The sequence below is a fragment of the Myotis lucifugus genome, unplaced genomic scaffold, assembly GCF_000147115.1.
Source record: "Myotis lucifugus unplaced genomic scaffold, Myoluc2.0 scaffold_10, whole genome shotgun sequence".
Taxonomy (NCBI): Eukaryota; Metazoa; Chordata; class Mammalia; order Chiroptera; family Vespertilionidae; genus Myotis; species Myotis lucifugus.
In genome coordinates, this window is record NW_005871058.1 from 13,644,499 (window position 1) to 13,788,677 (window position 144,179).

General features: G+C 39.5%; 1 protein-coding gene and 1 pseudogene across 3 annotated transcripts; both read right to left on the reverse strand.

Moving 5' to 3' along the window:
• Positions 1-19,151: 19,151 nt before the first annotated feature.
• RERG (RAS like estrogen regulated growth inhibitor) lies at positions 19,152-120,290 on the reverse strand. Of its 3 annotated transcripts, XM_006084288.3 has the most exons (6): positions 120,109-120,290; positions 119,786-119,880; positions 116,036-116,199; positions 31,483-31,539; positions 22,842-22,915; positions 19,152-21,020 (listed from the first exon to the last, which is right to left on the reverse strand). In XM_006084288.3, the coding sequence occupies exons 3-6, from the start codon at positions 116,094-116,096 to the stop codon at positions 20,613-20,615; spliced, it is 600 nt and encodes a 199-aa protein (XP_006084350.1). In that variant the 5' UTR covers positions 116,097-116,199; positions 119,786-119,880; positions 120,109-120,290; the 3' UTR covers positions 19,152-20,612. The 3 variants fall into 3 exon arrangements, with proteins under 3 accessions (XP_006084350.1, XP_023605844.1, XP_006084349.1); XM_023750076.1 differs by lacking the exon at positions 119,786-119,880 and having other exon boundaries at positions 116,036-116,191; XM_006084287.3 differs by lacking the exon at positions 119,786-119,880.
• A 599-nt stretch (positions 120,291-120,889) lies between these two features.
• Positions 120,890-121,302, reverse strand: LOC102439604 (annotated as a pseudogene).
• Positions 121,303-144,179: the final 22,877 nt, after the last annotated feature.

Below are 144,179 nucleotides of genomic sequence, written 5' to 3' on the forward strand. Positions count from 1 at the left end.
TATCTTTGACAACATGGGGGCAGCCATCTTGTGTGTTGGAGTGACAGTCAATTTGAATATTTCCTCTTTATTATATAGGATGCTATCTTTTGCTCTGAAGTGCTTTTGTTTGGATGGTATACATGGTCACTTTATTTATTAGCAAGTGCCCACCATATTTAAAAAAAAACTTTTTTGTATGTATATTAAAGAAGTTGTAAACATTTTCTGATTTCTTGTATGCTTACTATTTCTAAAATGTCTGGGACAGCAACAGGTATTTACTTCAGCAAATAATTAGCTTCTGATTCAAAGAGGGTCCCCATAGACATATTGAAGTTATAATGGCCATGAAATGCAAGATGTGGCATCTAGGTGACACCAGTCCAATCAGTGATAATTGGAAATTTATGATCCATTGTTTATATAGCTGGAAAAAAATGACTTGACATCATACTAACTACATTTTGAATTATTAATAGAGCTGTCTGTAGGGTTGAATTATTCAGGAAAAAATGAAGGAATTGTAATGGGTGACATTTACAGATAAAAGAATCATTTATGTAAGAATGATAAGAAAGTTTTGCAGTGAAAGGGGTCTTCCCTCTGCTGTTCATTACTTATTAATGTTTATTGTTATCTAATTATGTTCATTATCTATTTAAGTCATAGCTGTTACCTTATAGTATCAATAAACATCATAAGTTTTTCATAAAAATTATATTCTGGCCAGCATTTTCTGGTTTCAGGTAAATAAAATATTGAGCACCAACTTTATTCTTTTTTTAAAAAAAATATTTTATTGATTTTTTACAGAGAAGAAGGGAGAGGGATAGAGAGTTAGAAACATCGATGAGAGAGATCGATCAGCTGCCTCCTGCACGCCCCCCACTGGGGATGTGCCCGCAACCAGGGTACATGCCCTTGACCGGAATCAAACCCAGGACCCTTGAGTCCACAGGCCGATGCTCTATCCACCGAGCCAAACCGGTTCGGCCAACTTTATTCTTAGTGCTGTCAGAAGCCCTGGAGTATATAAAGAAATAATTTAAAGTCCAGTAAAGAAACACAAGACAATTATACAAATGCAAATTCACAATAATTGGATGTATGACTACGGTGCAGAGTGGATGACATAAAATTTTAAAGGCTTTAAGAGGTGGCAACTAGAATGTGCCCACTATCTGGGCCTTCAAAGGATGTACACTGTGCTCAGTGCTGATGTGCCAAATGTCAACCCTTTGGGAGCACTCATGCCAAGTGCCCAAACAAATTGCAGCCAAGTTGGCAGTGCCATTAAACAAATGGCACAATAAAAAGAACCTCCTTTTAATTTATGAGTCTGTAACTCAAATGCAGGGGTTGTTTCGCTCTGCATGGAATGAAGATGCTTTCTGGAAATTCTGGGCACAGGAACAGAGAGGGTAAAAGAGATTGAGGTCACTAATGCTCTGAGAACATTAGAAGAAATTGTGATTGATATGACTGACATTAAATAACATCATTTTGAAAAATCCAAATAGCTACCAATTTTATAATTGCCTTTCTGAAGGCTAAATATTTAATTAGAAAATGATTAAGTGCATTTGGGAATTTTTAAAGCCCCTTTTCCCATCAGGGAGATAGTAAAACATTGAGAAGCAAGGAACTATGGGAATCTTTGCCCTCCATGTGCCTGGCAGGATGAAAGTAGCTAAACTTGACCAGGCAGAGAACTTGGCATCATGAGAGTGGCAGCCTCTAGTTTTCTTACCCGCTCTTCCTAAAAGCAGTAATTTTCTTTTTCCATTTACCCAGGCCAGAGTAGTAAGTGCCACTTTTCATATGTGCAATTGTCGTAAAAAGCTACTAAAATAATGTTTTCTTGAAGATTTCAGGATATACTCACTGAGAAAGGGATTTATATTTATAGAATTTTAGGCAAGAAGGGGAAGTAGAAAATTTTCTCATTGAAGGAAGCAACTTACCTTGCTGTGAAATTCAACATAGGAAATTTTGAGGTTGTATTTAATGTGTTTAGAATAGCCATACAATAGTAGTCTCTTATGAAAGGCTTTAAAAAATTTTTTTGGTCTGAACTCTTAAGAAAAGGTGAGGATGTAACACTGAAAGAAATGGAGTGCCAGGAAAATTAGGCAGACTAAAGCTCACAGATGAGAGCAGGGTCAGGACTCAGACTGGGCCCTCAACTCAAGCTGGCATACTTTCCTCTACATAAGTACCTGCCATAGCTCAGTTATAGACCCATTTCCAGTAGAAATATTTGCATGGAAACTAGATAAAGCTGGTTTCCAACGGTCTGATATGCTAATGTTATCTTACATAACATTCAAATGAACATTTTGTGAATACACCTGAATTATTGGAGATGATTCTTCCCCATCTGTTAAAATCCTATCTATACTAATAAAAGCCTAGGTGGTCCTTGCGCCCTTGCATGATGCCCTCACGTCGTCACAAGATGGCCACCACAAGATGGCCACCACAAGATGGCTGCCACAAGATGGCCACCACAAAGATGGCCGGCAGGGGAGGACAGTTGGGGGCGATCAAGACAGCAGGGGAAGGCAGTTGGGGGAGATCAGGCTGGAAGGGGAGCAGTTAGGCATCAATCAGGCCAGCAGGGGAGCAGTTAGAGGCAATCAGGCAGGCAGGTGAGTGGTTAGGAGCCAGCAGTCCCCGATTGTGAGAGGGATGTCTGACTGCTGGTTTAAGCCCGAGGATCAGCCCTAAACCGGCAGTTGGACATCCTCTGAGAGGTCCCAGATTGGAGAGGGTGCAGGCCGGGCTGAAGAACATCCCGCGCCCCCCCCCCCCCCCCCCCGTGCACGAATTTTGTGCACCGGGCCTCTAGTCTACACTAATAAAAGAGAAACATGGTAATTAGCGTACGACCGCTACCCTTCCCATTGGCTAATCAGCATATCCTTATGCAAATTAACTGTCAGCCAAGATGGCGGCCGGCAGCCATGCACTGAAGCGAACAGGGAGGCTTGCTTGCTCCAGTGACTCTAACGTTCCCCGCCTTACTTGCCGGCCTCTTAGCTGCAACTCTAAGCAACTATGTACTATGTTGCAAATAAGAAGCTAAACAAAACCCCAGAAACTGGCTTTCAGTCAGCCAGGTTCAGCCAGCCGGACCACAACATTGTATCAAATACAGAAGGAAAAACAAAGGCCAGAAACCGGCTTTCAGCAGCCGAGGCCTCAGAGCTAAAGCTGGCCCAGAATAAAAAAAAAAAAAAGAAAAAAAGGAGCGGTTGGGAGCTTCAGTCAACCCGCCAGCCGGAAAACGGCCCTCAGCCCCTCAGCCAGACTGGCCAGGCACCCCAGAGGGGACCCCCACCCTGATCCAGGACACCCTTCAGGGCAAACCAGCCGGCCCCCACCCGTGCAACAGGCCTCTATTCTATATAGTAAAAGGGTAATATGCCTCCTGGCACCGGGATCAGCGGAGCCGCGAGGCCTCCCGGCACCGGGATCAGCGTTGAGAGGGGGCAGCGCCCAAACCCCCTGATCGCACTGCGGCTCTGTGAGTGACAGGAGGCGGGGCCACAACCTTCCTATCTGCCCTGCTCTGTTCGTGACAGGGAAAGGCGCCCCAACCCCCTGATCAGCCCTGCTCTGTGCCTGATAGGAGGGAGCTCCCCAAGCCCCTGATCGCCCTGAGGCTCTGTGTGTGACAGGGTGCGGCACCCCAACCGCCTCCCCCCACGGGCCCTGCTCTGTGTGTGACAGGGTAGAGCCATAACCTCCCCATCGGCCCTGCCCTGAGTGTGACAGTGGCGGCGCCCCAACCCCCTGATTGGCCCTGCTCTGTGGGTGATAGAGGGTGGCGCCTCAACCCCCCTCCACGGGCCTTGCTCTGTGTGTGACAGGGTAGAGCCATAACCTCCCCATTGGCCCTGCCCTGAGTGTGACAGGGTGCTGTGCCCCAACCCCCTGATCTGCCCTGCTCTGTGTGTGACAGGGGGCGGTGCCCCAACTCCCCTATCAGCCCTACTCTGTGAGTGACAGGGGGGAGCTCCTCAACCCCCTGATCGACCCTGCTCTGTGTGTGACAGGGTACGGAGCCCCAACCCCCTGATTGGCCCTGCTCTGTGAGTGACAGGGGGCAGCACCCCAACCCCCTGATCGACCCTGCTCTGTGCGTGACAGGGGGTGGCGCCGCAACCTCCCCATCGACCCTGCCTTGAGTGTGACAGGGGGTGGTGCCCCAACCCCCCAATCGGCCCTACCCTGAGCGTGACTGAGGGTGGCATCGCAACCTCCCGATCCGCCCTGCTCTGTGCATGATGGGGCGGCTCCCCAACTCCCCAATCGGCCCTGCTCTGAGCCCCACCAGGAGCTGCACCTAGGGATTGGGCCTGCCCTCTGCCACCTGGGAGCAGGCCTAAGCCAGCAGGTCGTTATCTCCCGAGGGGTCCCAGACTGTGAGAGGGCACAGGCCGGGCTGGGGGACCCCCCTCCCCTCCCGAGTGCACAAATTTTTGTGCACCGGGCCTCTAGTTAATCTATAAAGAACCAGTTCTGTATTCTCTGAAAACAGAATTCATCTACACTAAGATAAACAAACATGAACCTGGTACACAAAACCTGCCAAGACCAATTAAACCTATCTCTGGAAGATGAGGATAAGTTTGGTATAGGGCATGCATATTAGTTTTTTAGGGCTGGGGGCTTCAATAATATGTTTATTTTTGCACAGTTCTGGAGTCTAGAAGTCTGAGATCAAGGTGTTTTCAGACTTGATTTCTCCTGTGGTTTCTCTCCTTGGCTTGCAGATGGCAGCCTTCTTGTTGTATTCTCACATGGTTGCCCTTCTGTCTGTGTTGTCTGTCTTGTAATCCCCTCTTCTTATAAGGACACCAGTCATATTGGATTTGGGACCTCCCCTCCCACCCCCTCAACAGGCTCAGTTTACCTTAATTCCTCCTTTAAAGGTCTTACCTCCAAATAGAGTCACATTCTGAGGTATTGGGGTTAATATTTCAACATGTGAATTTTGGGGGAATACAATTTAGCTCCTAATAGCATGTATGGGTTAGAGGTCCTATTTCAGAGGATCTCTGGGCTGCTTAAAGGCGCTGCACACCTAGGAATGTTTGGAACAAACTTCATGTAGTTCATAATTGTGCTAATAACAGGCTGAGTCTTATTTTTATAGTGAGTGATTATTTTTTAATTTTGATTTTATTTTTTCCCAATTATAGTTGACATTCAATATTATATTAGCTTCAGGTGTGCAGCATAGTGATTAGACATTTCTATAATTTATGAAGTGATTCCCCCTAATAAGTCTAGTACTCACCTGACACCATGCATAGATATTACAATATTATTGACTGTGTTCCCTGTGCTGTACTTTACATCCCTGTGATGATTCTGTAACTGCCAATTTGTACTCCTCAAGCCCTTCATTTTTTCCACCCAGCAACCACCCTCTGATCTGGCAACTATCAGCCTGTTCTCTGTATCTATGAGTCTGTTTTGTGTGTGTGTTTATTTTTTTTGTTGTTGTTCATTTATTTTGTTCTTTAGATTTCACATATAAGTGAGGTCATATTGTATTTGTCTTTCTCTGTCTGACTTATTTCACTTAGCATATTACCCTCTAGGTCCATCCATGTTGTAACAGGCTGAGTCTTAAAGGCAGTCTCTATTAGAAGTCAAGAGTCCAGAGCCAGGAAGCAGTATGGGATGCTGGGAACATACAGAGTTTATCAATAGCAAAGGCAGCTCTTTTGACTGGTAGTTACATGAACTTAGGCAAATAATTTAACCATCTCAAATCTTAATTTTTTATCTGAAAATTAGGAATAATATCTACCTCATAGGTTATTTTTATAGACTAACTATAATAATATGTGAATCGACTAACATAGTGATAGACAGATTGCAAATATTAGTAAGAATATTAGTAACTATTAGTAAAAATAGGATTCTAGTCCTCCCTCTGCCACTCATTAACTGCATTCCTGTTTTCATTTTCTATGGCTGCTCAAATAAATTACCAGAAACGTAGTGATTTAAAGCAACACTAATTTTTTGGTTCTGGAGGTCAGAAGTCTGACATGGCTCTCATTTGGTTAAAATCGGGGTGTCAGTGGGTTGTGTTCCTTTCTGGAGGCTCTAAGGGAGAATATATGTCCTGTTCTTTCCAGCTGCTAGAGACTGTGTGCATTTCTTGGCTTATGGTTCCCTCCCTCCATCCTCAAAGCCAGCATCTCTCTACTCTGTTCTAGTTGTTGTCACATGTCTTTCTCTGACTCGCCAGGGAAGAGTCTCTGCTTTTAAGGACCCATGTGATTAGATTGGACCCACCTGGACAATCCAGGATAACTTCCCCACCTCAAGGTCCTCTCCTTAATTCTGTCTGCCCGGTTCCTTTTGCCAAGTAAGGGGATTTAAAAAGTATTATTATAAGTCATGTATTCACTTTAAAATGTTAAAAAATATAATTAAGACATGATTATTTTGAAATTAGGTTTTAGTTCTGAACCTATTCATTTGCTATACAGCAAATGGTAATAAGCCAGGGAGAGAGAGAGAGGAAAAGAAAGAGAGTGAACAAGACATTGAAAGAAAGAATAATTTGAATAGGGAAATGGAGATGTAAGACAAACTACTTATTTCAGATTTCTGACAGGTTGAACCCTACAATATGAGTTCATTGTATTCATCCTCAACTACTCAGAGTTAGAATTTAAGGTCATATTTCAGGCAAGACAAGACCACAGGTCAATTTGCTAACCTCAGATGTAAAAATTCTTAACAACTGGGTTATTTTGGGTCCCATGGAAAACAAATAACTGGCTTTACTAACTGGACATTTTGAAGCTGGTGGTTTTGGCTCCATAGTTACAACTAGAATCGAGGCTCAAAACCAAGCTTGATTGTAACCGAGTGGATGCAGATGTGTCAAATGAAAAATGACATTTTTATCTTGGACAAAGATCACAGATTATATGCTCCCAAATTTAAAATTTTGACTTTGTCGTTGGGCTATAATTCTAGTTCTGATAAATTCCACACCCCCCCGCCCCTTTTCTGGAAACAATGGCTATTTTCCTTCAGAGATTGAATTTGTCTAGGTAGCTGATGTCAGATTTCTCTTATTTATGGATTAGTTGCTGGTTTGATTTTTAAAAGTCCCTAGCTGCATCCTCAGAAACTCATTAGAAGGTAGAAGTTGTAGTAGCTAAAAATCAAGAGAACTGCAATTCTTATGCTTTCAATTTAATATAATTACTGCAAATGTTATCAAGGTTTTAGAAGGCCATGTCTTCTGGGCTATTGAAACCAAAACCAAAACAAGGCATGACACCAACAATCAAATGAATGATGATCTGGTTCATAAGACTGACAAAAACATAAATCACCACAATGCAAGTTAACAAGAGATCTGGGGAGATATTAAATGGGAATTTATATGCATACTAGGGGCCCAGTGCACAAATCCGTGCACCTTGAAAGGAACTGTGGGTCGCGAGGCTGTGGTAGGCAAAGGGGCGGGTCTCGGCCCATCCTTTGTACCCTCACCCAGCCCCTCCGACCATGGACTCCGGTTCCCTTTCTGCCAGCAGCCCCGCTCCCTCTGCTGCCGCTCCCACATGCTGATGGCACCAGCCCTGCTCACACTTGCTGAAGGCACGGAATGATTGGGGCCAGTGCCAGCAGCAGGTGCGAGCAGGGCTGGCACTATCAGCGGGTACGAGTGGCAGCTGCTGCCCCGATCACCCCTCAGGAGCAGGGGGAGGTGGAGAAGCCCTCAGGGGTGATCAGGGCTGGCAGCCGCCGCTAGCACCTACTGATGGTGCCAAGTGATTGGGACCAGTGCTGGGCACTGGCAGCAGGTGCAAGTGGCAGCTCCGGTGCTGGCTGCTGGTGTGAGCGGGGCCAGCACGGGCAGCAGGTGCAAGTGCTGGGCAGGACCATGGCACACAGGAGCAAAGAATTTTCAGTAACCACCAGAGGCTCGCCCCAGTGGCAGTGACTGGCACCCCACCTTGGTCTGGTGCCCTGGCCCACCTGCCCCACCATCCCACCATGGCTGACTCCCACCATGTTCTGCGCATGCCCCCTAGTGGTCAGCACACGTCATAGAGACCAGTTGTTTGGTTGTTCAGTTGTTCTGGTTGTTCTGCCATTCGGTCTATTTGCATATTAGCTTTTTATTATATAGGATATGCATAACCCATGGATAAAGACAATAGAGTGGTGAGTGGCAAAAGTCTGGGAGGGGTGGCTGAGAGTCAATGGGAAAAACAAATAGACAAAGAAAGGGGACATCTGTAATACTTTCAACAATAAAGATAAATTTTTAAAAAAAGATTTGAATAAAATAAAGTGATCATTATAAACTAAGTAATCTGTGAAAACAAAGAAGGAAAAAAAGAGGTCAGCAAAAATTTCATTGAAAAGGTGGTATTTAAGCTGAATCTTTAAGAGTAGGCAGTATTTATTTTTAATATTTGTTATAGTGTATTTTTCTTACCTTAAAAGTTATGCATGTGCAGGTTATTAGCCAGACCTAAACTAGTCCTCCATAATCCAGTAAAAGGCAACAATACTAGCATTTTGTCTTTTTTTCTTTTTATGCACAGTCCTTATATATTTTATATATCTCATGGTTGAGATTTATTTCTATAACTTATATTCCATTTATAATTTTTTAAAAGGTCATATGCTCTTTCCCCTTTTCAAAAATTTGTCAATAATATTGCAATGTGTTTGCCTATCCTGTAATTTTAAACAAATCCCTTATAATTGGATATGTAAGTGGCTTCCTTTTTTCATTTTTTATTTGTTTGCTTTTTATTTTTGTGTTGAGACTTACTAGTAACAGTACAATTAATATCTTTAATATTTCCTTTGTTTCTTTTTTTAAAAATTTTCTTAAAGTAGTTTTGTAGAAATGGACCTTTAAGTGTAAACACTTGAAGGTGTAAGGGGCACATAGAGAAATAGTGTTCTAAGCACAGGTAGCAATAGTCACAGGCAGGCTGGTTCCCCAGTTGTAAAAATAACTGTGGAAAATAAGCATCTAGAAAGAGAACTATGGATGTAGGGGTGATTTTCCACATAGATCCTATGTAATATCGACTTTAATTCCCTGGACCCATCCATGCCTGAAGCCCTGATCCCCGACCTTTCCACTCATGCTTAAGCCAGATTGCATAGTTTCTGTTAGCTATGCATGAAGATAGTATCCTGACTAGCACAGGTCATGTAGTTCTTATGTGATACAGGAAGGAATGAGTTTGTTAAAGAAGAGGCAATATTTATGTGTAAGACTCTATATAGTGAAGGGAGAAAGTAAAATGCACCCTACTCCCTCTTGAGCCAGAGTTCCTGAGAATTCCCAGGATGGAAGAACTTGCTCTGGACAAGTTCAGGGATCTTGAGTAACAAAAACAAGGCTAGATGGTCAACTAACTGATGAGTATTTATTAAGTTCACAAACATCAAGCAAATTAAACATTGAGTAAACAAAATGTTATTGATTTTTAAGGTAAGCTTTAGAGAGTGTGATGAAGGAGCCCAAAAGAAGTGGGAGCAGCAGGAGGACCTGCAGGATTTTAAAGAGAACAGGGAGGAAGCCAGACTCCAAGGCAACAGTGTGAAGAGCAGTCATTGTGAGAGAAAAGACGGCGTGGATGACAATTTTCTGGAGGGTGAAGAGGAAAATGGGCTGACCTTAAATGAGAAGAATTTCTTCCCAGAGTACAATTGTAACTGGTGGGAGTAAAAGTCCTTTGAGGAGGCTGTGAATTGGAGATATGAGAAGAGAAACCTGGTTTTCAGACTGGATCTAAAAAGTCGGTATGACCGGCTGGCTGAGCTGGATCAGCTCCTCCAGTTCAGGAAAAAGTCAGCCAAGTTTCCGACATCTATGACTCTGAGGAGCCATGCCATGCAGGAGAAAGGGAAAAGAACATGGCTGGCCAGAGAGTTCTGACAGAGGAAGAAGGAAAGGATCTTGAAAGCTTGGCTGCGATGAATTTGGAACCACAGAGAACCACTGAGGAGCTAGGTGGTAACTGAAGGGGCTGATAGTGGTTGGAGCGAAGGGCACTGTTAAAAAGCAGCCCTCACACCACATCACCGAGAGACACCGTTTATTTACCCAAAGGCAGAAAGAAAAACAAATTTACTGTTCATTGAATGTGTGACACAAGTGGGAATGTCTTATTTTTGGAAGAATGAAAATAAGAGTAACATGATTTGTGGCATATTCTTTCCAGAAAAATGGACATCATGCTTGTGACAATGATTGTGCTACTACCATCCTCAAAAAAAGGTGTTTGTCTCAGTTTAAAATAATAAAAGTTTCACCTGAGGGGAAAAAATAAAGTAAGCTTTAGCATAGCAAATATATTTTAATCAATTTATATATACTATTCTTTTCTTGCTGGAAATATTTAGGCTTATCTCTCCTCTACACTTCCAATAAAGTGGTTGTAAATTTGTTTTGCTTTATTGCATACTGAGGAGCATTAAGTCTAAGCCTCCTTCCAAATGATCAACACTTTCTAGATTTTAGGATTTTGAGCCATTGATGCCTACCTAGATCCATGATTCCTTCAATGAAGTAGAATAATCAGATGCTTGAGATGGAAAAAACTTCAGATAATTTCCCCACCACTTTCCCAGCACTTGGGTTAAACAATTTTCTCTCATTCCCTTGAGAACTTTAGGCTATAGCCCAAATCACCAATTTCCACACCTCCGCACAAACTTTTTTTTTCCTCTCCACAGCACAAATTATCCTGGGTCTTACATCACTGAAGAGGTTTAGCAGTTTATCCACAGGCTATTTGGGATGCTGCCTTAGGCATCAGACATTAACATATCTAACTCCTTTCCCCATGTCTTAGATGCATTTCTGCTCAAATTAAGCAAGGGTGGCCCATTAAAGGAGCCTGGTAAATTGATGCCAAGGCTTTTTCAAGACAGTGTCTTATCTATAATAATAAAAGCGTAATATGCTAATTAGACTGGATGTCCTTCCAGATGACCTTCCAGACAAAGCCGGGGCTGTGAGGGAAGCCCGGGTCCCAGGTGCCAGAGGGAAGCCGGTGCTGGCAGCCAGGGGAAGGAAGGCCTACTCTTGTACGAATTTCATGCATCGGGCCTCTAGTCTATATATAAAACAACAAGATGGTTAGAGAGACACTGGCATTCAGGTACACAATATTGGCCTGAGTTCTTTATACCATTTTAGTTAAACAAGTATTATTATAAAGTTGGAGGTGAAACACTTCATTAGAAATCCAGTTTCTTCCCTTCTCCAGAAGCTATACGAATGAGCCAGTCAAAGTTCTTATTAAACTCTTAGAACATCAGAGAACCAAGGCTCCTGCACAGTAATGTGCAGATCTGGCAGATCCATGTGTACGGTAGCAGAAAACTAACAATTTAGAGATACTTCCCAGCCTACAAAAGATTCATAGATTATTCAGAAAATGTATACTTGAGATATTTGATAGAGTTTTCTTGTTCTGTCTTTTTGGCCCAAAAAAAGAGGTTGTAATGCTTTGATATATTCAATCATCACTTAGGGAGCTTGTTAAAATGCAGATTTCTGGGCTCTATTCCCATATATTCTGGTTTCATAAGTCTGGAGCAGGTCCAGGATTTAAATTTTAAGCTATATTTTGAGAAACATTTCCATAGGGAATAGAGTACTCAGCTGTGTCAGGATAGCCTGGGGATTCCTATAGTCCCCAAAGCTGTGGATTTGACCAAGATGTCCCAAGAGAAAGGGCTATTTATTATGGGTTCAGATTCCGCTCCCCCCCTTCATGATTTGCCCTTGACTCTTTAGAAAGGACATGATTTGCAATATGGAAGTAACATCTGGGGGTTGGCAGTCCAGAGTGTAGCTAGCTTAAGGCTCAGCAGAATTCAGGTACAGCAGTAGAGTTTATGGGCTGGTGCCCAGTATTTACAGTTGGTGAGAAGAGTTTCAATCTGCTTTAATTGCTCATGATGTTTTACGGTCATGATCAGATCATTTATCAGCATCCTACACTTGTCCAGTATAATTTCTGTTCCCTTCTCTGAGTGGTGACTTTAATGGATTTTTTCTAGTCAAGATGGTCGCTGGAGACAGGATGTTGACTCACTGTTAATTTCAAGTGGGAAGGCAACGGCAGCTGCATGTCTCTTGCTTGTTTGTTTCTGTCATTGTCCCTGAGAAGCTTGGATGGATAGTGCTTTGCCTGCTTTGTGCTCACCTATCTTTTGATTGTATTGTATTCCTTTACTCCAGGAAAAGCATTCATTTGGTGTTCTAGTTGACTTGTGCATACTATTTACTATTAACTAAGAATTAGAGTAATTTTTTTTTACAATAAGTCAGTATGGCTGTGAAATGTATCAATTTTCCATAGAAAAATAGCTTGGAAAAGGTTGTGTAGATAATTAAATCTGTTTGCCTATTTCTACCCTCCCCCCCGCCCCCGAAGGTCCAATAGAATATGTTGGTAAGAAACCTGGCAAAGTGAATTTTAAAATTCAAGTTGTAATTTATTTGGCTTAGGGACAAAAACTGAGCAGATAAATGGAAGCTGGGTGCCCCCTCTCCTGAGAGAATGGAGGAGGACTAGCACATCACTCAATTGGCTATGGTAGCTGAGTCTATTATATGTTTACACTGCTGATTTAAGCACTTCATACAGAGAAAACGTAGCAACAGACAAGTGTTGCTCTTTAGCTTGGCACTAAAAGTGGGCAGGTGGCATCACTTTATGCAGTAGGTGCAGTCTGGAAAATGTGTTTGCAAAATGAATTTTTATTTAAAAAAATAACACACTAAATTTTCTGGAGGTGAAATTAAAAAAAATTTTTTCAATTATAGTTTACTTTCAATATCATTTTGTTTTGGTTTCAGGTGTACAACTCAGTAGTTAGACAATCATATACTTTGCGTAGTGTTCCCCTCGATATTTCGGCACCATACATAATTATCACAATATGATTGACTATATTCCTTATGCTGTACTTTACATCCCATGGTTATTTTGTAACTACCAATTTGTACTTCTCAATCCCTTCACCTTTTTAACCCAGTTCTGCAACTTCTCTCCCCTCTGGCAACCACCAGTTCACTCTCTGTCTGTGAGTGAGTCTGTTTCAATTTTGTTTGTTCATTTATTTTGTTCCTTAGATCCCACATAAAAGTGAAATCATATGGTATTTGTCTTTCTCTGACTGACTTATTTCATTTAGCATAGTACCCTAGGTCTATCCATATTGCTGCAAATGGCAAGATTTTATTCTTTTTTTATGGCTAAGTAATATTCCATTGTATATATGTACCACAGCTTTTTTATTCACTTGTCTACTTATGGGAACTTGGGTTGCTTTCATATCTTGGCAATTGTAAATAATGCCGTAATGAACGTAGGGGTTTATATGTTCTTTCGAATTAGTGTTTTGGGTTTCTTAGGATAAATAGGAGGTAGACAAATTTTAACGGGAATTCTATAATGATTGTTTTTAAAGGTAAAGCTAGCAATTCTTTTTATAAATTCAATCCTAATGTTTTAATTTTAAAGCAGTGTAATATATCGGGGCCCAGGAAAATGTAACAGCCTGTGTTCCAATCCCATTGCTATTTCATTACTTTGCTACAAATTGAGAGGATTGTATTAGGTGATTTCTACAAGCACATTCACATCTAAAATTCAGGATTCCAATTTCAATGTTTTAGTGACTAGATTTGTTCAAAATAAGGAAGGATTTAGACTCAGATGTTAAAAGATTCTAAATCTGCCTTTTAATAGAGAAGTCACTAGTCGTACATGGCTATTGAGTTCTTAAAATATGTTTGATCTGAATTGAGATGCACTGTAAATTGAAAGTACACATTAAATTTCAAAGACTTAGCAAAAAAATGAAATATCTCATGAATTAATAATTTTTATATTGACTACATATTGCAATGATAATATCTTAGATATATTGGGCTAAATAAAACATATTAAACCTTTTTAATTTCAATAATTTAAATTTGGGCAACCTTTTTAATTTCAATAATTTAAATTTGGGCAATTAATAGTCTCAAATTTAAATAAATTTAAAATAGAACATTTTAAGTTCCACATATGGCTCACATGATGTTTTTATTGGGCAGCTCTACTTTAAAAAGATAGCATGTCCTACAAAGGAATCCTTCTGAAGAGGAGACCTCTCCATCACTGGTGTTATTCAAGGCAAGCCCTGATGATGTAGAAGAAATTCTTCAAAGATAAGATGAGCACATTATTTTCTAAAATATAGTTCACTGGAGACTGGTCTTGCAAGGTGCATCACAGGGCCCAGCGAGTGTTTAGGCAACACTGTGCTACCAGACCCTTCTTACTGATGCACAACCTTAACTGGCATAACGAAGCTCAAGGAAGTCAGTAATGAAACCTGCTTTTCTTGTATTAATCATCTGTTTCCCAAATTCATTTGAAACAGAATCCTTTTTATTTCTTAAGCTAGAGGCCAGATGCACGAAACTCCTGCAAGAGTAGACCTTCACAGCCCCGGCGGCTGCCTTGATCCCTGGCAACCACGGCAGCTGCCTTGATCCCATGGCTGCAGCCCCTGGCTTCGTCCAGAAGGATGCCTGGATGGCTGTTCAGTCGATTTGCATATTATACTTTTATTATTATAGATGGTAACTAGTAACACTCTATGGACTCAAAAAAGTTACTCTGGGAAATGCTGGAGGATTAGATAATCACCAGCTCCCCTTTGTCTGTTGTGTATTTATGGGAAGTTTGTAGGAACTCATTTCCTGTAAATTGTACTTGTGTTGATGCACGTTTCTTTTTGTAAAAAAATCCTTTCTCCAGTCTACATAAAATATTTTATTTCACTTTTTTAAAAAAATATATTTTATTGATTTTTTACAGAGAGGAAGGGAGAGAGATAGAGAGTTAGAAACATCGATCAGCCCAACCAAGGTACACGCCCTTGCCCGGAATCGAACCTGGGACCTTTCAGTCCGCAGGCCGACGCTATATCCACTAAGCCAAACCGGTTTCGGCTTTATTTCACTTTTTAAGCTACTTGAAATATTACCAGTTACACGTGTGTGTCAGCAATCATCCTCTTTTAAAAATTCCTAATTTTCCCCACCCCCAAAGAAGGTATAGAGTCAAGAGTTTAAGGAACCATGGGAGGGGGCACCAGCATGTGTGGAGAGATATAGAAGGAGAGGTGAGAGGATGCTGAAAATAAATTTTTTTAAATTTTATGTTTAATGTATTCCTCACAAAGAAAAGTGCTATGTTGTGGGTTACACAGATTTCTATAAATCTGCTGGAGAAATGAAATATGATTTATAACTTTGTTTTCCAGTGAAATTTCATTCAGCACTCCCAAAAGGCAATTTACAAGCAAACGTTAGGAACATAAATTACAGTTGGACACTACCAATATATAGATAGACTCAGAAGCTCAGGAAATAGAAGTAATCAATATCTTGTATTTGTTTCTATGTACTACCTTGCTTTTCGCAATAAGCCCTTTGCTTCCCCAAGGAGTGAGAAGATGAAGAGGATGACAAAGTAAAATTTTTTACGACAATGTTTATAGAATCTTATGAATCATAAAGGAACATCAAGAAGGCATCATCAACTACTTCCCTCAGTTACTGAACAGTGAGGTTTTTATTCTTAAAAATATTCTTTCATAGAACAAACCACATTTTCTTCTCTCATAAAACATGTAAGGAGTACATTGACACACACACACACACACACACACACACACACACACACACACTCAAAAAGCCCAAACACTTGTTCATAGTTCCTAAGGAAAAATAAGATAGTTTGGACACAAGGGAACAGAATGGCAATTTCACTTGCAATGGGTCTGCATTGACTGGAGGTACTGCAGCCAGGGAGCCTGAAATGGTTATAGGAGCATGGAGAATTTAAGTGGCACTATTATTTGAAAATAAAATATTATTTTATTAAAAATAGAAATGATGCAAATTAAAAACCTATTCAGAGATGTAGAACATTTGTTTTAAATAGATTTCAGGATGGCTTTCTTGGACTTGCCCTTCTTGCTGAATTCCCAAATGACAGATTTTTTTTTCTAATCAGCGTTTTTTGAGGTATAATAAACCAATTTTAACTTTACAAATGGATGAGTTTTAGAAAATGCATGTTGTCATATCACTACTATAACCATCATAATATAGGATATTTTCATTATCCTAGGAGGTTCCCTTGAGCCACTCCATGGTCTATTGTCATTTGTTATCCTCAGACTCTGGTGACCACTGATCTACTTTCACTATTGTTTTCTTTTTCTAGAATTTTGTGTGGATGGAAGATTATCATATACAGCATCTTGAGTCTGGCTTACTTTAATTAGCATAATGCTTTGAGAATCATCCAATAGTTTGCCTTTTTCTTGTTTAGTAGTATTTCATGGTGAAAATACACCATAATTTGTTTGTTTATTCACTTATTGATAGAGACTTGAGTTGTTGCCATTTTTTTTTACAATTATGAATAAAGCTACTATAAATGTTAGTAGACAGGTCTTTATGTGAACATAGATGTTCATTTATTTGTCTTGGGACATACTTAGGAACAGGATTGCTGAGTGTATGTTAAATATATGTTTAACTTTATAATTATCTCCCAGACTGTTTTACAAAATGACTGTACCATTTTGCATTCCCACTGGCAATGTAGAAATCCTCACTGACCCCTATTGTTAGTCTTTTTGAGTTTAAGCCATTATATTGGTTGTGTACTGGTAATACATTGCGGTTTTAACTTGCATTTCTCTAATATCTAATGAGCATCTTTTCATGTAATTATTTGCAAATTATGTATCATTTCTGGTGAATTATCTACTCAAAACTTTAACCCAATATTTAACTATATTATTTATCTTGTTGTTGAGTTCTACGAGTTTTTTATGCATTTTGTATATACATTCTTGGTGAGATATGTATTTTTCACATAGTTTTCCTCTAGTCTGGCTTGCTGTTGTGTTTTCTTGGTCTTCTAAAGTGACAAATTTTTAACTTTGCTTTTATTTGTGTGTGTTGTTTTCTAAGAGATCCTTGCCTAACTCAAGGTCACAAAGATTTTCTCCTGTTGTCTAGTTTGGAAGTTTTATAGTTTTGGCTCTCATGTGTAGGTTGATGATCCATTTAGAATTAATATTTGTATATGATGTAAATTAGGGGTTGATATTTATTTTGCAGATGGATATAAAGTTGTTCCAGCATTACTTGTTGAAAATAAATATTCTTTTCCCATTGAATTTTCCTGGTGCTTTTGTCGAAAATCAACCAAGCATATAAATGTGGTTCTGCCTCTGGTCTTTCTATTCTCTTTCAGGGATCTAAATGTCTACTCTTACACTAATAACATGCTATCTTTTTAGTGTCGCTTTATAATAAGCACTTAAAAGCAGGTAGTTTAATATAAAAATAGAGCCCTATATATGGGAATACAGAATTTGCTAAATGCAGCATTTCAAACCTATGGGGAAAAAGATTTATGCCATTTTCCCCCTCAGAATCTCCCAATAAGTTATTAGCTCAGGACAACTGAATTCATCTTGACCCTGATTAAATTTGACCTAGTGAACTAGCTACTTTTTTATTACAGTACTCTCAAGGTGGGGATAGGCTGTTTTAATAAGAAAGCTTAGTTGGTATTATACTTAGAATCCAAACTGTTGTTTTTATTTACAAACTTGTAAGTATTACACTTTACTGAAAAGGAAAATGCTGAATTGAGGTCTTGTTCCCTCAGTGCTGTGAGGCACAATATTTAGGAATAAAGCCTTTTGAATCTTAAAAGAAAAGGAAAGCAACTCCAAACAGCAAACATTGGTAGTGGTAATGTGGTGATAACAACCCATCATTATTATTCAAGAACACACAGGTTTCCATCATTAAAATACTATTTTAAAAACCACAACGGTTTATAACCTTCATTTGTGGAAAAGCCCGCGGCATGAGAGGAATAAGTAATTTATATTTGTGCAATCTCATGTTCTTGTGTAATTACCAGTTGGGACTTAAGCCAGCGGTTCTATGCTTTTTTAACAGGTCTGGATTTGTATGCATGTGTTGAGGGGAGTTGCTGCTGTTGGTGACTATAAATTTCACCTCCTTAGTGTTTGGTCTAAGATGGCACCGGTATACTTCATTATGTCTCCTTAGGAGTTTGCTCTTAATAGGAACTGGCTGAGCTTCATCCCCAGTAGAGGGAGGAGAGAATGAAATAGACTGTAATTCTAGAAGATGGCAACATTAAAAAAAGCAATTTCACTCTGCTTTCATTTTTCCTACCCTGTCTAAATGGATATTACTGAAAACTAATCACAGCTAAGTCAGCTACTAGGTCCATTAATATATAGTGATGTAAACTTGCAGTTTTATGAATCTTTGCCTTTTTTTTTTTTTACTTTCAAATCCCTTTTTTCTTTCTTTTAATTCCTTCTCTCTGTTATCCCTCCCCCTTTATCCTGAAATATGATATATGTAGCTCTTTCAACTGCTTCCAATTACACTTACCATCACCTTTCCTATCTCCATATTTTAGTTTCAAGTTATTCCTTTTGCCTAGAATATTTTCACCCCCACCCTGAATAACTTGTATATATTCTTCAAGTTTCAGCTCAGACACAATCAAATGAACTAACTTGTGTCAAGCTACATGTCCAACTTATATATCAATATTTGTTTCATGAATGAAAGCATAACTGAAGCAAGTCTTTATCAATTTTTCTTCTTTCCATGTCTTCATCTTTATAGCTCAAGAACAAGAGTCATATATCAGTCTATTAATATTTTACAAATGTGAGCATGGGCTCCAGGGTCTGACTTTGCCTCTCTGGATTAAATCCTGCCTCTACCCTCTAAATATGCAAACGTGTGGTTCAATATCTTCTTCCTTGCAATTGTAATCATAGTACCATCTCTTGCATAAGATTATTGTGAGGATTTGATGAAATATGCACCTGAGCATTTAAAAAAATCATATCTATTATTGCGAACTGAAGCTTATTTTTTATATCACATTCACTGATTCATCAACTCTACGATTTGAATGTCCCCTCAAGTGTCTATTAAAATTTACAAACATTTCATGTTATCACAAGAAAGACTGTCCTAATGTGAGAGAATGTGAAAATTATGTTTTTTATTATATTCACACAAAATAGTTACACCAAGTTGTCCAAATGCATTTGGTGAATTGAAGCCTCCAATTCTTACACATTTTTATACATATATCTATGCATTTATAAATACACACATATGTAAAAGATACATATTTTCTTCTAAAATAAAGTGCCCAAGTCTTGATATATGGGGGCAAAATAAGGAAAAAAGAATCATAAGGTTCTATCAGTTATAGACTGTGCATGTTCACAATAAAAGAACCTGTTTTATACACATTTATTTGGGTATAGTGAACTTTAATCAGCCACTCTTTTCTGAATTCTCCTACATGAATTAATTTATCCAAAATACAGGGTGGGGCAAAAGTAAGTTTATAGTTGTGAGTACACAAAACACAGATTATTCTGGTATTATTATTTATTAATTATTTTCCTCATGAACAGCTGTAAACCTACTTTGTCCCAACCTGAATTAGAAGAAGTCATGTAACCAACGTAATGCATCAGAGGCCAATTTTTCTTACTGTGTCTGGCACAGAGCTTGGCTCCCCAACACAAGGGTATTTCAGCTTTATTCTTAATTTTTCTGCTTTTGGACTGTTGTCTTTCTGCTAAGGTGATAAGCAGAGAGAAAAATGAATCAGATATCTCTAATTCTAAACCCTCTGTTAGCATTCAATAAAGTTAGGGTTTGGTGAAAAGATTCCTAGTGTCTTTACTTCACCCCAGGCTTGGTGAGAAAGTGCGTAGCAGGATCTGAACAGAGGGGTCCTGCTGCCTCTGTTATAATGAACTCTTGTTTGAGTTACAGAAGAAGAATTAGGGTGCGATGATCAATAAATAGATCATTGAGAGAACCAATTGAAATGGAATTCTCTATTACACAATGGAAAACCTTGGGAGAACATGTTTGAATTTAAGAACAAAATAAAGGTTCAAGAAAAACAAGATAATATAACATAATTCAGAAAATCCTTGCTTCACATAGGAACCAAGACACCATTCCATGCTCCAATCTTTCAGCTACTCTTCCTGCGTTTTTACTGTATTTCCTATTGTCTTGAACTTCTAAGGTGATCATTTGTAGACTTTGATGAAAAAAGGAATTTAAAAATGCCTTTGAAAAGATTTCAGCCTACTGAAGCAAAGTGATGATGCCTAAAAATAGCTTAACATGAACCCAGCCATTTCAGAATCTCTGGTGATTACATGTCCAAATTGCAAGAAAGTGTACCTTATTCAAGCAGGGAAGGGAGTAATTGTCAGCACTGAAATTGCATAAAACACTCTATAACTTCTCAACATATAGGAGGCTGGGAACAAGGGGAAGCTCAGATAGTTCCCAGAGTTAGAGTGAGGGCTGGACTATTTTCTTTTATTTGGGGGGATAAAAAAGGGAAAAGGACAAGAAAGTGTTTCCAATGACCCGACCCACCTCCGCAGGGCCTTCGCGAGAACGGAGCTGCCTAGCTACTGATTTTGGTGAGCATCTTGTTAATGGCTTGCTTGACGTGTGTGGTGGAGCTGCGTCGCCTTGTCTTGCCCTGCACCATCCTCCGGCGACGCACTTCTCGACACAGCTCATAGAATATCTCCGTGATGTTCCCTTCTCCAGTGCAGGCAGAACACTCATAGAAAGCACATGCCAATTCCGTGGCCAGCTTCTCTCCTTCTTCAGTACTGACCTGCCTGGAGTGGTCCAAGTCAGCTTTGTTTCCAACCAAGATGAGAGTCACATTCTTGGGCTTCTTGATCTCATCCAGAATGTTCTTCAGGGGCAGCATTTCCTCAAAACTTCCTCGGTCAGTGATGTCATAGACCAGCACAAAGCCTTCCCCCCATCGCATGTGTCCTTCCCTTTGAATGGTGTCTTCCTGATGGCAAGAAAACACAGCAGTCAGGAGACCTGGAAGTAATCCCCGTGTAGAGATGCTGCTGATGTTAAGAGTGATCCCTTAATGACTATTCTTTCTAGTCAGTGTCATTAAAAGTTCTTGACAAGCTTACCCTCTCAAATTGGTTGAGAATAAAAGCATCCCTTACTCATAGCAAGGTATTTTAGGAAACTAGAACTTTTCTGTCTGCTTAGTCCTTAACTTTCTGCTTTTAACTTTTCTTGCTACATCATTAAATCTTTAATCACAAGAACTATAAAGAAAGTACCATCTTAGTTAAGCATACTGCCTCTGAGACTTCATCACAATTAAGGAATTAGCAAACAGGTAACAAAGTAGACCTTACCTCACCCCTTAGAGATCAGAATTAGAGGCACAGCTTAGTGACATAGTTTTGATTTTTTGTTGTTTATTTGTTTTATCTCTATATTCTTCAGATTACGGATAATTAGCCACCAAGGGCAGAAAAAATGAATAATCGTATAGAGAGTCAAACTCAGAGTCTGGGGCTTTTGGCTTTTTTTCTCTCCTATTTCAATTCTCCCAAAAATGATGTAGTACCAATAATGATAGAAACTCATTTGAAGTGATTTTCAAAGGGTGTTTGAAAATGAATGCTCTGAGAACTTCTGTAAAGAAAGATTCCTGTTTAACTTTATCAGAGCGTTTCAAAACACTTTTAAGCATGAAAATCTATTAATATCTTGCAATTTACCCCTCAAAATATGGGTGGGCAATGTGAATGTTATAGTATTTTCCAAACCCCTTGAATTACTGAGTAATTTACAAGATGCATACACAGGCTGTTGCAAATACATCGATAGATAAATACTTAGATAATTAAATTAAAATGTCTTTATGAATCACTGGTTAATTATAGGAAAGTATCTTTCAAAGGGTGTGATCACTCCTTCCTAGGAAGGCAGCATGTGTGATTTGAAAATGCATTGCCTTCATGGGCTCAGTGACTTCTGCAGGCATGTACTTCCCTGCTGCCTCTTTCTAGAATCAGTTCTGGGTAGAAGGTGAGAACATGTATAGGAAACAGATGATGATGAGAAATAAAAGTATATAGTTACTTGCAAGAACATTTCTTGGATCAAATACTTTAATGCCAGTCTTCTTGGGGTCATAGGTCACTGATAAGCACCATGAAATCCTTCAGCTTCCTAATTCTCATTCCTAGTGATCATTCCTATCTTTGGGAACTAAACCTATCTATGAACCCGTTGGTAATCTCAGAACTGACTGACCTCAGAGCAAATTTATATTAAATAAATTGTTATTGTTTAATGATATGGCTCATATTTTCAATAGGATGTGGTGAGGTCTAGAAAGAATATTAAAGGAGAGATTCCTAAGATAAAAGATTCTGAAAAAAGATTCTGAGGTCATATAAATTTAGAATATAATATATACTAAAGTTCTTAATGAGTTAATTTACACATAAGCATAATAAATGCTCTGAGAACTTCTGTAAAGAAAGATTCCTGTTTAACTTTATCAGAACATTTCAAAACACTTTTAAGCATGAAAATCTATTAATATCTTGCAATTCGCCCCTCAAAATATGGGTGGGCAATGTGAATGTTATGGTATTTTCCAAACCCCTTGAATTACTGAGTAATTTACATAAGGATGCATACAAAGGCTGTTGCAATACATTGATATAGAATTACTTAGATAATTAAATTAAAGTGTCTTTATGAATAACTGGTTAATTATAGGAAAGTATCTTTTGTTCATATTATGCACATCTCATTTGAACCAAAAAATATTTTAGCTGAACCGCTTATTCACCTGACCAGCAGTATCTAGTATCTCCATGGTGACAACTTCATCATCGATGGTTGCTTGGTGTCGGTAGGTTGATTCTGAGGGAATGAGCAAAAAAAAGAAGATAAAAAGGTAAATAAGATCATGGTTTGATTTGATCCTTAAAATTACAAATTTGTTGCAGGACTATGCCTGTTTTGTGGTATAAGGGAATGTGCACAGCAGGAAGGAAAGAATGACTGCAAGAATGTGCCATCTTCATATCCTTAGAGTTCCCGGAAGTAACAGGTAACAGACTTTCAGGATATGGCACATGAGAGTCTCTTCGCTTCTTGCTCATTTTAATCTCCTATGAGGCCAGCTTCCTGATGCTCTCTTCCTTCTTCAATGAGGCCTCCATATTCTAAAATGAGAAAATTATTCCTACAGAATGCATTCTACCTTGATACTAAAAAATCCAGTTTTTGGAAATCACTGTTTGTTACTGTTCCGGACAAGATGACATATAAGCAGGAGCTTCCAATTTCTTTCTAGACCTCAACCCTAGAAATGTAATAGGCATTAGAAGAAGGTGATGGTTATCCATGTAAAAATGATTATGTAAAACTATGAGAAACCCTTGTGGCAGTAGAAGGTGAATGGGCCCTGATGTTTGGGGAATTGGTGAGAAAAGTAGAGGAGGGCTAGGCAGTATGGAGGGGAGATGGAACAAAGCAGAGTTCTCTTGCTCTTGTTGCCTCTTCAGGGTAGAAAAACAATGGCAGCTCAGCACCGGGCAGGGGTGGGGAACATCCAGCCTGCGGGCTGTATAAGGCCCGACAAATCATTTGCTCTGGCCCTGCCAAGGCATTGGGGGTGAGTTAATTAAATGTTTGACCAAATATAGCAGGCTAATTTTTAAGTTGTATGGCCCACAAATGATGTTATAAATATCCAAATGGCCCTTGTCAGAAAAAGGTTCCCCACCCCTGATAGAATGGTCCCCAAGCTCTATTGGGGTGAGAAGTTAGCAGGTGTAAGAGTTTTTGTGGCTCTGAATGTGCCCCTTAGCACATGAAATGGAAACCAGAGGTTAAAATAAATACCAATTAGTGCTGCTCTATATGAAAATCCAAGGAGATATGAGAAAAGAAGTAAAAGAGAAAACAGTAGGAAAAAAACGTTAGATAAAGATAGCAAAAACCAAAGCATGGTGCTTGAAAACATTTTTTTAAAAAAAGAGGTAGGCAGAGAGGTAAAAATCTGGCAATGCTATCTAGTAAATTAAGAGAGAGGGTGCAATCATACAAAATTTAACACAAAAAGAGGAAATAGTTACATAGTTTGATGAAATAAAATAATATTAGGAACTGTATAACAACTGATTTCAAACCCTAATAAATTCTGGGAGAAGACAATGCATAGATTAGAACAATGAGAAATAGAATAGTTAACTAATTATAGCCAGTAACTACACTTAAATGCTAATTGTAGATTTCTCCTAATCATAAAAAACAATTGCATACAATTGGCTTTACAGGAGATTTCCATTAAACATTAAACACATTGTTCTAGAAAATATAAAAAGGTCAGCTATCCAATTCCTTTTATGGGGCATTATGTTGATTCTCATAAGAAGTATTACAAGAGAAATAAGAGAAAAAAGAAATTGTAGGCTCATAGATTAAAAAAACCCTAAATCAAATATTATTCAATTGGATCCAACAGTTGTAATAAGAAAAGTACGTCATGATCAGGTAGAGTTATTTCAGGACTGAAAAGACTGTTTAAAATCTATTGATGCAATTTAACACATTAAGGGACTAAAGGGGGAAAATCACATGATTACCTCTATAGGTAGATCTAGAGCAAGATAAAATCTACATAAATTTAAAATGTATGCATATACAAAAATACATTTTTTCAAAACTATATATATATATATATATATATATATTAGCTTGCACATACTGCTTACCATTTGAACAAGAATTGTTCTAAATGCTTTACTCATATTAACTCACTTAATTCTTGCAAGTATCTCATGAAGTATGTGTTAACACTAGCTCCATTTTACATGAGGAAACATTTAGGCACAGCAGCACTAAATAACTTGCTACAGGTCACACAGTGGCAAGAGGTAAGTGGATTGGAACCCAGGAAGACTGGCTTTGGAAATTTCAGCTTTTAACCACTATGCTAAGTTTCAACCATGTTGGATTATATACCTGTGGGAAAAAGGAGGGCAATGGTGTCAGAATAGGGGACGTGGGAAAAGTTAAATGAAATAAAGGCCTCATACCTATCTGACAGGGTACCAGGACCAGAACAGAATGACTCACTTAAGTATTAATTTAATTAGCTCAATTATTTGCATCTAACCTACTCAAATCACTAACCAATCAGCAAACCAAATAAACCTAGAAGTTTCTTTCCCATCAGGGTAGCCGGTAAGCCAGTGCTTTTAGTTTTTTCCCCTATTTACCTCATGTTCCTGACTTTCACTTCTTCATCTCATCAAATATTTTATAGTTCTTTTTTGGCCACGGTTTTACGTTACTTTGCGGTAAATCTACTCAAAATACAAACTACAAGAAGGAGACTTAACCCAGGAGCATAACTGCCACCAGCCCTGGACAATGATTACTGTCCTGGGTACGGCACATTGCTGATGTCTTTTCTGAGAATTAAAATTTAAAGATGAGATTATAATCAATATAGTTTAATAAATATTGTTCTCATTCTCCTAGAATATGCAATCCATAGGTGCTAAGTCCGATTCTCAATTCTAGGCCATTCCACCCCCTTACTCTTTTAAGTTAAATGGGAGATTATTGTTTTGCGTGATTTAATGCCCTAAAATACCATTTACAGCGACTCATCGCTAAGTGTCCTCTCATTCGTTTCCTTCTTCATCCCCAGAGTCCCGGCTTGGGGCGGAGAGGCCCCGAGAGCAGCGCGGGCGCTGGGGTCCAGCCCTGTGTCTCCTCCGAGGTTCTGGGTGACCTCGGTGCTGCCTCCCCTCTTTAAGGGGCTGGCATCCGCCCAGCCCGGGAGCCTGGAAAACGGAGTCTGGGCTCTCTTCCATCTCTTTGCACCAAAAGTCTGACAGACAGGGACATTTTTCTCTGCTGCTTCCATGATAAATAGGATATGAATTTCAACCACAGAAGACCGCAGTGGGGGAAATAGAACATAATGGAAACTGTATGAAGTTGCGTGATTCTTTGGCTGTTAGTGAACCGAAAAGAAAACGATGAAATGCAGGAAATGAGGGAATGTCTGCCACCGACGTAGCCATAGCCGCGGGTGGCAGCAGTCATTTCATCTAAGCCGAGTGCTGGTTTCATGCCATTTTGAGCATTTTTTCCGTTGAGTCTCTTCTCTCCTTCAGCACCCCTGACTACAAGTAAAACAATGGAAGTGCCGCCCAGAGAGGCAAAAGGCTGTACCATGTGCTAGTTTTTCTAAAGATAATTCTAAAAAAAAATGTATTAGGTACTTTTTGAAACTAATCTCTGCTATTTATTTTATTAAAACATTTTTATTGATTTTAGAGGGGAGAGTTAGAAACATCAATGAGAGAGAAACATTGATCAGCTGCCTCCTGCACGCCCCCTACTGGGAATTGAGCCCATAACCCCGGGCATGTGCCCTGACCAGGAATCCAACTGTGACCTCCTGGTGCATGGATCAACGCTCAGACACTGAGACACACCAGCTGGGCTCCACTATTCATTTTAGAATATTAAAGAAAATGTGTATGTGTTCGAAGGGTAGAAATACTTTTCATTTTTCTCATACTGACAGAAAATGACATTTTCAGTCTTTTTTATGAAGTGTAGGGGGATGATTATCTAAGAGGTATTTCTAAATGAACCAAAATGTTGTATACTTGTAAAACCAATATTAGTACAAATATGGAATTAGGCATATTAAAAATTATGTCTGGATTGCACTATATATGAGAGATACATGGCTTAAAGCATACATTCAGTAAATAGAAGTATATTTTTATAAATAGAAGTATATTTTGTATACTCTAAGAGAAACTGATGCTCAAAGAGGTCTTGTATGGTTGATCCTTTCACTAATTTAGTTTTTGTAGTAAATTTTAACATATTAATATGGACAATTGGCCAATACAGTAACAACAGCAGTTAGTAACATTGATTTGTGCTAGACTTGAAATTGTACTGACTTGAGTTCTATTGCTGGTCTAACCACAAACTAGTCACATAATTGTGGATAAATTTACTTGGTTGGACACTTATTCTTATTTGTCCAATGCTGATCTCAAAGTTCCTTTCTGTGCCAGTATTAAAGAGCTATTGAATAGTTCTTTGAGTTGGTTAAGTACTTCTGCTTTAAGCTTTGGTGGAGAGACTTGTTCTAGGTGTGTCCCTCTCTTTGTACAAGCCTTTCTAAGCAGAAATGCAGGCAGGAAGAACCAACCACAAAATAATATCATCACTGAGTTCAGTATGTCCCCCAATTCCTACCCTCATTCTTGTCTGAGTCTTTACTAACCAGATAGACACCATGATCTATTCAAACACAGAGCCGGGTGCCTCTATGGGGCCGAAGTAGTGGTCAGTGCTGAAAGGCAATCTCTCTTAATGCCCCCAACACACCACACACACACACACACACACACACACACACACACACACACAATTGCACACGATCTAAACTTCTGTCTGTGTTCTCTGTTCTCTGACACGTTCAGTATTTTCTGAGGGTAATCTGACTCTTGGAGATTCAATTCTCTCCTGGGATCTATTCAGAACATGGATCCTATTGTTTTGCAACCAGAACATTGCTGCTACCACCATCAAGAAGTTTTCCTGATTAGGTGGTCTAATTTCCAAATCTGATTTTCAAATGCTGTGCTTGACCAGCTCTGGCCTCTGACAAAGATTTCACTGACCCACAATGAAATTAGAAAAATTTAGGGGAATTTATAATTGTTCAATGTAAATAAATGATTGAATATTTTTCTTAGATTATTATATCCTTCAAAACTCCTGAATGCTAAAAATATTTCTTCTTTTATGGAATGCAAGTGTCTATTAAGAGAACAAATTTAGTTCTTCCTTACCCTCTGCCCCTTGCTTACACCCCTAATCATAATTCCTACAATATTCCCTCTCCATTAAAAACAAACAGGAGAGAGAGGAAGGAAGAGATTAACCAAAGAACTTATATGCATATATGTATAACTCATGGACATAGACAATAGGGTGGTGAAGGCCTGGGGCAGGGTGGGAATCAGGTGGTGGGGGGAAAGGGAAAAAAGAAGGGGGGACATCTGCAGTACGCTCAACAATGAAAATATTTAAAAAAACACACACACAAACAAACAAATGCCAAAACAAAAACATTGTATCCTGACATCTAAAAGTTGGGAATCACTTGCTATTATAGTAGCAAACATTTCCTTCATAGAATTATTTCAGAGTAGTAAATATTCCATTTTTTATTAGTATGTTGAATGGTGTTTATGCCCTTCAGCTGCTCATGAAACAATAATTCTGTTACAGATTGAAAAAAAAACTGCTCCATATTTTTAAGGAAGGCACCGAATTCAGAATTTAAGACTATTTTTTTTGCAAATACCCCACTTTGCTCTTTAAATTTTTATTATCCAATTACAGTTGCTATTCGATTTTATTTTATATTAGTTTCAGGTGTACAGCATAGTGGTTAGAGTTAGACAATTATTTAATTTACAAAGTGATCCCCCTGATCATTCAAGTACCCACCTTTGCTTTTTAATGTAGCCTTCTCTATTGGTGGTGAGTTTGAAAAACTCTATGACAGTATGAAGTTTAGTTCCGGAAATGCTGACAGCTCTTGGGTCAAATGGATTGGGAACTCCTCGAGGCTAGAACATTCGTGACTTCTCACACGTGCGCACACACAGACACACACCACTTTCCAGCACGAGTCCATGAAAGCCTCACCTGGGAGTGAGTCATACAGCAGATATTCCTGAAGTCTGATCAACCCTCTTGTTGCTTAGCAGCTGCAACCCTTTCAGAGCAGGACCGTACAAGGCCACTCGAAACAGTTTCATTATTCTAGTGAGGAAGCCTGCACCACAGATAACTGATGCAGGCAGAATTCTGTCTACAACAATTGTTTCTCAGAATTAATAAAACAAAAACAAAAGGAAAATTGGTTCACCTAAGGTATTAACAAGAGTAATGACTGGAACATATTCAGAGAGAGTTCAAAATTCTTATGAGATCATTTTTATAAGCTTCATCTTTTGTTGAGATGTACTGGTATAACTAAATGAAATTAGTATTTTTCTACTGAACTTCCATAAATCATTAAGAGTTTCAGGAACTTTGTAAAGCTTATATAAGTAATAAAAATTAAGAAGAGAGTAAGTACTTACTTAGGTGGAACAAACAACAGAAATGAATGTTTTTTTTAAAAACCCAAATGTATTTTTAAATCCAACTACATCATTTTAAAATTAGGTTATGGCTATATTAAAAACATATTAAAATTATTGATGTTGAAAAACAATTTACCTAAAAGGAAAAACAGAGAAGTAAAGATCTCTTAGGTTAAAAAATTGACTATCATAAAGATGTTAATCTTCTCAAAGTAATTTATAGTTTTGATGCCCTTCCAATAAAAATTATGTCATATTATGACAGAGTTTTAAAAATTGACCTGGAAAAATAAACTGGAAATAGCAGCCAAGATAATATTGTAAAATAGAAAAGAAGGAAGACTTTCTCTACTTGGGTATTGTGTTCTAAAGAGCACATAATCATCAAGAGTGTGGTACTTGTGTAGGATGTGAAAAGCAAATTTAGAACTAGTTCCTGGTGTAAATGACCCATTATACCTGTAAATGATCCAGTATACCTGGGTTCAACCAACTGTGCATCAGAAATACTTGAAAATAAAAGGTTATATGTTGCTAACATGTACTATGTAGTTGGGTCTGTACTGAACATATACCAATATTTTTCTTGTCATTATTCCCTAAACAATACAGTGTTAGCAGCTGTATTAGTATTATAAGTAATCTAAAGATAAAGTATATGGGAGGATGTGTAGCTTATATGCTAATCCTATGTAACTTTACATAAGAGATTCCAAAGACAACTGGTTGCATAAAAAGCAGCATTGAAAGTAGAGGGGAAAGGTGGAATATTTAATAAATAATAGGGTAATAATTGATAAGCTATTTGTAAAAATTGTTAGGCTTTCAGCTTATACTTCTCACTAAAGTAAGTTCCAGATAGATTAAAACGTTAAAATGAAATAAACAATAAAATCATTCTATCCCCTTACCTGTTCAATTTCCCTTCTGAGTACAGTGGGGCCTTAACTTACGAGTTTAATTGGTTCCTTGATGGAGCTCGTAACTCAAATTACTCGTATGTCAAATCAACAGTGAACGAGTGAGACACGTGATGCTGGGCTGATGTTGTGGCGTTCACTGTGACGTTCCCTGCGCCAACTAGCGGTGGGGTATCTGAAGCTGGCTTGTAACCCGAATTTTAGCTCGCAACTCAAAGCAAAAAATCGGCTGAGAGATGGCGGCTCATATCTCGAAAAACTCGTTAGTCGGGACACTGGTAAGTCAAGGCCCCACTGTACTTAACACAATTGACACATTTAGTTGGCTATTGACTCTTCTTTCTTTACTAGTCAATGAGCTCAAAAGAGCCAAAGCTCTCTCTTTCTGCCTATTGATTTATCCTCAGCACCTAGAATAATCTGACACATAGGAGCCTTTAACAAACATTTGTGAATGGATGAGTAAAGCAATGAAAGGAGGCACAAGGGGAGAAAAAGTTCCCTTTTAAACTGAACATAGGTGACAACTGCAACAATAGTGACAGCAACAAAAACACCCAGGAATCCTCTCTGCCCATTTCACCATCTGAGCCAGGCCAGTTCAGCCTGGGACACGGGCCTGGGAGTGAAATACTGTATGCCTTTCCCTCTTCCTCTGGGTTTCAGCGTTGGTGCCCTTTAGGAAACCAACTAGGGCATGACAAACAAAAGCTCAAAGGCTTCATTCAGAGTAAAATCTGAAGCTTAACTTAGAGCCCCTGGATTTGCAGCATTATTTATAAGATAACTAAATATATTTCTAATAAATACTCTGTTTTAAAAAATACATGTGATAAATACTTAAAGCATTGACATTATTGCTATTTTCAAGATACATATATCAATTTTTGCTTCTTCTTTTGTATTTTTAAAATAGGCTCAAAGCAGTTTCATTGGGGATGAGAGAGGAAGGAACACAATTTATTTATACATTTTCCCAAAATCAGTATTCATAAGCTTTATTTTACTGTTACACTGTCCTTAACATGCCATTCTATCCCACATCAAAGTAGCCATGCCCACTGAATCCTCTGTCTGCCATTGGAACGATGCTATGTTTCCTAATGAAAGAGCATCATTTGTACCTACTTCCTTCTTGTCTCTGATTTGACCTGATTTTTTCCTTTGAGCATTAAAATCTAAGCACAAACAGCATGCAACACGCATCTAGCTTCTTAGAGGAAGTCTCCGCATGATTCAATCAAGCACTTCTAAGACATCTGCAAGGTGCTTAAACATGTTGCAACATAAAATGCCATTCTCTCTTTAGGGTCATAAACTTTGATTGGAAAGTAGGAGGAAAGAAAACTTGACCTACCGAGGGTGGGATCGTATTCCCAGATGAACCGCTTGGTCAGGAATCGCACTACAAGAGCTGTGGGAAAAAAGAGCAACATATCAAACATATTTGTTAATTTTCTTATAGTTTTTATCCTTACAAGGAAAGAGAAATAGCCCATCAAATTATATGTGTTTTGTATTTCCTTGGAATATAAACCCAATACATTTATTTATGTTTACTCAAGTTCTTTTTCAATTTTATACTGTGGCTTAAAAACTGGTGTACTGTTTTACTGGGTTTATTATAGATTAATCAACACTTAGATTTGTTCCTTTAGCCACAGGATTAAAAACAAACAAATAAAAAAAATCACAATGTGAAAATGCTTACATGTAAAATTTTTAGCCAAACAATGAATTCAGACATGAGCATCACAATACAGGTGTCTAAGCTTTGACTATTGATAACGATTGATACAGGTGAGTTTTAAATGTGATATAATTGTTCCTGTAACGAGAAGACCACTTGCTGGTTATTTGTATTATAAAAATATTCCAGATTAATTATTTTTTAGTGACTCATTAAAGTTCATCAAAAGCAATGCTGCTGAAATACTAGAGTCAAGGCAAGGATCTGGCACTGTGCTAGGCACTTCACTTGCATAATCTCCTCAACCCTCACTTCATCCCTAGGAGACAGGTACTGGGATTGGTCCCATTTTTCAGATAAGAAAACGGAGATCCTGAGAGTTAACTAATTTAATTGAGCTCACCTAGCTAGTTAGTAGCTGAGTCCGGTTTTTCACCCAAGAAGTCTCTTTCCAAGCCTGTAATTTGTCCATTATGCTAAAGGGAATTTAAGGCCTAGCCTTAGGCCAGTGTTCGGCAAACCGCGGCTCGCGAGCCACATGCAGCTCTTTGGCCCCTTGAATGTGGCTCTTCCACAAAATACCACAGTGGTTTTTAAGAAATTTTTTAGAGGGGAGTGTCATAGACCCTACAAAAATGCAATAAAAACTTTGGACCCTTTCTCTGGAAAAATATACACAGTTTGGTACATAATGTCGGCAGCTCATGAGCTCTCTGAAGATGGTGGGTCTTCCTGAGATCCCATTGACCCCAACTAAAGAATCAATGTCTGTCATATTTTATACTTTAAAATATATTTATTATTTGAGTATTTTTATTTTTATGGAAATGCCCTGTATATAGTAGTCTAAAGATACTCCATAAAGAAATATGACTAGTTCTTTGAAAGTTACTGTCAGTCTTTTCTTTATCTACTAGAGGCCCAGTTGCATGAAATTCGTGCACTCAGGGGGGTTCCCTCAGCCAGGCCTGCACCCTCTCACAGTTTGGGAACCCTCAAGGGATGTCTGACTGCTGGCTTAGGCCCGCTCCCCACAGAGATGGGAGAGGCTCCCACCACTGCTGCTGCACTCGCCAGCCATGAGCCTGGCTTCTGCCTGAGCAGCACTCCCTCTGTGGGAATGCACTGACCACCAGGGGAAAGCTCCTGCATTGAGCGCCTGCCCCCTGGTGGTCAGTGTGCATAGTGACTAGTCGTTTTGCCTGGGGCCAAAACAGGCTCTGTGACATCCCCCAAGCGGTCCCAGATAGTAAGAGGGCATAGGCCAGGCTGAGGGGCACCACTGGTGCATGATTGGGGCTGGGGAGGGATGCGGGAGGTGGCCAGCTGGGGAGGGACCGCGGGAGGGCTCCAGGGTGTGTCCGGCCCATCTTGCTCAGTCCCGATCAGCCAGACCCCAGCAGCAAGCTAACCTACCAGTCAGAGTGTCTGCCCCCTGGTGGTCAGTGCACATCATAGCGACTGGTCGACTGGTCGACTGTCTGCTCCCTGGTGGTCAGTGCACGTCATAGTGAGCGGTTGAGCGGCCTTAGCTTATCATTAACATATTACACTTTGATTGGTTGAACGGCCGACCAGATGACTGGACACTTAGCATATTAGGCTTTTATTAATAGGATTGCTTATGTTAGGATCAACAGAGAGATCTAAACCCAGTATCATAGTATTTTATATGAGAGATCACAGTGCCCATTGCAACGAGAACCTCATAAAACAGGCCACAAGCATACGTGGCTTGGCTAGAGACGAAAAGTAGCAATTTGTTTCTAATTACTGAGTGTAAGGTGGATGTGAGCCAACATTTTTTGCAGTGCCTAAAGTAGCAGGCCACTGACCCTGCAGTACTTCCCACAGGGAGTGCACTGTGGTTTTATCTTCAGTTTTCAGTCTGTCGCTCCTCACTCTCTTGGGACTAACGCAGTCTTTTTATTGGCATGTAAGAAGTCGTAAGCACCAGACAGATATTTTTCTGTTTTTATTTTTTTTTCAACTGGTGAAGAAGAGTTTATTCACATGTTGTTGTTGTTTTTTTAAAGGATAGTGTTGAATATCAAAGAGATATGTGCTTTAGAGTCTGTTGGATACATTTAAAAGAGTAAAATAAACGTCCTTATTTTAAAATGTCAATATTTACAAGACATCAGAATCTTTACACTCTTTGTAGTTACTTAAATTCGCAGGAAAAAAAATTGGATATAAAGTAAAAAATTTGCAAGAGGTCACGTAGTTTTCCAAAATGGTTTTAGGGACATGCAAGCAAAAAAAATTAAAAAATTAAAGACTGATTAGTCCTATTGCTGATCTTTTTTAAAAAATTGAATTTATTGGGATGACATTGGTTCACAAAATCATACAGGTTTCAAGTGTACAATTCAACAAAACCTCATCTGCATTCTGCATTGTGTGCCCATTGCCCCAAGCACAGTCTCCATCCCCATTTTCCTCCCCTTTGCCCACCTCCACCCAGCCCCTGCCCCCCTTGCCCTCTGGATATCACCATACTGTCATCTGTGTCTATGTATTATCCTATCCTATATAATAAAAGGCTAATATGCAAATTGACCCCTTGGGAATTGGACTGACCGGGAGTTCGACCACCTGCTATGATGTGTGTTGACCTCCAGGGGGCAGCGCGGAATGAAGAAAGACACTGGCCGGCAGCTGGGGGAAGGAAGGCCCTGATGGGCCCTGATTGCCGGCCAGGCCTAGGGACTCTACCCGTGCACGGATTTCATGCACTGGACCTCTAGTGTATATATGTTTATGTAGCTCAGTGGTAGAGTGCTTGCTTTCCATGTATGAAGCCCTGGGTTCATTCCCCAGCATCTCTACGGGGTCCTTTTTAAATCAGCAGCAGCAATAAACAACTGCCTGCAGAAGCCAAAGAGTTTCATCTTTTGTTAGAATATGTAGTTTTAACTCTAAAGGTTACAACCTATAAAAATGCATTTATGTTGGCATCCTCAAGCAATGTGCTATTAAAATTAACAAGATTTTTTACATAACATTGGAAGTACCCCAGTTACAAGACCATTAAAACTAATCATATGTCCAAGAAATATTTCTAAAATGTATTAGACACTCCACCACCTCTCAGAACTGAGAATACTGAACATAATTGAATCATTTTTAAATGTCTGGAACCTTGATCAGTGCCCTGTGCAGCTATGAGGCAATACTTTTAGGAGCTGTAGAGTGGTTGAGGCAACGCAACTCCAGAGTACTAGGGCTTTGAGTATTTTTAGTTTTTGATTACATCCGAATATATATTTTTAATATACACATAAATATAAATTTTTTTTCTTCCTCAAGTACTATGGCTTTCTCTTTTTTGCCAGTCACTGAGACTATGTGTAATAACCTATCTATTCATCTGCTTTGCTACTTGTATTATTCCAGAGACTGATAAGTCATATTAACAAGCTTGTTAGAATCTTGTCTAATATTGGAGTAAATTAGCTCTGGGGTTTCATTCTAAGGAACTTGTTCTGTTGAACTGGATTCTGGTACACCTTTGGGAAACGACGTTTGCTGTTGATAAGTGGTTCCTGCTGACTTCGGATTATTGGCTCAGTTTAGACAGCCCCCTTCCAGCAGGGCAGTGTTGCTGGGCTCAACCAACAAAATCAATAGAAACATTTTTAATATTCTTTTTAAAGAGACACACATCATTATCTGATGGTTGCTTTAACAACAGAATCATACATTTGTTTAAAAATCCAATCTATTTCGAGTGCATTGAAAAACACAGAAAGCACTTTGAAAAAATTGACGTCATATGTTTCTTATTTGATGATGTGTGTTTGTCTCTCACACAGATTATTCATGGGAAAGACAAACACATTTTCTATTGTTAGCTTTTCAATAACATATTAATTTAAATTATTCGTCTAAAGAATGAAGATAATTTTACCTCTGTGGACGTGGTATTTGTTAAAGGCTCTGTTGTTATTAAAATTGTGATTGAGGCGCGTGGGTGACATTTCAAAATGTACTGATGTAATTAAAAAACAGTATTTTTTAGCTCCCGATTTTATTATAATTTTATTATGGCATATGATTTTTAAAAAAATCCTCACTCGAGGATATGTTTTTCATTGCTTTATTTTAAGAGAGAGTGGAAGGGAGGGAGGGGAGAGAGAGAGAAATATCATATCGATTGGTTGCCTCCCCCATAATCCCCAGTTGGGCTGGGATTGAACCTGCACCCAGGTATGTGTGCCCTTGACTGAGAGTCAAACCTGTGACCCTTCAGTGCATAGGCCAATGCTCTAACCTCTTAGCCACACTGGCCAGGGCTATGGCACACAATTTCATATGTGATATATTCTACCACTTCTCCCCCCCTGCACCACTACCACTCTCATCACATGGTTTTACATGTTAACAATAACACTGTTGCTTCCTCAGTGGTATCCCTACTTCATCTGCACCCCAGAACCCCCTTAAACTACTTTCTACACAGCAGTCAATGATTCAATTAAAACTTATACCAGCTCATGTCACATCTTTCCCCCCAATTCTCCCTGAGCTCATCTCATTGGATTAATATTTATTGAGTACCTACTCTGTTCTGTTCTAGGTGTTTGGACTAATCCAGCAAACAAGTCAGACTAAGATCCTTGACTTTACAGAGCTTATATTCTACGAGGAGGATACATAAAAAGTAAAAGTGATAAGTTACATAGTAGATTAGAGGTGATACATGCTATGGGATAAAAATGGCCCTGACCGGTTTGGCTCAGTGAATAGAGCGTCGGCCTGCAGACTGAAGGGTTCCAGGTTCGATTCCGGTCAAGGGCATGTACCTTGGTTGAGGGCACATCCCCAGTAGGGGGTGTGCAGGAGACAGCTGATCGATGTTTCTCTCTCATTGATGTTTCTAACTTCCCTCTCCTTCTCCCTCCCTCTCTGTAAAAAAATCAATAAAATATATTTTTAAAAAAATGTAGAGCAGCATAAGGGAGATGCAGCATTGAGAGATGAAGATGTGAGTTGTTATTTAAGATAGGGTGACCAGGCGATATATGAAAGAGATGAGGGAAGATATCTTGGAAAATAGTGTTCCAAAAAGAGGGACCAGTCCGTGCAAAGGCCTGAAGGCAGAACAGTAAGGAACATTAAGCAGCATGAGCAATGGCCAGTGTAGTAGGATAGGAGGTCATTTCCTGCCACTCTCCCAGTCAGGTCTTCCATAAACACCACTACCACCACCAACAATAATGATATTAATAATAGTAATAATAATAAAAACAACTGGAGTGATTATTTAATATTATTATTTTACTTGATTCCTTCTTTATAATGTATACTCCAGGAGGGTATTTTATTTATTTTATTCGTCACTGTTTTCGACTATATAGAAGAGTGTCTGTCTGGCACACAGTAGACTAAACAATACTTGCTAAATAGATGAAAAAGTATATCAATCTAAGTCACAGTTTACTTTCTTTAACATTAAATAATAACCAGACAGTGAGAGAATCTGCAGAAAAATTAACACAACAGAACTCACAGCAGAACCATGCCATCATTTTATAACTTTGTCTTAAAAGGTTACAAAAATATATCATCTGAAATGCCTTGGCTGTTTTATTATTCTTCTACAAATTATACTTCTATAGTTTATTAAAATAGTTACTATATTTTTTTTCTTTTGAATACCCTTTCCTCTCCATTGCCACTTTTCTGAGCAAGGCTTTCTTTTGAAATAAAAATGGTGGTATTGATAACCTCTACTCCCCTGGAAGTCTGATACAAGGTCTTGTCTTTCTAGAAGTTTGAAGGTTTGACATGTTTGATGAGTTACAGTTAAGTCTCTGCATTCTGAAATATCTGATTTTCTTTCCATTGCCTTGAAAACCCATACCTTTTCACTAAATAAGCCAAACATGTCTAATCTAGAGAAGACCATTTTCCTCATTTTACCTAATTTATAACCTACTTGGATAATTCTTCCTCATATGTGGTTTATTTTTGGTGTTACTGGCATTGAATTTCATTGCTATCAAAAAGAGCCAGTTTCTAAAAAATGGAAAATTCACTGAGTAGAATTTAATCCATGGACCCACCACACCTCTTCTCTTGGTTCCCAGAGGGGAACCACTACTCCTGACCTCTGCTATCAGCCCTAAATTTAACTCTAACCCTTCGGTGGACAAAAGGCTTCAGAGAAGTACAAATAAGCATACGTACAAATACAGGGTGGGGCAAAATTAGGTTTACAGTTGTTCATATGGAAAATAACACAATAATTAACAAATAACGATACAAGAATAAACTGTGTTTTGCATGCTCACAACTGTAAACCTACTTTAGTCCCACCTTGTATAAAGAGAATTCTACCCTAGATTTTTGGTGATAGTTTATTGGTTAAATTAATTTTGTATAATTAAGTATTCATTTCTTAATCATATTAGCTGTTGGATTAAAGTATATATATCCTTAGGAAATACTATTCGGTAGTTTTAGTTATGTTTTAAATACATATAAAAACACTAATGTACTTCTGGAATGCTAACTATCAAAAGGGGAGTTTGTATTGAATGCTGATTATTTATTTCTCATAAACACTCTCAAAAGTAAGAATTAATGTTTCTATTTTATCCATTAAAAACTGAACTTAAAAGTAAATAAATTAGTCTATTTTACAGAGCAGTTAAATGACAGACTGAGATTGAACCCAGGTTTGTTTACTTTACTTACCACTATATTTTAATATTTCTATGAATATGATTCAATACTCAATGGCCAGAATTATTTTCCATATGAACATTGATCTTACAGAGAGGCATGTTTTCAAAACATTTTTGTTCATGACTAGATTTCTTCATCCTTAATGGGGGGAATATCCATGACCAGAAACCATGGCAACACAGAAAGAGAATATGAATTTCAAGGAGCAGGAAGGAGACGTTTATATAAGTAAGATTTTTGCTTTTCTCTTGAAAAGGTCCTCAAAGATGCAGCAAAGGAGGAAAACAAGAATCTAATGATGCAGGCATTATATGATATAGATAAGTAGTATGTGATGAGCAACTGTTTCCTTATTCATCTCCTCAGTCGTTAACAAGTTCATTCTTTCAACAACAAAAAACAGGATGCCAGGAACCATTTTAGGCAACCAGGTAGACAGCAAAGAAAATAAGAGACAGTTCCTATGCTTGAGCAATTGAGAGTCTGCATCTTTGCATGTTCTGGGAAAAAGATACCTGGGTAATTTAGAATATTATCCTATTCAAGTCCTGTTATGATGCCTAGCTAAAAGAAGGCAGGCCAGACTGAGATGAGTCAAGTCCTGTTATGATGCCTAGCTAAAAGAAGGCAGGCCAGACTGAGATGAGTCTAACTAACTTTAGTGCCTCAGAGGGGGAAAAACATCTGTTTTCTGGAAGAGAAAATGTAACAGACAAAAATCAGAATAGTATGTAGTATAAAGTGTCAATCCTATGGCCACTTCTGTTGCATCTTAGAGACAACAAACCAGAAGGTTTACCTAAAATCTAAGAGGACGTTCAGTTTCATCTTCTTTCCTCCCTTACCTGGACCGCTGTCATTCTCCTCTCAAATCAAGCCTCCAGATCCAATTTCCTTCTTCCCTGAAATCTGGGTCCAACACTCTGTCCTTCATACCTTATTCCTGGGTCTTTCTTCAAACATCAACTACCAAGTTCATATTCCCTTTAGCAGTCCTCTTTTTCTATGACTAGCCTCCTTCAAGAAACATGGGCCATTGTGCCTCAAATCAAAGAGTGAAGTAAGGATACCTGAGCACTGAGACCTGATGTAGGCCATGTGGGGGCCCAGGGCAGCTCTTCGAAGTTTTGGCTTAACAGCCATCGATGATTGAGACCAAGAATGTGCCAGTTTGGAATTTCAGGGTCCCTAGGAGAAGCCGTTTTTGAATTGAGGGACTGGATTAAAAGGGGATGGACATAGGCTGGACTGGAAACGAGATGTCAAAAAAAACAGCAAATTGTGTGACTTGAAGTGTCAGGTCTTAAGGAGAGGGGCTCAGAGCAAAGATGTGTGTACAGAAATCAGATTTCAGGCAGATAAACTGATATCTAAATTTAATAATTTTCAAATGCTTATCCATTTGGCCTTCTCAGTAAACCTTTCTCTCCTCCCCACATTTGTGAGTTTCACACACATTCATTTAATCAATAACTATTTATTCAACACTGTGCTAGGCACAAGAAAAAAGCAAGACAAGAGAATTCCCTAAATAGAAATGACTTCATTTTATAGCTACATGGTGAGCTGAGTCTTGATGACTGACAGCTCACTAATTTAGGAAGAACATTCCAAGCAAAGAGCATCATGTTCCAAGGCCTAGACAAGGGAGAGCCTGGATCAGGGAGGAATCACATGTTGTTCAGGGCAGGTTGAGTGATGTGTAGGTGGAGCCACATGGGGGAGAGTTTGTGAGGTTCTTCAGAGCCCAGGCTGTGAAGGAGCTTATCTGTCACACTGAAGAGCTTGGGTTTTACCCTGAAGTCTATGGGCAGAGAGTTCTGTTTAGGGAGGTGGCTCAATTTGATCTGGTCACCTATAAAAATTATTCATTGATTGGATATATAGAGTAAGGAAGACAGATTAGCCCATATGGAATAAAGTTCGGGGTGTATCATTATTCTCTGAGGTCAAATATAATGAGTTAAAGTCAAGTAAGTTTGGATGTGAACCTGTTGAATGAGACATTAATGAAATCATCCAGGTAGAGGAATATCATCTGCCCATCCATCCATCTATCTACCCATGTATCCTCTATCCTTCCCTTCATACTTTCATTGCCAGAGTGACACTTTCTAGCGATTGGTAAATGCACTGGGCATGTATAAGATGTTCCATGTGGATAGTTTAAAGTAAGGAAAGTGGAGTTAGCACACAATTCTATTTTCAGGCTGTCTCATGGTGCCCTCCTTTGCTTCCTATGTCCTCCCCACCTCAACTCCTCAAAATTTCTAGCTGAAGTAAAAAAAAAAAATCAACAGATCAGCCAAAAATTTGTTCGTATACCTGTAGTTTCTGAAGTAGCTCCACCCCCCACTCCCTACTTCATCTCTCCCTTGCTCTATTCCTGTGCTGGTCAAAATAAATTGGCATTAAAAATCCTTAAGCCCCATAAAACACAGACAGTGAAAAACTTAATGGAAATTTAAAATTAATGTAATATAAAAGTGGATGCTTTATAATGCCAGAAGTTAAAATGAAAAGTAAATCAATTCCAGATGGAGGTTTAAGGATTGCCTTTAAATTACTGTTTGTTTAAGCCAGAAAATTTTGACTTACCCTGCATCTGACAAAAATACCACTCTGAGAAAGAGTTACAGAATAAATGTCACTGTTCCTTGCAAAGAATTTCCTAAAGGGAAATGGTGTGACCTCCAATAATTATTAGGAAGCACTCTTGTCTCTGAAAACTTAGCCTGATAGTCTAGCTTCAGGCATTTCAAGTTCTGAAAATTGACTTTTTTGCTGTGGAATGGTAAGATAAAGGCTAATTTATATATATATATATAGTATTTGTTTTGTTTTTCTTTCTTTTTTTATGTAAAGGTTTATTTGATAGTGACAACTGGTGAGGATGACTAATGAGAATGGGAAAACTGCCAGGACCATGACTTGCAATTTCCAACATATTTGATAGGAAGCAGAAGTATGGGAATGCTTATAAAGAATGTTAAAAACCCCAAAACAATAACTTTATTTTAAATTAAAAAATTAACTTGTGTGATTGAATGAAAATAAATTCTTCCTGGATTTAAATTTTAAACCAGAGAAGTTAAATTTGGAATATGGTAATCAACTGGTTTGGTTTTGTCTTTTCATTTATATCTTGGACGTTAATTAATAAAAAGCAATGGATTCCGTGCCCAATAATTCAATCCAGTTTTATATAAGTTGAAACTTATTATTCATTTTAATTACAAGTGGTGCTTAAGAAATATATCGCTAAATTTCCCAAATGAGAGTTTTAAATTTAATAATTTATAATTTTTTGTCATTTTAATTATAAATAATATTTCACAAGGCATAATATTTAAATAAAATTATTTGTATTACATTAACTATTTTCTAAAACTTTAAGAAATTTGGATATAAAATTTGGACTTTTAATTTTTACTTTCTTCTGGAAGAAGAAACAAGTATGTTAATATCTTAGTTTTTTTCAATGCTTATATTACCAGAGCACATAAGAAATTGGAGATTGGAAATATTTGGACTTTGTTGAGGCATAAAAGTGATGCAAAGGAATTAAGTATCCCAGAGAAGCAGAGAAATATCTTGTATAACCCCACTGGATGCCTCAGTTGATAAAGAATCAAGGATTTTACAAGTTACTCTGCTTATACATACTCTCTGCTCCACACTCATTTTGCTTCCTGCCTATATGGGCACATGTAGATTTACAGGCTGTGCCAAAGGGTGTGTGTGTGGGGGGTGAACACTCGCAATAGGGTATCTTCATTTGCAGGCGCATTACCACTCCTACCGCTATCTTAAAACAAACAAACAAACAAACACTCTTAAAAAAAATGGAGACTTAAAATGTCACAGTGTGTATGAAAAACTTGAGCCTGGTAAAATAAGGAAGTGAGAGGAATTGGGGGAGACTGGGCTGGAAAACTCCCACATTATGAAGAGCTTATAAGCCAAGCTATGAGATTTATAATTATGCTTAAAATGATGAGAAGGCATTATAGTATTATAAACACAAGGATGAGATGATCATCACTTTGTTTTATAAAGGTCATGCTGCTTCAGTGTCATGATGAACTGAGCAGATGCAGGTAAGCCCGGAGACAGGAAGGGCTATTAAAGAGATATTCCAAAACTACAAAAGAAAAAACAACAGAGTAAGACAGAACAGCTCTTCCTTCACTCCTATCCATTATTATATGTGGGTGTCAAGTCGTGATTGGAATTATGCAGCATGAAGTCGATTCAGTCTGACATCTTTCACTTAGCAATGTGCATTTAAGGTGCCTCTGTGTCACCGTCTGGCTTGAGAGCTTATTTCTATTTACTGTTGAATGTTCCTGTGTATGGATATACGGCAGTTTGTTTATCCAGTTACCCATTGAAGAACATCTCGATTGCTCCCCATTTTTGGCAATTATGTTTAGGCTGTAAACATTCGCATGGAGGTATTTATGTAGACATAAGTTACCAGACTGCTTGGGTAAATATTTAGAAGCACAATTGCTGGATTATGGTAAGATTATGTTTAGCTTTATAAGAAACTGCCAAACTGTTTCCCAAAGTGGCTGTACCATTTTGCACTCCCACCAGAAATGAATGAGTTTGTTGTTTCAAATCCTTCTAGCATTCCATATTGTCAGTTTTGTTTTTATTTTGGGGGGATTTTTGCCATTTTAATGGGTTGTATTGTTAGTTTATTGTTTCCTTGCAATTCTCTAATGACAAGTGATGTTGGGAATATTTCATATGGTTATTTGCCATCCATATATTCTTTGGTGAGGTGTCTGTTCAGATTTTTTGCCCATTATATAAAAACTAGAGGCCTGGTGCATGAAATTCGTGCACAGAGGGAGTGTCCTTCAGCCTGGCCTGCACCCTCTCCAATCTGAGACCCCTCAGGGGATGTCTGACTGCCGGTTTAGGCCCTATCCTTGCGCCTCTTCCTGCCTGCCTGATCACCCCTAACTGCCTCTGCCTGCTGGCCTGATAACCCCTAACCACCCTCCCCTGAGAGCCTGATTGCCCCGAACCGCCCTCCTGATTGCCCTTAACCACCTCTGCCTCAGCCCCTGCCACTATGGCTTTTCTGGAAGGAGGACCAGATGACTGGAAGATGTCTGGTCGACCCAGTCTAATTAGCATATTACCCTTTTATTAGTATAGACTAGAGGCCCAGTGCATGAATTCATGCATGCATAGGGTCCCTAGGCCTGGATTGCGATCAGGGATGGGGGCTGTCTTATCCAGTCCCGATTGGGGCCAATGGGGTCAGGATGGCTGGGAAGGAACCGCGCGAGGGCTCCAGGGCATGTCCAGCCCTTTTGCCCAATCCCCATCAGCAGGACCCCAGCAGCAAGCTAACCTACCAGTTGGAGTATCTGCCCCCTGGTGGTCAGTGCACATCATAGTGACTGGTCAAGCAGTTGACTGAATGGCCAGCTGATTGGTTGGACACTTAGCATATTACGCTTTTATTATATAGGATATGCTATTTTTTAGAGCAGTTTTAGGTTCACAGCAAAATGAAGCAAAAAATAGAGTTCTGCCCCTGGCTGCTTTGGCTCAGTGGATAGAGTGTCAGCCTGTGGACTGAAGGGTCCCAGGTTCAATTCCAGTCAAGGGCATATGCCTGGGTTGCAGGCTTGATCCCCAGTAGTGGGTGGGCAGGAGGCAGCTGATCAATGATACCCTGTCATCATTGATGTTTCTATCTCTCTCTCCCTCTCCCCTTCTCTCTGAAATAACAAAAAATTTATATTAAAAAATAGGGTTCCCTATATCCCCTATCCCTATACATGTACAGCCTCCCACACTATCGACATCCTACAACGAAGTGGTACATTTGTGACAATTGATGACGCTATAATGAGACATCAATATCACCCAGTTGATAGTTTACATTAGGGTTCACTCTTGGGGTTGTACATTCTATGGGTTTTGCAAATGTATAATGACATATAATCACCATTATAATATCATACAGAGTAGTTTCACTGCCTTTAAACCCTGTGCCTATTCATCCCTCCCTTCCTCATAACTACTGGCAATCAATGACATTTTTATTGTTTCCATGGTTTTGCCTTTTTCTAGAATGTCATATATTAGGAATCACATAGTATATAGTCTTCCCAGATGGCATTATTTAATTAGTAATACACATTTAAGGTTCCTTCCTGTCCTTTCATGGCTTGACTGATCATTTCTGTTTAGTACTTAATAATATCCCATGGTCTGGATATTCCACTGTTTATTTACCCATTCACCTACTGAAGAACATCTTGGTTGATTTCAAGTTTTGGCAAATATGAATAAAGCTGCTATAAACATCCAGGTGCAGATTTTTGTGTGGACATATGTATTCAACTCCTTTGGGTAAATACCAAGGAGCACAATTGCTAGATTGTATGGCCAGACGATGTTTAGTTTTGAAAGAAACTGTCAGTTTTCCAAAGTGGCTTATCATTTTACATTCCCACCAGCAATTAATGAGAGTTCCTATTGCTCCACATCCTTGCTAGCATTTGGTGTCAGTGTTTTGATTTTGGCGATTCTCATAGGTGTGTTGTGGTATCTCATTGTTTTCATTTTCAATTCTGTAATGACGTATGACATGGAGCATATTTTGACATAGTTAATTGGCATCTGTCTATATTCTTTGGTAAGGTGTCTGTTCAGATCTTTTACCCATTTTTAAAATCAGATTGTTTTCTTATTTTTGAGTATTAAGAGCTCTTTGTATATTCTTGATAATAGTACTTTATTAAAATGTCTTTTTTGCAAATATTTTCTCCTAGTCTGTGGCTTGTCTTCTTATTCTCTTGACAGTGTTTTTCACAAATAAATTTTTAATTTTAAAGATGTTCAGTTTATCTCTTTCACGGATCATGCCTTTGGTGTTGTACTAAAACATCATTGCCCTACCCAAGGTGGCACCTAGATCTTCTCCTATGTTGTGTTAGTTTTACATTTTACAGTTAGGTCTGTGATCTGTTTTGAGAGATTTTTTGTGAAGAATATAAGCTCTGCATCATGATTCTTTTTTTTTTTGCGTGTTGTTGTTTCAGCACCATTTGTTGAAAAGACTTTGCTCCTATGTCAAAGATAGTTGACGTGTGTGTGTGTGTGTGTGTGTGTGTGTGTGTGTGTGTGTGTGTATCTATTCCTGGGCTCTCTATTCTGTTTTATTGACCTATTTGTCTATTTTTTCACTGTCCTGATTACTGTAGCTTATAGTAAATCTTGAAGTCAGGTAGTGTTAGTCCTACAACTTTCTTCTTCTCTTTCAATATTGTGTTAGCTATTCTGGGTCTTTTGCTCCTCCATATAAGCTTTAGAATTAGTGTGTCAGTATCCACAAAATAACTTGCAGGGATTTTGATTGAGATTGCATTGAATCTTCATATTAACTTGGGAAGAACTGCCATCTAGACAATTTTGAGACTTCCTATTCATAAAAAAATGGAATTTATATAGTTCTCTTTGATTTATTTGGTCAGATTTTTGTAGATTTCCTCATATACAACTGATACATATTAAGTTAGAGCTGTACCTAAGTATTTCATTTTGAGGTACTAATAAAAATGACACAGTGTTTTAGTTTAATTATTCATTGCTGATATATAGAAAAGTGATTGACTCTTGTATACTAACGTTGTATCTGACAACCTTGTTATAGTCACTTATTAGATCCAGGAATTTTTTTTGTCTATTCTTTCAGATTTTCTATATTAATGATGTCACTGAACAAAGTCAATTTTACTTCTTTCTTTCCAACTTGTACACACTTTACTTTATTTGCCTTACTGCCCTAGCTAAAAATGTCCAGGACAATATTAAAGTGAAATGGTAAAAGGGTCATCCTTGCCTGATTCCTGATCCTTAGCAGGATAACTTCTAGTTCTCACCATTAAGGATAACGTTAACTTTAAAAGTTCACAAAATCATTGTCATTTCATTTATTTATTATATACATGATCCTTATATGGATGTATGATTGATAAGGCTCATCTGGTGTGATTTGAATGTCAATTTTAAGTTATTGATAGTGATTTATCAATTAGCCTCTTTTTCTGCTTTGCCTTTTCTAGCATTTTTTTCTGAATAATAACATTTTGGGTCAGAAGGGGAGAGAAGAAAGAAAGGGTGGGAGAGAAGAAGTAAATGCAATACCAGTCTCTTTCATTAAATCACCTAAAAACATCACTGGCATATCTTTATATACACTTTCTGAAGCCATATGTTATGCTTTTGAAGTAATTGGCACAGATTTTGATGCATCTGTTGGCAAAATCACACAACTTAACCAGCTCTCTTCTAGCTGTCCAAACTCATTCATTCTTCACAGTGTGGGACATAAAAGCAATCTGCACCATAGCAGGGAATACATTTGGATACAGAAAGAATAGTGTCCTCACAGAACCCTTATTTCAAATCCAAGGGATTTGGTTCAATGATCTTCTTTGGTACATGCTCTTCTGGGGAGGAGAGAGGGGGTGATAGGATATTAAAGTGGTAGGTCATGTTGGTAACTATTACCAAATGCATTTAATATATATCAGGCTTGTATTTAAGCCCACTAAGAATGAATTCAACAGTAATTAATATTCCTTCCATAGAACAACTAGAGAAAAGAAAAGTAAAATATATATTTTTTCTGTGAGTTTTAGAGTTTGGGACAAATGTTCACAGGTTTAACCCATTTCATCATTCATGAAGCAAGTCTTTACTAACCACTATAATTTGCATGGCATTGAATGGTTGCTGAGTAACAGTACTAGCCCTGAGGCTTTATTTTCTTGTTCATTCATTCAATCTTCATTGAGAAACTAGAATGCACCAGACTCCTTTAGGATGTAGAGAGGTAACCAAATAGATCAAATCTTTGTCCCTGAAGCTTTATGGTCTTTAGAAAGACAAAGATTAAATCCAAACACAAGTCAATAGTGTGATATAGGGTAATAAGTGCTATGGAGAAAAATAAAGCAGAGACATGGAAGAGGAGTGGAGGGGTTGGAATGGTGTACATTTTAAGAAGAGTGATCAAGGAAAGCTTCACTGGTAAGTTGTCATCTTGGCAGAGACTCAAAGTGGATAATGGAGTGGGCCATCTAAGTATGGGGAGAGAATGTTCCAGGCAGAACAAAGAACAAATGCAAAGGCCCTGAGGCAGATATGCACCTGGCAAGTTTAAGTAAAAGGAGGCAGCCATTGTGGCTGGAGTAGAGTGGACAAAGAAAAGAGTGGGAAAAGTGAAGTAGATGAGTGTAAGGACGTCAAGTGGAGGCAGAGAAACATCAGATCATCACGAGGAAAGTGACATAATCTTATCGCTGCGTGGATAATAGACTATCAGGGTTAGGGCATGGGAAGCAGTAAGGAGAGCAATGAGGAGCTTACTGTGATAACTGCGATCATGGCAGTTTGGACCAGGGAGCAGCAGTGGAGGTGATGGGAAATAGATTTGCTTCTGGATTGGCTGTGGCGTGTGAGAGAAAAAGAGGAAATTGCAAGGATGAAGTGCCATTTCCTGGGATGAGAAAAGGCTGAGGGTAAAGAAGATTTTAGAGGAAAAGTCAGGAGTCAGTTTTGAACAAGTAAAGTCTCTGACATCATTTCGACATGCCATGGAGATGTTAAGAGGCAGTGGGATGTAAGAGCCTGCAGTCGAGGGCAGAGATTCAGGCTAAAGATGTAAATTTGCAAATATCTCAGTATAAAGGTTGTATTTATTTATTTTTTTAAAATATATTTTGATTTTTTACAGAGAAGAAGGGAGAGGGATAGAGAGTTAGAAACATCGATGAGAGAGAAGCATCGATCAGTTGCCTCCTGCATGCCCCCCACTGGGGATGTGCCCGCAACCAGGGTACATGCCCTTGACCGGAATCGAACCCGGGACCCTTGAGTCCGCAGGCTGACGCTCTATCCACTGAGCCAAACCGGTTCGGCAAGGTTGTATTTAAAGACACAAGACTGGATGAGGTCATCTGGAGACAGTATGGATATAGCAGCAGCCTGAACACTGGGGCACCTCTAACTTTTAACAGTTGGGTTGATGCAGGGGAAATCAGAAAAAAGAGTAGGAAGAAAGCTAAGAGAGTTTAGAATCCCAGAAGCTATAAAAAGAAAGTTTTTCATGAACAAAGGGTTGACCAACTGTTTTGAATACTGCAAATAAGTAAGAGGACGACTTACCATCGGATTTAACTACGTGAAATCATTGGCTATGGGCTGGTGTGGATAACAACTTAATTGGAGTGAGCTCAAGAGAATATAGAGAAGAGGAAAAAAGAAGTAAATGTAGGCTTTTAAGCTATTATCCAACGGGTCTAAATGACATAACAGTTCTTGGCAATGTACCCATCTGAAACATTTATTAGCTATCATTTTGTTTGATGGCACCACACAAATTTAGTGAGATGTATATTCAGCGACTATTTAGTAGTGCAGCAAATTTAGTTTTAATGTGCAATGCTATAGAACCAAGACCAGAACAGAATGAAAGTGGGGGATAATGTGGTGAAGCATTCACTTAAAAGTGTTTTTTTTTTTAAAGTAGGAAATCTCTTGGATCTTTCCCCATTTTCTTTTCCTATTTAAACTAAACCTTGACCTCCGCTCCCCCAAGGGAAGGGAAGCCAAAACACAAACACAAAGAGAAACCAGGTATTTATCCCTGGACTTTAGCATTCCAGAGGCCAGTATCTTGGCTTTTAAGATTAGATTATAGTCAGAACCCCCTTCTTACCCTTGACCAGGGGTCCTCAAACTACGGCCCACGGGCCACATGCAAATACAAATATTGTATTTGTTTCCGTTTTGTTTTTTTACTTCAAAATAATATATGTGCAGTGTGCATGGGAATTTGTTCATAGTTTTTTTTTTAAACTATAGTCCGGCCCTCCAACGGTCTGAGGGACAGTGAACTGGCCCCCTGTTTAAAAGTTTGAGGACCCCTGCCCTTGACCCTTAACACCCCCAGATGCCTGAGATAAACACTTTTTCTGGCCTAGGAAGAGAGAGGACAGTCAGAGAGAAAAGCAAGTGATGGAAATTTTGTTGTGGACCTATGTCCCTTCCCTAGGTTGAGTCAGTGATGTGGGGTTAGAGAAGAAGAAAGGGGAAAAGATATCCCTAGTTAGGTTTAGGGCATTTAGAACATGGGAGGACATCTCCTCCATAGCCTATATTGGCCCAAGAGCCCTCATCAAATGCCTCATGACTAAGGAGGGACAGGAAGGGCAGCTCATGAGATGACCAGGCAGATAAATCTCAAACAGGACAGAGAGCTACTGTCCAGATGCTTGGCACATCCAAATGCTGGCCACAGCTGTGCCACCAAGAGCCAATGGGCCCAGGAATGTCCTATACTCTGACAGGGGATTTCAACAGCAGATGTGCTCAGGTTCATCAGTGGACGGTACACAGGAGAAAGACCACTTGCATACCCACACCAGAAGACACGTGGAGGGACACATGGAGAACTTCCAGCGCTTGATGTAAGCCCTCCTATGTTTTATCTCACAACAGGGAGTAAAGAGGTGGCAGTAAAACCCTTCAGTGGCTGACCTGACCATTATTCCACTAAAAAATTACAGGCTACTCTCACATAAAAATGGACTATTTTAAAGTTTCATGTCAGAACACAAAATAAGACTTAGCATTAATATTATGTTGTTTTAGAGAAGTTTACCAACCACATAAGACCCACAATTGCATAGAAAACGTGCCTACAATCTCTTTGGGAAAAGCTGTGATGCAGGCAAATATAACACTGTACTTGGAATGGTAAGAACTGAATTGGAATCCTAGCCCTGTTACTTTCCCTAGAATCTCAAGCAAGGTAATGATGCTCCCTGAGCTCTAGTGCCCTTACTTATAAAAGGAGGACAAGTAAATGTACCTCACAAGACTACTGTGATGATCAAATTTCATATCTATGTGTTTTGTAAACTCTAATTGCTCCAAACTAAAGGGTAAAGAAACTGGTACCAGGTGCTGCAATGTACCAGGCTCCTTGTACTATGGTAAAATTCTATGTGTTTTATATTATACTTTTACTAGAGGATTCATGCACGGTGGGGGGTGTGGCCTACGGGGATTGGCCTCCTGTGGGAGCAGTCACTCATCCCGGTCAGCCGAGTGGTGCTCCCACTGTGGGAGCATCTGCCCCCTGGTGGTAAATGCACATCATAGCGACTGGTTGACCAGTTGTTCTGGTTGTTCTACCCTTCAGTCGCTGGGCTTTTATTATATAGGATATTTAATATACAGGGTGGGGCAAAAGTAGGCTTACAGTTATTAATATGGAAAATAATATAATAATTAATAATAATATAAGAATAAATTCTGCATTTTGTGTACTCACAACTGTAAACCTGCCTTTGCCCACCACTGTATAATATATTACATTTCATTACATTACATTATATTACATTACTAGAGGCCCAATGCACGAAGATTCATGCAAGAATGGGCCTTCCTTCTACGGCTGCCAGCACCGCCTTCGCTCTGGCTGGAGCCACGTTTCTGCCTTCGCTCCAGCCCAGAGCCACCTTTCCACTTTCCCATGCTGCCCAGGGGCCCGGAGCGGCTAGGGCGGTACAGAACACCTGCGCGCATGCACGCTGCTCACAGGCCCGCCATCTTTCTTGGGTTAATTTGCATACTCACTCCTGATTGGCTGTGGGGCATCGTGATGATATGGTCAATTTACATATTTGTTTGTTATTAGTGTAGATATTACATTCTGGGCTTTTCTGGGATAGCCTTATTGTACTGCTATTGTCTTGGCATACTTTTTAATAATGCCTCTTTCACTCTCAAAAGTATTTTCATTTGGATGATAAATTACATGGTCACCCTATATTTATTTTCCATACAATCTCCTTGCAGGGTAAAGGGGGGTATTTTTATCTTTTCCATGGATGAGGCATCTGAAGCTTAAGTGGCTTTAGTAATTTACCTATGCTCTCACAGCTGTTCTCACTGCGTTACTGAAAATCAAACCTAAGTCCATCAGCTTGAGCGGTCTGTTCTGGCTGCTGTCCCTTCGTACCAGGTATCATATTACCCTGCTGAGGATGCGTGTGTAGACTGGAGCACTTCCTCTGGAGCACAGAGCATGGGCCCGTTTGGACTGACAGCAGCAAGTCAAGAGCAGAGTGCAGGCTGAGCCTTGAATTCCTGAGCCAGCAGCCTCCCAAATCCTGTTTACCTTCAGCGATCTGGCCTTCGCCTTGGCTTGGCAAGCAGTACAAAAGCATGCAGATTAGCTGTAAGCAAAGCAGCTCGGAAATATTACATGAACAACCCATCTCTTCAGTTTTCCTTTTCTTTGGGTTTTATTCAAAAATTCTTAAAAGAAAAATCGACATCTCCCTCAAATCTGTCTTTTCCTTGGCATTCCAAAGCTTTTAATTGTATCCAGCTTATAAATCTAATTTAGTGAACCCTCAAAAAAAAAAAGAAAAAAGGCTATGTTTGCTTCCGTTAAGCCTGGAGTAAAGGTTTATGCCAGATCTCATTTTAACAGAATGAATTCACTATTCCCTGGTAAACATAGGATGAGAGTTGTAATTATACTGGTGACCAAAAAGACTCTCTGGTTTTGGTTTATAAAATTATGTGATCTTAAGTTAATATTATAAATCAAAAAGATTAAAATCTTGGCCTGAAAATGAATATTATTGCCATTGTAAAATTTGCTTTAGGCAAAAAAAGCATTTTGCAACATTGTTTAACTAAAACTGGGTCTTTACAAGTCAAATGAGATGGATATGTGAGGGAACGGTCTTTAGTTAATTCAGGCTGATAGAATCTGAACAAAGATGGAAGAAAGAAAGAATCATTTTATAACTGTAATTATGCAGATAATATTCATTACCAGGAGAGTGAGGGCATAAGTTATCCTCTTGTACTGATAAAAGATGAGGAAATGGCAACTTTGTTTTGAAATAAATGTGCATGTAGACCCTGTATGGAAATTGTGCCCACTGACCCAGACACTGCTATCAAAATGGCATGAACATTCAACATCAAACAAAATATTACCCCAGAATGGTTAACTGGAGACAATATTTTAATTCATTAGAAAGTTGCATGCATATATTAAGATGCTGAATGAGAAAAGAGAGACATTGAATTGTTTTCTATTTGGGAAAATCTATGTTTATAAAATTGGAACGAATCCTTCTAAATTTCTACAGAATGAAAAACGCGTTTCAGGGATTGAAGAGCACATCTAGAATCTGGATGGATAATAGAAACGACACACATCCAACATGATATGCAAGACTCCCTCAGAGGAGCATGGAGCAGGGTCTGGATCTGGGATGCGCTTCACAGAGAGAGTGATCAGGAAGATCCCGGGAATTGCTGCAAAAGTTGCAAGCAGACTTGCAGCCCAAGGCGTGATTGCAACACATTCTTAGATCATATGAACTGAGAGGGGAAAAAAAATCCAGAGGGAGATGTTTCCAGAAGAGAAGGTTACAGGTACGTTCAAAGCAAATTACAAGTGAACTGTGGGTAGTAAAGTGAAAGGACACTCAGAAGTCCAGGCAGAATGGCCATCATGGGGACTCTGGGGATCCCAGAAGGACCCCTGGAAATGCTAACTGCAGTAAAACAAGAAGGGGCAAAGAAAGAACAAAGAGCTGAAAAAACAATGACAAGGAACAGCAGAGGAAGGAGATGCCAGGAATGGGCTGCTCTGTTGAGCCTCCTGCTTCTGAAAGAACGTGGAGCTGAGTGCCGCAAGAATCAAATTTAAAGACACTGAAACAGATTTCCATCCATGTCAGCACAAGAAACTTGGTCGGGAATAATCTAACTGTATTCATTCTCAGGGAAGAGCATTACGTGTGATAAGTGGTACATGAGCCCCTGATGCCCAGGGCAGAGCCACTGAGGGGATGGGAAGTGCATTAGAGATGGTCACTTGCATTCAATGACTTATTCCATAGGCATTCAGAGATTTTTAAAAATATTCACATGTTCCAACTGCAATATGCATGTGTCTATTTAGCACTGAAATTTTGGTCTTTACATGAGCATCCACCTTTTGGACAATGATCCCGTTAAATTCACTAACCGTTAATGTTGTGTCTAACAGTGACTCAGAAAAAGAGGGCTGTGTTTATTTGTTTTTTCTTAAAACCAAGAACATTTTCACCTGTTTTTCTATAACTTCATCTCAGGCTTCCCTTCTATAAGCTGAATTCTGACACTTAATTCTAAGCACTTAAGAAAATATTAAAATGTATCATTAGACGTAAAGCAAAAAACATGTATTCATATCCACCATGCAAAAGGGAAACGCCATGCTAGGCACTGTTGGCCGGGGAGGGGGATGAACTATAAAAGCACAAGACAGAACTCTGTCTTTGCAGTGTAAATGGGGAGAGAGATATTCACAAATAACAACAGTGCACAAAAGAGCGTGACCTGTGTTATGCATCAAAGTGGCAGAGGACACTGTATAGGAGAATATAGAGTATTTAATTCTAATGGAGGGAATTCCATTTTTAGTAATTTACAAAAAAATATCTACTGGACAAATGCAGAAAAAATATGGACCCAATGATTCCTATGTCAGTATTTAGCCTATACTGGATTGTGCCAACATGTCAATTACTCTGATACTAGATTTGGAGTAATAGAAACATATTTAAAATAAAGTGTGTGTATATATAAAAATGATCTTTAGGACCAGCCTAGAGACTCTCACTACCCTCCTTTTGTGCCTGTAGCTGACATTACTATTTGATGATGGCATACTTTCCTCTGTGCTCACAGCAGGGCCTTAGAATCCTTCTTGCCTTCTTTTTTTTAAATATGTTTTTATTGATTTCAGAGAGGAAGGGAGAGGGAGAGAGAGAAACATCAATGATGAAAGAGAACCATTGATTGGTTGCCTTATGCATGCCCCCTACTGGGGATTGAGCCCACAACCCGGGTATGTGCCTGGACCAGGAATCGAACCAGTGACCTTCTGATTCATAGGTCGAGGCTCAACCACTGAGCCACACCGGCTGGGCAGAATTCTCCTTTCTTGACATATGGCTGCTAAGAGATGCTACCAGCTGACTGAGTTGACTGAGATGCCTGCATTGTACTTTCCAGGATAGAGGCACTCCTCCTCATACCATGCTCCTTGGATCTGTGTGTGTCCTTGGTCTACTATAAACGTATGATTTGTGTATTTTTATATATGTCTGATGCTTCAATAAAATTCAAATAAAGAAACCACAAACGAATAGTCAACCCAATACATTGAGCAGTAGGTGGAGAACTGAAGTTTCTTACTTCTGCTTCTGGTTAACATTTTGCATTTTAGAATAAAACTTCTTTGGGGCAATGGAGTTGCTACTGAGAATGGGAAAACTATTAAGACTTTCTAAAGTGGGCCCTTTCTGCCTTTCTGTAATCTGCTGAATTGATAAGGACAACCTATCAATTATAATTATGAAATAATAACTATATAATACACTTCCAAGCACACAACAAGCAAACTAGTCTGTTCATGAACTACTTTGCCATAAATACCACACCCTGGCTCACTCCTGATTTCAATCCTTTTAAATTTAAATTTCATGATATTTCATTCATATTATAGTATTTAACTATGTTAGAAATGAAGAATTATTTTGATTGTGTAAGTAAATTTAAACTCAAGTGGTTATCAGTATACTTCTCTTATGTAGGTGAAAAGTTAACCCGCTACAGAGTGTAATAATATAACCATTTTGGAAAATTATATGGCAATATCTACTACAGCGAAAAATATGCTTACCCTGTGACCCAGCAATTTCACTCTTAGATTTATTCAGAAATGCATACATATGTTTACCAAGAGTCATGTACAAACATATTCATAGCAGCAATATTTATAAGAACCCCAAACTGGAAATTTCACAAATGCCCAAGAGCAGAATGGCTACACTGTGATAGGCCAATCAATAAAATACTTTACAGTAACACAAGTAGACAACTTAGATCAATCTTCCAAATGTAAAACTTAGTGAAAGTACTCAGACACAAAAAGAGATTATACTGCATACTTCCAGGTATGTATAGCTCAAAAACAGGCAAATCAGTCTATGTGTTGGAAGTCAATCTCCAGGGCTGATTTCTCAGGGGCTTTTCATTTGTGAAAACTTGCACAGCTTTAAACTTACGATTTGTGTATTTTTCTGTATGTCTGATGCTTCAATAAAATTTAAATAAAGAAACCACAAATGAATAGTCAACCCAATACATTGAGCAGTAGGTGGTGAACTTCAAGCTCTATAGACAGTCAGATCTGGGCTAGGATTTAGGCTCTACGGGCTAACTTGCCATGTGACTTGCACAAGTTATTGAGCATCACTGTTTCATTGTCCTTATTTGAAACAGGAATAAGAATATCTAGCTCACAGGATTGTTATGACAGTTAAATGGCATAATAAATATCAAGAACTTAGTTTAATGTCTAACATGTCATCATAATATATTAATAATAACAGCTAACATTTATAGAGTCTGTCCGATGTACCCAGTTCTGTTCTAGGGACTTAATTTTTCTCCTTAAAACCCTGTAGGTGAGGCCTTTATTTGACAAAAGAGGAAACTGTAGCATAGACTTTAAATTATGCATCCAAGATAATGCTGCTATGAGGGGAGGAAAGCCAGAATTAAAATCCTAGCAGGCTACATATTTAACAGCTGCATTTCCGTGTGTAATAAGGACCTAATAAATGGTAGGTATTAGCATTACAAGCACAAACGCTGGCAGAGATGTAGGAGGTTATAGGGAAGAATCGAGTGTGGGATAAATTGCTGTTCTGCAGGAGGCAAATGGTAACTCTAGGGGTAGGCTTTGAAATTCTGTGCTGAATGGCTGCTACTATTAGTATGCAATCACCATACCTAATTTGGGACAGGAAATGGAAATACATAAATGCAATATTATCATTGCACTTTATAAGTGGAGACAACAGCTGCATGGAAGGTAAGTGACAAGCTCAGCCTTGGTCCTATTAGTGCCTGCGCCCGTAGAATATACTCCAGGAAAACAGTCAACCTTGTTAGGCTGTATCCAAAACCAGTCTTGGCTTTGGTGGAACTATGGGTGATTATTTTCCCTCAGTATTTCCAACATTTTCTATAATGAACATGCTTTATTTCACAGTGGAAAACTGACTTGAAAAAGAAAATCAAGTGAAAACAAAAATCAATCTCTGTACAGCAATAAGAACCACATGTCTTTTAAATGGAAAACATGCTTATTTCTCCTTTGTTTCTTAGAAGTAGCTTGCCAGACACCGTCCACAGCTTTGAATCATTTACATAAACACACCCAAGCCAAGTGTTTGCACGCAACAGTTAAATTGCACCCACATTGGCAACCGAATGACTTCAAAGGGCAATGGTAAAAACTGATATTCACGTCAGTTGACCTTACTTTAGATATTTCTGACAAACCATACACCAGTGATTTCTGTAGATTTTAGCATCCTAAGTAACTTTGAAGGAAAACCTTATTAATCCTGAGATGGGGAAAAAAGTACTAAGTGGTAGCAAAAGGTACAAATCCTTCAGGTGAAATGGAAATGTCCAGGAATTGAGTGGTGCAAGAGAATTGTGACCATCCACTAGAGGGCGCTACCAGTACTATGTACAAAACTTCCTCAGGAAAAGTTCAATATTCCTTTTACCTTTTACCTCCCCCTGCCCCTAAGTAGAGAAGGCTAATGTGATGAGGTCATTATAATTCCACTTTCATAGTGTTTGTTTTTCCTGCATAAATCAGGTCAATTTGTCCTCCTTATGAAGGGATCAATGTGTTATATATACTGTTAAGACTGCCTCAAATTCCTGTAACCATTTGATTGTAAAAGTGTTATTTTACAATGTTGCATGTTTCCCATGTGCTAAGAACTGACCTTGTCACCATGATGGTATACGTGAATGACAAGACCACCTTCTTGCCTGTAGGCTGGAGATAAATAAGTGGCTCTGAAATAACAACGAGGCACGTGAAATAATCCAGAAACTATAAAACATAGCAGGTCGGTGCTATTTTGTTTTTCACTTCTAAATACTATTGTTCAGAGGTGACAATATCGGCCACAGCCATCATGGAAAGCCATCTGAGGAAGGCACAGAAGGACAGCAGAAGCCAGCATGAGCAAAGTCACAGAAGTAGAAATATCATTACTGTGGAGAAGGAATGCTTTTAATTTAACACCAGAGGTCCGGTGCACGAATTTGTGCACATTGAAAGGAAATTAATTAGAAGAAATATTTTAATATCGCTATTCGGCCTTTCTCTATAATAGAAGTGTCAACCAAATTCACAATCGACAATGACAGATGGAAACACACGCGTGCGATTGGCACCAGCAAGAGCTTTATATATAGAGATAAACTTGCTTAATTAGACCTCCTTTCTGATTTAGCTAAACTTTTTCCAGCCCAGTGAAGCACCCCAACTTCTCTTTCAGGTAATTGTCAGCAACAGAGCAGTAAATATCAACATGAAGCAGATTATTATTATAGATCACACAGGGAGAACAAAGGGTAAAATATTTAACTGCAGCAATGTTTGACTATATTCTGTGCAGTGAGAAAACCTGAAGTCATTTTCAAGGTCCACCATTTCTTACTTCTTTTCAGTTGGGTCAAGTTTCCAAACTTTCTAAATCTCTGTTTTCCGGCTAATGAAAAGAAAATAGGATTCTACCGAATCTCCTATCTACCTACTCCAGGACTGCTGTGAGGATCAAATGAGATGAGGCACGGTAAAACACTTCACAGACATTTGGTTTAAGTGTAAAATGTTTGCACCTGGCTATAAAGCAAGTCGTGTTCTTGGGCTGAAAAAACTCCAAGGAGGCTAGTTGCTAGGGAGAGGAAGCCAAGCATTGCTACGTGACATTATTACCTGGCGCCCACAGCCACTGTTTCTGGGCTGGGCTGGGCTCTGGGCTGCATTTTGTGCCATGTGGTCTTGGCAGCATTGGCTGTGATTTGGTGGGCTGTTGCTCTGGGGTGGTGGTGGGGTCTGTGTCCCACTTGGGGGAAGCCGAGTGTTGCTTTGTTGGTGCCAGGTCCGTGGTGCCGTTTCCTTGTAAAATGCATGTCCCGGCAGCTCCTGCGTTTAGTGTCTGCCCCCTGGTGGTCATTGCATAGCGACCAGTCAGATGGTTGGAGGGACACTTAGCATATTAGCCTTTTATATATATAGATTTCTAGTTGTCCCACACTGGTTTGGAAAACTTCTAACTGCACCAATTCACTTGCTTTCAAGATCAAGTAATATTTTGTCCCACATATTGGAATAGGTGGGTTTTCATATTTTCTGAATCTGTTACCCACAGTTTTTCCTCCTTTAATAGAGTAGACTGAAGCAAGCCACCTCTTGGAGACCGAGGCCCTCACCTTGTCCCGCCTGATCCTGGACATCATAAGGGTTTGTTCTAAGAACAGAGAATGCATGGCACCACCCATCTGTGCCCTGAGACTTCAAGTCTCATAGCAGTGCCCAGGAGTGATGTGGAACAGCGGTAACTTGAAGGGAGGAACCCAGTCCAGCTGGAAGGCCTCCTTGTGGTTTTCCATGTACTAGGAATAGAAATTTGCTAAGAACAAATATATATTTTAAAGTTAATTTTCACATAGTATTTGAAATTTAATAGAACTTTTTTTTATTAAAACCAGACCTAGTACACATGTTCTTAGGTATTAAAGCCTAATACAATTACATTATTATTTGACGAAAAAGAGATTCTTTTGTCATAATAACTTTTCTTTAAAAATGGCACTGCTTTTTACTTATATTGAATTCTCTACTTTTTAATGTTATGCTTCTCAGGAAAATGGTATGTTCTTGTTAAATTAATGTGTGCAGACAAGCATTTACTCTCCACACATCACCATGACCTCCTCGTAAGTCATCACTCCTAATATTTATGGCCTAAGAATGAGCTAGTTTGGGTGAGTCACATATTTACACTTAGTCCAAAGATTAAGAAAAAAAAAATTAACACCACAATTTCCCTTAAGTAATGGAAAAAATGTGACTTGTTATACTTTTTTTCCCCCTGGGTCAGTGTTTTTCCAGCCATTCCACAGAGCCCTCTTGTCACCCAAGGTTTTTTGAGGTTTTCTTGAAAGAAAGGATGAGGGGAGTTGTGAGGGGTGTTTAATTTTATATTTGATAACAATCGTCTGCTACTCTAAGAGAACACAACTAACCACTGTGGAGGTTACTGTTCTGGACAGCGAAAAAATGAACCAGTGGTATAGACTTTGAATATCTGGAACGAATGAAATTGAATTGAATTTACGAAATAACAGGCCCCAGACAAACATGCTGTTTATAAAAGAGATCCTTGACCCCCAACCTAGAGATATTTGCTTATCCAACATAAAAGACGAAAAGTCTGGTGTTTATAAATGAAGGAGAAACAATGAAAATTGGGAAAATGCCAAGGAGGTCTATGAGGAAAGAATAAAGAGCCATGGTCCCTGGAAAAAATAGGACTACTTGAAAAGCCTTCATAATTCACAGAAAAGGAATATTCACAGTACATTACTTATGCCATCCTATCATCTAAATAAGACATCTATAAGAAATACATTCACTGAAGGCATGTTATGTGATTTGTATACATTTCACTAATACATATGATCCTCTCTGGTGATTTTTCAAGATAGATATTATTATTATTTTGGATTAAATTGGTATTAATAGTGAAATCCGAACCCTCTGTAACTATGAATGTCGCCTTATTTGGAAATGGGGTCTTTCAGATGAGGTCACTAGCTGGCCCTAATCCAATATGCCTGTGTCCTTATAAAAAGGGGAAATTTGGACACAGAGCAAAAACGGACATGTACAGAGGGAAATGATGCGAAGACACTGGGAGAACACATCACCCAGCCAAGAAGTGCCTGAGGCCACCAGACGCTGGGAGAAAGGCCTGGAACAGACTCTGCCTCTCAGCTCCCAGAAGGAACAGACTGTGCTGCAGATGCTCTGACTTCAGACTTCTAGTCCCCAGAACTGTCAGGGAATAAATTTCTGTTGTTTATGGCATTTTGTTATGGCAGCCGCAGGAAACAAAGACAGATCTATATTCCTAATCCCAGTCTTCTGGCCTCCCATTTAGCCACGGGAGCTCCCTGGCAATCAATGCACCACAGAAGTTGTGTCCAGGCTGCTCTTCAAGTCCACCACCTGACCTGGTTCTGGACCATCTCACACAGCCATCCACACAGAGCAAGTTCCTTTTAAAATTTGCCAGACCAAAGCAATTAGGAGGGCAAATCTGTTCTAAACACTCACACATTGCATGATGAAGCCAAACAAGTTCTATTTTGGTTATTGCTCCTCATGAAAGAAGCCGTGACCCTGATCATCAGAAAAGAATCAAGGGTTGATTTTATTTCATTTCCTTCCAGGAAAATTTGGCCTAATAGCTGGAGTCATCTGATTAATGAGGATTGTGCAGAATGTGAAAAACACTGGAATTACAAGAAGTGACCATGGACTTCCACTGAGAGCCAAAGCACATAGCTAGTCTTTTGTGCTTCCATCATCTGGCAGCTCATTGGTCCTCTGCCCAGCAGGGCAATCAATGTCAAAGCTTGCCTGTCACACTCAGCAACCATGTTCATAAACACCACCTCTGTGTTTTACCTGGGTAAAAGGAAGACTTAAACACTCTCATGCAAACAGAATTGTCACAATTTAAATATTTCCAATATATTAAACTTCAGAATGGACCTGTCCTGATATTTGATGAAGGAGCTTTAGAGAAGCTAGTTTACATGAGATTATAGTATCATAGGTTATCATCTTTTTCGCAATGTCGGTTACACATGCTGAGGCCTTTAGACACTGATGCCACACCGTGGTGATCCTCGCTCCACAGAGGGACTTGGAAAAGAAACCGAAAAGTATATGTATAAAATGATCAGTTAGGATAACAAACTCAGGTAAGAGATATTCAGACTGAAAAAAAAGACCAAACAAGAAAACCTAGATGAAGCAATGAAATGCAAGCAATGAGAAATAGAGGAGAAAAAAAGCAGGCATAGTATCTATAATAATAAAAGGGTAATGTGCTAATTAGACCAGACATCTTCTGGACATCATTACGGATGTCCTTCCTGACTAAGCCAGAGCCCAAGGCAAGCCAGTCTGGGTCCTGGGTGCCTGCAGGCGGCCTGAGGGAAGCCAGCTCAGGCCCTGGGTGCTTGCCAGCAGCAGGAGGAGGGAAGCAGCCTGGGTCCCGGGTGCCCGAAGGAAGCTGGTGCCAGCAGCTGGGGGAAGGAAGGCCTATTCTTGCACTAATTTTCGTGCATCGGGCCTCTAGTTAGAATATATAAAGTAATCTAACACCACTAAGTTTTTTTTCATCTTTCATTTTTCAGAAAGGATCTATGATGCATTGTAACTATCACAAAAATATGTGCACACCTGGTGCCACCTGTATAGGTGTGACTAGAATCCGCCTGCTGGAAAAGAAAGGATTAAAAAAAAAGTAGAGAAAATGACACATAAAAGGACAACTTAAGTTTCCGGCAAAGCAAACATATAGCTAAGTTGATCAACCCTGCAGCATAGTCGTCCTGGGCTGTGTTTTCACAAGAAAATGAGGGTGGAGAGAATCACAAAAGTCTTGGCGCCAATCCACCCCTGTGGCCTGCTAACACAGGCCCAACTCCCCAGAGCACTGGGGTCGCCCTGGAATTGCTGCCAGAAGAGATGCTTTCATTAAAATTGAGGAGGGAGGAAAATAGGCAGGAGGGTTGGGCAGTTATTCTGGGACCTGGAGGAGGTTGGGGCTGGGCGGAGGGAGGGTAGATCCCTCTTCTGATTGAGAAGCACAGGGTTAGATGTGCTTGAAGTATCTAACAATTATCTTGTTATAGCACTTAGAGCCTTCTCCATTCCTGGGGTCACTGCAATACTCCATGGGACACCAAAAGTAGCCAGTTGTTAAGCCAGGGTATTTCCCAGGATGTTTATGCCGGGTTTATGCTACAGAGCAGAATTCTAATAAAATATATATTTTATTGATTTCAGAGAGGAAAAGAGAGGGAGAGAGAGAGATAGAAACATCAATGATGAGAGAGAATCATTGGCTGCCTCCTGTACACTCCACACTAGGGATCCAGTCCTAAACCCAGGCATATGCCCTGACCTGGAATTGAACTGTGACCTCCTGGTTCATAGGTCAATACTCAATCACAGAGCCACACCAGTCCGGCTAGAGCAGAATTCTTAACCATTTTTGTGCCCTGGCCATTTTGGCATAACTTGTAAACTAATTCTCAGAATAATCTATATATATAAAAGCCTAAGTGACCATTACAACCGAATGACCAGAACAACCGAAATGACCAGTCTCTATGATGTGCACTGACCACCAGGGGGCAGATGCTCAATGCAGGAGCTGCCCCCCTGGTGGTCAGTGTGCTCCCACAGCCAACCTCACCTGGCCAGCCAACTTCCCGAGGTTCCTCCCACCAGCTGGCAGGCCACAATTGCCCGATTGGGGCCAGGTCTTGGGCTGGGATGGGGAACTGGGAGATGGGTGGTGGCGGACGGGGCCCCTTTCCCAGGAGGGCCGAGGGCTGGCTCCCTCCTTGGGGCTGGTGACCAACCTCCCATGCCCTGCCCTTCCCCCTGGCCGGCAGGCCCCAATCGGCCCAGCTCTGATAGGCCCTGATTGCTAGCCAGTCTTAGGGACCCCACCTGTGCAAGAATTTCGTGCACTGGGCCTCACAGTGGTTCTCAACCTGTGGGTCACGACCCCTGAACATACATCCTGCATATCAAATATTTATATTACAATTCATAACAGTAGCAAAATTACAGTTATAAAGTAGCAATGAAAATAATTTTATGGTTGGGGGTCACCACAACATGAGGAACTGTATTAAAGGGTCGCGGCATTAGGAAGGTTGAGAACCACTGCTAGTATCTTAACACATATATAACATAAAAGTCATATAATTGCCAAAAACCCAGCTAAGTTGAAATAGCACTATTAAAATATTTTAAAATATTAGTATACTGTTAGAAAATTGTTAAAAACCAAATTTGTGGTAAAGCAATTGCATTATTCTCTGTTAACATATTAAATAAGATCTAGTCACAACTTTAATAATGACCTAATAACTATCATAATCTTTAATTATGAGTATTAATGACATTTTGAAATATGAGAAACAACTGGTATGATTGAAAAATCTGTGACTTCTATCAGTGAGGCAATTCAAGGTGTGACTTTCAATACTGTGATCTGTATCTACATTCATCATGGAAAGCAGAGCTCAATTTCACTTAAACAATATTTAAAGGTTAGTAAAAATGAAAGTAATATGTTTTCCCACCCAATTTCTAGCCCCCTGAAATTGATTTATAGACTCCTTGGTGGGCCTGGAGCTGAGGTTAAAAACTCTGCTACAGAAGTTTACCCATCAAATATCACATCAGTTTTTAGCAATTGTACTATGATTACCAACTTTTAAAAAGTTAATTTAATCTCTAGCTCCTTGATAATTCAGAAGTGACCTTCAGATCTTACAGTAAGCCAAGAGGTAACATTGTGAGTATCAAATAATTATCCTGTAGATTAGAGAAATGCTTGTTAATGAAACCGCTGGGTTCAGAAAATCTGCAAAAGCTGTTGATATTTTCTTTCTAAATCAGGATTTGCAACAAATTATACAAGAGTCTGGAATGGCATTACCATTGCACCTTGAGTCCTCAGGAGAAGGAAGTAGAGTGGGGCCGATCAATATCTATAATAATAAAAGCGTAATATGCTAATTAGACCGGATGTCCTTCCAGACAACCTTCCAGATGAAGCCGGGGCTACAAGGGCCGAGGCAAGCCGCCTCGGCTGCAAGGGAAGCCCGGGTCCTGGGTGCCTGCCAGCAGCCAGAGGGAAGCCCAGGTTCCAGGTGCTGGTGGCTGGAGGGAAGCCGGTGATGGCAGCCAGGGGAAGGAAGGCCTACTCTTGCATGAATTTCATGCATCAGGCTTCTAGTAGTTAATAAAACGAGAGTCAAAGCTTCATGGAACTCTCATGTTGGGCAGAATTTTGTTCAAATCTCAACCCTGCCACTCACATTTGGCAAGCCATCTTACTTCTCTAAACTTTAGTTAGCCGAGCTGTCAGATGGGGATAAAAGTAGTGCTCATCTCAGAAATATTAAGGGACTAGAAGAGATAATGTGTATGATAAAACGCTAAACCAGTGCCTGTTATAAAATGAGAACATGAGGACAGATCTGTCAGTCATCTCTCAGCCTGTCTGCTCTTCAGCTCCTCTTCGTCAACCTGCTATATACTCTCCCTGTTAGTGGATAGGCTGGTTTGCACCCTGAACTCTAGATCTGTCTTTCTAGAAGGCAGGAGAATGGAGGAGAGCCCATAGGTTGCATATAAAGCAGATGCCCAGCCATACCAGAACAGCGTAAAACTATTCGTAGTCAGCAGATAACAGTGTAGGTCTGGTATCAGCTCTAAAATATTTTGTAATTTTGGGAAATATTTTACAACCCAGCCACCCCCGGGTTTTTTTTTGCCAAAATGTCATGAGGGACTGTGCAGGAAGCTTGAGAACTATAAAGTAATTTGTCATATGAATTCCCACCAGTTGGTGCTGACTTGGAGGATGTGATTTATAGGCCATTCTTGGGAAACAACCATGTTCCTATTTCATGAAAATATGGTGCTAAAACTGATCAACTGCTTCCTGTCCTTGAATGTTATGGCTAAATTTATCATTTTTACTCTTTTTAATTCCTAACTTATACTTAAGAATGCATAAACAAACAAACAACAACAACAAACACAAGAAAAGCAACATCCCCCTCCCCCAATGAAAACAACTCCCAAACACACAAAGACAACTGATGACAGGGAAATGAGAGCTCTTACTGCTTGTTTCAGGAAGCTGGCTTTGATTTCTTACCCCAGTGGATTGCAGATGACTGGGGAAATTTTGCTTCCCAATACTTGTTGGTTATTTTTTGGGAAAGTATTGTTAAACACAAAAAAAGCTATGAAAATAGAATAACTTTCATATTCTCTTAATTCAGATCCACCCATTATTTACATTTTGTCCTCTTTGTCTTATCATTTTTTCTCTCTATATATGGATATATTATTAACACTTTTATGTACCATTAGAGAATAAGTTGGAGATATACATCTCTAAATATTTCAATATGTATTCTTAGTAATAAAGACATTTTGTAATATAATAACAGTATAATTATCAATATCAGAAAACTTAACATTGATACAATATTATCTAATCCACAGTTCATATTTAAACATCTTCAATTGTCCCATGCCTTTTTTCATCCTTACTGAGGATATGTTTGTTGATTTTACAGAGAAAGAGAGAGACACTGATATGAAAGAGAAAAAATTATTAGCTCCCTTACTTGCCCTGATTGGGGATCGAACCCACAACCTAGGTATGTGCCCTGACTGGGAATTGAACCCACAACCTTTTGGTGTATGGGACAATGCACCAACCAACTGAGCCACCAGCCAGGGCAGTCCCATATCTTTTATAGTTTTTTTTCCTGGTCTGAGATCTAATCTAGGAGCCAATATTATACCAGTATTTAGTTGTCATATCTCTTTTAAATTGAAAGATTTCCTCAGTTTTTAAAAGAAAATATTTCAAGCCTATGGCATTTTTGAAGACTACAAGGCATCTTGAAGAGTATACAGTTTTTGAAGAGGGACAGACTAAAATGTTGCTCAGTGAGATTTGTCTAATATTTTCTCATGATTAGGTTCAGTTTCTGCATTTGGGGACAGAAATGCCACAGAAATGATATTGTGTCCTTCTCAGTACATCATATGAGAAGGCACAGGTTGTTGGTTTGTTCCATCATTGGTGAAGTTCACTTTATTCACTTGATTAAGGTGGCATTTGTTTCAGGTTTCTCCACTGCAAAGTTGCTATTTTTCCATTTGTAGTTAATAATTTTTTAGGACATACTCTGAAGCTATGTAAATATCCTGATCCTCATTCAGCATCCGCTCATGAACCAATTAGTACTATGATGGTTCCCCCAAGTGGTAATTCCCTACATCTGTCATTCTTTCCACATTTAATAGTGGGTATTGTTCTGCAACTTATTGTTGTTCCAGACATGAACTCATATATTATTATTTTATCAAATGAGTTGTAATTCATTACTATCAACATTAATTGTGTCCCAGAATTGTCCAGTGAGAGCCCTTCCAGGCTGGCTTCTGTGTCCTTTGGACAGGCCCCCATAATTTCTCGAACATAACGATGACAATATTTCATTCCTTTTTACTTTTACAGGAAGGAGAATAATGGTTGATTTAAACTATGTATGCATTTTAAACTTGTATTTAGTTTTTCAGGACTTTTAGTTTTCTTTATGTTAGTTATTAATTGCAGACATTTCTTCATATGTACTGATAAAAGAATAAATCAGACCCAAAACAAAACAACAAAGTCCAACCACATTTGTCTTCCTGAGAATGAAAAGGAGAGACTTCGTGAATGCTTGCCTAAGACCATGGAGGAAAATTCTGCCATTCCATTGTTCATATAAGGAGGAAGAGAGCAGTGGGGATCGCCTTACATTTTGGAAAATGGACAGGGAGAAAAATGGCCATAGCTACTTAGCATCTATGACAATTTTTTTTTTTGTAAAACTGCAAATATGTTTCATTATCATGGCTGATATACTTTCTAGGTAGTTAAGCAGTTTTAATTTGTGTAATTCTATATATAGCATAGCATATTTATGTTGTTTTTGCTTTAAATCTTTTTCTTGTTGGTCAGCATAGTAACCCTGGGTGGCCCTGGTCACTTCATGAGCTAGAATGAACCACACAGGGCCTGAAGCAGATGCAAGAGATGTGTAAGTGCCACTGAAATGTGTGGTTTTTTTTAAGCCCACATATTTGGAATTTTTTTAAGGGTTCCATCTATAAATGAAGCATAAATGAAACACACAGTAGAAGATATGCAGAATGTGGAGTGTGACCTTAGGTATGCTATTAAACGTTTTCACTGCAATTTCACCACCTCTAAAAAGGTTTGACAATACTTACCTTACCTACCCTACAGGGTAATATAATAATTAAATGAGATAATGCACAGTAAATAAAATACTCTGCATGTGACCAAGAATCACACTTTGCCCAAAGACATGGCATAAATGTTGGGAATTAAGAATCCATTTTATCCCATCACATGGATAGTAGTATAATAGAGATAGAAATTTAAGAACCGAGTTGGAAAAGTATTATCTTAGAATACTCCACATGCACTAAAGCTTTTGGGGGTAATGTTTCTTACAAGCCGAGGCATAGTCGAATGTTCAGGTCTACCTGGTATAAATAAACTATCACACAACAAAACTGCCAGGTGAGGAAAACTTCAGAGTTGGTGAAAGTGTGCTCATTGGAGCCGTTCATCTTCCTTTCTCGGGATAAGCTGGTTACTAAAGCCTTTTGCACAGTACACAGACCTGCTCTCCATACGCTCTGAACCTCCCTTCTACCTTCTTCCCATTTATATTTTCCCTGTACAGGAGCTACTCATATTTGTTTTATTCAGTGTCAGTGGCCTAATCACCTCTACTAGAAGTACATGCATTTTAGGAAGAGATTTTAGAGATTCCTTCATTCCTTCGTTCATTCACTCAAAAGATATTTATGAAGCACCTATTCTGCATCAAGCTCTGTGTTAGGAGTTTGGACTCTGGCCATGCATTAAGTCTTGGGAAGCTTAAGTAACTTGTACATAGTTGCTACATGGCAGAGGCAGAATTTAAACCCAGTTTGGCTCTGGTATCAGTACTCTCTGGTAATGAAAATAAAGGGAGGGCACGATAGAAACATATTCTAACCCGTTCAGGTTAGAAATGACCAGCTTTCCTTAGTCTAAGCTGAGATGTGAAAAATTAGAAACTGCATTGCACCTGAAATCTATATAATCTTATTAACCAACTAGAGGCTCAATGCACAAAATTCATGCAAGGGACTCGGCCCTCGCAGCTGCAGCTTCATCCCAAAGGATGCCAGGAAGGACGTCTGGAAGGTCGTTTGGCTTCCGGTCTAATTAGCGTATTATGCTTTTACTATTATAGATTATTATAGATGTCACCCAAATAAATTTAATAATAAGAAAAATATTGATTCTCTTATGAAGTTTACAGGGTTCTTACACAGGACAATGGAAGGGGTATGAGAAGAGAAATGTGTGAAGACTGAAGAACCCAAATCTAATTGTTTAAATGGCTGTCTGCTTTGGTTATGCACACAATGGACCAAGGCCCATACAGAGCCCTCCCAGGGCACTACCACCAGAAGAAAGCATGGGGTGAATAAGTCAGAATAAAGAAAAATATCAGAAGATCAAGTTTTTCAAATCACCAAATTCATCCTCCAGCTAAGAGAGGTAGAGAGCTCGGGTATATGAATATGAAGTACACAAATGAAAATCCAGAACCAAATATCCCATGAGTCTTTTCTCTCATTCTTAGGACCAACTTCCAGCATACCACTTTTAGAACAAAGGAATAATTAGGCATCCAATTAGTACTGGAGTGGAAAAGAGAGCAGAGAAAGGTTTTTCTTTCTATGCTCATAAGGATCTCTTTTGTTATCAAGTAGAGAAAATATAGCATGAAGAATGAGAATAATCACAACCAAATTTACTGTACAGTTATAAATTTCTATTTCTCTCTATAAGTATAACTACATACTTCTGGGCTCTTAGAGATTATCTAGCCCAACTCCCTTGTGCAAATGTGAAAATAGACACAGAAAAAAAAGTCTTGTTTGTGGTCACACAAGTCATTACAGCGAGGAGTGGAACCCAGGCCTCCTCACAATGTAGTGCCAGACTTTGGAATCCTATAATATACATTTGTGTTTTGAACAGTTTAAATTGCTACCAGTAGCAATAACTGTATAGAGAGTTATTCACATTAAGCCAAAATTTTTGCTAAGAATTTTGACAAACTTTGCTGAAGCAGTACAAGCTCTTGAGCCCCTAGCTGTGTTAATGAGGATCCCGAGCTTCATGGTGACATGGCATTTCTGCCTCTTGTTGAAACATGACAGATGTGGGTGGAGATCATTAGTACTTTCCTTTGCTGTGAGCCAACAGTGCTAGTAGCACCACGCAGACCTGAGCAGACCCTCCCCCTGCTAGGTGGCCTGACATTCAAAATTGAGAAAGGCATAACATGCTAGGAAAAATGGATGACTCAGTCTGGAAGGAAGAAAAAGGATGATAATTAACATTTATAATTTCATTTTGTGACTCACAGAGCCATTTTTCCTAGATTGTATTTCAAATAGCACCAGTGACTTTTAAGATGAATACACAGATTTAAGAAAGAAGGGATGATGACCCCAAAGAACTGAAGTTCAACATGGATGTGAAGAACTGGGCTAGAAGGGGGAAATGTTTCAGGCAGATGAGAGGACATAAATCTGGGACAGGGGAAAGGAAGTCATTTGATGGTCAGATGGTCTCATATGCAATTCCAGATCTGCTCCGTGGACATGTATCCTAGGGTCTAGTCAGGAAACAGAAACCATTTTAGGTCTTTGAAACAGAGGGCATTTAATAGAGGAAAACTGTTACCCAAAATGATGGAAGAAGTGAGAAGCCAATTAGAAGATGGGGAAGCCACGACAGAAAGCTATAAGCACTAGAGCTGAAGGGACAACAGGAGGTGGCCGGTGATCAGAGCGTCGCATATGGAAATTCCAGAAGGAGTGGAAGGCAGTGGAGACTTTCTTGTGGGAGAGGGAATCACAGAGGGAAAGTCTTTTTTGAGGTAATTAGAACTCTAGAGGGGGCAGTTACTACAGGAGAAACCACAGGAAACAGAGAGAGAAATGCTGTGGTTTTCCCCTCCTTCCTGTCCTTTCATCTTCTGTCTCACATTGGCCAAACATACTGGGAAGAAAAGGACCAGGGAGTCTAGGAAACATAGTTCCATTTGAAACAGAGAAGAGTAAGACAAGGGCTACAATAAATCAGAAATTACTCAGGTTAACCATCACATATCACAGTTAATGCTGTCAGGCACCAGCAGATCCTGCTCCATTGATCTCTGAGCCAATCCTGACTGAGCAAGTTTTACATTAGCTCCTCCAGTACCAGGGGGTCTGGATTTGTCCATTCCCCTCTCTAGTGATTCTAAAGTGAGCTCCAAACTCATTGTCTATTTGCTAGACTTTGGCTTCTCCCTAGACAACCAAAGTATCCAGGCCAACATAAAGTTAACCTCCAGCTCACCACAAAAGCCTACTCTGGACCTGAATTTTCTCAGACCCAAAAGCCCGAGTAGCTCTTTTTAATTCTTTCTTCCAAGGGACATGAGCAAAACCTGAGTGCTCAACTTTGCATCAGTTTTTGACCTCAAATGGTTAATCACCAGGCACCTTGGTATAGCCATCTATGAAATGTCCATCCCCACCATTGAGTATCCCTACTCATCAGATTGGAATGCCTTGATATGGTCAACAGGAAATTCCCATGAGGCACCATGTCTTCATCCTTAGACTATCAGCCTTGGGGGCAACAGAACCGCTGGTTTGAGCCCTGCATGTAGATCACTCCAAGTCCACTAAACAATCACATTGAGTTTTCCTTCTCTATCTTTCCCTCAGTAATTTTCCAACCGTGAGAGATGCTAATTAGCACAAAATAGTGAAAGGTGCATGAGAATAAGTTAGAAATAAAATCAGATTTCCTTTGCAAACTTAACCTTTTGTCCTCAGAGAGAATCCAAAAAAGGGTGTTACTGAAGTTTTCCAGTGAAGGGCTCTCTTCATTAAGCCAGAGTGCCACTCTGAAAATTTAACTGGAAGAGCAAATTGAAAATAAACCTCTTGGCATTGAGGACTGAGCTCTCTCTTCAGGGCTTCAAACTTCTCCCCTACAAGCCAAATGAAGAGGGGGCATGAAGTGTAACCAAAACCCAAATGGATTGTGGGGACACAGCTCGGCTGCTTTCCTTCTGCCTATCCCCCTGCTGAGTCCTGGTGGCATTAGTCATCGCATGGTGGCAGCCACTCCAGGATTGCAAATTACGGACTTCTGTCTCTGCATGTAAACTGTCACAGTGCAACTAAGGGGACTAGATTGGAAGCCCCACATACCAGCTCCTTCTTCTAGCCAACAATCTTTTAACTTCTGCCAAGGATTTTTTTCACTAAAATAAAGTTGCTTGGACTCCAAAAATAACATCTGTTGCTCAGAGTGACATTCTCAAACAACATAATAAACTATACTTACTGAAAATATACAGCCTGTGCTTCCCTACAGGACATCACAGAATGGACGACGTAGGATTCTGGGCTTCCTCCTCTCATGCACTGCCAGCCCCTGGGCCAATAATTTCATTGTCATAGGTGGTGGTAAGAATGACCATCCACTTGTAGCATGTAGTGCCTGGGGTGGCTTTATATAACAGCCCAACCCAGATGAAATGGGGAGGCTTTCAGGAGCAGAATGCTTTTTAAAAAAAAAACTAGGGTCATGGTGCCCTGGGGTTGCTACCAGAGAGATCCAAGAAGGTTAAAAAATAATAACAATAACTGTAAGACTCCCAGCATAGTACATTTTTAGTATTCCCTGAAAGTGAACTCTGCTCAGGGATTACCTATCCCCTTAATCAACCTCCCAGCCCCCACCTAGGATGACTCTGTAATTTGCTCATCTTAGAACCTTATCCTCTCCACTCTCCACCTCAATCTTTTAGAGACAGAAGAAAGACAAAGGCAAGGAGGTGCTTGGATAACAGTCTGCTCCATGACTATAATTAGCTCCCCTGATCACCTTCTGAGTGTAGGTCACTAGTTACAAGAGAAGTGGAAGAGGATGTGTAGGTGGTGTGTAATCATTATCACTATTAGTGACAATTCCAAACACTCATTTCGGCATGCAGAGTAAAGAAGGACTCGGCTCCATGAGCAGCCATCATTTCTAACTTGGACAAGAATTCCAAAGATATTCCCATGGTTCTCAACCTCTAAAAGTATGAGATGTTGCCTCGCTATCTGCTTGGGCAAGGGTGTGTGGTGGAGGCAATGAAACAGTGGCTGCCAAGGGCAGGGGAGCAAGGAAACAGCTAGTGATCACAGGGATTCTTATAGTCCGGAAAATATTGAAAAGGAATATCCATTACCATGGGCTTGCAAGGAGAATTTTTAGAAATAGAACATCATATTCATCCATTTCATCCAATTTAATCCCTTGATTCTATGGAGGTTTGATGCAAAGAGGATGGGAGAATGTGAATTTCAGTCTCAACTCTCCCATTTAACTTTGGAATTCTGGAAAAGTTACTGAGCCTCCCCGAGCCTCAGTTTCCTTAGCATGGTGACAATGATGATGATACCCACATTCCCTAATATACAGGTTACTTGAACATCACATTAAGTTATGAAATTATAAAAGATATAGTACTTCGCAAGTATTATTAATATTAATGTTGTTATTATTCAGAATGTTGTAATTAACCACTAAACTGCCTGAAAAAGGGTTGCACTAGATGGCTTTTAAGAACCCTTGTGACCCTAAGGTTCTATTATCCTACATGCTCATGCATTTCTCATCATCTAAGGTCAAAAAACCAGTGAAAATCCTCTATAATAAAGAGGTAATATGCAAATTGACCATCATGCTCTTGCACAAGATGGCCGCCCCCACGTGGTCAAAGATGGCCACCACAAGATGGTTGGCAGAGGAGGGCAGTTGGGGGCAATTGGGCTGGCAGGAGAGCAGTTAGGTGTTGATCAGGCTGGCAGGGGAGTGGTTAGGGCGTGATCAGGATGGCAGGCAGAAACAGTTAGGGGCAATCAGGCAGGCAGGCAAGTGAGCAGTTGGGAGCCAGCAGTCCCGGATTGTGAGAGGGTGCAGGCTGGGCTGAGGGACACCCCCCCAGTGCACGAATTTCGTGCACCGGGCCTCTAGTATAATATAATTTATTACAAGTAAGTCAAGTCATATTAAGGAGACAATGCACAAGCAAGCCTTGGACGTCCCCTCTGCCAAATGCAGAGGAGAATTTTCTTACCAAGTGTAGGGCATGTGTAAAGATCCCAAGCGGTAACCTGACTTGGCTTTTCCAACTGGGCTCACCTGGAGGCCCAAGCCACAGCAACATTTCTCAGAGACTAGACCCAGTCTGGAGGGTATGTGACTGTCTGTCGGGTTGCCATAGGACAAGTCCACCTCTAGATTGGCCCTTCCTGTTTGTTCCATTGTGAAATCAGAGGAGATTTAGGATCTGCATTCCAAGGACCTCATTCACTCCAACAATGCCTTACTCTTCTAGGGAAGTGGTCTAAAAAGTTCAGAATCGCTCTGAAGGCTTGTAACAGAGAGATTGCTGAACCCCAACTTCAGAATTCCTGATTAGGTAGGGTTGGGGTGGGGCCTGAGAATTTGCATTGCCACCATGATGCTGATGCTGACGCTGGTGGTCTGAGGATCACATGTTGAGAATCACTGTTGTGGAGGAGACCTTACATACCCTGGTATCTAAAATAAGCAGGTAAATATGCCTCCAAAACAAGCAGTGTCATGAGCTGGTTCTGATGGAAGCTGGATTAGAAAAAGGGGCTTTCACAAGTTGGATGATGTGCATAAGCTTTAAAAATAATGTAGTTATGTAAATTATTTAAAGAAATATTCTTTTTTTATGTGACATTTCTCTTTTACACATGTTTATAAAGACACAAAATTATTTGGTATCTGTTTTGTTTATTAAATCTCCCCCCGCCCCCGGGCTATAAAAGTAAATAAAATTATAATTGGTTCTTTGCCCAAATCAAGGCAAAAAGCTTTCAGGTTGGCAACAGGAATTTACAATTTGTCCTTTGAAAGTTGAAAAATAATTAGAAATTATGCCCTGGGAGAAGGTAAGGTCAATTTTAGAGCTCGGTTTTCCCCTTCATTACCGTATACCTGCAAGTCTGGTTTATGATTGCTTCTCGTCTAATTAACCAATTAAGCTCTGAGTCTTTTTGTTGTCACACTCAGAGCTCCAAGGCTCCACTTCAATAATAAAACATGTGCCATTCCCTACTTTCCTAGGAAGATTACATTACATGAGATTTATGTGTTGTTTACATGTTTAATATTAATGATGCAGCTGCATCCTCTGTAGCTTCCATCATCCACTATAAACCAGAAGTGTCAGCATGGTCCATCTAGCCTTGGCCCTCACTCACTCTGCTTGGTTTGTCAGCAACCGAGCAACCCAGCAGTGAGAGTGCCCTGCCCTAAGTCTGAAGATTAGGCCTCTATCTAGCTTTAAGTTCATTGATTCTAGAACCTCCAGGAATCCTTGGACTCCCCAGACTTTTTCATTTGTAAAACGGGGACAATAATCTGTGCCTGGACTCCTTCCGAGGGTTGTTTGGATGATCAAAATAAGAATGTGGTATGCGTGAGAGCATGTTGGAAACTGTTAAGCTTTAAGAACAGCAAGGTCTCCTTCTTCCTGGTGTCACATTGTGGGTACAGTGTATTCTCGGAGATGGATTGCTAATTGGCCCTGGTCGGTGCTCACAGGCTGCACTCTTGCTCCCAGTGAGCAAGCAGTAGCTCAAATGCGTGCTGCTGGTTCCCACTTGGAGACGGAGGAGAGATGATGATGGATCCACACCAATTTGCCACCACAATAATGCTAGCATTTCTCTGCTGTGGTATAGGTAATAAAGGCAGTTCCAAATGTGCAATCTCACTTAACCTTTAAAATCCTATACACTTAATATTATCTCTTCCTCCCCCAATTTATAAATGAGAAAACAAAGATACAGCTTTTACTATCTTTCCAAGTACATAATAAGGGGAAGAACCCAGCCCTCGCCATGAACTTTCCATCCTTAAGATGCTTCTCTTCTAGGAAACCAAACTTAAGTGCACAGACAGGCAGGTGGGTGGGTGGGCAGGTAGATGAATGGATGAATGGACAGACAGCCGAATAAAAAGGTGTGTTCACCTGATACACTAAAGCTGTCTTTTTCACAAGAGAATATTATTTTAACAACTTTTGGGAATAAAAGGTTTGAATTGATTTAAAAATCAAAGAAATTCTAAGGCAGGAAAGTAAAACAAGAGAATAGAAGTTCCCTCTGGTTTGTCAGTGAAATGAGCCATAAACCTAAATAAACCTACAAGGTTTGAAGTGGTGAAGTTTAAATGGTTTCAGCTCATGACAGGTTCTATAAGAGGCAACCTATAAAGACAGATCTGTAGTATTCCTTCTAGCTATAAAGAGCTCCCTCTCAAATGTGTCTAGTATTTTTATGCATTCCTAACCAGACATTCATGTGACACCAATTTCTGGCTCCTACTAAACTTCCCCTTTTAATGATTAACCCACATTTCTATAGAGAGCAGGAGATGAGACCATTAATAGAAGCCAGACACCACATAAGCAATGAAACAGGCAGGACATACATCAACACATCATCAACTTAAAACTGTGTGTGTGTGTGTGTGTGTGTGTGTGTAACATACAATGCAGGAATTCTGGGGAGACCATATGTTAAGACCCAGCTTGTAAAGTATTTTGTATTTTTAATTGTTGTTAACCCTAGCAAATTTAAAGGAAGTTAGAAACACATATATAGAAATGGTACTGATAAATGAATTCAATTACTTATAAGACTTAGGATCACTTTAACATACAGATACAATTTTATTTAAATAAAATTAATACTTTAAATTATTTAAAAATAAATATTAAAAGAATGAACCTTAATATAAACTATAGACTCGAGTGACAATGAATTGTCACTGTAGGTTCATTGATTGTAACAAATGTACCACTCTGGTGTGGGATATTGATAGTAGGGGAGGCCGGGTTGGGGGGTCAGGAGATCATATGGGAACTCTCTGTACTTTTCATTCACTTTAGCTGTGAACCTAAAAAATTATATTTATAATTTTTTTAAAGGCACACATTCTGGAGTTGTAGTCTTCAGGATCATTGCTATCAAGTGCATTTTACAAACATGCAGAGACCAAAGGCTTCCAATCCCTGAAACAATGTTAGTTTGGACTCTAGTTTAACTGATGGTCACAGATCTTTGCTTTGAATATACATGTTTTTAGAACATAGAATGGGCAGCCATGTTATAAGGAAGTCTGAAGAGCTCTGCAGTGTTAAGGTACTTGATAAAAATTACATTTCCAGCTCTCACTGAGGATACTGCAGCTTTCCCATATACTCTGCCTCCTAGCTACTTTAGCTCCCTAAAGAGAAAATGAGCTTAAGCAACCATTTAAAAAATACAAATCACTTTCCTAACAATCAAAGGAAGTAGAATTTACCTTTCTCTTTTACTACCTGACTGTGAGCACAAAACTCTGCAGACAATTTTAAGAAGCTTCAGAAAACCTCAGCTATCTGTATAGGTTATTGTTCTTTCTGATTTGTTTTGGGGGAAGTGTCTTTTTTAAAAAAAATATATTTCTTTATTGATTTCAGAGAGGAAGGGAGAAGGAGAGAGAGATAGAAACATCAATGATGAGAGAGAATCATTGATCGGCTGCCTCCTGCACACCCCCTACTGGGGATTGAGCCCGCAACCCAGGCATGTGCCCTTGGCCGGAATCGAACCTGGGACCCTTCAGTCCACAGGCTGACGCTCCATCCACTGAGCCAAGCCAGCCAGGGTGGGGGGAAGTGTCTTAATTTCTCCTCAGAAATTATTTTGAAGAATAGCTTTGCTGGATTTTGAGTTCTCAGTTGACAGTCTTCTTCTTTCAGTACTTTGGGTATATCCTTCCATTGTTTTCTGTTCTTCATGTTTCTAAGGATAAGTCAGCTGCTACTCTTAAGAGGATTTGTTATAAATGATGGACAGTTTTTCTCTTGCTGCTTTAAAGATTTTGTCTTTTGAAAGTTTGACCATGATATGTATGGATGTGGATCTTCTTGAGTTTATCTTAATGGAACCTTTTTTATCCTTCTGAAGTTGTAGACTAATGGGTTTTTAAAAATCAAATTTGGGGAATTTTGGGCTATTATTTCTTTAAGTAATCTTTCTGATTATTTCTCTTTCTATTCTGGGATTCCCATTTTACATATGTCTGTATCCTTAATGGTGTCCCAAAGTTCTCTAAGGTTCTATTTTTCTCCATTTTTTAAATTTCTGTTCTTCATACTAGATAATCTTAGTTGGTTTATATTCATGTTTACTGATTGTTTCTTCTGCCAACTAAAATCTGCTGTTGGGCTCTGCTAATAAATTTTTCATTTTAGTTTTCATAACTTCAAAACCAGAATTTCTATTTGAGTCTTTACTTATAATTCCTATCTATTGATATTCTCTATTTGGTAACTTTCATTGTCATACTATTCTTTAATTGTTTTCACATATTTTCCTTTAGTTATTTGAAGAAATTTTATAAGCTGATTTCAAGTCTTGGTCTAGTAAGTTCAAGATATGAGATCCCTCTGTGACAGTTTCTATTGACTGCTTGTTATTCTTTGTATAAATACTACCTTATCATTCTTTTGTGTGTCTGATAATTTTTTGTTGAAATTAGACATTTCAAATAAAAAATATGAAAACTTGGAAATTAGATCATCCCCTCCCGAGTTTATGTTGTTATTGTTATTATTTTCTTGTTGTTTTTGCTGCTGTCTGTCAGTTTTGTAACTTTCCTGGACCAATCCTGTAGAGTCTCTATTCTCTATAGTGTGTAATTGCTTAAGTCTCTGTTCAGTTAACTTATTAATCAGCTAATGATTGGTCAGAGATATTTTTAAATGTCTTGAAAAACTTAGTCTTCCAACCTTTACTGTTAGGCTCTGTGTATGTGTTGGGGGCCTAATTTCAATGCTCAGTCAGTCAGTTTACTCTCCTCCCTTAGACTTTATTTTCTGCTTGCACAGATTCAGGGTCATCCAGAGGTGAGAGATTGGCAATCTCTCATGTCTTTCCTGGGCATGCATTCAGCTTTGTACATGAGTACAGCCTTCTAGGTCTCCAGGAATGTTTGAGCTTTTCAAAACATCCTGTGGGCATCATATTTCCCGTATCTTCCTTTTAAGTTTCTGACCAGGTTCTTGTTTATTGAAAAATTACTACTAATATTAAACAATTACTACTAATATATATTAAACAATTACTACTAAATATATATATGGACTTTTTCTCCATCAGTTGCTTTGAGTCAGATCAAATAGCAACTGCACCATCAATGGGCTTTTCCAGAGGCTGTGAGATTAAGTCAAATAATGACAATGTTCTGAAGACAGAACTTTTTGTGGAGCTCCAAATCCGATCTGCCTGTCCCTCCAGCTACCATCTTTCACAGCTACCCTGGTTATGAGGCTGCTGGTTTTCCAGGCTACTGCAGAGCTCTGAAGAGAGTGATAATAGTAGATCAAGTTAAAGTGCCCCAAATCCTATAGTTCTTAATGAGGTTCATCAGTTTTCCCTGAATAAATGCTTTTCAGGTTGTTACAAGACTTTGATTAATTTCCAGAGGTCTAAAACATTGATTTTGATGATTTTCCCAGTGTTTTCATTGCTGCCATTCCAGAAGTCCCCTACCATTATTTATTCTTTTTTTTTCTTTTTTTTTCCATTATTTATTCTTAAAGGGAAATGGAATTTGGTTAAAACTTCTCACAAGTGATCCTTCACTTTTATTTTCATCTATTTCATTTAGGTGATTGCATATTTCAGTTTGAAATTCATGAATTATGACATGGCAAAAACCTAAGTTTTCCTACTTCATATCACATAACTCCTCATATTAGATTAAATATTCCATTTCCAGTGACCCTCCTTTCTATTTCCCCTATTTTGGTTGTGCCTTTCTTACCATTCATGTTCAGAACAGAACACATACCTTCACAGAACATAGGAAGAACTTTTCATTTCCCTTGTTTTAGGTATTATGTTTATACTAGAGGCCCTGTGCATGGATTCATGCACCAGTTGGGTCCCTCAGCCTGGCCCGCGTCCTCTCGCGCAATCCAGGACCCCTCAGGGAATTTCGGATAGCTAGTTTTGGCCCAATCCCCACAGGCCCAATCCAGACAGGAGGGAGCCTGATCCTGTGTGTTGAGCGTCTGTCCCCTGGTGGTTTGTGCGCGTCATAGTGACCGGTCGACAGGTCATTCGGTCATTCAGTATATATATATATATATATATATATATATATATATATATATATCTGTGGTTTATCAGCATATACACTTGCTTGAGTACGAGCTTGAAGTAGGACACTGGATAATTAAAATCGTAAAAAAGATGTAGCCTAGGTTAGTTTTTTGCTATTGGAGATAAGGTACTTTGCAACACTGGAATTTGAAAATGGCTAGGTTAGTCCCCTGAAACACATCTTTACAACTGCCTTCTATGCCTGTAAATACTTTTAAAAAACAATAAAAAGAAAAAAATCCATCCATCTTTTATGATTGTAAGGATCTAATTTAAAATACCTGAGTATACAAAATTTTAGTTAGTGTTTTATTTTGCTTTTCCTTAAAAATATTTTAACATTTTTTAAGGTAAGATATCTTAACATTTTTAAATGTAAGATTTCTTCTCCCATTGGATAATGCATTACATTACAGTACCTTTCTAATATTTGATATTTCAATTAAAGAACTCTCATTAACTAACCACACACATATACACACCTTAAAAAACAAAATATAAAAAGGGTAAACAAACTTATTTGACTACTAAACCTTTCTAATATTTTATTGAAATGTTATCATCATATATGAAAGCCATTGATTTTATTGAAAATTTCCTCACCCAGTTTTTCTATATCTAAATCACATACAGGTATTCATCATCTTGTGTTTACTTCCCAATAAATCTAAGAACAAATTTTGACATGATGAATTCTAATTTCTTAAAAACTTTACAACTAATAAAAAATTCTCCCTGTATAATTTAGCTGACTAATTTATGAGTTTCATTGAAATTCATACCATTGCTTAATGGAACACTTTAAAGTATTATTTCTTTCTAATAAATTCAATGGTTCCATGTTTGAACATGAAAAGCAGTAAAAATAATTACAGTATATTTTAACATTGAAGACACATAAGCTGTCTTCAAATTTATCAACCTTCTATTTTATAAAGACAAAGGACAAAATATATTTGAAACACAGAGCCTGTGAGGGATGTGAGGAATGAAGAAGCGAGAGACAAAACGAGAGATGCAAATTGTGATCTCTCTGATTCCATCTTTTTCTTTTCAACTTGCATCACCCATTAAATTATTTTTGCTACTTATAATCATGATATTATGCTTTACTATTTGTGGCATTAACCATAAGCACAGAGCACATGGAACAAAGGCAGTTGGAAGCCTACATTTAGACATTTAAATGCTATAATCTCCAGATCTCTCCTTTTTGGCTTTTTTCCCAAATAGGTTGAAACTCTTCCGTGTAAGGCTGAAGGAATACATTTCACATTTTTATTGCTAAAGTGGGGTAGGAAAGGAGAAAGATAATTGCTATAACAGAGGAATACTTTCTAATCCTCTCATTTTGTCTATGTATTAAGAATATGATTCTATAATGAAATAACTTCAAGAGTAGCTCTAAGCACTCTAAAAATGGCTAATTACATTGTTTTTATTCCTTTCAACTATTCTTCTGACTGAAACATGCTACCTTCCTATGCCACTTAAAATGACATCACTGTATTTTCTGCTATGTATTTCTTTGGGTCTCTAGTAAAAATATAAATACTGGGACCTTGGCATTACTGAATGGACTTCATCCATACTCTGCAAAATTCAAGTATCAGAAATGATTAATACCTAAAAACATATCTGCATTGTTTTTCTCATTAATTTTATAGACCACTGTTTTAAATGGGGAGAGAATATGCTTTGAATTCATGGTGTCTTAGATATGCATTCCAGGTTCATTTATTATTATGTGGCCTTATGCAAGTTACTACCATATTTGAGCCTCAATATATTTATCTATAAAAGATGGATAATGAAATCTGTTGTGAGGACCAAAACATAAACATGAATTAAATGATTGCATTAAAAGGAAAGTTTGACTCCTATAAAACTCCAAGACATTCATCTAGGACTCATACACAGCATCGTTCTTTAAGCATCTCAACTTACATGGAGATTCATAAAGGGACCATCACATTAGAGATGTGAAAAAATCCTATTCTCTGGAGAGGTTTCCCCTAGCAGCATATCACTCTTTTCTGGAGTTATACCTATGTTAAAAATCAGCTATAACTCTTTCATCTCAGTTACAAGAAGTGAGTGCCTACCGTAAACATTTTTTAATTTATTGCCAAGAGTTTGCATCAAGTAACTTACTACTTTCCATAGCTGACATGTTGCCTAAAACACATTTTGCCAGGCCTCAGTTAAACAAATATTTTGGACATCAGAAATCTATATATATAAAAGCCTAAGCGACCATTACGACTGGATGAATGGCCAGTAGCTATGATGTACACTGACCACCAGGGGGCAGATGCTCAATGCAAAAGTTGCCCCGTGGTGGTCAGTGCGCTCCCACAGCCAACCTCCCACAGTCCCTCTCCTCAGCTGGCCGACCGGCTCCAATCGGCCCTGATCCCTGATCACGAGGGACCCCACCCGTGCACAAATTTGTGCACCGTGCCTCTAGTGTAGAAATAAAAGAAAAAAAGGGAAGGGAAGTGGGAGAGCAAGAGAGAATATGTGTTTATGTAGGGTGGGGAGGAGTGGGTGGTAGGAATGAGTGTGTATGTGTGTCAGGTCAGGAGTGAAAGTATCTATACTTCTTAGCTACCCGGGGGCCAAGTTAAACCTCTCTGATGTCCTGTAATTAATACAATTGCTTCTAAAGATAGCAGTGATTTTTCTCCATAAATGACAGGGCCATAACTTTTTGAAAATTCTCAAAGGTAGTTTAGAACAAAAGCATCTCAAAAACCAATGTACATCCAAAGAATTCTTATGCATATATGCATAATCCATGGGCACAGACAATAGTGGGGTGAAGGCCTGGGGAGGGGATGAGAGTAGGGGGAAGGGGGGATCAATGGGGAAGATTAAAGGGGACATCTCTCATACATTCAACAATGAGGGTAAATTAAAAAAAAACTATTGTGGAAATAAAAGCCAATGCAGTTTGACGACAGCCTAAAACCCAGGGCTCTGCACCACCTTCATCCATCTGAATTGCAGAGCTGCAGGAGGATCTCAGCCGTCAGTCACTGTTCCAAATCTAGGATGAGAGTTCCCTACTCACTCCAGAGCAGCCCCCGCCCCACAGAGCTGCAATTAAATGTACAGATTTTACGAATTTCCACCACAATCTTTGAAGTACCTGGCTTATTCCCCTGACTATATTATCTTCCATAGTTAGGCTGCGTCTTTCTCCAAAAAATTGTTGGGAAACATTTGCTTGCTGCTATGTAACATCCAAAAATACCGAGGCATTAAGAGACGTGTGAGAAAATGCCTGTGGGTTTTCTTATTCCAGTTGCCATCCCTGAAAGCCACAACAGAGTGAGTCACTGCTTTACACGGAGAAAATTACCAATTGAAGGAGGAAGCAAAATGAGGCACTGAGGGATCTGGCGTGGGCAGCTGCAGCGATGGTCAGGCCTTATCAAGGCTTGTTCCCTGGCTGCGGGGGCTTCAGAAGATCCCATCTGACCTTGCAGGAGTGCGTGGAACAGCACTTCACAAGCCTGGACACACATCATCAGCGTCAGTGGCCGGGCCAGAGTTGTAATGAAAAGCAGGTGGGTTGAGTTTAGTTGTTTTGAGAAGAAAGAGGAGGAAGAGATATGAAATTCACACATAGGAACTTATTTTGGGAGGTTTCCAGTGGAGGAAACCGAAAGAAAAAAAAAAAGATAGGATAGCATTATTCCTTAGTTAGGAATTTACCTTTTTTTTTTTTCTAAACTGGAAAGTCAAGAAATATAATGTAAGACTGTCCTTTCAAACAGACTCATATTATTCCATAAGCAATTGAGATGTTGGAATTTTACTGCCAAGGGTTGACATAAGAAGTGAACAAGGGTTGAGGTATAAAATAAAAAACCAAAGATGTGGTCCTATTTCCAGGGTGAAATGGACCCACGAGGCACATCCACTGTGGGTGCTGGGAGTCCCTACCCTGGGCCATTCAGTCTGCCAGAAGCCTTCTTCAAACCGGTCCTTGGGGTAAGAGGTGAGAGACCTGGGGCCCTTATGTCTGAGCTACTGGCCAGGCTCTGGCTAAGGAGGTCTGCCTCTCTGCACAGGCCCAACAGCCAAGCTTCCTGCAAGCAGTAGCTCTGAAGACTGTGGCCAAGAATGTTCAAATGCAAAACCCCAGGCCCTTATGGCAAATCCCATTAATCACCCGCAGCACCCTACGCCTGGAGGCACAGCCTTGGAGACTGCAATCACACTGGTGAAGTCAGCAGGGGTGATGTGCAGTCCTCCTATCTGCTAGGAGCTAGGCGGCTCTGAACCCCCACCTATCCTATGCACTACTGATAAAGAAATCTCCGAGGTGGGTCTATCTGTCTGCCTCACTCATCAGATGGAAAGCTCACTGCTACTCCATGGGGATCTATCTTCCCCTTTTGATGTGGTGAGAGATGAGAGGAGGGGCTCCCAGCCCTGTGAGAGGAAAGCAGAATTTTCCAGTATTCTTTGTCCAAACTGGGGAATAAGACCACACAGCCAGGTTGCTTCTGGTTGTCAGGCAGACTGTGAGATATAAAGATATTTCATATGTTCTCAGCCTCGATTCTTCCAACATGTACTAATGATTAATAGTGACAATTTTATTGCATCCAGGCATTCATTTTTTCCACTGATTTCTTTTCCTTGGGAAACATCCTTTAGCCAGGAAGAAAGCGAACGCAAACATCAATGGCTTTAAAAAATCTGGTTTGGGTTCACCTTTGCATCCGAGACTCTGGTTTCATTTAGAAGACTTTATAGCGGTCTTTATTTGGACTTGATAGCAGTTCAAATAAAGCCCTCAATCCTCCCAGGACTGTAGAGGCCTTAAATGAGTCCCAAAATGACTGAGTCATGTGGCTTTAACCCAGGAACTCAAAAGCCAGCAAGCTAGTCTTCTTTATGCTGAAAAATCTTAACCCAAACAATATGTGAAATATGAAATTCCACATTCAATTCAAAGGCTGGCATGGGGTTTGTTTCCTTGTTTGTGTTCACAGATACCCCATTCATCACGATAGCTAATAGCTGGGCCTTGTAGACTTAGAGAGTGAGCAGTGAGTTATTGTCAGGAGGCAGTGCAGGGTGTGGGCAGCCAGGATTGCTAAGTTTCAAATCCTGGCCGTGTCATTTATTTAACCTCTTCTCCTCAATTTTCTCATCCGCAAGGAGGGGTGATGTTAACTATTTCATAGGGTTGTTAAGAAATTAATTAGCATATGTAAAATGTTTAGAACAAGTCCTGGAACATCAGAAGAGCTCAATAAATGTTAGCTTTTATTATTATGTCTGGGAGAACCTACTCTCCATCCCACATAGGAAGAGGGAAAATGACTAAAGCCTGCTGAGGTTGCCCCTCTAAGTTTATGTCAATGAGGAGGGAGTGGAAAAATGGAGAAACCGTGATAAATGATGTCTCCCATACAGGCAGGTGGAAAATGCTCTGTGAGGTCATTACAAAGGTGTGGCCGAATGGCTCTGCTATTCGAGGAGCCAAATCTCTGGAAGAATGTCATTATTCCTGACCACTGGCAGGAGCCATCTGGAAATTCAGTCATTTTCTCTTTCATACTTTGCGGATTTAAATTACAGTTCATGAGACAATTTTATCTCAGAGGAAGAAAACAACTGACAGGTTAAGCTTGAAAAGGGTCTGCTGGCTTCTTGCTAAAAGAATTATTCATCCACACCAGGTAATTCCACCCCCAAGTCTTGAACATAACCAAGACCAAAGGACAGCCTGGCTAATAAGTTTCAGAGGTCAAAAAGAAACAACTATTGACTCATAGACACAAGATCCCATCAGTGGTACATGTCTTCTTTCTTCTCTCCTCATCGAAAGCCATTACATATTCTAGGAAAGATGAGCCAGTTTCTAAATTGCAAAGCATGTGAATTCTACATATACATGTTGATTACAGAATGATATCAACAAGTGATATAAGCTGTTCATCTTTATATATTGATTTACCAATAATGTTCTTTTACTTCCTGATGACCTTGAAATATTTCACAGACATTATCTCATGAAGAAGGTATTAATGGGAGATTCCTGTCCAAACATTATTAAAAAGGGGGCTGGAAGATACGTGGGATGGAAGACCTAAATTGCAATGAGTGTAAAAATAATAACTTTATATGCAATAATATATTATGTAATAATAATGTATTAACTCATTATCTATCATCTTTAATAGTTTAGAAAATATCCTTTTAGTCATGACATGATATCTATTTTAACATAAACCTATGAGACAGGAAGGAGAATATATAATTGTAATCAAGAGAGTACTAGAGTATTAAAATTGAGTAATCAACCTAGTTTAGAACTGTAAAAAGTAAATGGCAAATAAAAATAATTTTGTTTATAAATTTAAATGTGTAATGGTATGCTCATTCGATACCATCTCTGCAACTTAAAATTTTGTGTGTTCTTCCTGAAATATATATTGATAAAGAAGAGCCTTTCATTTTTTTGGCAGCCAAAAAATATAGGCATCTATCTCAATTTGTAGTGAAAGAAAACCAGTGAAGGCATGAAATATGGTATTTTATCTAAACTTCTAGTTCAGGTATATAATTCCTAGCTCAGGAAGAATATTTCCCTGATGTTAACTAAAGTTTTATGCCTACAGCATGTTTATTTTAACAATCTGTCATTCTGGATGTCAAAGAATTAGAAAGCTATTAGAATATTTTCTTTTCTTTAAATAACTGCCCTCATATATTATTTTAGAAATATTGTTTTATTGCAGTTTATCTTAAATCCATAAAAAGCACAGCTCTTAACAGGCCTGTGAATAGTGTGGAAGGCGATGGCTCATCCTGACTAACCCTAAACTCACACATTTCAGGTTTGCCTGCCATGAATCCAGCTTGGAATAATGACCACCTTTATCAGAACTATGTATCTCTTCATTTTCTATGAAGAGAATAATGAGGAGCCTGTAACCAAACACTTAGTATCTCTGATTTCCTATCAAATTTCTGTGGGAGGCCACGTAACTTTTCTAAAAGTAAGAGGTGCGATGTGAATTCATGGAAACACACTCTACACCACTGTTACTCCCCAGCGTCTGCAACCAACGGACACACATGTCAAACCCAGTGACACTCATGATTTGGAGGCAAAACTGGGGACGGGAAGGAAGAACTGGGGAATCACTCAATGCCTTTTACTCTGTTTCCTCACCCATATCAGTCATCTCCAATAGGGTGCTGGAAGCAAATGTACACGTTGGTCTCTCTTGATTTTAATCTCATTTTTAAAATGATTATATTTTATATTTTTAAATAAATAATACAGTAGTGACAGGTAGCTAAGCCAAAAGGGCCTCATCCAAACAAAAGAGAAAGAGTTGTTCCTTTGAATATAGGACTTGTCTTTTGGGGAAGAAGGTCTTATTTATCCTCAAGTGGAGGTCATTTGCTTTCCTAAACTTCTGGCTTGCTTCTTAAAAAAGAAAGAAATGTGACCTACAAAAAAGTTTTCTAGATAAGATACAAGGAACCGGAATGTCTGAAATTTTTGAATCCAGTAAACTTTCTTCCCCACATATGCTACGTGATCACACTGGCTTAATTTGTCAGGAATGCGAGATCCAAATCGGTATCCCGAGCTGCAAACCTGGGAACAGAGTGTGTTTGAATGGATGCATTTAATAGCAAGCAGCAGCAGCAGCAGACCATAATGACAGAGGGCGTGTCAAAAAGCAGTCAGAGGTGAACTGGGAAAAATGCATATTATCAAGTCAACTTTGGGGCGACTATGTGATTTTCCTGTACTCTTACTTCTGAAGAGGACCAGCCCTCAGGAGTTCTTTCAGAATATGAACTGAGCTACTTCCAAAGTCTCTCTTAGATGGCATGATTTCACATATCACAAGAAAGAGTGGGGACAGGCATAAGGAAAGACATTCTGTTTTAGATGTAACTTTACTTCCCCTGAACCTAATATACTACCCTGATGGAAAGTGACCGAGAAGCAGCTCCAGGAATTTGTCTGAGACTACGCACTGCACAAGTAGCCTCCATGTGATTTCCCAAACATTGACTCTACTCCTAAGCAGGCAAGGTCTGAGGGGAAGGAGTACAGGGGTGGAAAAACTAGGACAACAATAATAATGATAAATAATACCATACTTAATAAATAATAATATAAGAATAAACTGTGTTTCGCGTACTCACTCTGTAAGCCTACATTTGCTCATCCTTGTATGCCCACCCTTTTTCTGATGGTTATCTATAATAATAAAAGCATAATATGCTAATTAGACCAGACAGCCAAACGACCTTCTGGACTTCCAGATGACCTTCCAGATGAAGCCGGGGCTGAGAGGGCTGAGCCCCTTGCATGAATTCTGTGCATCGGGCCTCTAGTTTTTATATAATAATCATTCCTCCCAAACCGGTAGATTTTATGTTGATTGCCCTAATTGCCAAAATACACTTAAATTGAACCCAAATTCTGTAATGTTTCAACAACTAGAATACAGAGCACAAAGTGCTTAGTTTCTTTGCTCCTGAGATATGGTCTACCTTCCTAGACAGTATGGTTGTCATGGCATGAAATCTTTCACCTACAGCTTGATATTCTAAGACCTTCATTTTCTCTCCATATTAAAAAAAATGCCTCTTTCACCTTTTTCGTTGGAAGGAGAAAAGTCTGTGGTAATTAAGGCACCTCTATTTGTCTGATTATTTTTCCCTGTGTATAATCTGGTCCTGGAGGGCTCACCAGAAGCTGATCTAGCATAACAGGAATTCATACTTATTAGAGAAACTAAGTTATAAAGTACTGTTTCTGAATAAGTTGCTAAAATTCCAGAAATAAAGTTAAATAAAGAAGGATTTAACCTTGGTGGCTTGATCTTGGGTTTAAAGGACAGAGACATACTATAATAATCCCTGTTGATTTTTTTTAATGGACACTAAGGTTTATTGCACAATATACAGGAATTTTCAAATACATGTGCAATTTTATACTTACAACTTTACCTGATAGAAGGTTGTTGTCCCCATTTTACTGGAAATAAAACTGAGTCTCAAAGTTAAGTAACAAGCAAGTCTAAGGCCATGGAATGACACAGTTACAGAGCACACTAATCCTAAATGAGCTTGGAAGCAGACTGTTCCCTAAATGAGAACATCCCCCAGCCAGCACCATGACTGAGACCCTTAGTGAAGAACTTACCTAAGATGATCCTGGGCTCCTGGCCCATGAAAATGGTGAGATAATAAATGGCTGTTGTATTACATTGCTAAATGTGTGATAATTTGTTATGCAGCAATAAAAAACTAATACAAATACCATCTATCTTTATAACGTATGGGTCTTAAGCACACAAGGTACAAGGTACTACATTAAATATCTGTGAAGAGTAAATAGTTAAAACGGCTTCTTCTATGGTACTGCACTTCTGAACAATGAGAAATCAATGGTATTCATTGTGCCAATCTATAAGGAACATCCTGTCTACACCCCCTCAAGGAACGCTGATGAAAGACAAGCCTTAAAAAGTTTCTCTATGTAGCATGCAAATGTTCCAGAAGCAATCAGCAGCCTATTGGCACGGCACGTTTCAACATGAATCCATAGGCTCTGGAGTCTGGTTGGAAATCAGCATTTTTTGACTTCCAAAAATGGTAAGGCAAGTCAGAGTTTAAAATTATATACTCCTCATCTCCTTTCTTCCTTCACCTCCTGACCTCAAATGTGCAATAAACATCCTCTCGATTCTAGGAATGAAGGTTATATTGGTCCTCATGGATTCTTCCCCTTACCATTTGTGCTGTGCAATTCTACACTGACATCAACAATTAAATTCAGAATGACAGTTTTGGGGAATGCCTACTAGCTTTTACATGCTGAACAGGCCAATGTCTACCTAGGAGAATCATCTGTTTGCATGGATGACAAGCTACCTGAATGGCCAATTGACAGAAACAGAAGCCGCACCACTCTCTTTCCCTCCTTGAAACAGCACTTTCTGCCACAATAGTTTTAGACTTGTCTTACCACTCTAAGAACATAATATATTAGTTTGACAGCAAACAAAAAATGAACATACAAAAATACCCAGTAATAACAAAGACTCATTCCCTAAAGCTACAAATTAGTTGCTCCTGTCTGTTTCGAAGACTTATAAGGCTGATTAATTCAGTATTTGGAAAACACGACTATTTGCTCTTATTCTCAGCTATGATGAGGGAGTCAGATACTCAGTGAAAGGTAGAGTTATGCAATTAGAGAGCAGATTTTTGAGCCTCTATTGTGGGCAAGGAACTAAGCTAGGATCTATACTGGGCAATGGCTCTTAACCTTGGTTCTCCCTGAAATCACTAGAGGAACTTTTAAAAATGCTGAGGCCTGGTCTAAGAATTTACTTAGATTTTTAAAACGCCTCCAGGTAATTCTAGTGTGCACCCCCAGGTTGCATAAGGGAAAAAACCTGGGAAAGATAGCTCCTCAGGAGGCTTGCAATTCAATTCAGTGAAATGAATTAAATTTGAACCCTCAATAATAACATTTGTCCATCCTCTCTTCATCTTCCAAGCCTCTTTTTTCTGACTACCAGGTCATCTCCACCACTAGTTCTCAGTGTCTTCCTTCCCTTTCTGACTCCCGACAGTGTTCTGGGCAACTCCAACTTTTCTGTGAAAGAGATATTGGAAGAACTCATTTGTTCATTCATTCAAAAATATTTACTCAATACCTACTCTGTTTCTAGACATTGTGCTAAGCACTGGGATACACAACAAAGGGATTTAGCCCCTGCCCTTAATAGCTAGAATCTAATGAGAAAATAGGTAGGACTTCAAACTATTGGCATGTTCTGTGCCTTTTCACAGTAGGTACAGCGTGCAGAGAACATTACCAAAGGAATACCGAGTCTGATCAGGTGAGTTGAAGAATTCTGTAGGTAGAAACTGAGCTAAGCCTTGAAACTGTCAAAGGGGATGGTGTCTGTGGTTAAAATGAAAAACATGTACAAAACCATGGATGCATGACAGAGAATTGTGAGTAATGGGCCATGGACTGTAGATTTGCGGGAACAGAGGAAGTTCAGAACAGAAATGAGGTGTGGAGCCGTCAACATGCCAAACACCCAAATGATTTGTTGGATTCTTGGAAGTGCCCACATTGTCTGTGCGCTTTATAAGTGTTTTCTTGTCTAAACTTCATGGCAAACACATGGGCTAGGTGTACACATTCCCATTCACAAATGAGAGAACGGGGGCTCAGAGAGGGCAAAAGTGTTGCTCCAGGTTTGTAGGCAGTGGTACCTGTTCTTACCTAGATCTGACCCCAGAGCTCAAGGATTTCCTGCTCTACTATACTGACCCCTTTAAAGAAAAAGAGATATCCAGGCAGGTGCCAAACTTGTAACTGTGCAATAACCGGGCCTCCAGTGGGGACCTTTAGCCACTTCTCATTAATTTTTCTTCAGAGTTACTAAATTAATGCTCTCTCCCCATGTCAACCCCTCTCATATTTGTCTTGGGTATAGCTTAAAGATTTTTAAAGCTTCCCCATCTAATTCTAATGTGCTCCCAAAGGCTGAGAATCAATTGACAGGGGATGCAAAAATGAGTAGGGAGGCTCCTTATGTAGCTTGTGATTCAATTCACTGATCATCTGCTCCTAGAACTCCTCACTCCCCTAGATCTGGGATGATACTACTGTCCAGTAGGAGAAGATGCCTCATTTAGTGTCAACAGGCTTTTTTTTTCCTCTTAGCAATAACAGGATATCTTAAGGGAAAATGCTGAAGTCTGACTCTCTGGGGAACAATAATGATTTTTAAATATCTGACTGCCTTATTAGTGAGCAGTAATTATAAAATTACTAGCATGGTAACAACATCAATAACTGAATTTTTAAATTTTTTTCCTGTTCAGCTTCTATAGCAATTCATATTGCCTAGATGCTCGTTGGACTAAGCCAACGATTAACCTTTATGGGGGAAAACTTTAAAAGCAGTGCACATTTTATTCTAAAGTTTTAAATCTTCTTCTGAGTAGGAAGAGGTTAGAATGGATATAAAAATAGTTGTGATCCCTCTGATGTATGACTTAGAAAATCTGGCTTTGAGGCAAAGAGATGAGAAAGTAGGAGAGAGGGATGGGGAGGAGGAAACGACTTGACTCAGAAGGAGAAGAAGAAGAAATAAAAAAGAGGAAGGATTTGAAGGCTACTTCTTCACAGCCATATGGGATAAGTGACAAAGAACAGGCCCTGCTATTAGTGAAAATCAGCTGCCAAAGTACAGGCCATGCAGAGAATAACAGCGCATTTAATTATACAGTGACAGTTGCAGCGCTGGGGATTTCCCAGAGATTAATGGAGCATCTGGGAAGAGTCTATGGCCCTGGGGACAGCCAAAATGATCCAGTCAATGAATAATACCCAGGAAAAGCCTCTAGTTCACTTCACTATGAAGCAGAAAATGGAGGAGGACTTGGGTGCTTTGTTTGGTTTCTTATTTTTTTTTTCTTATTTTAACAAAACTGACACACAGATAGATTGGTTTCAATTAAGACTCCTATAGAGATAGACTGTCTAGCTCATCTCGTATAAAACTCTTCCACTATCCCAGGCTAAACTGGGAGTTGTGACCAAGATAATTTTTATGGAGGTGGGGATGGGGGGAGAATAGACTTTATAAAATTTCAGCTTTCAAGAGAGAGAACCAGCATTCAAGTCAACATGTAGATTAAGTGCAATGATGAAATCCAAGTAAATGACACTCCTCTTTTTGGAGAGCAAAGCTTACAATGTACCTGAGAATAACTGCTGTATTTAGCACAACCAAATGCTAAATATTAATATATTAATACAAAATTTAAATATGATCTGACTGGCAGCCATAAAGTTCTGTAGATCTGGGGTCTTAGCACTATTATTAATTTGTTCATACTTCAGTGACGGGCCATAACACTGTTAGCTCTTAGGTTTAAGTACAAATGTGAGTTAAGGCCATACATATGTACTGCTTCTCAGTCATTTGGTAATTTTTAAAATATATATATATTTTTAATTTATTTTAGAGAAGAAGGGAGAGGGAGAGAGAGATAGAAACATTAATAATGAGAAAGAATCATTGCCGCCTGCATGCCCTGCACTGGGGATCAAGCCTGCAACCCAGGCATAAGCCCTGACAGGGAATCGAACCATGACCTCCTGGCTCATAGATAGACATTCAACCACTGAGTCATACCATCTGGGTATCATTTGGTTATTTTTAATAGCAAAATTAAATATGTACTCTGGGACTTTTTTTTGAATTGTACTCAAAGAATTATATTGAAGTAAGATTTGATTATAATTTCATACAAATACATATAGTTTTCCTCTGCATTATCAGAAAATAAATACAGAGTAAATAAGATGAAGGAACACTACCAAGCTGGGTTGTAGAGTTCTAGAGCTAGAATGGGTTCTTAAAGAGTCAGCAGTCTTATTTTAAGAATGAGGAATCCAGAGAGATGGATGACCTACTTGCTCAAGTTCACAAGGCTAATTAGAGGCAAAGTTAAGACCATAACTTCTGGCCCCCACCCCCACCCAATGCAATGTTCATGTATACCCCCCAGTGTTTTCTTTTTCTCACATGGCCAGCTTTAATGCCTCCTCGGTGAAGAGATGTTTATCATTCATGCTTTAATAGAATAGGCTTTGACAAAGGATAAGAAAGCACACTCTGCTCAGAGATCAAGCCTGGGTAAGCACTGTTACCTAGAGAAGGTCACAGTGTCTCTGCAGATATATTAAGAAAATTACACAAACACATGTACAAAGATTCCTAGCCCATTGGCATTCTTCTTTGATCATTGTGCATCAAGAAATGCCCAGAAAGGAGGCAGTATGAAGTGCATCAACAAAAAAGGCATGGTCTTTGGATCTGTTCTTGCCCCAACACTACCACCTACCCTGAGCATGCCATTTGCCTTCTCTGAGCTTTGGCTTTACCCATGAATGGAGATATACCTTACATATTTAATGTAAAGATAAAAATGAAATAATATTTAAATTCTATTTAGCACATAGTGGATGCACTATGTGTGCTTCTATTAATATCATATTAAAATTATATTTAGCATACAATGGGTGTTCAATAATAAAATTGTAAAACTTTATTTGCTACTAGAGGCCCGGTGCATGAAATTCGGCCCAGCCTGCACCCTCTCCAATCTGGGACCCCTCAGGGAATGTCTAAATGCTGGTTTAGGTCCGATCCTGGGGATAGGGCCTAAACCAGCAGTCAGACATCCCTCTCACAATCCTGGACCACTGGCTCCTAATTGCTCACCTGCCTGCCTACCTGGCCACCCCTAACTGCCCCCCTGCTGGCCTGATTGCCCCTCACTGCCTCTGTGTGCTGGCCTGATTGCCCCCAACTGCCCCCCTGCTGGCCTGGTCGCCCCATGCAGCCTGCTGTTCAGTCATTTGGTTGTCCCTCACTAACCCCCCTGCCAGCCTGGTCACCCCACACAGCCTGCTGTTCAGTCGTTTGGTCATCCCTCACTAACCCCCCTGTCAGCCTGGTCACCCCATGCAGCCTGCTTGTTCAGTCGTTTGGTTGTCCCTCACTAACCCCCAGCTCGCCTGGTCGTAGGCAGCTATCTTGTGAGGGTGTGAGGGTCAATTTGCATATTACCTCTTTATTATATAGGATTCCTTAAAAGGGCTTTTCCAGCCAAAATTATCTTGCCATTGTGCCAGATGCGTCACACTTCATTTATTTTCCATTGTTGAGAAGTATCGAGAGATAACTATCACCTATGCAGTAATTTTTTATTCTAAGCTAATTTTAGACTGAAAAAGATTATAAAAGTAGTACAGATAGCTGAAGATACCCTTCACTTACATTCATGCAATGTTAACATCTTACATAACCATAGTGCAATGATCAAAACTAATACGTAAATGAATATCGGTACAATACACAATACTATTAACAAAACTACTGCTTCTATTTGGATCTTACCAGTCTTCCCAACAATGCCCTTTTATTTTATCTTCCAGGACACAATCCAGGGCCCCATGTTGCATTTGCTTGTCATGCCTCCTAGTCTCCTCAGTCTTTCCTTGTCTTTCTCAACCTTGACACATCTAAAGAGCATTGGCCAGCTATTCTGTAGAATGTCCTGTAACATGGGTTTGTCCAATGTTAATGCATGATTACATTGAAGTTAAGCATTATTAGAAAGAATGCCACAGAGGTTACGTGCCCTTCATATCATCATGTCAATATGCTGATTCCTAGCAATATTAACCCTTGGACTTGGTTAAGGTGACATCTGACAGGTGTCTTCACTGTAAAGTTATTATTTTCCCCTTTGTCATTAATAAGTGTTTAAGGGGAGCTATTTTGACATGCAAAGATCCTGTTTCTGCTAAACTTTTACCCACTCACCCTATCAATGGTTGCTTCCAGCAATTATTACTGTGGTGTCCTAATGCTATATTTCCCTCATTCATTCTATATTTGCTAATTGGAATTGTTTTATAAGGAATACTTGTCATTTCTTCCTCTCTCTTAATTATTTATTCAGTATGACTTAAGGATATCCATTTTATCCTTTATGTTATAATCAATACAATTATTAGATTTATGTTGTTTGGTTTTTTTTGTTCACAATGTTCCAACTCGGGCCATTGGCAGCCCTTTCAGGTGATAGACATATCTCCACCCTGTCTTATTTGTCAGAACTTCTTTACTTTCTGCCACCTTAAGTTGTTTCATGCTCACCCCAGCCCTGGAACCAACCATTTTTCTAAGGAATTCTGGTTCATTTTATTGGAGAATTATACCCGCCTCTCTGAACACTGTGAGAGTCTTAATGCTGCACCCATTCCCATGCCTGCCACACTGGTATCCTCTCTTCTGTTTCCTTCAAAGAAAAATAAACTTAAAATGACAGTTTTAGAAACCTACGTGTGTCCATGACATAATAACGGACACATGGCAACACCATATAGCAGAAAGAATACTGATTTTAGAGCTGGGAGACAATTGATCAGCTTGAGTCTAGTTTGGATAGAAAAGGTGTTGTGAGTAAGAGAAATTATAAATAGCATTGCAAGTGAGAGAATATGCCTCAGAACGCTTGGCTATTATTTCCCCTGCATGCATTTTCATGTTCCCAAGTATCAGTGGCAGGCATTATGATTCAGGTTATTATGCTATAAAAAGGAGACTTGCTTCCTTTTTATTCTCTACTTTCCCACCCCTCCCCCACAAGGATTTGAATCTGAGATTTCACTTTGCCAGGAGGAAAAAAAAAGTAAGCACCTTTACAAGAACAATCAAAACAATGACTCACAAATTCTGCGAGGATTTAAGATGATTTCCCTGTCTTGAGAACCTTCAGGGGATTATTCGAAATCATATGTGAGGGCTGAGAAAGAGTGTGTGCAGCTGAGGATGGCAACAGTTGCTGGACACCCATTCACAGGGTCCGGGCTGGACTTAAGATAACAGACAGTGACTTCCAGCAGCAGCTCATTCCAGGCGTGAGTTAGGGAGCAAAGACAAAAACATTTCAGCACGATCATAAATGATCCTTCGGAAGTCACCAGAAACTGATCTCCGCCACACTCTTCTTCTATTCTCTAATGCACTGTCTGCTGCTCCTGTTTCCCAAATATACCTGTTCTCCCCTCAGCACCTATGCTTTTGAAAATAGGTTTTATTAGACTGTTTTTAATTTTTGGAAAAGAGAAGAAGAGGCCTGCACTCCTGCAAAAGGTTGGTGCTCAGTGAAATCTATAGTAGGAATGGTTTGCTCTTTTACTAGCATTCCATTATCTCAAATTTACTCACTATATACACAGTTTTGGTGTTGTTTTAAAGCCTGGAGCCCATCTCCTCCAGGAATGCTTAACATGATGCCCCGGGTACAGTTGCCAAGAAAGACGTTCTATCTTGCTTTATTGGTTAAAAGCAATTCTGTTAACAACAGCCGATCTCTTGCTGTGTCCATTTTCACCCGTTGGTCGCTGTAGGATTATTGACCACTGAGAACTTGATGAAATCCACAGAGAAAATCTTACTGGTAGTGCTAGGTTCGCCAGGTGTGATTTCCCACAGCCATCTCAATAGCCACTATCTCTGCAAGACCAACTTCCGGGTTGCCTGATGGCATGTGGTAACTTATGTCAAGGATTCGCCCCTTCACATCCATTAGAAGCTGAGAGCTGTTTTGTTTTGAAAATTTCTACATGCACTGTCTTCCAGCATACACTTTGTGGGAAAGTTAATGTACTACCCAGAAAGCTAAAGAGCTTATCAAATGAATGCTTGCACAGTAACTTGAGCAAAGCTCTTCTGAACATCATTATAGTCATGGCTAATGAACAAGTAGTTGTTGAAATGGAAAGATTCTAATTAGCCACCTAGAGAAGGTGGCAGAATTGAGGGGATTCCCGTACCGCCTTTGGGGGTGTTGCTTTGGGTAAGGTCCAGTACCACGGAGGGTGAGCTTAGGGTGGCAGAAATGGAATGAGGCGCAGACTCTGTAGGACCCCCTCACCTTCCCTTCCTGCTGCACATACAAGTGGCACTGCTGTAATGCCAAGGGTGCTTAATTAGGAAATGAAGAGTTGGATCAACAGACAGAGGTCATTGTTAACCTCTCAGTCTTTTCTGCCCACTCATTTGCTTCCTGCGAAGTAGGTGGCCTTCACCTTGTTCCACCAATGATTGATTGTGCATCCTGGTTCTATAACCACCCATGGAAAGTCTTCTTTCCTTGTTAATGCACAGCAAGCTTGGCTGTTTTGTTCAGCCACCCTCCTCTCCCCCCGCCCCCTGTTGGTTTAGTTAATTACCTAAATCCATTAGCATGCATTTGTCTCAAATTGAACTGAGGTCAAAAGAAAATCAGTTCAGGAACGTGGGATGAAAACAGTGTGGCTGCCATATGGCACCAAACTGAGGCAAGCAGATACCTAGAAGTTGCATCACTAATGACAAATACACTGTTAATAGCTCATCCCCCTCCCCAGACGGCTCACAGCTTCAGTTCCCATCCTAGGTTCCTGTCCCTGAATCGTGGTTTAAATTGGATGTATGAAAAACGTAGGGTGAAGAGCCACTCAGTCAGATGGTATTGTTTTGTGTATCTTGAGATACTTTACAAGCTAATGGAGAAGCATGCGGAAGGGACATAGGCATCCACCCTAATGCTCAATGGGCTGAAGGGAGGCTCCATCCAAAGCAACATCCCCAAAGTTAAGTGTGTGATTTTGGACTACCTGAGCAACACGATCTAATTACTTACTTCCTCCTTTCAGGACATTTAAAACATGAGAAAGGGCCCGGCCAGTGTGGTTCAGTGGTTGAGTATTGACCTATGAACCAGGAGGTCACGCTGGCTCGATCCTCAGTGGGAGGTGGGGGGGGGGGGCAGGAGGCAGCTGATCAATGATTCTCTCTCATCATTGATGTTTCTATCTCTCTCTCTCTCTGAAACCAACAAAAATATATTTTAAAATATGAGAACGGGATAGTTATTCCTTCACAAGTTTACATGAGTGAGTCCTCTCTAGTCAACAATTTATTGAGCAGGATTCATCATGAGTCAAATAAGAAGGCAGCCTAGCAGCAGAGATATGTGGAAATGAGCATGTCTCCCATCACAGCGAAATGGTGTGGAAATAGAGATTTTTATTTATTTACAAGAAAAAAGAACCTTTTGTTCTCCCCAGGCACAGCTTTTCTGATGGAAGAGATGAACCTGGGTTCTTGGACAGAGATAATGAATGTCATCAGCTCATTACGAGGCTGGTATAAACACGCTGGAAAACAGCACCTTGTCATAATCATTCTTTTTCCCTGAGGAAATATTTTTCAAACAGATGCAACCTCAAGTATGGCTTCCTATTATCAAATGTGTGTAAGTTTAAAGTCTCGGTGTAAAGGTCAAGCAGGACTCCTCTGCTTCCAGGGCCATGGACCTTGCACCAAAAATATGCTACAAGTCAACTCAAGTAAACACATGGATGAAGGGAAAGCTTTTGAGGGTTTGTGAGCTCTTAGTTTACACTGAAAACAAAACCCAGTTGTTAAAGACCTTCAGAGATGGTGATTCCCCAATGACTGTCAGTAATTCTTTCAGAGAAAGGTATTTTATGCATAATTACACTGGAGAGGAAAGGCTATTCTTAAGCATTCATAGTACAGTTTATATTTTACAAGTACCGTTTAATCCTTCTTAATTGTTGCCACTGAAACCAAACATCCTAGGCTATAATGAGAAGGAGAACAAGAAAGGCCAAGAATGAGGGAGAAAGGTTCTGTCCTAAAATAACCAAACCTCATCCTTGGCATCTCAAGGGACCACAGGCCTCTTCTATCACAGATCAAGGGCTTCAATCTCACGTATAGTCACCATTGCTGACATTGACTGAGCATTTACTAGTTACCAGGCACTGTTCTAAGTATGTTCATGGATTATCCCACTTAACAAATGACAACTGAAGCATGCTCTTATTCTCCAAATATTTACTGAGCACCTACAATGTGTCAAACACTAGTCTGGGTAATGAGACTATTGCACTGATCAAAACACAGAGAAAGGCCTGCATTGTCTAATTTACATTCTAGTGCAGCCAGAAGCAGCGCAGCCAGAATTTGAATCCAAGAAGTCTGGCTACTGGGATGTAAAGGTATCATAGCTATGAGCAGGTGTCATGAAATGCTGCCTCTTTTAGAGACCAGTGAGAATCTCATAGGTCGCAAATACTTAAGTGTGAAACAACTGGGAGATGTTTGCATTCTGTGGTTTATATTACGGGGGTGCTGAGATTGAGCTCTTCTCGACTGGAATAGTGCCAGCAGGGCCTTGCACTGAAAAGAGCTACTAGCATTGCAGTTAGCTCAGCTGGGGTCAAGTTCAGGCTCTGCCATTTATTACACATATGCTTGGGCAAGTTGTTGAGCCTCTCTGAGCCTCAACTTCCTCATCTGTAAGAGAAAAATTATAATAAGACCTAATTTATTGTGTTTTGTTGAACTATTTAAGTGAGATATTATAAATAAAATTCTTTGAAAAGTGCCTGGTGGTATATAAAGTAAACTATTTTTATTATTTGCTACTCATGGGCCCTTAAACCTAGACAATAGGATATCAAAAGCTAATTTACATTTTCTTAGGAATGTGAGTCCTGAACTGCAAACATTTTTAACTATACAGGTTGAAGCAGAATAGAGGCCTACAGCCACCTGTCTACAGTATGTGGTGTGTGGGGTTAGGCAGTGCAGAGGGGAAGAAGGGCAGACTGCCCTGCATTCCCTAGGGCCACCGTTTAGCCTGCCTCAGACACCCTGCTGCCTTTACCAAGGAACCTGAGTCTTTCATCCTGTGTCATCACCTTTACTTCCTTTAGGTCTCTGCTCCACGAATGTCCAGGTTACTGAGGGCCCATAAAAAGCAAAGATGCAAAGATCACAAACTGCTTTATCCATGAGGACTTCACTTGGCCTGGCCGCTCCTTACCTGATGCCTCGGTTCTTTTTCCTTCACAAAGTCTAGCTCTGTTTTCTTTGCTGTCAATTTTCCTATCCTCTCTTTTAGTGAGGATGTGCCTTTCCTAAATCCATATGGTTTAACCTACTGTTGGTAACCTCCTCTCCTATGTGTACGGTTCTCAAAGGCACTTCCTTCTTTACCGAGAGGGATGCAGATTCAAGTCCACTCAGGCCACACCTCACTCCAGTGATGGCTCAATGGCCTAGCTATGACCCTTCTGGATGTTGGTCATCCCTGTGCATTTGGTCTTCCCCAAGTCTGATTTAGAGTTTTCACAGGCTATTCTTGCAAGTCATAAAAGGGGGCAAATATATGCACAGACTCAGAGACCTTATTCTGTGAAGAGCATATTGATTTTCAGCATTATCTTATTTTATGAAATCAAAGCTTCTGGGAGCTACACTCAATTTGTATGCATAAGAATCCAAATTATCACAAACTTAGCACCCCCAAACCACACAAATTTATCACCGTGCACTTCGGTAGGTTAGAAGTCTGATGCAGGTCAGTGGGGCCTCTCTGCAGGCTCTGGGAGAGAATCCATTTCCCTGCCTCCTTCACCTTCCTGGGTCCACTCACAATCCCTGGCTAATGGTCCCCTCCTCCAACCTCAAAGCCAGCACATCATATCTTGGCATCCATTCCATTTTAGTCAAATCTCCTCCTGACCTCAGTCTCTGACCTCACCTGGGAAGGTTTCTTCAATGTTAGGAAGTCATGTGATTAGGTTGGACTCACTTGGACAATCTAGGATAATCTCCCCATCTCAAGGTTCATAACTTCAATCACATCTGCAAAGTTTTGGGGTTTTTTGTTTTGTTTTGTTTTGCTATGTAAGGTAACATATTCACAGGTTCTGGAAACTAGGACATAAACATTTTTGGAATAATTTATTCTGCTCACCACATTCCTCTCTCTGGCCTCCGAAGGGAATTGCGCATGCAAATACACGCATGCCATCCGAAGGTCCTCAATATTCTCAACCCATTACAGGATCTAGTCCAAGTCCCAAATCTTATCTAAACTTCATTAGCTCAAAGGTCCCAAATCTCATTAACTACCTCATATAAATCAGGCATGGGTGAGGCTCTGGGTGGCAACATAAGGTAGCCTTTCTCCAATGCAGGTGTTTTGAAATAATTCAATGTTGTTATTTGCATAGTTTACATGTTTTACCAAATGTTTCCTTATGCTGAGGGCATTGTGAGGAATGTTTTATTGAAAAGACCATGTGTGCTTTGTTTTTTCTTTTCTGCATGCCCCTGTATGTGCAATTTCAATCTTCTCATTCTGACTGCAACTCTTTACTCCTAGGGTAGAGCTTAGTCACATGTTTTCCTTATATTCCTATATTCTAGACCACTATTTGGAATAACGAGCTAAACATGAGACTCAAAGAGACTAACTATTAAGCCCTTTAGTATCTCAAAATTTTCCATATGTTTAGAATGTAGAAGATACTACCATTCATAGTTGGTTTAGTTTTTTTCTGGAGTAACACTCTTAGACAATACACACATAGACACACAAACACACACTTTCATTAAATAACAGTGGAGATGTAAAAATTATCTAAATTAATATAATGGCTAGTCCAACATCTTTAAAATGTAGAGCTTGAGGAATTCAGTTTATTTCTACGTTTATCTTTATAGAAAAAGTGTTCTAAGATTAAAATGAACTTGATATTTCTTGGAAATTTATTTTTATTTGCTTTTGTTCCTCAATAAAATGAGACCCTTTCACTGTAATAAAATTACTCTACAATAAGTTTTGGGTCATTCAAACCAGAACATGTTAAAAACAAAACTTATTAATAGTGTGAATGATGTTGGAGCGCGGGACAAGTATGCAGGACTTACAATAAACTTGACTGAGCAGACAGACAGAGGTATTTGATAGACAATAATGAATATTCTGTATAAGATCAAGTAAGATAAAAGTGTTTACTTACTAACTATGGCAATGCTACATTTCATAAATAAAAGATAACTTAAAACCCCTTGTTTTATGATACCTTATATAAAACACACTTACAAAATTATTTAACAAAAAGCTCATGATGATTGCTTTGAGGAATTTTTTAATTGGTACTGAACAAAACCTTCTTTTTACTGGATCTTAAAAAATAATCTGAGAAAATTATATTGAGAGTTTCCATTTTGCCATCAAGTCTATGCCAACTATTCATCCAAAATAGCACTACTGTAATATAATTTTGAATAATGAATTATGGAATCAAAATCAATCTTCAACTATGATGATGGTGGTCCCTTGCATTTATAAGAAGCATCATCATCTTTAACAATATTTATTGACCTAGAAGTCTCCAACAATAATTAATCATGAATTATTCATGGCAGACAAAAGATCTTTAGTTATCTGATGGGATTCAATCCTACCCAATCTGCCCTCATAAAATGTTTCAAACCTTTTGGCATTTTGCCTTGTGTAGAAGTCTGATTCTCTGGTTCACAGAACATCTTGTATTTCAATGAAGGAAACAAACAACAGTCTCCTGTTGTGATAAATAATGAAGACAATCTCTGAATCTAATATTTTAAATACATATCATCATTTAAATTTTTTGACTTGACTGTGCATTTTCCTTAATGTTGACATACTAGGACTTCCACATTTTTAAAAGCTTCTGAGTTTTGCTTTTGCAACACTTCCAGGTCAAATTATTAGTGTATCCTCTCTTTCCACTGAGGATGTTTAACAAATTTCACATTTTTCATATATCACATGTTAAGTTCTTCAATCTTTCTTTAGAATTTCCATCCTCCTCCCTTACCGTTTCCTTCACATACTGTTGGGCCTCAAAAGCCAACTAAAAGGTTTTAGCATGAAATCATAGGCAGAATTTGGAATAGAAATATTATTATAAACTGAGTAGAATAAAAATGTAACATAAGGCTATAAGACCTCTTAGTTTAATCACCATTTCCTCTGTTCTGGTTCCTCATTTTCTCTAGTAATGGTTCAAGCAAAGTAAAGTACTTTTCATAGATACTCATTAATCTAAATGAATGTTCATAAGTAACATAGAGGAGGAGAGGGGAAGAAAACATCTGTTGAGAATCTATAATTGTGCATGGCATTTAGTTAGAAATTTTGGGAGTATTGTAGATAAAAACACAGGCACCAGAGGCAAACTGTCTAGGTTTGAATCCTAGCTCTGCCAGAATCCTGTCACTACCTGTATGGCCCTGGGCAAGTTACTTACTTACTCCTCTGGACTTCAATCTCCTCATCTGTAAAGGAGGGATAATAATAGGGCAAAATTTATAGAATAGTTGTGATGATTATAGATGATTATATGAGTTCATATGTGTCAAGTCCTATAACAGTGGTTGGCTTACAGTCAATGATATAAGCATTAGCTAATTATTTTGATTGCTGGTTTTATTATATAACATTTGGTTTTAGTGCACAACAACCCTACTCTTAGATGGTTATTATCAACCCTAGCCCCGCAGTTAGACCGTCCTCCCCATACACCAAGGTTGTGGGTTCGATCTCCCATTTGGGCACATACGAGAATCAACCAATGAATGCATCAATAAGTGGAACGACAAATCAATGGTTTTTTTTCCTCTCTCTCCCTTCCTCTATTTCTCTAAAGATCAATTTAAAAGAACATGGTTATTATCATCTGCATTTTACTGAAGAGGAAACTGGAGTGCACCAAAGTTAAGTAAACTCACCATGCATATTAAACTCACAGTTAATAAATGGTGAGTCAGACTGGACTCCAAATCCACTGAAGGGAAATGAGGACTGATGTGTTAGCTCTGGGAAGCTTTAAAAGGGCCTTTCCTCCCTTGTTAACCATCACTTAGTTCCTGCCCCTTTCCTTTGTCACTTTGTTGTCCCCTTCTAATTTCAACATTAACGACATTTTGCAAAATAAAAATAAAAAATAAGAGGGAAAGTTGTTCCACTTCTCACCATAACAATCTCACTGAACTTACAGTATTTTATTCTTATTGCCTCCTTCAAGGTCTCCTCCAGTATTTCCTACTGATTTTTCTTCCTCTCACAGATTCCTATAGCATTTATGACCTGAACTAAAGTGCTAGAAGATTGTCTTATGTGTGATCTAAAGCACTAAATTGCACACGCCTCAACATATAAATTTCTGATAGTAAGTAGGTTATCAGAGTTCAGCTTTTAAAAACTCATGATGAGCTCCATCCTTTCTTGAAGGTTCTCCTTCCGTATCCCTCCCCAATTGTTTTTTCAAATTGACTCTGAGACTGAATTGAGTCAAAGCTCAATCCATTCTAAGATTTGTAACTTAGTTGTATTCATGCCATATAATTGTCATTGCATCCATATCAATTTCCTGGTGCTGATAACATATTGTGATTATGTAACAAAGATGTTATCATTGAGGGAAGCTAGGTGAAGGTTACAAAAGAACTCTCTGTACTGTTCTTGCAACTCTGACAATTTTCTAAAAATATTTCAAGATAAAAAATTGGAAAAACCAAGCATTCTGCTGGAACAAACACTATCACTGGGTAATTTCTAATTGTGAGTCATACATGCCCAACAAAACACTATACGGTCCCTGAAAATAAAGGACAGACATATAGTTCTCTGAGCTTTTCCCACAAATACTAACACTGTATTGGGCATTTGGTGGGAGAATTGAGAGGGTGGAAGAGTTGGGAATATAGGAGAAAGTTTGTAAATATTTGCAAATTAATAAGTGGAAGACACGAAATAATGGGTTAAATTTGGGGACTCAAGGATTTAAATGTAGTTACTGTGCTCCTGATTTCACCTCTTTTGGAACACTGCTAGAAAAACAGATTCAAGATATAAAATATTTGAATGGAAATATAGTCCCAGGCATTGGAACAGAAAACCATTACTCATACTACCATGTGTGGTTGAGTCTTCCTTTAAAACTTCTAACAACGTGTGTTGCCAAATGACTACGAAGCTGGCTCAGTTGTTAGGTTCTGTTGTAATTTATGAGGTTCTTAGTACAAAAAGAAGTCAAATAGTTTTCAGACAGATAAATATTCACAATATTTTACTCTTACTCTTTTGTTCTTGGCCTCACCTCTTAAACTGCTGCCCAATGGTAGAAAACAAAAGAGAACTTTTGAAAATACTTGTTAAAAGAACAGGAAATGCATCATCAAGAAAAGATGTTATCTTTTCTACCCCAAACAGTGGAAACTTATGAACTTTTCTTAATGCTGCAGTTCTTTCTACAAAACCATTGCATAAGTTTTATAAATGCCACTGTCAGTGACCAATTTAAAATCACTTTTTCCAAATGTTGCAGAAAGAACAATTATCTTACTTTCATTTGGATCTGCATTAGCCTTAACTTGACTGGATGGAGCTTGGTGTTAATAAACTCAAGGTTATGGGTTCAATTACGATGTGGTCTACTTTAGCTTCTCTGAGCAGAAGATTTGGTACCATGGTCTTACCTTATATGTTAAACCCCAGACACTTAATACTACAGTTTAGTCCAATTCATGCCCACTACTGCTGAACAGCTCAAAGTATGATCTTAAAACCCAAGCTCAGCATGTCACAGTCCTTGAGGCTTACACTTTTTTTTTAAACAAAACTTACCATACTTAAGATGAGAAAGAAAAATTCTAGTCTTAAGGAACCACAGAAAAGCTTCACATTTGCTCTGCCTCCCAGAGTATATTTTGGTCCAATTAGTCTGTCTATTCCCATTAGAATATCAGCCTCATAGAGCCAGAGATCTAGCCTGTTTTGTTGACTGCTATAGCATCAGTACCCATGACAGTGCCTGGTACTCCATGCTTATTACATGCAGCTCACAGAATGCTATATGCTTTTTCAATGCTGACAACACCTATTTCAAGTAGAAATGGAATACTTAGCACACTTAACAATGGTTCCCAAAATGTGGTCCCCAGACTAGCAGCATAAGCATCATCTGGGAACTTGTTTGAAATACAAGCTCTCTGACCCTTTTATAGGCCTACTGAATCAGAACCTCTGGGAATGGGGTCCAAAAGCACATATTTTTAATAAGCCTCTGTGTGAGTCTGAGGCAAGCCAAAGTTTGATATCTACCAATTTAACTCAGTAAAGAAAACCCTTTCCCACACTCAGCTCCGATTCGCAGCAGCAGTCCCAAATGACATAAATCCAGCCATTCTAGTACAAAAGTATACATGCATATCTTGGAATGAGTGAAAGATGACTTTATGTATAGATATTTGAACCAATAAAAGCTAATCACTCTTATGCACTTTGTGTAGCAATATACCTTGAGTCCTAAGACAAGAATGTGAGATAGAAATAGTAAATCTATATATATAAAAGCCTAATATGCTAAGTGTCTGACTGAGCGGTCAATCGACCGGTCGCTATGACGTGCACTGACCACCAGGGGGTAGATGCTCTGACCGGTAGATTAGCTTGCTGCTGGGGTCTGCCGATCAGGACTGGGTGAGACGGGGCCAGACACACCCTGGAGGCCTCCCTCGGTCCCTAGCGTGGTCCCTTTCCGGTCACCAGCTCCGATTGGCCCCTATTGGGACTGGGCGAGATGGCCCTGATCAGCCCCAATCGCAGGCCAGGAGGAGGGACCCCACCTGTGCACGAATTTCGTGTACTGGGCCTCTAGTGTTAAATAAAATATTAAACAAGGGAACATAAATGTAAGGCTTCCTCCCAGATCACCCTTTTAATGGCACATCTAAACAGAACTTATTTAATGAATAGGGAAGTAATATGATATGATGTTAATGCCCCCACACCAAGAGCCAAAGACCTTTGTTTTTCTTTACTAGCTTTATTATCCAAAAGCCTCACTGGGATTCATCATCATTCCAATGAGCTAAATAATACCAAAGTGGAAAATTCTATGATTCAATAAGAGGATCAAGGGCCTATAATGTTCCAAAACTAACATATTTCTAGATGACAGAAAGTGGGAAAGAATGATACTTATGTTGGACCCAAAAGGCTCCTGACAGGCAAGAGGATAGATTAAATCTAACAAAACAGTAGTTAAAAAGGATGAAAGTAAACTTCTACACCTGGGTTAAAATACACATACTCAGATATAGGTTTGAGAAAATGTGATTCAGCAACAGCATATAAATATTTTTTAAGACTCATTTGCAATAAACTCCCCACAAGTTAATATTGCCTCCACTGTTACCCTGAAAGCAACAGTGGCTTTAGGATGTCTTCGCAGAAGCAAAGTGTCTACTAGCAAAACCACAGCTGTGCTCTGATCTGGTCTGGGGCATCCCACATCTGAAATATCTGCATTCATTTCCAGGCTCCACACTTGATGGGTGGGGGTGGAGGGGGGCAGCAAGGATGGTGCTGTAAGTAGAAACCATGATTTCTGTAGGGCAAATTCGGTGACTACTATCAACCAGACTCTGGAAGAGAAACCTCAAGCATGGGCTGAGGCATGCTGGCTATCTTCAAATGTGTTAGGGGCTGTCATAGGGAAGAGGGGTTAAAAGTGCTCTATGTAACTCTAAGGGCTTAAACGTAAAGTCAATGAGTAGAAACTAATGAACAGCCTTTGGTTCCAAGGAAGGTAAAGAAACAAACAGAAAGAGTGGTGACAGTTTTCCATGCCAATTTGGCTGGACTATAGTACCCAGTTATGTCATCAAACATTAATGTAGGAGTTAGCGTGAAGGTGTTTTGTAGATGTAGTTAACATCTACAATCAGTTGACATTAAGTAAAGGAGATTAACCTTAATAATGTGGGTGGGACTCATGCAATTACTGGAAGCCTTTAGTGCAAACCCTGAAGTTTCCCGGAGTGAAAGAAATTCTGCCTTAAAATTTCAACATAATTCCTACCTGAGTTTCCAGCCCTAATAGACAGACGGATGGACAGATGATAGATAGATAGATAGATAGATAGATAGATAGATAGATAGATAGACAGACAGATAGATAGATAGATAGATAGATAGATAGATAGATAGAGTGTCCTATTGGTTCTGTTACTCTTGAGGACTGACTGACACAGTTGTCTAAGGATGGAATGTTGAGTTCTTGTCACTGAAGATATTCAAGTGAAGGTGAGGAAACCACTTTGATTGTAATAGGAAGTCCATTTAAAATATATGCCTCCTAATAGAGTTATAAAGCATGTGTAGACTGCATAGTCTAATTCAATTTATTTGTTTCACTGAGGATCCAGTCTGCATTGATTACTGTCTGAGGCTATGGGGCTATAATGGTGAGCAGAAATAGGTACTGCTCTGCCTTTCGGGAACATACATGAATCCTGTACTATGGGCGAGCTATTCTAGAACACAAAGTTGGTGTTCAACCGATACTCGAATGAATAATTGAATAAATACATAAAAACATTTAAGTTTATAGGGAAATATACAGGTACGTATATTTATATATTATGTGGAAAATATTTCTATAGAAAATATTTAAGTGTTTTAAAGCTTTGATTTTTAAATAAGGATAAGATTTGATTATCAAACAATTCTATAACAAGCCATGCTTCCTTCTCCAATAAGGCAGACGTCTAAACCATTTTCCTAAACAGTTTAGACTCTTACCTACTGATCCTAAAAAAAGACCCTGACACAATATCTACTTATTTACATATCTGAAAGATCAAATTACAAAGCATAGAAACTACACCCCCTGGTTTAGTCTGTAATGCTATGTATGCAGTGGAGGAACCTACAGCCTACTGCTGGACTGAGCATGCTCCTTTGGCCTCCAAGGATGGACAGCCAGAAAACTCCCCATACTACTTTTCCAAACAGAAATGTTAAGGAACACAGTGGGAGAATACATGAATTTCAATAATGAGGGCATCATAGTGTGAAGACCACATTTGTATTACAAAAATTTGTAATTTTTCAAAGTACCTTCAAAGCCCATCCTGCCTGCATCAGTGTAAATCAATCAATCAATCAGCAAATGAATGTATCATTTGATAGGTGAATGAAAAGAGACATGATTGAGATGAAGCTACAGTTTTGACCCTACTTTTTTCAGTCAGGACAGTGGGTACTTTTTAAACTTCCAATTGTTACATCATATTGACAGGACATATGTAACATATTTTTTTTTATAACAAGAAACTTATTCTCAAATAGAACATGATTCATCAGTTTCCTCACACTTGACCTAAAGCCCTCAGACATGGAATACAGCATTGCAGGGGAATTTTTCTATATAGACAGGATGCTGAGAATCTCAGCTGTATTGACGGGCAACACACCCATGGCGCCCAAGAAGCTCTGCCATGCCTTGGTTTATTTATTGATCACTGAGGATTATTTTATAAAAACAAAACTCATCAGTTTTATAAACCTTGTACTATAAAATTCTAATGACCATCTCATTTCCTAATGTAAGGTGTTTGAAAGGATATGGAAGAGAATGGAGTGATACAAAATGAAAACATTTAGTCGCAAAGTTGCAAACACCTTCATAGAGTCATAAACAGGGATTCCAGACTTGGCTGTGGCACCAGGAAGCTGGGTGATCTAGGTAAGCATCTCTCTCCTCGTGTGTGTGTGTGTGTGTGTGTGTGTGTGTGTGTGTGTGTGTGTGTGTTAGAGTACCTTTCTTTGTAATATAACTACTTTCATTTTTAATGGGATGGAAGAAATCATGGCTGTTTTTCTGAAACCACATCAATTTTCAAAGGCAGCTGTAGCAACAGAGGTGCGTTTGCACTGGAATTTTGGCTTCAAGGCCAGTACCACCTTGAACATTTGGCTCATTTCCCCAAACCCATAAGTTGGAAAAATATCAGGAATAAAAAGGGGAATTACAAGGATGATTTACAGTTCTCTTCACTCCCTTCCCTCAAAGGTAGTCCTTGTCAGTTGCCAAAAAAACAAGGCAAGATCAAAATGGAACCGAATGATAACTGATAATTAACTACAGGAAAATATTTCAATGAATAAATTAGTCATCAGTTAAAAATAAAGGACCAATGAATTTTAAAAATATACTCCAATAGAAAAAAGCAGAGATAAGGATACTTCCTTGTGGTTTTGAAAAACGCGTCTTGATTTTGTTTTGTTTTGTTTTCCAGTACTGTTTCCTCCATAAGTATATTTTTTCTTAAGAGAAAAGCCTAATCAATGATCATTGCCAACCTACAAAATGTTTAACTATCCACGATTAAACAACTGATTTTGATGATTTAATTTTCCTCCTTTTTTCTTCCTTTAGTTTGCTTTTTTTTCTAAGCCCACATAAGCACCATCCCTCCCCTTTGCTTTTCCTGGGCATGAGAGAAAGGTCAGTGCAACTTATGCCTTGCATAGAGGTCTGACTTTTACAAAGATCCAAAGGATACACCTTAAATTTGGGGTGGAAGAAACAAATGAAATCAACTCACCTAGACTGTTTGCCTCTTTTTGCTTTTCTATCTATGCAGGTAAAGAAAGGCCTCAGATAACCATATCACCATATTTTATGACTATAGAATGGCTATTTTTCTAGCCTCATCCAAATGTGTCTCAATGTCACCTTTCTCCCTTTGGTCCAATCCTTTAAAAAACAGTTATTCTTCTAACCACCAATTATACAAGGAACCACCTAGGAAAGGCTTACACACACACACACACACACACACACACACACACACACACATTTCCAGGAGCTGTGGAAATTCTGCACCCACTTGAAACATGATCTACCCTCTTCTCACCTAGACAAGAGTTTAAATAAAATTTAGCATTAGGATTAATTATATAATCTTAGAAGAAAGAAATGACCAAGAACTTGAAGAGCTGGTTGGGACCATGAGTAGGAAAATACAGGACTATTGTCAATGCTGCCATTGATGATGTGCCAACCTGAGGCTGTTACCTGTACTGTGGTCTGTAAACTGGACCTGAAGCCTGAAGCGACAGACCAACCTGCTACGTCTTCCCAAAGAGTCCATTTTAGTCACTGGTTTTGGGGGGAAATCCACTTTTATATTCTAATGAACATAGATATGTTATGGATTAATATTACAATTTGCATATACTTTATTAATAAGGCATGCAAACTAGTTACATGATTGTAATGAGATGCTTATATACCCCAAATACCCTAGATGTTCCTCTACTTTTCTTAGAAGTACTTCAAAAACAATATGAAAGATGCATCATACTACACTATTAAGTCCGGAGTGAAGGGAACAAACTGGTTTATAGCGACTGAGAGTAGAGATACATTTCTAAAACGCAAAGGTTAGTTCCATAAAGTACATATATATGTTAAATAAATGTTTGGAAAAGTCACATTTAAAATTAAAATTGTCCCTGTTCCATCTGAAAATGAGAGGAAAATACTTTTCAGAACGTTTTATAATGGGGGGGGGGTGAGAAGAGAGAGAGAGAAAGAGATAGAGAGAGAGAGCAAGAACTAGAAAAAGGAGGAAAAAGTAAATCACTTCTCTTTTTCTCAAGGGAAAAAATTTCACAAGCTTGTTTGTTTGGCACCCAATTTCTCGCTTAGCAATCTGAATCAATGACCTAAAGCCTTCACGGATGACTGCATCAATTGGCTTTTGAATTAGCGGATAACATTACTCAATCAACTCTGAGACTAGCCTTTTTAAGAAATTTTTTTAGCTGTGGCACACAGTATTTCAATTCTACAATGAGAATGTCAACTGTAAACTACATGTAAAATTTCAGTTCTTTTTCTCTTAGCCCCTCCCACACTTACTACAAATTTGAATAATATGAATCCAGGAGGCATTTAAATAAATATGGTGTGCATTCTAGGGTATATGGCAGGTCTTATTGCTTCAATTACTTGGAGCCTGTCAAAGGCTGGGTTGACACACAGGTAAGGAAATCTATGTCCTACATGTCATGTTTTTAGGGCTTTACCCTTAGCCAGGGAAGAGAAAATGAAATGGGCTCAGAAATGGTGGCTCTATGCTTTGCAGTATCCCCACGGTTCTCATCATGCTAAGCCAGGAAGCTCCGTAAGCCAACAAGTAAACTCACTAGAAGACAGAGCTTCAAAGTAAAATAAGAAGAAAGACGACTCCCCCAACACAAAAAGACCATATGTGTACAATATTGCCATATGGGCACACACACAACCCTCATGTGTTTTATCAGTGTTCCTTAGTAATTGAGACATTATTAAATTTTGCCTACAAGGACACTTCTTTGGTCAACTCACCAACCAAAGAGTTTTGGTTAATGTAAAACTCAGTTTTAAACACAGTGGTCCTATATATTACCTAGAATTAGAAAGCTGTCACTTTCAAATTTAAGGGTGTTAATTTATTGATGACATTAACATCTTCTGGCTGTCTCCCCAAGATTTCCAAGATATAAGCCATGAGAAATATAGTGCTGATTGTCAGTTGTCAAGCTGTAAGTGACATTAATCAGAGTTTCGATTTAAGAGAAAGTGTGTGTGTGTATATTTGGAGTGTGGTGACTAGCAATAGGGAATTTTTGTCTTATAATTTTTCTAAATTTTGCTGAAAACCACTTGAATGTAAATATATCTTAGATTGTACGTTTCCCTAAATAACAAGTTAAAATGAGCATAATTTAAAAAATTTTAATCTAATTATTGAGCATTTACTATTTGCCAGGTGCTGTTCTAATAAACTTGCATGTAAAAGCTTATTCAATCCTAACAACACCTCTTTGAAACAGGCACTATCATACCCTTTTTAGAGTTGAGGAAACTGAAAAGTTAAATAACTTGCCAAAGTTTCCAAGCTCACACGGCTATGCAAGTGCAGATTTGGGAATAAAATCTAACAGCTCATGCTTTCGACTCTGGGCTATTCTACTCTCTGTTAGCAAATGGACAATATGGTCTTATTTATCCCAAATTCAATTTGGTGTTGAGTGTAGGGAAAGTGGATCGGACTGGTAAGACTTGAGACCTCTGAAACAATTCACACAGACACAAGTCAAATCAGAGATGCTCAGCTTCTTTAGTCCAAGATCTCAAGCTGGCTCCCCTAGGAATAGTTCCCATGCTGGGTGTTTGGAGAGAAACAGCTCACTTGAGCCCATGCAAAGATCATGTCCATTTTTGGGAGGCATAAGAGTAAATGAGGAGCTGCAGTCATGTTTTTGTAGACTTAAAAAACAAAAGTTACTAATATGGCTGGTACAGTCTATACAATAGGAAGATGAACACGTGGTACAATGACTAAGCAAAGATATTATATACCCACATTTACAAAGATTTATAGAACAAATGTAATAGATATGAAGTACTCTATGGATGTTTTTACTAAAGTACGGGTAAAGGTTTCAAGATTTCCCCCCATGCTTAAGTTAAACCAATAGTACTTTTCAATGTGAGGTGTGGTTACAAGGCCTCAGGGAAAATAAGTCCAATGTTGAAATAGGAAAACACTGTGCATAACTGACAGACAAAGGACAATTGTTTAAAGGCATGTAGTCTGTCATTGTCATTTTTACCTAAATGAAAATAAACACAAGTGATAGAATGTGTATAGTCTTCTTCTATATGGTCTAAAGAAGGCTCATTAATAAAGAACTAAAGGATTTTAGAGTTAGCAGGGCCTTTGTGAACAAGTTTAACTTGAGCATTTTACATAACTAAACCAAGGTCATCAGAATTTGTAGTCTGTGTGCAGGTGTTAACCTCAGCCGTAGGAAGATGTACGGAGTGAGAAGACAAGAGGATGGTATGTGGAGCCCTGGGAGCTTTGGTATTTGAGAAGTGGGCCCTGTGAAGAGCAGCCATGAAGGCAGCTGGTTAGGGGCAACGGAGAGGGAGCAGATAAGCCGAATGTGATGTCCTGGGAGCCTGGGAAGACAGGAGCAATGGAAAAAATAAGTGATTGTACTGAACGATAACAAGAGGTCACAGAAGACCAGAACTGGGAAATGTTCATTATGTTTGTTGGCTACTGATGGGTGGTGACCTTAGCAAAAGCAGTTTCTGCAGCATGATTGCAATGGAAGATTGCCATGCTTTAAGCAATGAATGGGAGTTAAGTGCATTACAACAGTCAGGGCAGAGCCTACATTCAATAAACTTGGAGAAAAGAAAAAGACAGAGAAATGTACAAAGAAGTGATCAAGGAAAACTATCAGTAGAGAATGAGAAAATAATCCAAACTATAAACAATTTGGGGGGAAGACAAAGTGAACTGGGGTCTAAGCTCAGGCTGATGGGCTCACCTTGATAGGAGGTACACAGCTTGCTGTGTGAGATGAATATACATGCAGCTAAGAGGTTCTCCCAACTGGCTTTTTATTTTTAACTTTCAAACCATGTGGAATTTATTTTGATAAGTGATATAAGGGTAATAGATCCCTTCCCCTTATTGCCTATGACAAATTTTGAATGAATGAATAATAAACAGTCAGAACCAGGCCTTGACCCTTCAGTCACCAAGGACTCAGAGGAGCACAGGCCTTCCCACACACTCCCTGCCTCCATCCCCCACTCCCTGGCACAGTTTCCTCATTCTCCAGACCCGTCCACCGACTTCAGAAATTAGGCTCTCACCACCGACTTCAGAAATTAGGCTCTCACGCCATCTGGAAACACCGAGGAGATTAATGGGGAGGAGTTACTCTATCTTCAATCTCGTGAAGCCTGGTAGTTTCTCAGCCTTGCCAACTATCTATTTTCTTTGCTTGGTTTCTGCCAGAGGCAAGAGCAAGTAACAAGTAAAAGGAAAGAGTGACAGCAGAAAAGATTAAAAGAAAAAAGAAAGACATAGAATAGGGAAGATTTACTGCTGAAATTAAACCAGAGAGCAGGTTAGGAAAGAGAGGTTGGTCGCAGAATTAAAAGCTGCACATGTGTGTTTGTTTAAGATTATGTGGATTACCTTTTGTATTGGGAGATCCAAACGGGTTTCCCTCTACACACACACACTCCTACCAGGTAGCGGTTAGAGTCCTCTCCTAAGAACCAAAAGCTCCATATGCAGTAATTTATGGGTCTTTTCTCCAGTAAGAGATCAAAGCAACATTATCTGAAAAGCCTACTTAGCATCCTTTAATTATAAAATCTAGGTATATTTTTCAAATTGGATTAGATACATCTTCACTTCCACCATTTTCACCCTTAATTTTGAAGGTATGCAAGCCTTTTCTCAGTGGGGAATCAAAAAGCCTTTAGCACTTTGTGAGAATTACTCATCTGAGCCAGAATTTGATCATTAAATTCAACCCAGAGGCCCTGGCAATTGTTGTCTTGCTCGGTCACTCTAAGTTCTCACCAGTCCTCCCCGATTTTGGACAATAATGCAATTCTGTTTCTTTTAAAGACATATTTATTCAACTAGCATTTATTAAGCACACAATACATGCTTGGCATTTGACTGGTTGCTGAGACTAGTAAGATGAATGAGATATAAAATTGGCCCCTTAGGAATTCATATAGAGAAAAAGGAGCAAATATATTTTTAATTTCCGCAATCTGATTTCTTCAGAGGTTTGTTTAATATCCTTCCTCTAAATACCAAGACCGATGATATATCCATTGCCTTGTGTATTATCAACAAAGCTACTTTATCATGAATAAGCAAAAGAGTACATAAAACTTGGCTATGCAAAAGAAAAGTTCTGGATAAAGAAAAAGAGACTTCATCTGAAAGAGCACATGAGACTATGAGAAATGCCAACCACCCTCCTGCCTAATCCCAGGAGGCAGTAACACACACACACACACACACACACACACACACAACAACAACAACAACAACAACAACAACAACAACAAAAACTTACCTGACTTGCCCACGCCTGCTCTTCCAAATACTGCCAATTTGACCTCTGCACTTTTAGCCATGCTGGGTGGTGGTAGACAACTCCCTGTCCTTCACACTAAAGAGCTGAGAAAATCGTTTTGGTTCCAGCCTTTGGGTTCACCATATCATTGCAAATCTGCAACCCTTAGACAAAAGAGATTGGCATTAATATTTATTGAGCATCTCCTCGATGCCAGCCATTATTCAACTTGATCAACATTTTCCATTTTGACCTTCACCACAATCCTGTAAGAGGGCTGTAGTAATTTACTGTAAATGATTCAACTATTAAATGACAGATCCAGATCCAGGACTTGAATTTCAATCTGTTTTGGTTCTAAAACATGTATTTGCACTCACAATAGCATTTTTTCTAAAGTACTTCCTCAAGAATATTTAATGAATATTAATATTTTCATTGTTTTTCTGTCAGTAATTGATAACAAATATTCGGAGTATGTGACTACATGCATTTACCATGTGTCTGTAAACATCCAAGATGCAAACAGATGTGATGGGGTGAGTCACATTTGGAACTCTTTATCTATTATTTCCCTTTGGGCCAAGTAATAGACATTCATAGTAGTGAACCCCAATGTAATACAATTGAATTTGCATTTTAAGGTTTAAATTTTATCTCAGCTCACACTAGATCACATGATCAAGTCATGTGATAGATACTCATGTTCCAGGAGTTGTTATGTAATATATAGATCATATTTTAATATTTTTCTGGGCACAATGGCCTGGTACACAAAAGATAAATGCCATGCCCTGACTTCTGATTCCTTTTCTATGACAACTTCAAGTAAATTAGTTTATGATATTATCCTAACACTTGGGAAATTAATTATATTCCATAAAACATAAGCACATTTTATATAGGTGGGTGCTTCAGGGATGACACCTGGGTTCTTAGTGCCATAGAAATACAAAGTTGACAAGAGCCCCGGGGCCCAGCTGGTGTAACTCAGTGGCTGAGCTTTGACCTATGAATCAGGAGGTCAAGGTTTGATTCCTGGTGAGGGCACATGTCCAGGTTGCCGGCTCAATTCCCAGTGGGGGGCACCCAGGAGGCAGCTGATCAATGATTCTCTCTCATCTTTGATATTTCTATCTTTCTCTCTCTCTACTTTCCTCTCTGAAATCAATAAAAATATTAAGAATAAAAGAAAAGAGCCTTGGGGTCAGCCAAAGAATCCTCCAGCCATTGCAGGAATCCTTATGAACAGACAACCATGCAACACCCAGCCTGTGTCTGCGTTACCACTCTCAGGTGAGGAGGGGAAGGAGAAGCATTGCCAGCCTTTTCTTTTCAGTCACTCAGAGCCCTTCAGGTAGCCTAGCAGCTATGAGGACCCTTTGCCCCACCCCAGGCTCTACTTTCTAGGGAAGCGAGGGCCAGCATCTCCCCTTGTACGTCACGGGATGTAGGGTCTTATTTATGCTTTTTTGACTTTTACCTTCCCTCTTCACCATATGCAGCTCTCTCCTCTGACACTTGCCATTTTAATTACTCTAAACACATGGCATCCACTGAATTCCCCACCAGAGATGTGACCTGACAAAGTGACCCAGCTCAAGTTCACTGACATTTTCCTTATTCATGATCTGGGCACCGTGGCTGTATTGCCCCACAGCCACTCCTCTTCCACATGAGCTGCAGACTTCCCCACTCTGCATGTCTGCAGTCAACGTCTTAACCCTAAAAACAAGACTTCACTTTTATCCTGGTTAAACTTAATCACATCAGTCTTCCTTTCATCCAGTTTTCCAGTCTGTAAAGAGAATTTTGAAACACAAATCTGTTATCTAAATGTGTAAGTTGCTCCTGCTAGCGTTTTGCCATCTACACATTTTCACAAACAGCTTCTCCAGTGCAAGATAAAAGTAAAACTCCTTCTGAAAATTTCTCCAAAGACATCAACACATAATTGTTTTCTTCATTATGCATCCAAGCTATCAACCTGTACCTAACAAATTTTGTATGTACTGATTTTCAAAGTGCCAGAACTTCCTCTGAAGGATGAAAAGGTCAACATGAACATTGGCTATAGTTTCCTTCATCCTCAATAACGAAAAAAGACTTCTTAGTAATCATTAATAGTACCAAACCCAGAAGCTTTAACATCTGTTATTTGTCCAGTCCCATATTTTGGCCAAAGATCACAGGATGTCCTTATTTTAACTTTATATGCATTCATTAAGAAGAGGCCTCTGTGTTTAGTGCTTCATCACAGAAGTTTCACAGAAGCATAATATATAAAGATGCATTAACTATGCAAATTCTATACAAGAATGGCAAGCATTTCTTTGAAACATAGACCATGCCAGTGTCTGGAACTTGTATAAACAACAATTTGTTATTTCATGCAAAACTGTTCATTTGCATACACATAAAAACCTGTGTCATTACCTATTGTATTGATGCTTCATGAAAGTAGCCATCAAATGTGATTTTAAAAAAAGAAAACCACATTTGTTAAGTCAGATATTTCAGTAACTTTTCAGTAACTCCCAAATGGCCTCAGAGGAATAGGAATTTCACATAAGAAAGAGAAATTGTTTGGGCTAATTTTTTCATTTATAACCTAATGAAGATACATCTGGTTATTCTCAATCTTATGTCATGTTTAGAAAAAATGACTTAAAGGAAGACACAAGCTGACATACATCCTTCAATATTTTATTTCTCTCATGAAAATGTCAAGTTACATAAATTGCTGTAATAAGTGACCTGTTGCCAAATTTCTGACGTTCAAAACAATTCATAGCCCTAGCTGCTTTGGCTCAGTGGATAGAGCGTCAGCCTGCGGACTGAAGGGTCCCAGGTTCGATTCTGGTCAGGGGCACGTGCTTGGATTTCGGGCTTGATCCCCACTGGGGGATGTGCAGGAGGCAGCCAATCAACAATTCTCTCTCATCATTGATGTTTCTGTCTCTCTTTCCCCCTCCCTTCCCCTCTGAAATCAATAAAGATATATTTTTTAAAAATTCATAAACCAAGACCTTCCATAACATGGATCTTAAAAAAAAACTATTTGTTTTAATGTTGTGCAGAAATATTCTGGCTGAATCCAGAAGTTGCCATTTAGTTTTTATGTAGAGAGTGCTTTACCAGGACAAAAACTTCTGAGTTCCTATAAATCCCAAAGCTAAACTTACATAAACTTAGATATTTAAGAGATTAAAGGTACGGTGATTTTTTTAAACAATAAAGACCTAAAAGAAAGCTTAGAAAGAAGAAAAACAGGAGCTACCCTCCAAATCCTACGCTATTAATGCATTAATTGATTCATTCCACATTTATGCTAAGCATATACAAACAGAGTGGCTACCTCCCAGGAGCTTAGACCTCTGACACTTAGGTCACTAATAACCTCACTTAAAAAATATTTAAAGAAAGGTTTCATTCATAATAAATCATTCCCAAGGCTACTTGTCAAGGCCCATGCTTCCCACTTCCTCTTGGTTAAAAAAATAATAAAAAGAAAAGAAAAGAAAGAAAAGCATCTTTATAAGGTAATAGTTTTTTCTAACTAACTTCTGTATTTATCATCAAAATAAAGTGCAGCTGTTTAGGGAAGCAAAGACTCTAGCCCGGGCGTGGGAATGAGATTCTCTTTGGGCTGCCCCCTCTCTAGCCCTGAAATCAAGTTTTCCTCTTCTCATCCCCCGAATTCTCCCTCATCTTACGACGCAGCACCCACAGCGACGAGAATAATCGTACCAGACCCCTGGCTGTGGCGCTGCTCCGGGAGCAACAGGTATCCTGGATGATAAACAGGCCCGCTGTGGACCGACCGCAGGTCACTTGCTGGCAGCCTAGAGGGCAAATGCAGCGCAAGTCAAAAGGGCACGCTGGGTCCCAGCTCGCAGGGCGCTGTCAAACTCTGGGCGCCTGCGTTCACGGCTCCCTCTTGGGGAACCCCAGAGCCGCCCTGGGGGCCCAGGGACCAGGGGGACCCACCCAGAACCGAGGGTTCAGGGACGCGGAAGGGTCTGCAGGAGGTCGTCCCGAAAGAGCCACCTGGGCACGTGCCTGACACTCACCTGTTCACAATCTCCAGGCCCGGGAGAAGCGCGGTCCCCTGCAAGTTCGGAATCGCGCCCCCCTCCACGCTGCGCAGCCCAGGGTGCAGGCTGCGTTTCGGAGTCGCTGGGCTGCGATCACGGCTGCGAGCTGGCGGCAGCAGCAGCAGCGAGTGCCAGCGGACCAGCCGGAGTCTCCTCGCTCCCACTAGCAGCCTGGGGACTGCGGCAGGACGCGCGAGCTCAGCCCGCTCGCGGCCGGGATGCTGCAGTGCGGCGCTCGGGCGCCCCCTCCTGGCCAGGGGCCTGCTTTCGCCGCGGTGCTGCCTCCTCCTGGAGAACGTGGACTATGCGCCTTCTCTGGGCTACACAGGAGTCAGGCTTCCCTGTCCCCTTGCTCAGTTCCCAGCCTCTGGTTCTCGCAAGAGGACCTCTTTTCTTGCTTAAAATGTTGGGTGTAAAAGCAACACTACGTGGTATTTTCCATTCCTGGTTTTCTTTTTCTTTTTTAAAATATATTTTTATTGATTTCAGAGAGGAAGGGAGACGGAGAGAGAGACAGAAACATCAATGATGAGGGAAAAACTTTGATCCGGCTGCCTCCTGCATGCCCCACACTGGGGATGGAACCCACAATCCCAGGCATGTGCCTTGACCGGGAATCAAACTGTGACCTCCTGGTTCATAGGTCAGTGCTCAACCACTGAGCCACACCAATTGGGCCCATTTCTGACTTTATTTTTATTTATTTATTTTTAAGTTTATTAATCATCTCATGAAAAAGCTGCACAACCATCACAGATAAACTCACCGAAGAATCTTTACTCCTTCTTTTTGCCAGCACCAACATTGGCCTTCGCAGCCCCCCTGACTTTCTTCATTCTGTTCTTGTGTTCCTTTGCTGTTTTCTTGAGGTCTTCTTCTTCTCATATAGGCCATGTCTTGCAAGTCTGTGCTTGGGTTCATTTTTCTTTGCGTAATCCAAGAAATCATGCCAAAGCCAGTGGTCTTGCCACCACCAAAGTGGGTTCTGAATCCAAACACAAAGATGACATCAGGTGTGGTCTTGTACATTTTGGCTAGTTTTTCCCGAATTTCTGTCTTGGGTACTGTTGCCTTCCCAGGGTGAAGGACATCAATGACCATTTGCTTCCACTGAAGTAGTCTGTTGGTCATGAACTTCCTGGTCCGGATGGGTACCGCCATGTCATTCATGATGAAGGTTTATCTTCAAGCAGCCAGGGAGGAAAAGAGGGCCACGCTTCCTTGGCCAATCATATTAACGCCCCATTTCTGACTTTAAATGATGCTCACAGCATCCCTTTGGGGTCCGTTTGATTATCCCCGTGATACCCAAGAGGGAACTGAAAGAGAGGATCAATAACTTGTCCAAGGCTAGTATTTTGTTGGAATTAAGTCCAGGCCAGCTGGAATGGAAGCTGAGAGATGCTAGGAGGGACATATGTACCAAATTCAATTAAAATTTATCGTTACTTATTTGAAAAAGTGCCAAAAGCTTCACATCCTCCTTAGAAGATCAGCACTTATACTATCTGAATCAAAGTCATACTCCATCATGCCCAAAACCTAACAAAGATGATTAATTTTATGCGGTGCTAGACCTGCTTTTACCTCTCATCTCATTTGATATTTATACCCCTCCCTGGGGTAAGCACTAGTATCCTAATTACTAGCCTTTCACAGATGAGAAGGTGACTGTCAGAAAGGTTAAATGCTTCCCCAATGATTATCAAAGGAGCGGGAAACATCTAGGCTATTTTTTTGATCCTCAAGATGCCTCTGTCTTCCCTTTGTCCAGTTCCCTTCCCCCTCCCGCCCCCCCCCATGTTTTGCAGAATGCTGCATGGCTCATCTCCATTTGTCTTCCTTCCCTCACTTGTACCCCCATCCAATGTACCTGGCTGATGTCTCAATGTCTTAGCTTCTGGCTCAGTGGCAGAAGAATTTGGTAAATTAATCCCTGCCTGTTGTTAATTGGGACAATGATAAGATAAGGAACAGCTTAGGTTGGAATCTGGGCTTGGCCACCTAATAGCTGGTTCGCTGGAGAGTGCAAAAAATGCAGCTTCCTGGTGAAGCTGCCCAAATGACATGCCTCTAATGCCTGGCCTTCCCTTTGCTTCTTTCCTATTATTAATCACTAGCTAATTAACATGGTATCAAACTTTTAACTAATACAAGTACATCAAATTCTTTCATCCTGATACAAAGATGTGGTTGTCACAGCTGAGAATGGAATAAGAATAACCTAATACAGGCAGAAAAACCTGGATTATGTAATGAATTTTGAACCAAAGAGCTGGTTCTCCTGGCCAAGCTGCCACTAAGACTTGTATTGGTTCTCTAGCAAGAATAAATTGCAAAGTCATGTCAAAAGACTCTTGTGCAATATATGCCAATGTAGGTAATTATTCCTGAGTTTGCAACATAAATCAGTTATTCTCGGATGACCTATTTTTGTTTTTGTCATAAAGTCCCAAGTGAAAGAACTTCCTCAAGATCCAGACTAGGTAAAACCCCACCAGTTATTTTGTTAAGATTCTGCAAATCAAGTAAGCAGACCTCTTAGGTAAGCTATTTAAAAATGTTTTTAAACATTTAAAAAACTACTTGTGTTGTTATGCAACAGATAATCTGATGAATGCACAGCCAGAGACGACCAAATGACTATGTAGAGGCTTTGAAGTATGCTGATCCTGGCTGGGAGAAGAGATGAGGAATGAATACATGAAGAGAAGCCATATATTATAGCATGCATTTATTCTTAGAGCATTCTACAAAAACCTGAGGAAACAGTGGCCTAATATTAACTGGTTTTCCACTCCAACCAAAAAACCTTTGTAAGGATTGGATTACATCAACCTGCCAGGACAAGACAAGATAAAAATATGCAGATTTTGAACTGTGAGAGTTTTCAAAAGAGAGAGGGACAGAGAGGCAGGTTGTATTAAAGCTAAAATACAGAAGCAAGAATCTGGGACCCAGAGACAACCTAATGCAAAAGCTGCTAGAGCTGCCCTAGCCGGTTTTGCTCTGTGGGTAGAGCGATCGTCGGCCTGCTGACTGAAGGGTCCTGAGTTCAATTCCAGCCAAGGCCACGTGCCCAGGTTGTGGGCTTGATCCCCAGTATGGAGAGTGCAGGAGGCAGCCAATCAATGATTCTCTCTCATCATTGATGTTTCTATCTCTCTCCCTCTCCCTTCCTCTCTGAAATCAATAAAAATATATATATATTTTTAAAAGTTGCTAGAGATGAGTGCATCTGTGACACTTATTCATTTCAGGAATTCCATCCTCTTTTCCACCTCCTCCCAGATGCTCAAGTCCACCATGCTCTCAGCTACAATATATCTTGAGTGTGTTTTCTGAGCAGAATGCCTGTATGGCTCATCTCCATTTGTCTTCCTTCCCTCATTCACACCCCCATCAAATATGCCTGGCTGATGTCTCAATTTCTTAGTTCCTGGCTCAGTGGCAGAGCAATTTGGTAAATTAATTCCTGCCAGTTGTTAATTGGGACAATGGCATCGTGGATAAGATAAGGAATAGTATAGGTTGGAATCTAGGCTTGGCCACTTAGTAGCTGTGTTTCTGGGCAACAGGTTGTTAAAATCTGTAAAATGATACTAATAATGCCTGTTTTATAATATTCTTGTAAGGATTGCATTAGGTAAGTTATGAAATGGATTTCTGGATTGCGATCAAAATTTAATTATTTTTTGGAGGGGTAGAAGTGGGAGATAACACTTAAAGTTGCTAATAGTGTCCTATTTCTGGAGACATTTGTGGGGCGGGTTCCTTCCTTTCTAGGAAGAACTACTTGAGAGGCCTTTTGAGTTATTGGAAACCTAGGCATTGTCTTAGGGAAATCATATAAAGGGAGGAGTTCAATTATTTGTTTATTTTTTTATTGTCAATAGCCTGAGTACTTAGGGAATATAAAGTTTGTCTCCCTATAGATCTCTTTGCATCCATGAATTTAAAATGGAAGTAAAAGGAGCCTTCAGGGAAGAATGGCATTATGAACCAAACCTCTTTCCTTTTGAAATTCAAAGTTACAGAACCTGACTGATGTATTGGGTTGACCTCACAGAGGCCATAAGCTGCAAAGGCAAGTAAGGATCATGAGACTCTTAAGAGGAAACACGATAAGGAATGAGAAAGTCTGAACTGACTGTCTGACCTCAAAACCAGCACCTCAGTTGTGAACTAGGGGTGCTGCTTCAGGCACACGAGGTGCTAAATTCCAGAAGACTGGGAATGAGGAAAGAGCTGGGAAATCTCAAACAGTGAGATTAGGGGTCCTAACCTTGGGGAGCTGGCTGTAGACTAGCAAAACAGTGGAATTAGGTAGCGATGGTTAAAGCTGGCTTTACAGCATCCAAAATTCCACGGGCATATTTTGAATGTAAACTGAAAGCAAATTCTTGTCACCTAGCTCTTATAGATGGCAGAGAAGTTGAGAATATTTCCCAACCTGGGTTCCTCTAGAAAGAGAATAGAGCAGGAGTCTTTGTTCAACTTGGGGAATTATCCATCTCTTTGATCATTTGTGTCAGGTATATGGTGCATATAATGGAATCTGAGTACCACTCACAAGTTTATAAAGGTAAAGGAAAAGACGGGGGACCATGAGATCAGGGTGTTATCAAAAGAATCTAGTTACCAACTTAGGACAAGGCCTCACAGTGTAGCATTACCTTTAGACTTTATAATAAACCAGGTCTGGTTCTCAGGTTTCAGTTCTCAGAATCAATTGAGCTCAGCTGACTCACATTACTCAAACTTACACGATATTGAAGTTCATACATCAGGCTGACAAGTTTTAATGATGTACATCAATTTCTTGTGACCAGAAGTTTGGGTTCCCCATTAGGTCACTCTATTTCTTGTGTATCTAGAGAGCAAAATAACATTCTCTAGGATTCTAAAGAATATGAAATTGGCAAAAAGGAACATTTCACCTGGAGTAGATGATGGCAAATTGTACTTAGTTCATTTTCATTCTTAGTTATGCTTTTACAGTATCTTCTTAATAAATTGAGAAATATGTACCAGCTGTGCATATGCAATGGGAGGGATTTCTCTGTATATTTAAAATGCACCGATACCCAGAAAAGAGAACCAGCTTCTCCTTTTCTCTTCTTTACTCTCTTCTGTTCTCTTTCCCTGGAGAAGATACAATAAATTTGATATTAAGTTGCAATCAGATTCTATACCCAGTTTGGAGTTAAAATACTTTTCAAAATCCTATCTTGATCCAGGTATAGACAATCTCTTGGTTACTTATCACATCCATTATTTACCACTGCAGATTTCACTAGTTTAACTTGTAGAAGGTGAATATATTTCCCCTATTCCCAAGCTTCCCATGGGACATTTCAGTGCTGTTTCCATATGTAGGAGCCTTGTTATTGTCACTCCTTGATATAAAGGTTGGGGTACCAACTTTAGCATGGTTACCTTTCTGTGGCATATTTAACTAGGCCTGCCTTTTATTGTGCAGGGACACTGCTAATACAGGATGGACTCATTTAAGAAAATACCCGCACATTTAAATAATCATTAAATCTATAAAGTAATATGAGAGTTGTGCATGCTACCGATACAGTGTTTAGAGTGCCCATCCCTCCCCCCTGTATTGGAGTTAGGGAGGCCCTGTCCAGAACCTTGGCCTAGCTTGCTCTCACACAGTTATAATCCTGGATCTCAAGTGTTAAAAAAGAAACGACAGGCCAAACATGGAGTCAGTTATACTAAGTCCCACATCACCAAACCAAGACTTAATACCTGACTTGATTATAGTGTCAGCCTCCCCCAGGAATACAATCTTAAACCAGTCGATCTGAAATTAACTGGTCAGCACCAATGAGGTCATCTGCCCGATAGACCCCTGCCATCCCCAAAGGAAAGGGGACTTTGGCACAATCGATCTGTTTTTCACTAATATAACTTCCTCGTCCTGTTGCCTTCTGCCTATAAAAGTCTTCTGTTTTGTACAGCTCCATGGAGCTCCTTTCTGTTTGTTAGATGGGATGCTGTCCTGCTCATGAACCACTGAATAAAGTAAGATCTCTAAAATTTACTCTGTTGAATTTTGTTTTTTAACACCCCCTTTCAAGAAGCACTTTTGAAATCTGGCTTTCATTAGTATTGAAACATTCTGTAGGGAATGACCTTTAGTCTTAGGAGACTAGGGCATTTTATTTCCACGAAGCTTTCACAGTTATGAAGAGGGAGATTTTCCACGGTTCTTTTTATTGCATGGTGAGGGAGGCTATTCAGGGATGGAAAATTCTCTAGCAATTTTGCTGGAATGAGAAGAGTTTGGGATTTGGGTGCCTCCTGGAAGACATTGGCCATTACTAATCTAAACCTTCACTTTATGGTGAAGTGACCTTCACTGTAGAGCTACTTCTTAAGTTACAGAAGTATCCTCAAGTTTATATGGTTAAAAACCATTACAAGATTTTCTTATTAATATGCTGTGACAACATGCTTATGTTACTTTACTTCAGGATCTATCTTACTCGTGAAGGTAATAACAAGGATTAATTAACAGCAAGAACAGAATACGGAACAATTTAATTTTGCGTTTTCATTTCTGCATTAGATAAACTTCATAAAGTTTTTAACAGTTGTTTCTACATTTTGATATAAAACAGCAGACTTAAAATCTAAAACACAGATAACAATTAGATGAAAATAATTGCCTGTTTCTTTTAAACATGGACACTTTCTTGCTCCACAGAGAAGAGAAATCTTAGGATAGATGAACTGATACACATGCTTGAATTAATTTATGTGTCCTAACTGGGAGGCAGATATGCATTGTCCTCATTTTAAAGGTAAGGAATAAAAATAAGTGATTTGTCTCAGGATGAGCAAGCCAGGAGATGAGTTTATATAAAGTTGTCACTGAGATATATTACTTTTATTATAATGCTATAAACTTCCAGGTGATTGATAACCTCAGACTATAACAACCAGATTATCAACCTCACATTGCCAATATGAGTAAAAACAATCATCTCTAACATTTGGATAGCACTTTAATGAGAGTGTAATTTCTTTTACTCTACATTAGCTTCATTTTAGAGATAAAGAAGGTGAGGCCCAAAGAGTTTCTTATCTAAATACACCAAGTTAATAATGTTAAAAAAAAGAAAAGAAAAAGAAAACAAAGGCCAAATGGAGTCACTTTTGCTAAGTCATATCACCAAACTAAAACTTAATAACTGCTCCAATCCAGGCAGGCAATACCCTTTAAGACAGATTCCAACAGGGAGGCTGGGTGCAAATGGCCAGCTGGCAGGAATGGTATGGATATACACTCCCTTTTCCACCCCAGACCTCCTGAACTGGAGAAGTACTGAGCCGCCATATAAAGAGGACCCTTTGAGGATGGAAAGTCTCTTTGCCTCTATCTTCACCTCCCATAACTCAGCTTGGTTAGACCTTCAGCAAATGCTGAATACTCTCCTTACTGCCAAAGAGTGGTGGATGGGTTCAGAAAGAGCTAGAGAAGAGGCTAGTGACCTACACAATGAGAATCCTCAAGACTTGATTAGAGCTGAAGCTTCTGTGGCCAGGAATGTTAATGACTGGGATTTACCAAAATTTGAACATTAAAGAGAATGTATCCTTGCCAGGTTAAGGAAGGAAGTACCTAAACAAAAGAATTTTAGTAAAGTTTAAATGTTCCAACCACCAGCAGAGGAAAATCCATCAGAATTCTTGGAGCAGATTTGCAAGGGCTACTGTCAGTGCACTGACCCAGATCCTGATGCTTCCGAAAACTTAAAGGTCATTAACATGACCTTTATAACAGACTGCTTCGGATATTCAGAGGAAATTCCAAATAGTTGAGGAAGCTTATGTGATGCCTACATCACAACTAGTAGAACCTGCTTTCAGGATCTTCAATAACCAGACTTCCAAAAAGGAAAAGAGACAATAAATAAAACTACATGCCCAAATGCTGGCTACCACAAGGAAGCCAAGATAACATGATACTAGGAAACAAGATAACAAGAAACTAAGTAAGTAACAACCCCTTTCCCTGCACCTAAATGGTCCAACTTCAGAGGATGCCCAAAGTTAAGCCCCAAACAATGTGCCTATTGCAAACAAGGGCATCCTAAAAAAAATTGCCTGATCCTAAGTCAGAATCTAGCCAGAATGCACCTACAAATTCCCCAGATTACAGAGAGTGATCAAGAATGATGGTATCCAGGGGCTTCGGCACAATTTAATGGCTCCTTCCACATCATCCACATGGTGCTCAGGGTTACCCTAGCAGTGGAAAACAGATTAATTATCTTATTCATCAAAACAACAGTCACTTACTCTGTGTTAAAGATCTGATTGCCAAAACTATCTCATGAAAGTATGTTAATGTGGGTTTCAGGAAAACCCCAACAACAGCCATTCCTCCAAACTTTGGACTGTGAAATGGGGAAAATGAACCTGAGACACAGCTTTCTATATGTGCCCAAGTTCCCCATCTGCTCCTGGGATGAGATTTACTGGCCAAATTGAACACAAAGGTAAGCTTTGCCCCTGGCCAGACAGACATTAAAGTTCTTCCAGAAGACGCTTGTGCTCTACAGGTGGCCCTATGCAACTCTAGGAATAAAATAAGCTCTACTGAAATCCCAGGTATAATCTTGAGGGCAGTAACTCCTGAGGTATGGGCCCAAGGCAGGCCAGGACAGGCCAAGATCACTGCCCCAGTGTAAATCTGGGTACCAGGGAAAAAACATTATTCCTTATTTGAAACAATATCCTCTAAAAGATCAAGCAAAAAAAGGAATTCAGCCCTTGATAACTACATTTCTAAAGTACAGCTTATTTGTCCCTGCCCCTCTCCGTACAACACTCCCACTGCCCTGGTATAGAAGCCAGGTACTAACCCTGGTGAGTCACGGATATAGTGTGTATCTTTCCACCTGTCCCTTGTGCCCCATAATGTACCAATAGACCCAGATACATTGGACATTAGGACGGTGGTGACTTCTGAAAGAATCAACTCATCAACTACACAAGACAGCTGGTAATGTTTAGGGGACAGGGATTGAAATCAAGTATTCCAGAAGTTCAGGGAAATGGGCAGGCTGAATCCCAATGGAGAGGCCAAGAGGTGAGCCTGAGAAAGAATACAAATCAGAGTTGCCCAAGGCAGGAAAGGAAGGAGGAGTGTGTTGTTGGGACCAAATTCTGCCTATTTAGGGACAGAGTCCATAGACTATATTCAATAGAAGAGGGTAAGGAGTAGGTAAGAGGGGTCATTAGCAAAGGCTACAGTGAATCTCAAAAGAGCAGTTGTGGCACAGAAGGTGTGCTGACTGACAGATGCTGCCTTAATGGGGTAACTCAATGCTTCCCTTGAGAGCCTTCTCTGGGGCTGTCTATTCTGGTCTGAAAGAGGAGAGTATGTTCAGTCTCCTGAATGGAACTAGTCAAATGAGAAACCACTTTATAATTACAATGAAATTGGAAGGGGAAGAAATGGATCTCATTTTTCTTAGCAGAAAAAATCCTCTTTTAGGCAAAGACTCATTTTTGTTGGTTGAATATCTTAATAATATGATAAGAGCTGAGACTCTCTTAAAATTAAGAATGTGTTGCTGATCAATTGCTCTTTAAGGAGAGTGGGTCCAGTTACACTGAGCAGTTCTTGAAGTGAGGTGGAATCTGAATTTTGGGGGACACTCATGAATAATTTATAGATTTATAGGAAAAAATATCAAGAAAGGAATACTACCGGTGGGAACACCTATTGGCTAAAGAATCATTCTTAGAGAAAAAAGTCTAATGAAGATTATTATTAAGTTGTTTGCTTTGAGGTAGGAATGCAATGTAAATTCACTCCTTTATTTTATCATTTGAAATCTGCATTGCTCCTTAAGGCTTCTGTGAAATGCCTTTGAATTTGGAGCATATGACCAAGTATTGAGTCATAATTAAAGTTGGTACAGGAAAAACTATAGATTATTCATATGGAAAGCCATATATGGGTTACAATATTAGTAATAGGTGCTATTTAGTAATACTCTAACTAATGCTTTATTTATGTTATCTTACTGAATTTAATCTTTATACCAATGATATGTTTAGTGTATAGATATAGCTTTAATTGCCTTGGCCTTGAATTGACACATATTACTACTTCTCATCTTCCGTTGGCAATACTTTATTTCATGGTAAAACTAGATATTTGGGGAGCTGGGGAATGCAGTATCTGGATGGACAGTCTCTTCCAGAAATACTTTGTACTTTGAAAGACAGAACACACATTTGATAGACAGTCAGCCATACTAGTCATTTAAGCTAGATAGTATTCCTGTTATACAGGTGAGAAAACTGCAATTTAGAGAAATTGAATGACTTCCTTAATGTCACACAAATAGAAGCAGAAGAACCTGTTCCATGCTAGGTATTTCTCTAGAGGCTTAATGCATATGATTTAATTTAAATACAAGGCAAAGATTCTTTAAGTGAAATGACTTAGATGAAATAAAGTTAAGCTGCAACCCAACTAACAAAATTAAAAGAGAGCAGAAGTCATTAAAAGGAATAAATAACCTCTTTATATAGTGATAAGGAATGAATTCCAAGATAAGTTATTGAATAGAAAAGAAAGAACAAATTTATATAATAAAAATTGTATATTGTATTGTCTTTATATACACACATACTCATGCATGCATAGACTACCTCTGGAAGGAGAATGTATAAGCTGCTGGTACCACTGTTTCTTTTGGGGAAGGGAAGTGAAGGCTTGGAGAGGTACTTACCTTTCATTATCTACCCATTTATACCATTAGAGTGTTTTATTTTACACCTATTGCAAATTTTAAATTTAAGTAAAACTACAAAAAGTGATCAGAAGTAACCCATTGAGAATTGGTTATCTTTCTCCAGGTTGGAGAGTACTCTTTAGTGCTGATCTCCTACCCACACCCTTGGCTTTGGTGTAGCCTGGAAGTATACCATTCCTGACTCCCTTTGACTTGAAACTGTAGTGTCTCCTGGCAACCTTAGGGGACACTGACCCTGGTTCCATTGCCAATAAACAACTCTTTGGCATGGTTCTGCTTCCCTGTTTCCTGGCAATTGAACCGTCCAGGTGGGCTAAGCACCAACCAAATTCCCTTCAAATGTGCTGCTTGTGCCTAGATCTACTCTCTTGAGACTGAAAGTCTAGCCAGGCTTTCTGGATGACTGGCTCCAGTGTGGCACACGTGTAGAAAATCTGCAGACATAAACTGAGTTGAACAACTAGCAAATGAGTAACTTAAGAACAAAGGATAATGATGATTCAAATGTGAATTCCATGATTATGAATTTTAAAGAAAACAGGAATCACTTTTTCCTTTTCGTGTTTATCAGAGCAAATCATCTGTGACTTTTATGCCAGTTATCTAGATAGGTCAAGCTTTACTGTGTTATGCCAGTTATCTAGATAGGTCAAGCTTTACTGTGACCAGAACTGATTCTCACAAACATGGAAGCAGGTGCAAACAACTTTAAAAAATAGACTTGAATGGAAATAATTACTTTATATGGTCGTATAAGAAGGCATATCTTTATGCCCAAAAGCACCTTTTCTACTTGGCAAAATTCTAATTACCATTGCTCAGAGAGAGAGTTGATCATTGCTCAGAGAGAGAGAGAGAGTTGATGAGTTAGTTGAAATGCCTAGATTCCAGTGTTTAAAGTTGTTTGTACTAGAGTTTAGAAAATGCTAAAAATTATATTTTAGTCCAAAATTGCCTCACAGACAATAATTGTTGTTCAAGTGATGCATGAAATATTGTTCAAGTCCTCTGGTCTTACTTTTGAGTCCTTTTTCAGGGAGAAACTGCAATGAAATAAATCTAAAAATTAACTCTAATGCTACCCGCTAAATCTTCCTTTAAAATTATGTACACAATTGTTGTTTCCACCAGAAGTTAAAATAATTGGAACTACAAAGTCAAAACAAAATTTATCATTAAAAGCTCTTTAGAGCACAGAATGTATTGGGATAAGTTCTATTACCATAGTTAGCTAAATATTAATAAAAGAAAAGAAGCGAAGGAAGTCGGACATTCTTGAACCTAATGGGTGGGGGAGCATGAACCTGTTTGCTTGCCCCACCAAGGATTAACACCCCTCCCTTCCCCGCTCTGGTACTGTATGTGGGGAGGAGCAGGGGGAGGTTAGCACGTGCAATAGACGTCAAGATGCTGCACCATAAAGGCCTGTCAGTCTAACCTGGGGAAAAGATCATGGGCTAGGAGGTGAACCCAATGCAAGCCCTCCAAAGCTTGGGAAGTTGATTGGTTATTTTGAAAAAGTTCCTGGTTAAAAACCCAGGGAAGCAAAGAGGTTCCCCCTACCCAGCCCCTCACCCCATGACCCACACTCACCTTGTTCCCTCCCAGCCCAGGAATATCTGGCAATGACAGACCATGTGGGCTACAAAAGGACTAAGCTTTAATATGAAGCAGAAACTCTAGACACTAGCCTTTGTCTTGGCCTTTCTGAAAACATGGTTAGACTTTTTCTATGGAGGGATGGAGGAAGATGGGAAATTGAAAACCCAGGAGGGAAACTTTGATTTGTATCACAAATAAATCATCTTGCCTCACCATAATCTCTCTTGCATGAGTCTATGAAATGTTTTCCTTGCCACCATTTGGAAGAACCTAATTTCCACTGACAACAGTTATAGCTCATTTCTTAACCAGAACATGATGCTCTGCTTGGAATGCAGAAGAAGAAATATTAATTTGACTCTTCATACATTTTTGAATTCTTCATGTTGTTTGGGATATGGTACTGTGGACACAAAAAGGAGGTGCTGTAATAAATCTAGTTGAAAGTAACCTCACAGGATGATCTGATCATAAATTTCTAACTGGGCAGGTCATGGTGGGTAATCATGCCCCAGGCATATAATTCTTTAGTAAAAGATTTATCTTTGCCTTAAACAAGCTCTATTCATTGTGTCTGTGCATCTAGGTTAACACATCTCTGAAATTCCTCTTTTTCAGACCCCTTGGAAGCAGTAACCACCCTCAAGAGAGCGCATAATCTTATTATCTCCACTATAATCCAATCCCCACCTTGCTTCCTCCCACCCTCATGTAGTCTTCCTTATGTTGCCTCCTTAACATCCAATGCATAAAAAAATTGCAAACTGTAATTCTGGGAAGCATTTTTCTCAGTCTGTTGAGACCTTGCTTCCAGGCCTGTCTTCTCTTTGGTTCAAATAAACTCTTGTAAAAACATTCTACAGTTTGGATATTCTTATATCAACAATACATGTTATGTACACTCTTCAATTTATTTATATATGCAATCATGCCAGACAAACATTTTAAAGACCATTTCTTTTAAATATATTTGAACAGTAAAAAATGTCAGTATACAATATGCTTATTCTACTTCTGCATAGAAATGGATGTCTCAGCTTAAATGTCAATTTTTCCAAAACCAAATAAAAGAGCCATTCATTATAGTTTAGTGTTTAGATATAAGAGTTGATTCGGGTTGTTTTCCTGAGTAGGATACAAGGGTGATTTCTTTCCCAGGTCCTTGTCCAGATGAGTTCAAAGAATGAAGCCACGGACAAAAGGTGGTAGATGAAAAGGGTGGAAATTTATTGGAAACAAATACATACTCCCACGTAGCAAGGGAGTCCCAAGGGGGTAACCCACTGAGCTCCTTTTGCTAAGGCTTATAAAGGCTGTAGTTCTTTGTTTCTTCATACTGCCTTCTAATTGGTCACTCTTTTGCAGAATATCAGCTTCAAAGCCCAAACCCCATGTGGTGCCCCTCTCATTCTCTTCCTCTTCAGTGGTAGAATTCTCTGTCTCCTGTGAAAATCTGTTTTCCTCTTTCTCCCATTTGTTGGCATTTCTCTATCCTCTGTGAAAATTTGTTTCCTTTTTCTCCCCATACTCTGTGGCTTTTCCCTATCTTCTGTGAATGGATGTCTTCCTCTCCCCTTATCCTGTGGCACCTTTCTATTCTCTGAATGTATGCCTTCTGGCAGCACCAAGCCCTCACCTATGCAGTCCTCCCTCATGGGCCCTCTTTATTCCTAAAACTCCCTAAAACTGCCAATTTTATCCCCAAAACTCCTTTCAGAGTAAAAATGAATTTTAGCTGCTTTACTGATGTATTTTTTGTTTGGTTGATTTATTATTTGGTTGTTTTTATTTTAATTTCATTTTTGTCTTTTTGTTTAAATTCTTCTTGTCCTATAAAACTTTAAAACTGAAATGTGCTCCCAGAAGCCTTCTGTTGGTTAGACTTTTTTTATTGATCAAATGAAATAAAAGCAATCCTATATAATAAAAGCCTAGGTGGCATTGTGCAACACCCTTGCACGACATTGTCACAAGATGGCCTCCACGACGTCATCACAAGATGACTTCCCTCACGTCATCACAAGATGGCTTCACAAGATGGCTGCCACAATATGTCTGCCCTCACATGGTCACAAAGATGGCTGCCACAAGATGGCTGCCACAAGATGGTCACCAGGGGAGGGCAGATGTGGGTGATCAGGCCAGCAGGGGAGTTGTGGGCGATCAGGCCAGCAGGGGAGATCAGTTGGGTGTGACAGGCTGGCAGGAGAAGGCAGTTGGGGGCGAGATCAGGCCAGCAGGGGAGGGCAGTTGGGGGCAATCAGGCAGAAGCAGTTAGGGGCAATCAGGCAGGCAGGCGAGCGGTTAGGAGCCAGCAGTCCCGGATTGTGAGAGGGATATCCAACTGCCAGTTTAGGCCCGATCCCAGAGAGGATACAGGCTGGGCTGAGGGACACCCCCTCCTGTACACGAATTTTGTGCACCAGGCCTCTAGTTTACATATATTAAAAGATCGTTTCATTATATTCGGGTTCACCCTATATACCAACATTGACTAATGTAGTTACGTTTGTCAAGGAATAATATAAAAGTTTGCAAAAGCAAACTTCAAGGTAGAGAAGGATCTAGATGGCAACTCCCCCTTTTACTCTTTAGAGTGATGTGATGCTATTTTTTTCATCTCTGTCTTCTTTAGCTCTTCTAGGAACTTAAATGGGCCCCTCTTTTTTTGTGTCTCCCTTCCTAAATTTTCTCCAAAACTTAAACACTATGTCTGTACAGATGATGCCTACATCTACATAACACTATAAGAACTCTGAAGTTGCCAGGCCCCAGAGGGTGAGAACAACAAAATACTTTGCAAGGAGCTCCACACCCTAGCGAGAAGGCTACACCACCTGGGGCAGTCAAGCTGGGGGGCTGTGAAACCAGCACTATCAGCATTTGCCCATCACCTGCCTTCCATAAAGGAAGGCAGTGGATCTATGGAAGCTTGCAGCAGCCAACAGTATGGGTTACAGGTTTCTTTGGAGGAAATTGTCAGTGTGTGATAGATTATTCCCTTGTTCTCCACTCAGCTATTAGGGTCGGGGACACTCCCTGTCATTTTAAACCATTTGAGCCAGGGTCTTTAAGAACCATTTAGTGTTTAGCTAAACAACTTCAGAAAAACACAAGGGCTAGTATTATACTCTCTTGAAGGACACATAAAGAGCTCTAGAGACTGCGAGAAGAGAAGGTTGTGGTAGGGTGAGTTGTTTTGCAGGAATCAGAAGACCAACTGCATTTAGAGACCACATGGGGAAAAGACTGCGGGCTCCTCTGCATAACAGGAGAAGTCTGCATAACAGGAGAAGGCTCCTTAAATGTCATGGCAAGATGACCGTGAGAGCAGATAGCTTGTGAAGTCCACATCTGACACCTAGAAAACATACATCAGAGTAAAGAGGTATGCTTTCCAGGTGTCAAATGTAGACTTCATGAGCTGTCTTAAAACAGCTCAGGAGGACTTCCTGCCATGACTCTTTAGGAAATGGCTCAGAGTACACCAGCTGTTCACTTTCGCCTACCCAGAGAGCACCGATGATACATTTCAATCATACCAATTATATTTCCTTTGTTCCCAAGCCCTTTAGAATCCTTCAGAGACACAGAACAATCATAAGTTACTGCGAGAGTTGAGGGCAGGCCCCACTCAACAGAGGCTCAGAGTCCAAATATGGGACAGATGGGGGAGAGCAGAGATATCAAATTGGATGACTATCTAGAACCTTAATAGTTTGAAAACTATAGATAATTTTTATGTTGCCTGATACTGATCTGAAAAAAAAACCCATGAGACTTCCCCATTCAGGAGGAGGAAAAGACCAATTCAACAGAAAGCAGTTAAACGACACAGGCTGAGGAAAGTATAAAGCTGCTTTCTACTGTTATCCAAGTGAATGCAGATCTTTCCAAATAATGGTTACTGTTTTATGATGTACTGGAGATAAAGATGCCTGAACTCTAGAATTCAGTATCTAGCTGGACACATGACATCTACATTCGATGCGTTGTAGGCATCTCCATCTGAGCAGGTCTAAGCCTTGACTACAGCACCTCAGCACTGATCAGATTCTTCCTCCAGCCTTTCTCACCTCTTTACAAGGTATCATCATCCCACCCCACTCCCAAGCCAGACAACCAAGAGGGATCCCTCCCTTCCACCATGCCCATCTAATACTTCAGCAAGTCCTGCTGATTCTATCTGCAAAATACACAACAAATCCATTCTCATATCCCCATAACTATTTTTATAACTCTTGTTCAGAACACAATCATCTTTCACCCAGACTATACGGAAATAATGCCCTAACTGGCCCCTCCACATCCATGGTGGCCCTTTCTCAGCCGTTCATCATAGCAGCCACAGCAATTAATTATGTAACCATTTTATGAAGGTGTCTCAACTCCTATTGTCTAAATATAGAGCAGGTCTTTCTTTAGTTGCTGAGCCACTCTTTCCTGTTAGGTAGCATCTTCCTGGGCAATATCTCAGCCTGATTCCCCGCTTTCAGTCCCTTTATATCACTTTATCTCATTGCAGCTTCTAAGACTGAGTCCTGTTCATTTGAATACTCTCATCCCATCCCCAGTGCAGCTCTTCTCCCCACCCCACCAGCCCACGTGGCAGGTTTGGTTCACATGGGCTGAGTGGAGAGCCTCTTGATTTCCTCCACTCTTTCCTCTGGATCTGAGGTAAAGCGAAGAGACAAGGGGGGCAGAGTGCTTACTTCTCTGACTACCTCTGCAGCCACAGACCTCTCCTTGTTTGCATGGTAACCGATGTCCTATTGTCTGTGAGCTGCAGGGGCCAGGTGGCAGCTGTCTCCTGGGCACTGGCAGTCCCTGTCACATTCAGCCATGTCTGCCAGCTGTCACCTGCTGCAGCAGCCCCACACAGTATTCGTCTGGCACACACGCCTCTTGTGCCACACCCAAGCCCTGACAAGCCTACAATCCCATCCTTTCTCCAAACCTCTAGTGCCTCTACAGGGAGCTATGAGATCCAAGTTCCTCCCATCTCAGAAACTGAAACCTATGGGGGTGTGTGGAGGCTCTCATGTGCTCTTCCCTCTAATTCATCATACCCTTATTTCCCAGCACAGGGCAAACCCTGGCGAAGCTCCCATTTAACCATGTCCGCATTGCCAGGCTCTCCTTGCACCTGCTTCCCAGCCCCTAATACACTCTGATGCTTGTACAGGAAGGATGAAGACAAGAATATGGAGGTTATACAATACCCACCTTGCCAGGTGCCAAGGGTTTTTGAAATCAGTTCTGACCCCAGTCTTCCTAGGAGTTACTATACTAGTATGCAAACTAATGCCTTTTCGACAGAAGCCAGTTTATTTAAGTTTCTATCACTTAGAAACCAGAAAATAGTGTCCCTACTACATTTAATGTGCAGGGATCTAAATAAATGCAAACGGAGAGCCCAGGGCCAAGTATAAGAGCAAACTCAGCAGGGGCGCTTTCTATTCTCATAGGTGGCTTTGTGGGTGCCCCACTTATTATGTTTGGCTTGCTTTGTTCTGCTTGTTTTAGTGAGTGTTTGAATAGTACAGTGCTACTAAGAGCATGGTCAATGAGAGAATAAGTACAGACACTAATAGTAAGCATTTAGAATTGAGAGCAATTTGACATGTAATCAGTGAATTCTTCTTGCTTAAAAAGGAAGAAGCTTGTATTGTGTTTTCTTTATATTTATTCATTTTTATTGTTTTCTCAAAAGTAGGCAGTGGTGAGGGAAAGAGAGAGGGGAGGACATGGGGGGGGGGACAGACAGGGAGGGGAAGGTGGAAGCAGGGAGAGGGGTAAGAGGAGAGGAAGAGTGTAAGAATTATATATATTATATATTCTCTTTAAACTGCCTGAAATTTATTATATGAACTGGTGGAGGATAAAATAAGCACATAAACCCTCAGCTCCACCACTTTGATTCTCTTAGCTGGTGATTTGCTCTCCCGCCCACTGATGTTCTCTTTCCCGTGCCATCCAGCTCTATGCACCTACTCTTTCCCCACCTACCTGGCCAATTTCCTCATCACCGTTCTGCCAACCACTACTGCTTTCAATTGTGTTGCTTTAAATACTATTTAAACTAAAATGAACATATATTATGGTTCCTAAATGACAACGCTCTCATGTCCCAGAATGAATCATGATCTTCCATACCATTTTCATGCACTATTGACCTGTGCCTACATTTCTTTATAGTTGATAATAAAATTGCATTCCCACTTTTTCATGTTGAACACTTCACAGGTTATATAAGACCCCTTTCCTTTAAAAATTGTTCAAAAAGATTAGTGAATTAGCTTGCATTACAAAAAAGCAATCACTAAGAGAAACAAGGAAAAAAATGTTTATAGAATGGTGTTACACATTTTTCTGAGCACAATCTGTTAGGAATTCTCTTTCTCATTCAAAAATAAAGATAAGTAAATTGAAATCAGTCGGGTTTATCTCAGTGTGAATGGAGTGGTCTAATACATACTGACAAGGAAATGCTTTGTTAAAGATAAACTAAAGGATTGCCTTTCAACCACATTTGACTTTTGGTCAGTGTTAGTTTGGAGTTTGTTTTCCCTCCCCCATGGAGGAAGTATATTAATTTATCTGTCAACAAGATAATAAAACAAGACTCAGAAACATTTGGGTCCTTATATTTGTATTTCTTGTCCACTTTGTTAAAGATTTGATTGAAATCAAAGTATAGAAAATAGAGAATGTATTTGGAATTTTACAAATTAAGAATTTATTTTTATTCTCTTACTAGAGGCCCGGTGCACAAAATTCATGTGTGTGTGTGGGTGTCCCTCAGCCCAGCCTGCACCCTCTCACAATCCAGGACTGCTGGCTCCCAACCGCTCGCCTGCCTGCCTGCCTTGTTGCCCCTAACCACTTCTGCCTGCCAGCCTGACCACCCCCTAACCACTCCCCTGCCAGCCTGATCGATACCTAACTGCTCCCCTGCCAGCCCAATTGCCCCTAACTACCCTCCTCTGCTGGCCCGATTGTTCCTAACTGCCCTCCCCTGCCGGCCTGATCACCCCCAACTGCCCTCCCCTGCAGGCCATCTTGTGTCCACATGGGGGCGGCCATCTTGTGTGTTGGAGTGATGGCCAATTTGCATATTACCTCTTCATTAGATAGGATTCAGTTTAGTGTACAGAGATATAGCACAGTAAAACTATGAATATTTAATATAGTTGAAAGATTCTAGAAATCAGGGAAGATAGAGACAGCAGTGCAAAAGGGAGAATATGAGCAAAGAGAGATTGTGTGTGTGTGTGTGTAGTAGAAGACAAAGGAGGAGAGAGAGAAGTGAGAGGAGGAAGAGGAAGTCTACAGAGAGAGACAGCTCATAATTTTCCCCAAAAGATTTAGAGATGTTGAAACATTCTTTATTTCCTCATCCTCTAATTTTACAACATTTTTCATTTTCTCCTCTTCCTCCTTGCTCACCACTGAACACAAAAACTCCCTGTGACTTTCCATTCCCTCCCTTGTGCTCACATTCTATCTCCTGGTAATCCTTCCTTTTCTTGTCCCATGCCTCACAACCTCAAGGGAAAAAAAGAATAAGAATAGGAAGAAGAAGAAAAAAATGAGGAGGAGGAGGCAGAGGAGAAGGAGGAAGAGGGAGGGGAAAAAACTTAAAATGAAGCTATGGTAAAGGTTACTGTGAGGGGATTAACAAAATCACAACAGGCTTTGAGTCAAATATTATTTCTTAGAGAGCCCAGAACTGGCCTATAGGGTATTCCTTTTACCTCAAAATCTCACCAAACATTTCTAGAACGTCTAATATATTGGACTCATGCCATGTTCTTCCTCTCTCTACCTTGTGCCATTTGATCTTGCCCTGCTTACAAGTTAGTAGTTTGTAATTGAACCAGTGGAAACTGTATAAGGCCAGTCAATTTTGTGCTTTATAAAAGCCTAGGCTTGCCCTTACTGGTTTGGCTCAGTGGTTCGATTCCAGTCAAGGGCATGTACCTTGGTAGCAGGCACATCCCCAGTAGGGGGTGTGCAGGAGGCAGCTAATCAGTGTTTCTCTCTCATCGATGTTTCTAACTCTCTATCCCTCTCCCTTCCTCTCTGTAAAAAATCAATAAAATATATTTTAAAAAATAAATAAAATAAAAGCATAGGCTCATTAAAGATATTATTATGTGCTTTCAGAATGTGGAGCAAAGGAGAAGTTTCTTTGCAAGAAGAAAGCAAGGGGGGGTGAGAGCAAACCCAGAGTCTCCCCAAGGTGGAAAGAGGATAGAGCACAGCAAGCAAGAGGAACTGGGGACCCACTGCTTTTGGTGTGTCTTAGGCCCTGGAGCTTTGCACCTAACAAGACCCCATGCTGCACCCTGTAAAGGAGCACCAGGACTCTGGACTTCAAACAATGGGCTCTGAACAGGAACCAGTGCGGATCTCATACTGGAAGTGCCTTCTTAAATATTTGCTGTGTATGAAGCCCAGGACCTTTGCACACCCTGGAGGACTGTTCAGGGTTTAATGAGAGCGATTGGTATCATGGGAGCTTAACGCAGATTTAAATTAATTTCAGGAAAAGAGGAAGCGTGACACTGCCTGCACATGGAACTCATATACACTCTAGCAGTACTGTGACTAGAAAGAGCTACATATAACAGGGAAGTACATAATTACACAATCTATGTATATACTTACGTATGGAATATAGAATCAACATAAACTTTCTATCTGTGAATTGCATGTGAACATTAGGAACCCTTTCAAGCACATGCATCTCCCTTTAAGTGTCATGAATATCACTCCTGGGACAGGAATTCTTCCCGAACTTGCATGCTGGACTTCTGATACCCACTCTCCTAGCTCTCCAACTATTTAGAAGCTGAGGAGAGCTTTTTGATGTCAGCTCTCTGATCCCATTCAGAGTGCAAGTCCCTTGAAATGTTTCTGCCTTGGTGCTCTGGGTAGACTACAAGTCTGTGTGACATTGTGAGCTCCACCTCACATCTCAGCACCTGGAAACCTCTAGGTTCATAGCTGGCCCTCAGCATGTATTGCTCTCCAATTCTTTACTCTCCTTATTTAGGGGTGTGTGTGTGTGTGTGTGTGTGTGTGTGTGTGTGTGTCTATTAGGAAATAATTCCATTCATTTTTCTATAGCATTATTGTTTATAATTTTTAAACATTTTCCTTGTGTTACTGACCCCGTTGTTCCAGGAGACTATTGCTTCCTCTCCATGTGCTGGAGGACAGCAACACATAAACTTAGCCAGCAATTCCACTTGGCGGCTTGATAAACTCTCATAAATGCCTTGTTTGCAGCACAAGAACATAAATGCATATTTACACGCAATATGCATCTCTGGCAAATATCCCTTCCATATCTGAGGGCCATTAATTTGGACTTAACTAGTTTCCTGTAAAAATAAATTGCATGGGGCCAAGGAAGAATATTATGTGTTTGAATAACTTCCTCTGCCGGCTATAAACATTAAATTAAATTTATATGCTAGTTATGACAATAATGGGCCTTTGGATGATCCTACACCACAAACATCAACTGAAATGAGGTCCCCAGTTGTCACTGAGAAAATCAAAAGGATCTTAGTTTGAGGAGTAAATATGTGATTATGGTGATTATGTGTGAATGGTGATTATATTCTTCAATAAAGAAAACATGCTGGGATTTACAGCTCTCCTCTGAGAATCAATCAGTGAATTAACACATATTGAACACCCACAGGGTTCCTGGAGCTGAACAAACAAACTACTTCAACAACCTGAAAAACATCAGCCAGTGGGCTGAGATGTACGGCGAATCCAGCTGAGTGTGGCCCCAAGCAGAACCATTAAGCAGGCGGAATGTATTCTCACCGTGGATAGCACCTGCATTGTGCCTTCTAAGAGAGTTTGGACCAGAGGTCGGATTCTGTTTTCAGCTCTGTCAACTTCTAGCTGCATAATAATATCCAAGACACTTCACCTTCCTGAGGTTTAATTCTATAATTATGAAGTGGAAAATACAGAGTTTCAAAGGGAAAAAAGAAATGAGAAATTGCTTTGAAGATTATTAAACACTCTACACATAGAATATTCTCTGTTTCATTTTTTTTCTCAAGACTTCCCCAAGGCATTGTTTTCTTCCAAGTCCTCTCTCAATGACGTCCATGCTGCTAGATCAAAACCATGGCCAGCCCTCAGGATGCAAAACCAACCAGCAGCACTACTCCATCTTCCTTGAAACACTTTCTTCATTTGGCTTCCAGAACACACATTGTTATTTCTCTCCCTAAATCTCGGGCCATATTTTCTCTGGTGGGTCTTCTCCATCTCCCTAATTTTTATCCTTAGAGCAACCATGGCTTGAGTTCTTAGACCTTTTCTCTTCTCTACACCTGTTTTCTTCTTCCTACACTCGTCTAGTGTCCTGACTTGCAGTGTTATCTCCATTCTGATTATTCCCACAGCAGTCCAGACCTCCCTTGCAGACGCTAGACTTTTATATTCTACTTAGAGCTCCACTGGGATATCTTATAAAGCTAAAAAAATAATATGTTCAACACCTAATTGCTCATCTTTTTCCTTACACCTTCTCCACCCACAAACTTCCCTATCTCAGTTAATTGCAACTCCATCTTTCCATTTGCACTAGATGAAATTCTAGTCATGCTTGACTTCTCTCCTTAGGCCCTATCGCCAATTCGTCTGTCCCATATCCCACAGCAAGTCCTGTTGGCACTGCCTTCAAAACCTATCTACTGACAACCACATCAATCATCATCACTCTGGTATAAACCACCATCCTCTCTCTTCTTAAATTATTTTCCTAGCTTTCTAGCCATTCCTTCTGACCCTGCACAGCTTATTCTCAATAAAGCACTCAGAACAATCCCTTAAAAGGTACTGCAGATCATGTCACTCCTTTGTCAAAACTCTCCAATGTCTTTTCATCTAAATAGGGTAAAATCCAAAGCCCTTACAGTAAACTTTAAGATTTTGCAGGATCTATTACACACACACACACACACACACACACACACACACACACACCCTTGGGATACAGCAATACCAAAACATACAAGCATGTATTTCTTCAAAGCACAAACATTCTAATGCGTCGATAACTGATTTTAAAAAAGTAATTACCAAACATATTAAATGACAGGTTATATTTAAAAAACCAAACATATTAAGTGACAGGTCATATTTTTAAAAAAACATGGAAGAAGAAATTGGGAGTAAGGCAGTTTGCAATTTACAAAGAGTTAGGGAATGTCTCACTGAGAAAGTGAAATTTGAGTAAGTACTTGAAATAGCTGAAGAAGTGAGTCATGTCTATATTGGGAAATAGTACCCAGAGCAGTGAGAACAATGCCTGGCAGAAAATAGACAGTCATGAATTTTTAAATAGATTTTAAATGAATGAATGAATAAATGAGTTTTGTTATTACTGAACCTGTCTATAAAATTAGCCCTAATCATTTTCCATTTTAGGGAAGAAAAAGCATGTTAAGAGAAATGATTCCTACTGTAGATGACTCTACACTGACTGGAAAGTAGACTTTGATTACTGGTGCCTAGACTTACTTATTAAACTGAATTCAGCTAGCATGTCAGTTTGGAGGATTCGGACAAAGGGAAAATTCATACATATTTGTGAGCTCTTTTCCA

Excerpts from the sequence above, each read along its gene's own strand:
- RERG (XM_023750076.1), bottom strand. The coding sequence starts at position 116,096 with ATGGCTAAAAGTGCAGAGGTCAAATTGGCAGTATTTGGAAGAGCAGGC. Across the intron at positions 22,916-31,482 it reads GGAATACGATCCCACCCTCG|AATCAACCTACCGACACCAA; the intron begins GTAGGTCAAGTT and ends TCATTCCCTCAG. Across the intron at positions 21,021-22,841 it reads TACTAGATACTGCTGGTCAG|GAAGACACCATTCAAAGGGA; the intron begins GTGAATAAGCGG and ends TCTTGCCATCAG.